We start from the raw sequence: 104,604 nt of genomic DNA, 5'->3' as shown, positions 1-104,604 counted from the left end.
AAAGTATAGGTTTCACATTAGCACAATTAAATGTTCTGGGATTCCCATTCTTCTCAGAGTCAGCCACAGTTTGTTATGATCCACACTGTCAAATGCCTTTGCAGAATCAATGAAACACAGATAGACACTCTTCTGGTATTCTCTGCCTTCAGCCAAGATCCATCTAACATCAACAACAATATCCCTAGCCTGGACTTCCGGCAGTTCTCTGCTGATGTGCTGTTCTAATCGTTTTTAGATAATCTTCAGTAGAATCTTGCTTGCATGTGAAATAGTATTTAATTGTGTGATTAGCCAATGTGATGGGTATTATTTTTATTAGCTCAAGTTTTCTATTCTCTTTGTCACTGTAGAGAAATCTAATTTATTTTTGTCTGTTGGTCTTGAATCCTGCCACTTTGTTGAATTGGTCATCTATATTAGTAGTTTTCTTGCTGAGTCTTTAGGGTTTTCTAAGTATACTATCATATCATCTGTGTAAAGAGATAACTTTACTTCCTCTTTGCCAATTTGGATACCTCTTATTTCTTTCTATGGTCTTATTGCTATCTCTAAGACTTCCAATATAACATTGAATAGGAGAGGTGGTAGTGAGCATTCTTGCCTAGTTCCTATTCTTAAAAGGAATGCCTTTAATCTCTTTCCATTGAGAACAATGTTGGGTCTTGGGTTACCGTATATATTTTTTTTACTATGTTGAAGAAATTCCCCTCTATTCCTATTTTGTTGTATTTTAATCAGAAAAGGGTGTTGGATTTTGTCAAAAACTTCTTCTGCATCAATTAATAAGATCCGACAGTTCTTGTTCTTTGCTTTGTTTATGTGATGAATTATATTGGTTGTTTTTCTTATGTTGAGCCATCCTTGCATACATGTTTTGAATCCCACTTGGTCATGGTGAATTATTTTTTTGATGTGTCATTGGATTCTATGGTCAGGATTTTTTTTTTATTCAGGATTTTTGCATCTATGTTCATGAGAGATATTGGCCTATAGTTGTCTATTTTGGTGGTGTCTTTATCTGGCTTTCTAGGAGAATTCCATCTTTTTTTATTTTCTGAAATAATTTATATAGAATTGGTGACATTTCTTCTCTGAATGTTTGATAAAATTCAATTGTAAAACCATCAGCTCCAGACCTTTTCAATTTCTTTTTTTGTAAAGGGTCTGTTGAGGTGTTCAATTTCAGTTTATGTCAGTTTAAGTAGGTTGTGAATTTCTAAGTATTTGTCCATTTCCTCTAGGTTTTCATATTTGTTTGAGTATAATTTTTCATAATAGTTCAATGTTAGTCTTTTAATTTAGTTGGTTTTGTTGTGACATTGCCCATTTCATCTTTTATTCAGATTATTTGTGTCTTTTCCTTTCTTAATTTTGCTAGTGGTTTCTCTATTTTATTTGCCTTTTCAAAGAACCAACTCCTAATTTTGTAGATGGTTTCAATTGTTTTTCAATTTTCTATTTCATTTATTTCTGCTCTGAGTTTTATAATTTCTCTAACAGAGGGAATTGGGTTTCTTGCTGTTCTTTTTTCAATCTGTTGGAGATATTGGGTTAGACAGTCAATGATTATTTTTTCTTACCCTTTGATGTGTTTGCTTATTGCTACAAATTGACCTCTGTTTACTGCTTCAGCTGTTTCTCAGAGGTTTGGTAAGTGGTGTTTTCATTGTCATTTGTTTCAAGAAATTTTTTCATTTCATTTTTTTAATTTCTTTTAGTACCCACTCATGTTCAAGCAAGGTATTTTTCAGCTTCCAAATGTATGGGCTTTTTCTCCTTTATCCTCTTGTTATTCATTTCTTATTTTGTAGCATTGTGGTGTAAGAAGACGCTTTGTATTATTTCTATTTTTTTTTTTAATTTGTTGATGTTTGCTTTGTGACCTAAAATGTGATCTATTCTGGAGTACATTCTATGCACATTGGAGAAGAAGGTGTACTGTGTGATTTTTTCCTGTTTGGTTTTTTGTTTTTTTTAATGCATTAGTTGGATGATCATATGGTATATTACCTCAGAGAAGAAAAGGTGAGGGAAAATGTGGTTGCTTCCATAGTTAGAAAAGCCATTTCTAGACCCGTCTTAAAGTACAATATTGTGAGTAACAGGATAATATCCATACGCATACAAGGAAGTCCCAGGAATACCACTATCATTCAGATATATGCACCAAAAACCAGAGCCAAATAAAGAGAAATAGAAGATTTCTACCAACTTTTACAGTTGGAGGTCAATCAAACATGCAATCAAGATGCATTGATAATAATGGGTGACTGGAATGCAGAAGTTGAGAACAGAGAAGAGGAACCAGTCATTGGAAAACATGGACTCCGTGACAGAAATGAACCTGGAGATAGAATGACTGAATTTCGCACCATCAATGACTTATTCATCGCAAACGTGTTTTTTAAGAGATATAAACGCCAGATAAACTGGATAAATTGTGTATACTGCACTGAAACAGATGAGGGACTGAATAATTTAAAAGCGATGTATGATAGGGTATTATGGTTATCACAAGAGTCCACAATTAAGGTTGCATAGTGGAATGTACTTGGGGAGGCGGGAGGGGTGCGGCGGGATTGTGTACCAGGGAGGGAGTCTTTCTTTTACTTTCAAAAGAGAGGAGCGAACTAGGGGGCAGGGAGAGAAGTGCAGCAATAAATGAATGGAAATCCAAATTCTCTGTAAATGTTCATGAAAATTAAAAAAAAATAAATAAATTTTGAAAAAAAGAGACATAAACGCAGGTTATGCACATGCATCTCGCCTGATGGTATGCATAGGAATCGGATTGATTACATTTGCAGAAAGAACCGCTGGAGGAGCTCCATATCAGCTGTGAAAACTAGGCCAGGAGCTGATTGTGGAACAGACCACCAACTACTCATACGCAAGTTTAAGCTGAAGGTGAGGGAAATTAAACCAAATCCACAGGAACCAAAATATGACTTTGAGTCTATCCCACCTGAATTTTAGAACCATCTAAGGAACAGGTTTCAGGCCTTCAACACGAATGAGCGAAGACCAGATGAGTTGTGGGAGGATATCAAGGGTATCATTCAAGAAGAGTGCAAACGTTCATTACAAAAGAAAGAAGGAAGAAAAGACCAAAATGGATGTCAGAAGAAACTCCGAAGATTGCATTGGAGCATACAGAAGGCAAAGCACAAGGAAGAATTCAAGATACTAAAGAGCTGAACAGAAGATTTCAAAATGCAGCACGGGATGACAAAGTAAAATATTACAATGAAATGTGCAAGTAGCTGGAGTCAGAAAACCGAAAAGGCCAACTTGCTCAGCATATCTTAAGCTCAAGGAACTGAAGAGCAAATTCAAGCCTTGAGTTGCTATAATCAAGGATGCTTTAGGCAGAATATTAAATTATTTAGGAACTATTAAAAGAAGATGGAAAAATATAGTGAGTCATTGTATCAAAAGGAATTGACAGACACAGAAGAATTTCATGAAATAACATATGAGCAAGAGCCTATGGTGTTGAAGGAAAAAGTTCAAGCTGCTTTGTAGGGAATACTAAAAATAAGGCCCCAAGAAGAGATGGTATCCCAATTGAGATATTTCAGCTAACAGATGCTGCCCTGGATGTGCTAACCAAGTTGTGCCAAGAAATCTGGAGAACAACCACTTGGCCAACTGACTGGAAGAGATCTATATTTGTTCCTATTCCAAAGAAAGGTGACCCAACAGAGTGTGGAAACTATAGAACAATATCGCTAATTTCACATGCAAGCAAGATTCTGTTGAAGATTATCCAAAAACGAATGGAATCACACATTAGCAGAGAACTTCCAGAAGTCCAGGCTGGGTTTAGAAGGGGTCGTGGTACTAGGGATATTGTAGCTAATGTTAGATGAATCTTGCCTGAAAGCAGGGAGTACCAGAGGAATGTCTATCTGTGTTTCATTGATTATGCAAAGGCATTTGACTGTGTGGATCATAACAAACTGTGGCTGACTCTGAGAAGAATGGGAATCCCAGAACACTTGATCGTGCTAATGAGAAACCTATACTTGGACCAAGAGGCAGTCATCAGAACAGAGCAAGGAAACACTGCATGGTTCAAAATTGGGGAGGGCGTAAGCCAGGGATATGTCCTGTCTCCATACCTTTTCAACCTGTATGCAGAACAAATCATCTGGGAGGCTGGGCTCTATGAGGAGAAATGCGGCATCAGGATTGGTGGAAGATCTATCAACAATCTGCGTTATGCGGATGACACAACCCTGTTTGCTGAAACTGAGGAGGACCTGAAGCGCCTGCTGCAGAGGGTCAAGGACTGTAGCCTTCAATATGGATTGAGGCTCAGTGTCCAGAAGACAAAGATTCTCACCACTGGACCAATTGGCAGCATCAGGATGGATGGTGAAGAGATTGAGATTGTTCACAGTTTTAGTTTGCTTGGCTCCACAATCAACACTCTTGGCACCAGCAGCCAGGAAATTAAAAGATGTATTGCAATGGGAAAGTCTGCTGTTAGGGATCTCTCCGAAGTACTGAAGAGCAACGGTGTCTCTTTGGAGACAAAGGTGCACCTGATACAGGCCATGGTCTTTGCAATCACTTGTTATGCATCAGAGGGTTGGACAATGACTACGGAGGATAGAAGGAGAATTGATGCCTTTGAGCTGTGGTGCTGGAGAAAAGTATATAATGTACCCTGGACTGCCAAGAAAGCAAACAGATTCATCCTGGAGAGGGTTAAACTAGGCTACTCCTTGGAGGCAAGGATTCTGGGGCTTCGTCTGACATACTTTGGACATGTTGTAAGGAGAGACAGGTCCTTGGAGAGGGACATCATGCTTGGTAAGGTGGAGGGACAGCACAGGAGGGGAAGACCCTCTATGAGGTGGATTGATTCAGTGACTGGGGTAATCGGGATGGGTGTGTCAGAGGCCAAGTGATTGACACAGGATAGAGAAGGGTTTAGGACTGTTGTACATAGGGTTGCTATGAGTCACAAACGACTCGACGGCACATAACAACAACAACAACTATATATAGTATGTGAATGCAAACTGCTTCTAATTTTGCCTATTGATTAGGATGGAGAAGAATGATTTTTCTAGATCAATAGCTGTCTATGGCATATTCCAGGGACTATGAGTTATTCAAGTAAGTACCCTGCATCTATATACTTCAGCTGTAATTGACATTACCATGCAGTTATATTTGCAATAATATACCACCCTTTTCCAAGTCCCAGTAAGAACGTTTCTGTCCTGGTCAAATGGTAACATTTCGTGAAAATAAGAGTAGAAACCATTACCATTGGAATTTTTTCCACATTCTTGTGGTTTGTGAAGTGATTTCTTTACATTCACGGCAATATTAATTACTATTTACCACATGAATATACTGCTTGGGAAAACTCCCAGGAAGTTAAACTCTAGATAATCTTTCCTTTTAGAGTAGCCCTTATCACACATGAAAGGAAATCAAAATGGATATTCTGCTAATTTCTCTGTGTATGTGTGTATATATTTATTCATTGTCATTCCATCTCCGTTACTCATTGTAGTATGCATATATAAACTTGTCTTTTTCAGTTAAGCTTCACCACTATTTTACTTATTAAGTGCTGTGTCAGCAGATTGGACTTGCCAGATGGATTAGGGGTCTCAGGCTCATAGTCCACCAGCATTTGGACATGCTGGCACTTAAAAATATGATAGAGCTCGAGGGCTAAATGTTAATTGATTTTGGAATGAACATTCTTTCAAGTCATACAGCAGTGGTCTTTCCATTGTTCTATTGAAACAACTTGGAGTTACTGTGATGATGAACAATGTGCCATATGTGGGTGAAACACCATAATTGGTTACCCAGCATGAGCAGTGTTTGGTGGAGCTCCCAGATTGATTCAGGTTTAGAAGTAGGAGTGGCATCCACTTCCTAAACCACATGCCTCTGGAAACTCTATGAACTTGAGAATGATATAGAGAGAGAGAAAGAGAGCATTTTTATATTTAAAAGTTTATTGCGCCCTACAGCCTAGTGCTATTTCATTTTGGAGGATCATTCTTCTAAGTTGTACTTCATCCTTCTGTCAATTTGCTGCACTCAGGTAATCTGGGTTTGCTGTGAATGAACCTTGTGTCATTGGAGGTCAAATGCCATAACGGCTGCCCATTGTGGACAGTGTTTGGCGGAATTCCCAGTTTAAGACAGGTTTGGAAGCAGGAGTGGCATCCTCTTCCTAAACCACATGCGTCTGGAAATTCTAAGAACCTGAAGAAATTATTATAGTTATATAATGGCTTTGGGCCTTTTGTTCACAGGGTCACTATGAGTCATGTTCAACTTGACAGCAATCATTAACAACAACAAAACAAAGATTCCAGAAATGGAAGACTTTAACAAATAAATTTACTCTCTTACAGTTTAAGAGGCTAGAAATAAAAATAAGGGTGTCAACTCTTGGGAAAGATCAGCTGTCTGTGTCTCCTTGTCCTAGAAGTTTCCCAGTACAGGAACATGGGTCAAGAAGATGTACTTTTCACCATAACAAGATAAAGGTAAACAATCCAGTTGAAAAATGGGCACAGGGTATGAACAGATACTTCACCAAAGAAGACATTCAGATGGCAAACAAGCACATGAAGAAATGTTTAAAATCCCTAACTCTAAGAGAAATGCAAATCAAAACAACTCGGAGATATCATCTCACCCCAGTCAGAACAGCAAAATTTAACAGAGCAGCAAGCAACAAATGCTGGCGAGGTTGTGGAGAAACTGGAACCCTTATTCACTGTTGGTGGAAGTGTAAAATGGTGCAATCACTGTGGAAGGTGGTGTGGCACTTTCTCAAAATGTTGCAAATAGAAATACCATTTGACCCAGCAATTCCACTACTGGGAATATACCCTGAAGAGACCATTGCTGACATCCAAGCAGATATATGCACACCCATGTTTATCGCAGCTTTGTTCACAATAGCAAGGAGTTGGAAACAACCTATGTGTCCATCAACAAACGAATGGATAAAGAACTATGGTATATTCACACAATAAAATCCTATGCTGCATTGAAAAACGAGGAACTCATGAAATAGTATTCAAAATGGGTAACCCTGGAAGACATTATGCTGAGTGAAATATATCAGTCACAAAAGGACAAATACTACATGGTGCCACTGTTGTAAAACAGGACTGACCTCGGGTTTGGGGGGAGACTGAGAAAGATGGGCTAAATAATGTATACTGCATTGAAACAGATAAGGTAGAAAACTGTTTAATAGGGGATTAGGAATTATTGTCATGACAGGATTCCAGAACGAAGGCTGCATAGTGGAGTGGACCTGGGGGGAGGGATTGTGAAAAAAATGAAAGAATTTTTCTTTTAGTTTTCAAAGAGAAGAGTGTACTGGGAGGGAAGAGTGGGCAGGGAGAAAAGTGCAACCATGAATGAATGGAAATCCAAAGTCTGTAAATTTTCATTAAAATTTATAACAAAAAACAAAGAAAAAAGATGCATTCTTCTATTAGTTCTCTTTATTGATGTTTACTGGAAAATCTTACATCTCTGCTCACTTTTCCTTCTTTTTATCTCTTTTGAGAAAAAGGTATTGTTATTATGTGCCTTCAAGACCATACCAACAATAGCTCTTAACCTGGCCCTGTATTGGGCCAATCTGTCTCTGAGACATTTGCCTCATTGCCAGTCTCTGGGTCAATCCACTTCATTCAGAGTCTTCCTCTCCTTTGCTGACCTTCTACCCTTTCAAGCATCATGTTCTTCTCCAAGGACTAGTCCCTCCTGGAAACATGCACAAAGTATATGAGACAGAGCCTCAAAATCTTTATCTTCAAAGAGCAATCCGGTTTCACCTCTCCAGGACAGACATATTTGTTCTCTTGGCAGTCCATGAGAACAATGTTCAATACTCTTCTCTAGCACCAAAACTCAAGGGCACATGTTCCTTTACAGTGTTCCCTTGCTCTACTCAGACAACAGCTTCCTGGTATTGGTATAGGTTTTGCAATAACACAATTGTGTCCTGGGATTCCCACTATTCTCAGTGTTAGCCACAATTTGTTGTGATCCACACAGTCAAATGCCACTGTATAGTCATTAAAACACAAATAGACATCCTTCTGATACTCTCTGCTTTCAGCCAAGATCTATTTGACATTGACAATGATATTCCTAGTGCCATTTCCTCTTGTAAAGCCAACTTGTATTTCTGGCAGTTCTCTGTTGATGTACTGTTCTAGTAGTTTTGTATTACCTTCAGCAATATTTTACTTTCATGTGATATTAGTAATATAGTTCAATAATTTCTACACTCTGTTGGATTACCTTTTATTGGAATGGCAATGAATATGGATCCCTTCCAGCTAATTAGCTAGATTTCTTGGCACAACCTGGTGAGGCCATCTAGGGTGCAACTGTATGTTGAAACATCGCTATTGGTATTCTATCAATTTCTGGTGCCTTATATTTTGCCAATTTTTTCAGAGCAGTTTGAACTTCCTCTTTTATTACCAATCATATGATCATTTCATTTAAAATAGCTCATGCCAATTCATCTCAGCTCTCCAATGCCTAGTATGTCAATATTTATGCATTCCATTTCTTCCTTAACAATGTGCAATTATCCTACATTCATACTTCATACATTACATGTTCCAATATTAATGGGTGTTTACAAAGATACCTCCTCATTTTGTGTTTCCAAGTATGAGGGCTAAGTCTAAAGCGCTATATCTAACAGTCTAAATGTGCTCTACTGTTCATAGGATTTTCAAAGGTCTATTATTTTGAAAGTGAATGTCCAGTCCTTCTTCCTAGTCTGTCTTAATTTGGAAGCTCAGCTTTAGTACAGTGTATTACAGGCAAGCTTTTAACACACACACAAAAAGCTGATAACAGACAAGCAAACAAAATGTATCTAAGCTATTAAGAACAGCAGCATGCAAAGATACTTCAACATTCAAAGACACTTTCCCAATACAAAAACTGATAGATAAATTTGGCATTGGTTTCCTCCACTTCAGCATTGTTCCTCTTTGGCAAAGCCTCTAGCTAGCTCTTGATTTGATGGCTTAGGCCTCCAGTTACTACCAACCTTTAGTTATCCCTCTGATCCCCAGTGATGATGGCATTCTGTGAACCTGGCTTCTGTGTCTGGTGTTTCCACTCCCAGACACCCTGACTGTCAGATCATGGGGGATCAGTATAAAATCTCTATATTACATCATTATATACCTGTAATTTTAGAGGACACAACTCAATCAATCATGACAACCACCTACACCCTACTCCTCTGGAGCTCATCATCCCATTGACACAAAGAAACTCAATTTTGCAGCATTTCCCCCACTGTCTTCTTTCACTTTCAGGAGAGAACCACTACAGAAGGGTTCCTTCCAGTATGCTTGCTAGGGCATCTATGACTAAGTGGGGCCAGGCGTGGTTGGACAGTCAAGCAAGAAGCTACCACAATCACCGATCCCTGAACCTTGAAATTGTGCTTTAAAACCACAGCCTTGCTGACCACCTCACTTCTATGTTCCCAGGAAGAGCATCTAACTACCCACAACCTGAATGTACAAGGAAACAGAGGTCCCCTGGAGCCACCTGAAAGGAACACAGCCTGCTGACATTTTGGTTTTAGTCAGTTCTTTGAGACTCATGTCAGACATTTGACCGCTAGAGCTGTAAGAGAACAGATATACATTATTTAATCCATAAATTTATGGTCATTTGATATGGTAGTGACAGAAAACCAATAGGCGTGGTAAGGTACTTTTTGCACTTAAGCTTTGCTCCTTGAAGATTCTTATTAGAAGTCAGGGTTCCTTAGAATTAAAGCTAAGTTAAAAAACCTCATTCTTGATAGCAGAATCTTCCTATTTGGATAGCCTATATTATCTGGTATCATATTTTCTGCTTCTTATACCCTAGAGATGGTTCGAAGGAAAGAGTTAAGCAAGAAGGGAAAAAATAGAGAGAGGTGTTCTCCTGTTATTATATCCTTTCCCAAATGAAAAAATGGAAAGTATAATGCATAAGCTTTTACAATAAAAGCAAAAATGTCCAACTGCACCACTGCATAGGGAAGATGCCACATAAATAGCACCAATTAAATTTACACTGATGAACTCTATTGAGAATTATGCTTACACACAGGGTTTACTCTTCTATGGAAAGTAGGACTACACCCTGCCCTCGCCCACATTCTACATCCTATTAGTGTAAAACCATGTGAGTCATTTGCTCATGAGTTTATACAGGGCAATCGATAGCCTGCAATACATAGGAAGGTAAAGATGACGTTGCATTCAGAGTGCTCCTTTCATTTAAAGAAGAAAACTATTTCTGATAGAACACAGGTTAAAAACACTACTTGTATTCTCCTTATCCTTAACCAACTGCTACAAAATGTATTTGGGCACATGAAGATGTCATGAATGTCAGAGTACAATTTTGCTCCACTGACTTTTCAGTGTTTGGGTTTTTTTAAAAAAAACAGATCATGCTTTTCTTCCAAGGAGTTTCAGGATGATGACAAAATTTTCAGTTAGCAGTCAAACATTTGTGCCACTCTGGGACTTCATGCAAACCCCAAAATGAGTCAATTTTGATATACAGCAACCATCTAGGAGAGAGCAGAATTGCCCCAGAGAGTTCCCGAGCCGATACTATTTCCAGAAGCAGGCCACCAGGTGTTTCACAGCAGAGCAGCTGGTGGTTTAAATGCAACCTTTCAGTTAGCAGCCAAACACTTTAACCACTGTGCCACCAAGGTCCTTAGGTACTCCTCACTTTACAGCAATTAAAACTTTTATGCTAACTAGCATAGCCATTCATCTAAGATACAATAAAGGACATACTAAGTTTTATTTATTTAAGTCATAATTTGAACTGGATTATTTTCCTTTTTTCACTTTATTTGTTACAATGCACAGAACTTTATTCCTAAACAGAAATACATTGTCTCTTAAATTTTCTGAACTACCTAAGGAGAGACAGGTCTTTAGAGAGGGACATCATGCTGGGTAGAGAAGAGGGACAGCGCAGGAGGGGAAGACCCTCTATGAGGTGGACTGATTCAGTGACTGGGGTAATCGGGATGGGTGTGTTAGAGGCAATGAGATTGGCACAGGATAGAGCACGGTTTAGGGCTGTCGTACATAGGGTCGCTATAAGTTGCAAATGACTCGACGGCACATAACAACAACAACCTAAAATGGACTCATTTAATGAGTTATTAAGGGTTTTTAAATTTTCTTTTTAGCCTGTATTTTGATATTACAAAAGTCTTCTTTAAATCAGGCTGAAAATAAAACATCAACCAAAACGAGTGGAGTAAAAACTTGCCCACCAAATAGTACAACTGCTAAGCTCTTCTAATGAGTAATAAATTATGGAAAAGTCTGTTTATTATTTACTATGCAAGTTGTTTCCTATCCTTCCTAGTAGCCTCTTCAGTACAGGGACATAAAAGAGTGTACACTACTAGGTAATATGAAGTGGCTGAAGATGTTTTATCACCTTTCTTGTGTGGAAACTTAGCAGCCACTAGCCAGTAATTCAGTAATTCTAGTAACAGACCTTTAAGGACGAGGGCAACTCTTCTAAGTATTTAAATATTTATTTGGAAAAAAAATACACCACAAAACCTCAAGTTCATGGTCATCAAGTAAAAATCAACTCATAGAGAACACCAGGGAGGTTTCTGAAACTGTAAATCGCTTAGGATTAGCCTCTTTTCCTCCCACAGACCCTGTGATGGGTTTGAACTGCCAAAGAAGTGCCATGTTTGAGTTAACAACACAATTTCCTATGTAATATACCATCAGACCTGTATGGTTTAAACAAAGAATCTTAATATAAAAACTTGATATAAAAGCATACTGAAGAGGGTTCCGAAGGGAGAGTAGAGTGAAATTTAGTAAAGAGACAAAAGGTACTTATTTAGAAGAAAGAGAAGGGAATATTCAAAAAGGAGATGACTAGCATATTAACATTAAAGGCATGACAGAGAGAGATATAGAAGAATTAATGGAAGTCAGAATACAGGGAGGAAGTTAAGTAGTGTAATAACACTGTGAGTATTTAAATGTATGTTATTGAACAAAAGATGTATAAATAATTGAGTGAAAAATTAATTTGCTTTTTAAATTAATTTTTCAAGCCATAATAAAAATAATGCAAACTAGGAAATAAGCTTGAAACAACAATATAAAAGTGAAAGTTGTGAAAAGCAAAGACTGACATCAGAAATTATTGTTAGGCAAGATTCTGCTAGATATGCAGGCTGGGTTTAGAAGAGGATGTGGTACTAGGGATAGTATAGCTAATGTTAGATGGATCTTGGCTGAAAGCAGAAAATACTAGAGAAGTGTCTATCTGTGTCTGTCATCGACTTTGCAAAGGCATTTGACTGTGTGGATGACAACAAACTGGATGACTCTGAGAAGAATGGAAATTACAGACCATTTGGTTGTGCTTATGTGAAACCCATACTTGGACCAGGAGGCAGTCATCAGAACAGAGTACGGATGTGTATGTGCATGGTTCAAAATTGAGAAGGGTATACACCATGGAGGTATTCTGTCTCCATACCTTTTCAATCTGTATGCAGAACAGATCATCTGAGACACTGGGCTTTATGAGGAGGAATGTGGCATCAGAACTGGAGGAAGATTCATCAACAACCTGTATTAGGCATATGACATAACCCTGCTTGCTGAAACTGAGGAGGACCCGAAGTGCTTGCTGCAGAAAATCAAGTACTGCAGCTTCAATATGTATTGAAGCTCAACATCAAGAAAACAAAGATTCTCAGCACCGGGCTGATTGGCAACATCACAATAGATGGTCAAGAAACTGAGATTGTTAACAGCTTTAGTTTCCTTGGCTCCACAATCCACATTCTTGGTACCAGCAGCCAGAAAATCAAGATATGAATTGCACTGGGAAAATTGGCTGACAGGGACCTCTCTAGAATACTGAAGAGCAATGATGTCAGTCTGGAGACTAAGCTGTGCCTGATCCAGGCCATAGTCTTGGCAATTGCTTGCTATGTGTCAGAGAGCTGGACTATGACTAAGGATGATAGAGAATTGATGCCTTTGAGCTGTGGTGCTGGAGAAGAGTGTTGAATATACCATGTAATGCTAGGAAAACAAACAGGTTCATCCTAGAGAGGGTGAAGCCGGCTGGCTGCTCCTTGGAGGCAAGGATTCTGAAGCTTCATCAGACATACTTTGGGCATGCTGCAAGAAGGGATAGGTCCTTGGAGAGGGACATCATACTTGGAAAGGTGGAGGGACAGAGAAAGAGAGGGAGACCCTCCATGAGTTGGATTGATACAGTGACTGGAGTAATGAGGGTAGGTGTGTCGGAGACAGTAAAGTTGGAACAGGATAGTGCAGATTTCAGGGCTGTTTTACATAGGGTCGTTATGGGTCGCAAGTAACTCGACAACACATAACAACAACTACAACAAGCCCTAAGAGAGTTGAACAAATTTCAAAAGTCATCTTGAGAAGACAAAGAAAAAAACTTTGCATATACCTTAAGTTATAAAATAAAAAAGGAAGAACATAATTAGCATTTCTCAAGTTGAAAAAATTGATGGAAAATTTCAAGCCTTTAATTTCAATACTGTGGTGGCCTACTGGGTAAGGAATTGCTCTCCTAACCCAAATTAACACAGTTCTAATCTACCAGCTGTTCCGCAGGAGAAAAATAGGCAATCTCCTCCAGTGCAATTAAAGTCTCTGAAAACCTGCTGGAGGGTCAGCTATGAGTCATTTCCCTCTAGATAGTATATAACACAATAATAATTGTAATACTGAAGGATTTTATGGGGAAAATATTGAATAATATAAGAGGCATCAAAAGAATATGAAAAAAATTTTTAAAAAGAATATGGAAGGAATACATAGAATTACTGTAACAAAAGGAATTGGTCAATACTGAGCCATTCAGAGAGGAAAAGATGAGTAATCTCCTCCTGTGTGATTTACAATTTCTTAAAATCTGCTGGAGGTCAGCTATGAATTGGTTCTGACTCAATGGTAACTAGTTCTTCCAGAAAATAGCATATGATCAAGTACCAATAGCATTTCTTCAGTCCAGTAAGTCTCTGGGAACTGATGGAATACCAGTTGAGGTGTTTCAACAAACGGATGCAGCGCTGGGCATACTCACTCATGTATGCCAAGAAATTTGGAAAACAGTTACTAGCCAGCTGGTGGGAAAGCATCAACCTTGTTATCATTGTTATGTGCCACAGAGTCACCTGAGACTTATAGTGACCCTATGTACAACAGCTCTGAACCTCCAAGGACAGATCCCTCCTTGCAACATGCCCAAAGCCAGACAGAGCTTCAGAATCCTTGCCTCCAAGCATCCTGGTTTCACCCTCTTCAGGACAAATGTGTTGGTTCTCCTAGCAGTCTACAGTATATGCAATACTCTCCAGCACCACAGCTAAAAGGCATCAATTCTCTTTCTATCATCCCTAGTCATTTTCCAGCTTTCTGATAAACAGCACATAATTGCAAAGACCATGGCCTAGATCAGGCCCACCTTAATCTCCAGACTGACATCGTTGCTCTTCAGTACTCTTGAGAAGTCCCTGACAGCACATTTTCCCAGTGCAATTAATCTTTTGATTTGCTGGATGCTGATCCCAAGAGTGTTGATTGTGGAGTCCAGCAAACTAAAGCTGTTAACAATCTCAATCTCTTCACCATAGTGTTCATTTTAAAAGAAAGTGATCCAATAGAATACATAAATTATCAAATATCATTAATATGACATTCAAGTAAAAGATTATTAAAAATGACTGGTGCAGTGCATTGACATAAAACTGACAGAAATTTAAGTTTCATTTAGAAGGGGCCATGGAACACACCTTAGTCTCCAATCTGACATCATTGCTCCTCAATAATTTGCAGAGGTCTCTGACCACAGATCTTCTCGGTGCAATGTGTCTCCTGGTCTTGACTGCTAGTATTGAAGGAATTGATTGTGGATCCAAATAAGATGAAGTTGTTGCAGTTTCAATCTTTTCTCCATCTATCATTATGTTGCCTATTGGTCCAGTGGTAAGAATTTTTGTTTTCTTGATGTTGAGATGCAATCCATAAGAAAAGTTCTTTGATCTTCTGCAACAAGTCTTTTAAGTCCTCCAAGCATCCAGCAAGCAAGGTTGTGTTATCTTCATAATGTAGGTTGATGACGAGTCATCCTCAAATCTTGATGCCTTCTTACATTCTTAATAGAGTCTATCTTCTCAAATAAATTGCTCAGCATACAGTTTGAATAGGTATGGAGAGAGAAAACAATCTTGACATATTCCCTTTTAAATTTTAAACCATGTAATGTTTTAGGCATCTTGCAAGGAGGCACCAATACTTGGCGAGGTATGTCATGCTTGGGAGGGTGGAGGGATAGTGCATGAGGGGAAGACTCTCTATGAGGTGGATTGATACAGTGACTGGGGTAATTGGAGTAAGTGTGTTTGAGACAGTGAGATTGGCACAGGATAGAGCAGGGTTTAGAGCTGTTGTACCTAGGATCGCTATGAGTCACAGGCGACTCAGACGGCACATAACAACAATGGTCCCTTGCTCTGTTTGCACAATAGCATCTTGGTCTAGGTCTAGGTTTTGCCTTGAGGACAATTAAGTGCTCTGGGATTTCCCATTCTTCTCAATGTTAACCATAACTTGTTAGGATCCACACAACCAAATGCCTTTTCATAGCCAATAAAGCACAAATAGACATTCTTCTGGTATTCCATTCTTTCAGCCAGTATCCATCTGACATCAGCAATGATATCCCTGGTGCTACAGTTTCTTCTAAATCCTGCTTGAACTTCTTCTGGCAGTTCCCTGTATGTACTGTTCTAACTGTTGTTTGCTTTCTAACAGTATTTTGCTTTTATGTGATATTAATGATATTTTGTTCAATAGTTTCCACATTCTGTTAGATCACCTCTCTTGGGAATTGGAACATACATGAATCTCTTTCAATTCATGGGTCAGACAGCTGTCCTCCAAATCTACTGGCATAGACTAGTGTGCACATCCAGGGCTGCGTCTGTTAATTGAAACAAGGCAATCAATATCATATCAATTGCTGGGGCCTTATTTTTTGCCTTTAGTGTAGTTTCAACTTCCTCCTTCATTACCAATTAGCTCCTACTCATATGGTATTTCCTGAAATCTTCCACTGTCAGTTCTTTTTGGTACAATTATTCTGTATAATCTCTCCATCTTCTTTCAATGTTTTCTGGGTCATTCAATATATTGCCCATAGCATCTGTGAATATTGTGGCTCAAAGGCTTAAATTTGCTTTTCAATTCTCTCAGTTTGAGAAATGCAGAGCAAATTCTTCCCTTTTTATTTTCCAATTCCACTTCTCTGCACCTTCCATTGTAATACTTTGCTTTGTCTTCTCAAGCTGTCCTTTGACATCTTCTGTTCAGCTCTTTTACCTTGGAATATTTTCCCTTTGTTTTGGCTTCTCAACACTCTAATGTGATTTTCAGAATCTCTTCCAACTTTTTTTTGGTATTTTCTTTCTCCTTTGTCTTTGTAATAACCTTTTGCTCTATTCATTGATCCTTGCTATCCTGCCACAATTCATCTTGTCTTTGATCATTGTATTCAACTGACTGTTAATCAAATCAGAAAGACATACCTTCCAGATTCTTACTGCTTCAAATGAGAGAAGCTCAGTATCAGGTGTGAAAACTAGGCCAAGCACTCAATGTGGAATAAACCATCCACTACTCATACGCAAGTTCAAGATGAAGCTAAAGAAAATTAAATCAAACCTTTAAGAACTAAAATCTATCCCACTTGAATTTAAAAGCCCTATCAGAAATAAGTTTGAAGCCTTGAACAACTTTGCTTTAAAAAAGAAAATAGTGGAATGGATTTGAGGGGAGGGATTGTATAACAATGAAAGAATTTTTCTTTTACTTTTCAAAGAGAAGAGTACACTTGAGGGGGGAAAGTTTGGGCAGGGAGAAAAGTGCAACAATGAATGAATGGAAATACAGAGTCTCTATAAACTTTCATTAAAATTAATTTTTAAAATGTTTAAAAATACTGTATGAATAAATAACAGAAGTTTTTTAAAAGGTGACTTGAAGCACTTTAACATCAAGAAAACAAAAATTCTGACAACTGAACCAATAAGCAGCATTATGAAAAATAGAGAAAGGATTGAAGTTGCTAAGGATTCCCTGTGGAAACTATAGAATAATATCGTTGATTTCACATGCAAGCAAGATTCTGCTGAAGATAATCCAAAAACGACTGGAACTGCACATCAGCAGAGAACTGCCAGAAGTCCAGGCTGGGTTTAGACTGGGTCGTGGTACTAGGGATATTGTAGCTAATGTCAGATGGATCTTGCCTGAAAGCAGGGAGTACCAGAGGAATGTCTATCTGTCCTTCATTGATTATGCACAGGCGTTTGACTGTGTGGACCATAACAAACTGTGGCTGACTCTGAGAAGAATGGGAATCCCAGAACACTTGATCGTTCTAAAGCGAAACCTATACTTGAACCAAGAGGCAGTCGTCAGAACAGAGCAAGGGAACACTGCATGGTTCAAAATTGGGAAGGGCATACGCCAGGGATGTGTCCTATCTCCATACCTTTTCAACCTGTATGCAGAACAGATAATCCGGGAGGCTGGGCTCTATGAGGAGAAATGTGGGATCAAGATTGGTGGAAGATCTATCAACAATCTGCGTTATGCAGATGACACAACCCTGCTTGCTAAAACTGAGGATGACCTGAAGTGCTTGCTGCAGAGGGTCAAGGACTGCAGCCTCCAATATGGATTGAAGCTCAATGTCAAGAAGACAAAGATTCTCACCACTGGACCAATTGGCAGCATCAGGATGGATGGTGAAGAAATTGAGATTGTACACAGCTTTAGTTTGCTTGGCTCTGTAGTCAACAGTCTTGGCACCAGCAGCCAGGAAATTAAAAGGCGCATTGCCATGGGAAAGTCTGCTGTTAGGGACCTCTCCAAAGTACTAAAGAGCAATGGTGTCTCTCTGGAGACTAAGGTGCGTCTGATACAGGCTATGGTCTTCCCAATCATTTGTTATGCATCAGAGAGTTGGACAATGACCAAGGAGGATAGAAGGAGAATTGATGCCTTTGAGCTGTGGTGCTGGAGAAGAGTATTGAGAATACCATGGACTGCTAGGAAAACAAACAGATTTGTCCTGGAAAGGGTTAAACCGGGTGGCTCCTTGGAGGCAAGGATTCTGAGGCTCTGTCTAACATACTTTGGACATGTGAGGAGAGACCTGTCCTTGGAGAGGGACATCATGCTTGGGAGGGTGGAGGGACAGTGCATGAGGGGAAGGCTCTCTATGAGGTGGATTGATTCAGTGACTGGGATAATTGGGAGGGGAGTGTCAGAGACAGTGCAATTGGCACAGGACAGAGCGGAGTTTAGGGCTGTTGTACATAGGGCTGCTACGAGTCGCAAGTGACTCGACGGCACATAACAACAACAACAACAACATCACTGGAGAAAAGATTTGGTAATCTGCTCCAGTAAAGACTGCAGCCTATGAAACCCCCTATCCAGGAGAGCTAATGAAAAGGCCGGGCTCCACCTGTGAGTATTCAACTTGAAAGGGTGTCTAGGGCTCTCAGGGCACATCCATCTCTGGTAGTCAGACTCCAAATATGACAGCTTAGACTTGCAAAAGTTTGCAGGAAATGAGGTGCAGTAATTGAGGTGCTACATGGCCTTTTATGCCTGAACGCAGAAGTCAAATGTGGTGACTACAGCCACTTTGACCACATTCCATTGATCAGATCAATCACAAGTCCACAAAGACTCAAGGAGAGGAAACACAAACTCTATAGGTTTATGCAAAGTTGTTGTTGCTAGGTTCATAGTGACCCAAAGAACAACAGAGGTGAACCTTGCCTTATTCTGCCCGACCTCATAATAGTTGAGCCCATTATTCTTTCTCCGACCTTTCCCAATATGATGTTTTTATTCAAGGATTGACAACCCCCCTTTACAGCATATTCAAAGTATGTGAAACAAAGTTTCACTATCTTTGCCTCTAATGAGCACTTTGGTTTTAATTCCTTCCAGATAGACTTGCTTGTTCTTTTGGCAGTCCATACTCAATACATGGAATATTCAGTACTCTTCTCCAAAACGGCAATTCAAGGGCATTGATTCTTCTCTCATCCTTAACTGTCCAATTTTTAGATGCATAGGAAGTAACTGAAAAGATCATGGCTTGTATCTTAGTCTTTAAAACGATATTCCTGCTCTTACGAACTTTTAAGAGGTACTGAACAGCAAATTTTTCCAATACAAAGTGTCTTTTGATTTCTTGACTGCTGTTACCATGGGCATGGATTATGGATCCAAAGTTAAATGAGGGTGCTCTGGTGACCTGGCCTAGTGGTAGGAAGTTGCACTGTAAATCCCAAAGGTATGTGGTTCAAATCCATAAGTTGTTCAGGGGTAGGATGTGCAATCTCCTTTCTTAGGATTTACCACCTCCTAAAACCCACTGGAGAGTCAGCAATGGGCAGTTTCCAACTTAACAGTAAACAATAGTAATAAGTTAAATGAAATTGTCAACATCTTCAATCTTTTCTCCATTTATCATTGGTCCTATTAAACCAAAGGTGAGGATTTGAGAAATTTTTAATGTCAATATGGAATGCATACTGATGGCTGTAGTCTTTCATCTTCTTCGGTAAGTGCTTTAAGTCTTTTCACTTTCTGAAAGCTAAGTTGTATTATCTGTTGAGTTTCCCTCCAATCCCAGTAGTATATTATTCTTCAGTTCTGTTTCTGGCACTGTCTATACAGTTCTGGAATTATTTGCTCAGCATACAGAATTAATGGGCATGGAGAAAGGGTACAACCCCAACACATATCATTGCTCATTTTCAACTATACAATATTCCCTCACTCAGCTCAGGCAACTTCTTCTTGATATAGGTTTCACATGAGCACACTTAAGTGTCTGGGATTCTCATTCTTCTCAATGTTAGCAATGATTTGTTATGATCCTCAGTCAAATAAATGTCTTTGCATGAGCAATAAAATACAAGGAAATAGCCTAGTATCCTCTGCTTTCCACCAAGATCCATCTGATAATAGCAATGATATCTCTTGTGCCAAGGCCTTTCCTGAATTCAACTTGATTATTCTGGCAGCTTCCAGTAGATGTTCCATTCATTTTTATATAATCTGCAGGAAGATTTTACTTATGTGTGATATTAATGAAATTACTCAATAATTGAAATGATTTGTTGTATTTCTTTTTTAAAATGAGAACAAATATGTATCTTCTAGTCAGTGGGCCAGGTAGCTATCTTCCAAACTTCTTGGCATAAGCTATTGAGCACATCCAGGGCTGCAGCTGCATCTGTTTGTTGAAAACATGTCCATTGGTATTCCATCAATTCTCAGGGTCTTGCTTTTGGCCAATATCTCTAAGACAGTTTGAATTTCATTAGTATCACCTCGTTACCATTGTTCTTGCACATATAGTACTTCCTGAGTCAGTGTTGACCAATTCTTTTTGATACAGTGACTCTCTGTATTCCTTCCATTTTTTTTTTATTTTATGTCAGTCTAGACACTAAAGTGCACCTAATCCAGGCCATGGTCTTTGCAATTACTTGTTGTGTTTTAGAGAGTTGGACAATGACTAAGGATGACAGAAGAGGAATTGATGCCTTTGAATTGTGGTGCTAGAGAAGAGGTTTAACATACCATGGACTGCCAAGAAAACAAATAGTTCTGTCTTAGAGTGGATGAAACCAAATTTTTCCTTGGAGGCTAGGATTCCGAAGCTCCATCTCACATACTTTGGGCATGTGACCAGGAGAGACTGGTCCTTGGAGAAGGACATCATGTTCAAAATGTGGAGGGACAACACAGAAGAGGAAGATCCAAGATAAGATGGATTGATACAGTGACTAGGGTAATGGGGGTTGGTGTGTCAGAATTAGTAAGACTGGCTTAGGACAGGGCAGCATTCAGAACTGCTGTACTTGCTTAAGTATGGGCTGTAGGCGACTCGATAGCACTTAACAACAACAACTTATTCCTAATATTTGTATAAATCAAAACAATGACCATCTGAGAGCTAACATCTGAGAATTATGTTAGGAGCCAGAGAAAGAATAAAGATAGCAATGAAAGCTAGCAGAAGAGCCAGGAAACAAAACCAAACAGTAGTCAAAGGAAACAATTAGTGAATGGCAAAAACTGACCCAGTCAGCAAGGGCCAACGAGGTTGCACCAGAAAGCCTGCCACTGCAGCAAGTGTAAGTATTCAAGCAGAATCAGGAAATGCCAAGGCCTATATAACTGAAGACTCTAAGAGGGTACAGCACCTACTCTTGTCTTCTAACAGTGTCTCTCTTTTTTTAAATAAACTTTCCTGTCTGAGTTGTATGTTCTTTCTCCACTCTCTCATAACATTCTTTTTGGGAAGCAACCTTTCTAGATTGTACCTGGCTAATGAACCAGGTCCAGGAAACTCCCAGTATCCTAACAGAATATTAGCAAATCACATGCTGAAACATTGTATGTATTATTATTAATTCCCCAAACCCACTGCTGTTGACTCAATTCTTACACATAGTGATGCTCCATAAGGTTTCTGGACTGTAAATTTTCATAAAGGAGCTCTGATGAAGCAGACTTTGATGTGTTGCAGTGCTGCCATCAGGTTCAAGAGGCAATCTCTTCTCAAGATTTGCAGCCTTCCCAGACTACTGACTACAGTCCCTGTGTTTGGGAAGATGTTTCATCACTGCTGATGGCTGCAAGTGCCCATCAACAAAAGACTGGATAGAGAAGCTCTGGTATATTCACACAATGGAATATTATGCGACATTGAAAAACAAGGAACTCATGAAATATTTTACAAAATGGGTGACCCCGGAGGACATTATGCTGAGTGAAATATCTCAATCACAAAAAGACAAATATGGCATAATGCCACTGTTATAAAAGAGGACTGACATAGGGTTTGGAGGAGACTGAGAAAGATGGGATAAATAATGTACACTGCATTGAAACAAATGAGAGAAAGAACTATTTAAAAGGGATATTTGATTAGGTATTATTGTCATGACAGGAGTCCAGAACAAAGGCTGCACAGTGGAGTGGACTTGGGGGGAGGGATTGAATAACAATGAAAGAATTTTTTCTTTTACTTTTCAAAAAGAAAAGTGAATTGGGAGGGAAGGTTGGCTAGGGAGAAAAATGCAACAATGAATGAATGGAAATCCAAAGTCTCTGTAAACGTTCATTAAAATAAATAAGATAAAAAAAGTTTTTAAAAGCCCAAAATGTCACCAGCAATCTGAATATGAAGAATCTGGAAATTAGGCACAACAAAATACAAAATGAAGACATGAAGCTGCTGTGTGGAGCTCTAGCCAATCCCAGGTGTCACTTAATATCAAACTGAATGAGTGTCATATAACCAGTGGCTTCTGTGAGGACCTGGCCTCTGTTCTCACCAGGAGAACTCTGAGAAGGCTGAACCTGACCAAGAACACGTTGGGCCACGATGGTGGTGGGGGTAGGGGTAGGGGTGAGGGTGGGGGGTGCTATGTAAGGTCTTGAAGCACCTCAACTGCATCCTGACAGTTCTTGAGCTGGAAAAAGCTGAATTCGGTGAGGAAACCCAGAAACTCCTCCTGATGACTGAGGATGAGAGAAAGCCCTCATTGACAATCACAGCTAATTACTAAGACAGAGGCAGAATTACCAGGAAAGCGGTATCGTGGCAGGAAGGCTGGACTCCTCCTGGCTCAAGAGAATGCACAGAGAACAAGGACCAAGACTCTTCCATGTTCCTACTCTCCATCAGGAACCTCAATCCCCAACATGAAAGTAGTCTGTAAGATTTTTTTCTAGCACTGCCTTCAGATGTGTTTTTAATTCTTGGCCATTGGCACACCTTCCAGGGAAATGTTCTATTCTGTCCCACAATGACTTTTTAAGTATTTAATAAAGTAATATATTTTAACACTCTTAAAAAAAAAAAAGGATTTGCAGCCTTAGAACTTGACTTAGGATCCCTATGGTTTGGCTATACCTAGATGGCAGTGAGTTGAGTAGTTTAAATCTTTATGGGAGGAGATTGTCCATCTTGCTCCCTTGAAGCTGCTGGTGGATTCCAACAGTAGAGCTTTTAATACGCAGTACAACTAGAGAGTACTATTATTGCTGGTAGAGCTCTTTCACTAACAGTAAGATGTGTAAAAAAAAAAAAGTTTAAAAAAAATCAGAGTCTCACATATAACTTAAGTACATTGGAAATCAGTTGTCGTTTCTGCTGCTGAATCATTCCAGAATTACTAGTTAGCTATCAGTAACTATCCTTCATCGCAGGGAGTAATTATTACTAGACTTTAGAATATCACAGTCCAAGAAAATTTTCAAAGAAAAAGAAATGGGGACCCAACTTAACAATTTTTTTTTATTTTTCAGAATATTTAAAAAAACAAAACAAGACCACCAATCCTATTTTAACACATCATTGAAACGAAACAAAAAATAGAACAGAAAATTTAAAAGTAAAACACAATCCTGAGGACTAAATTTAATTAATTCAATGAAAAATTCAATATATAACCTTCTCCATTTCTCCATATTTAATTGAGAAATAGAAAGCCAAGGTTTTCTCTACTGTTTAAAGTTTTCTTCTATTTATTGTTAGGTTTTACTCAGTTAACTCAAAACGATCCAATGATCAACAGATAGAAATCTTGCCCAATCTCGTATTATCCTCCCCTTATCTGCCATGTTCATCTTTGCAGTCACAATGTCACTCCATCTCTTTGAGGGTTTTCCTCTTTGATGACCCTCTCCTTTTCCCAGAATGATGTTTCTTTCCAAAAGACTGGTGCCTGCTGACAATATGCCTAAATATGTGAGAAGTTTCACGATTCTTGCCTCCAAGAAGTACCCTGGCTGGACCTTCTTCAAGACAGATTTGCCATTTGATTTCTCTACGAGCTTAGCTAAAAGTTTGGAGTGCATAAAATTTCTTTCATCACATGATAGTGTACACAGAAAACCCCAAGGACTCAACCAATAAACTGTTAGAGCTAGTGGACAAATTTAGCAGGGCAGCAGGATACAAGATCAATATTCTTCTATAGTAACAAAGAAAACTCAGAGAAGGAAATCAAGAAAGCAGTATCATTTATAATAGCCAACCACAAAGTGAGTACTTGGGAATAAACCTAACTAGAGACACAAAGGACCTATGCAAAGAAAACTACAAAACACTTCTGTGAGAATAATAGAAGACCCAAATAAATGGAAAAATGCTCTCTATTCATGGATAGAAGACTCAATATAGGAAAATGACAAGCCTACCAAAAGTAATCTACATGTTTAAAGCAATCCTAATACAGATATAAAAATTTTTTTCAAAGAAATAGAAAAGAAAATTGGCAAGTTTATTTGGAGAGGAAAGAGACCCTGAATAAGTAAAGCACTTCTGAAAAATGAGAATTAAGTGGGAGGCATAGCACTCCCTGATCTCAAAACCTACAATACAACTCTAATAAACAAAACAGCATGGTACTGGCACAAGGACACCCCCATGGACCAATGGAACAGAATCGAAAACCTAGAAATAAATTCATCTATTTATGGTCTGACATACCTTGGGCATGTTGCAAGGAGAGACCAGTCTTTAAAGAAGGACATCATGTTTGGAAGAGGGGAGGGGCAGTGTGAGAGAAGACCCTCAATGAAATGGATGGGTTCAGTGACTAGTAATGAAGGTAGGTGTGTCAGAGACAATAAGGTTGGCATAGGATAAAGCAGGTTTCAGGGCTATTGTACATAGGGTTGCTATGAGTTGCAAGCAACTCGATGGCACATAACAACAACAACAACCTATTGTCAACTGATATTTGACAAGGAAACAAAATCTATCAAATGGGGTAACAACAACCTCTTCAACAAATGGTGCTGGCAACACTGGACTGCTATCTGCAGAAAGCTGAAACAGGATCCACACCACTCATCATACACAAAAATAAACTCAAAATGGATCAGAAACCTAGGCATAAAGCCCTAAACCGTAAACACCATAAAAGACAAATTTGGGCCATGCTTAAAAGGTCTCGCCTATGGTATAAAGATGGTATTTGGCAATACTGTCTCAGACAAAAGTCAAAATTTTACAGAATATACAGGACCTCCACAAAAAAAACTAATAACCCAACAACAAAATGGGCAAGACACATAGAAAGACTTTTCATAGAGGAAGATATTCAGATGACCAACAGACATATGATAAAAATGCTCAAAATCACGGGCAATAAGAGAGCTGCAAATCAAAACTACAATGAGCTATTCTCTCAGCCCAGTAGCAGTGGCAAAGGTTAACAGGACAGCAAGCAAGAGATGTTGGCGAGGATATGGTGAGAATATGGGATACTGGAACATTTATACACTGTTGGTGGTATTGTAGAATGGAAGGCAGTTTGGTGTTTCCTAGAAAAGCTAACATGGAAATTCCATTTGACCCAGCTATTCCAAGCCTAGGAATATAGGAGAGGACATTTCCTATTCCCAAGGAAATTAGAACTGAGATCAAATGGAGATTTGTACACCACTGTTCATAGCAGTGTTATTCACAATCACAAGAACATGCAAAAAGCCCAAATGTCCAACCACAGCTATGGTTCATTCATACAATGGAATACTGCACAGAACTCAGGAGCAACAATTTTTTAAAATACTATCTAATTTAGGAGAGACTGGAGGTCATTACGTTAAGTGTACTAACTCAGTGTCTTAAGAAGAAATACTGTATAAGACCATCATTATAAAAGGATAACTAATGGGGGAGCAGAGGGGTGAGGTTGGAGGGCAGAAGGTGGGGGTAAAGGAAATGGGAAAGATCTGGCAGGGACAAGTAAAAAGAGTAATGGGCATAGTCCAATGAAAATTTTATAAAACACAGTGTATGCGGATGATTGTATGAAACTTACTATTAAGAGTGAGTTGAGTGTGTGTGTACCTTATTTTTTATTTTTCACTCGTTTGAAATTTAAATAAGCACGTTTTTAATACAAGTTCCAAACGGAAAAGAGCATTGTTGCTGTTTAAAACTTGATTATCTAAATTTTATGTTTGTTGTTGTTGTGTACTGTCTAATTGGAATCGACCCATAGCTGACCCTTCACCGGCTTTTCAGGAGTTAATCGCAGGAGAGGAGCTTGCCCATCCTTCTCCCATGGAGCAGCTGGTGGATTCGAACTGTGCATTTGGGGCTGAAGCGAACCTTCTTAACACTACACCACCAAATTTCATGTTAACGATTTAAAAAGACCGAGCACCTACTTCTACATTAGAGCAATTGTTAGAAATCTAGGCGGCGTTTACTATTCTCTGCCTTCTTCTATCAAGCTCTCATAGCCACTTTCAAAGAGAACCGAAGATCTTTTGTGTAGAAAATACAAAAGAGAATTGGAGATCTTTTGTGCAGAAAACAGTCTTTTCTCTTCCAATTCAACTCCAAAGGAACTGCTTCTGAGCGGAGGCTTTCTATAAACGTAAATAACGTCGCAGCAGATTGTAATAGGTGTTCTTCAAGTGTTCTCGAACAATTCTATTTGATTCCAGAATCCTTCCGGAAGGGCAATCAGTAATTTAGCGGGACAGCCCGCAACCTCAATAATTTTACCTTTTTCTTATTTCCAACCTTCAAGCGCAGCCGCACAACCCCACCCCCGACATTAACCAATCACATAATGGGAAGTGAGCCGGATGGGGCGGGCCCTGCTTGTCGCTGGCCACAAATCACCTACCAAAACTGGGGAGGAAGCGGAAGAGAGCCTGAAGCTTGGCTTTGGCCTTGGCTTCCTCGATGGGGCTGTCCGGTAGGAGCGAGCGAGGGAATCCTGGGCTTTGCGGGTAGAAGCCCTCGTTTCTTATCTGTCGACATAATTGGGCAAAGAGAAACCTGCGAGTGTGGAAGGGAGGACGCTCAACCTCCAAAGAAAAGATCGAGCGGGCCGACAGGCAGCTTCAGAGACGAACTGGACTGAGCACAGGGTCTCTAGAGGCCGGTCCTGGCTGGCGCCTGAGTCCTCCAAACCATGGTGCCGGCTGAGTTCAGGGCGATCCCCAGGTGAGGGTAGCGGCTCCGCCTGGGGGTTTCACCACGGAGGAACCAGATCGATACAGGGTGGGGAAGAAAAGATGCTACCTACACAGCTCCCCGGTAGCACCCCGAGTGGCTGCAGTTGCGGCAGCAGCAGCAGAAAGCTTAGTGCCCGCCGAAGAGGCGGTTCGAGCTGCTGGTAAAGTCGCCCAACAGCTTTCACCGTAGCGCAGGGCTCCCTTTACAATCTTCTTCGAGCTCTTTTCCTTTACTACTCGGAGCTGATTTATGCGAAAACATGCCTTGCACCTGTACCTGGAGAAACTGGAGACAGTGGATTCGACCTTTAGCAGTGGTCATCTACCTGGTGTCCATAGTGGTTGCGGTTCCCCTTTGCGTGTGGGAATTACAGAAACTGGAGGTAAGAGGGTCCTGCCCTGTTGGCCGATAGCCAACCACTTGGCCCGACTGAGGTTGGTAAAGATATGCCTGTTCCATTCCTACCCTCCTACCCAAGATTTAGTACCCTGAAAAACCTGTCGGATAAGGTCCATTCTTGAGATCCAAACTTCCCTGTCTGTTATTCACGATATTAAACGTTTGCTACACGTGGAGGTGGGACTGGTTTTAGAAGAGGGGGCCTATTAAGGTAGTTATTAAGGAGAACACGGTTTTATTTATCGCTTTCCTGAAAGCTAATTTTATTCATGAAACCTGATCTCTGTAGATAATAGATTAACCGTGAAATCTGAACTCTTTAGATACTCAGTGAATCTACAATACCTTGAAAGCAGTGTACTGAATTTTATTAGCTTTTAACTAGCTTTGAAAATTAAAGAATTCTAATTTGTTTAGCTTTGTTTTTACTTTTGAAAATAGCTCTTAACAAAGGTTTTTTTTAAAGTTTCTTGTATATTTTTTATGTCATTCTTATTGTGACATCAGTAAATTACTACCAGCAGCTTTAAGTACTAAGATGTATGCTTTTTAAAAAAAAAAATTTGTATTAAAGTTTAACTTAAGGATTTAAAAAAAAATTGTGAAGTACCTTGACTGCTCAATACCTGTATGTAAGAGATACTTAAAACTCCATGATACTTTTTAAGTCTTTTCATTATGGAAATTATTTGTATGTGTTTAAAATATGTTTTGTGTGTGTATGTGTGTGTGTCTTAAATGCTAACTTTTGTTGACTTTCTTAGATGGACTTAGTCCATATTGTTCTTTTTAATGATTTTGTACTACATTAAACATTACTCCTTTCTTACTTAGTTCCTTATACTTTTTTTAATCAATATTAACTGTATGTTTTTATAAATACAATTTTCTCACTTTCAGGTGTTTGCGTATGGTTATAGGAACCACTTTTAAATTTAATTTTATATATATACACACACACATACACACCCTTATATTAAGACTTCTCTTAGTTTCAGTTCTAATTTAGATACCACTAGGTTTTGATGCCTTTGAGCTGTGTTGCTAGAGAAGACTATTGAATGAATATACCATGGACTGCCAGGAGAACAGATTCATCCTAGAAAGGGTGAGACCAGTCAGCTCCTTGGAGGCAAAGATTCTGAGACTTCACTTCATCTGACATACTTTGGGCACGTTGCAAGAAAGATCTAGTCCTTGGAGAGGGACATCATGCTTGGAAGGGTGGAAGCACCGAAAAAGAGAGGAAGACCATCGATGAGATGGATTGATTCAGTACTGGGGTAATGAGGGTAGGTAAGTCAGAGACAGTAAAGTTGGCACAGGATAGGGCAGGTTTCAGGGCTTTTGTACACACGGTCACTCTGAGTCACAAGCAACTCCACGGCACATAACAACAGGTTTTAATAAAAACTAATTAACACTCCAATAAAACAAATTTAAAAGGTATTTATTTAGCTTGAAAGACTAGTAATAATGATGTTCTGTCTTCCCCACTCCTTAGTATTCTATTCCAAGAAACACTTTATTCAGGCTGAAAGCAGGGAATACCAGAGGAATGTCTATCTGTGTTTCATTGACTATGCAAAGGCATTTGACTGTGTAGATCATAACAAACTGTGGCTGACTCTGAGAAGAATGGGAATCCCAGAACACACTTGATCGTTCTAATGCGAAACTTATACTTGGACCAGGAGGCAGTCGTCAGAACAGAGCAAGGGAACACTGCATGGTTCAAAATTGGGAAGGGCATACGCCAGGGATGCATCCTATCTCCATACCTTTTCAACCTATATGCAGAACAGATTATCCGGGAGTCTGGACTCTATGAGGAGAAATGTGGGGTCAGGATTGGTGGACGATTTATCAACAATCTGCGTTATGCGGATGACACAACCCTGCTTGCTGAAACTGAGGAGGACCTGAAGCACCTGCTGCAGAGTGTCAAGGACTGCAGCCTCCAATATGGATTGAGGCTCAATGTCAAGAAGACAAAGATTCTCACCACTGGACCAATTGGCAGCATCAGGATGGATGGTGAAGAGATTGAGATTGTACACAGCTTTAGTTTGCTTGGCTCCATAGTCAACAGTCTTGGCACCAGCAGCCAGGAAATTAAAAGGCGCATTGCCATGGGAAAGTCTGCTGTTAGGGACCTCTCCAAAGTGCTGAAGAGCAGTGGTGTCTCTCTGGAGACTAAGGTGCGTCTGATACAGGCCATAGTCTTCGCAATCACCTGTTATACATCAGAGAGTTGGACAATGACCAAGGAGGATAGAAGGAGAACTGATGCCTTTGAGCTGTGGTGCTGGAGAAGAGTACTGAGAATACCATGGACTGCTAGGAAAACAAATAGATTTGTCCTGGAGAGGGTTAAACCAGGTGGCTCCTTGGAGGCAAGGATTCTGAGGCTCCGTCTAACTTACTTCGGACATGTAGTGAGGAGAGACCTGTCCTTGGAGAGGGACATCATGCTTGGGAGGGTGGAGGGACGGCGCAGGAGAGGAAGGCCCTCTATGAGGTGGATTGATTCAGTGACTGGGATGATTGGGATGGGAGTGTCAGAGACAGTGCGATTGGCACAGGACAGAGCGGAGTTTAGGGCTGTTGTACATAGGGTCGCTGTGAGTCGCAGGCGACTCGACGGCACATAACAACAACAACAACAACATACTAGAAAGACTAAATAGTGAATTTGCTTTTTTTGTACCCACCCCACATCCTACTGGGAAAATCAATTCTTTATATGAGATACGTCTTAATATTAGTTGGCAGTATATATAATGAGCTGTGTATCTTTTAAGCTGAGAGATCAGCATGACAAAATAAGCAGTCTGGCTCTGTGGAATCATTTTAAGTGCCCTTTTCCACACATCTCACATTTAAACTGTCATAACTGGATGACTCCTTTCAAAATGTATCTAGAATTAAACCATAAATTGGACCCCCTCTCACTGTCTCCACTGCTACTAAAATATCTTTCCAGGACCAAACTCAACACAGCAACCAATTAAAACTGGTCACATCTTCAAATTCTCGAATCCCTCCTAGTCCCAGAGTAAAAGCCAGTATTCCTAATTATGTCCAGTGAGGCCCAAGGTAACTTGAAATCACTCCTACTCCCTTCTCCTCTGAGTTTCCCTCATTTCTAGACTTTGACTGCACTGGCTTTGCTTAAATATAGCAATCATGCTCCTTTGTCAGTCCATTTGCACTGAATATTTCTTCTTCATAGACTGTCCTAATTGGATAGTTTTCTCATTCCTTGAACTCCTTCAGGTCTTTAATGACACCCAGCTGCCCTATTTAAAATTACAAACTTTCTTTTGTCTTATCAACATTCACCACCTCTAACAAATGAATTCTCTTCTCTCTCTTTGCTTCTGCCCAGGTGTCTGATACTTTAATGAGAGACTATTTTTTTTAGTTATTATTAAATTTTATTAGTTTTAATGAACATTTACAGATATTTTGGGTTCTCATTCATTCATTGTTGCACTGTTTTCTCTACCCTCCTCCCCAGTTCGTTCTTCTTCCTCCCCACCCATGTCTGTTTTAATTGTCCAATTGCCACAGTGCTTGTCAAAGCCAGTTCTGATTAAAATGAGAGACTATTTAAGCCTCAGTAATGAATTAGTCTTTACTTTTGTTAGTTACAAACATAGCACCTACCTTCATGAAATGTAGTGAACCATATAAAACGCCAAGATTTAATAAGAGATTGGATTGGAGAGGAACAGTAGTGAGAGAAAGGGATAAATAAAGGATAATCTCACATTTTGACTCATAAAACTGGGTAAATAGTGGTGCTGACTATGATGGTAGAAAATTGAGGCATAGGGACTGCTTTGAGAGAAATAGAGTTCTGTTTTGGGCTTTCATTTTTGAGATGTATAAGGAATACTCAGATGTCAGATAGGCAGTTGGATATGCAAGTCTAGAGCACAAGCTTGAGCTGCAAATAGAAATGTGGGTATGGTGAGAACATGGATGGTGTTTAAAGCCTTGAGGATTAAAGAGATAAAGAAGAATGACCTAGAACCTAAAATTCAAATAAAGGAATAAAAGTTTTTAAAGAAGGTGAAGCAATCGCAGTGCAGAAGAGGAAAGAATGCACAGAAAGTGCCTCAGTAAGGACAAAGCAGTAAGCTGGGTCTAATGCTGCTGAGGTTACTGGTTTGTTGCAATATGAGAAGGTCTGATTTAATGGTTTTTGTTGGACCTATGAGGGCAAAAGAAGAATGGAGTTATTTGAAGAGAAATGCCAAGTGAAATTGGCATCAAGATTAGATCACAAGTTTTTGTTCTGAGAATGTTTTCTGTTTGGGGGCATTAAATATGCCTTTAAAATCCCTGAAGTTCATGTTGGCTTTTTGGGATTTTGGTTTTATTTTGTTTAAAGACCCTAAAGTATAGAAATTATAGATGTGAAAACTGTAGTGGCTAAAGAAGTATTATACTAATTGTTTTAAATACGATATCCTTATTCTCTGAATCATTTAAATGAGTATAGGTCTCTAAAATGTTAAATACTATTACCAGCACCTAATAAGTAGTCTGTGAACCCTCATTATTGCTGCTGCTTTTAAAATATGAAATCAGGATTGACTTCGAGCAATAATTCATTTTCTTGCAGACTAGCATCTCCCAAGAGCTTAAGATGTATATTAGGCACCTCATGTGTTGAGCTGTTCACTAAATGAGCAGTGGTTCTGACACTCCATTACTCTGCAGGAGAAAGAAAGGCATTCTCTTCCCGTGAAGATCTAGTGTCTTGGAAACCAGATGGAAGGTTGCTGAGAGTTGGAAGTGTATCTGCAGCAGTGGAGTTTAAGGCGCCCTATCACTTGTTATGCATCAGAGAGTTGGACAATGACCAAGGAGGATAGAAGGAGAACTGATGCCTTTGAGCTGTGGTGCTGGAGAAGAGTATTGAGAATACCATGGACTGTTAGGAAAACAAATAGATTTGTCCTGGAAAGGGTTAAACCGGGTGGCTCCTTCGAGGCAAGGATTCTGAGGTTCCGTCTAACATACTTTGGACATGTTGTGAGGAGAGACTGGTCCTTAGAGAGGGACTTCATGCTTGGGAGGGTGGAGGGACAGCGCAGGAGAGGAAGGCCCTCTATGAGGTGGATTGATTCAGTGACTGGGATAATCGGGATGGGAGTGTCAGAGACAGTGCGATTGGCACAGGACAGAGCGGAGTTTAAGGCTGTTGTACATAGGGTCGCTATGAGTCGCAAGCGACTCGACGGCACATAACAACAACAACAACAACAATGGTGAAATGGTTCAGCTCTTAGCTGCTAAGCCACAAAGATCTGCTGTTTGCACCTAACAGCATTTCTTTGGAGAGAACAATGAATGAATGGAAATCCACAATCTCAAGTGAATGTTCATTAAAATTAATAAAAAAAGTTTCATCCTTGGAAATCACATAGGGCAGTTCTGCACTATAGAGTCAGAGATGGAATCAGTGAGCCCTAAAGTAGTTAGCTTACGTTTAGGAACTGTTTTATGTGAAAAATGCAAACTTTTTAAAAAACAGGGATATTACGGTGCTCACACTGGAAATTAAGACTCTGGAGACTCTTACAATTCATTTCTTGCTCCAACCCCCCAAAATTCCAGTGCTCTCAAGTCAATTTTGACTCGTAGTGACCCTGTGTAACATAGTAGACTCTCCCCATAGGGTTTCTGAGGCTCATTCATGTAAATGAACCACCATACCTTTTTTTGTGGAGTGCCTGGTGAGTTCAAACCTCTGGCAGTTCAGCCCTCAACCACCGCTCCACCAAAGCCTCCTGTCTTAAGCCCATGCTTGGTGCAGTGTACTTACATATTGGAATGTCATGGCTGAGCATATTTAATTGAAGACAAGGCGGTTAAACAGTTGCAGTCATCTCACCCTGTTCCCACTCATCCCTGGGCCTGCAGGGCTGTCGGGGCTCTTCTCTGTTGCTCAGCAAGATTAGGCCCAGAAAGTACACACTCCTATTACTCTCTGGGCTCCACTTTGAAAGCATTTTGACTGATGGAAATTCAGTTCATTCCTGGCATTCATCCATAATTTTTGTTTATTCTATCCTAAGTTTCCTTTGGAAAAAATCAACTTTTCCTTCAAATGAAGTGGTAAATTTCCCTAAGTCTAGGCTGGTACAGCTTCGTGTCACATACTTTGGGCATGGTGCTGGAGAAGTTCTTCCTCTCCTAACAACACCATGCTTAGAAAGGTGGAGGGTTGGTGAGGGAGAGGATACCCTCAGCCAGGTGAATTGACACAGTGCAGAAAACTGCTCGAGTGTGTTGGGTTTGATAAGGATGGAGCAACATAGGGTTCAGATCTGTTAGTGGCCTTTTTAACAGTGGCTCTTAAATTTGAATAATTTAGAGATAAATGTGAAACTTCAGTATTAAATTGTTAATAGATCCTTAGTGGTTGTTATGTTAAATATGTACACACTTTTTTTTTTTGCATCTAGCTTTTTTCCAATTTTAAAATAAATTTGTATAGCTTTAAAAGAAAATCCATAAAGAAACTAGTGTCATAGTCTGCTAGCCCAGAGTGGTTTGAACCAACCAGCCATTCCTTGGGAGAAAGATAGCCAGACATATCCTATGCAGTTTAGAGCCTCTGAAAAAAACATTGGAGGGTCAGCTGTGAATCAGTTCCAACTCAACAGCAATGACTGGCTGGCTGTATCAAGCATAGAAACTTTAAACAACTGCACAATTAGTAACTGAAGTTAACTTACTGCACAGATTATTTTTATCTGAAACTATGAGGTGGATTGATTCAGTGACTGGGGTAATTGGGATGGGAGTGTCAGAGACAGTGCGATTGGCACAGGACAGAGCAGTTTAGGGTTGTTGTACATAGGGTCGCTATGAGTTGCTAGCGACTCAACAGCACATAACAACAACAACATGTTACAACTTGCAGTGTGAAAATGATAGTTCTATGGTGGTGTACTGTTTTTTTTAATTTGGCATGGTTCTAGTAGTGTAGAAGGTAACATGTCAGGCTGCTAACCCAAAGGTCAGCAGTTTGTAACCATCCACCAGCAGCTCTGTAGTGGTCTTCTCCCAGAGAGATTTACAGCCTCAGAAACTCAGTGGAGTTGTCACTGTGAGTGAAAACCAGCAATAGCAGTGGGTTTTCAATTGGGTATACTCTGGTAAAGGAGCCTTGGTAGCATAATACTTTATGTGTTGTTACATTGTTCACCAAAAGCTCAACAGTTCAGATATATTAGCCTGCAGTCTGTGGGAGGAAGGCTGCCTCTAGAGATGGACAGCCTCAGAAACCCAACAAAAGGTCACTATGAGCCAAAATCAACTTGGTGGCAGCAAGTTTGGATGTTTTTGGTAATACTATGATGGGAAGCCTTGGTAGCACACTGGGTAAAGAAGTCAGCAGCTAACCAAAACCTGCTCTTTAGGAGAATGTGACAGTCGGATTTTATAGCCTTTGTATGGCTCTGTTCTTCTGTAGGATCCTATGAGTCAGCACTGACTCAGTGGCTATGGTTTATATTGTGATGACTCAGTTCTCTAGACCCTTTTTATATGATCATTTCAAAAAGAGCATTTGTACTTAGAATATGCTGGCCTTCGTTATTTACAGTCATTTTTTTTTTCTTTTTTAAAGTCAACCACCAAATCTATTTTTTGGCATTAAAACAACATAAAAGCAAAGTGAGTATTCAAATTACCCAGCAGTATGTTTTGTTTTGGTTTGTTACTACTTTGTTGTTAATTGAGAATATACACCAAAACATACTTAGTTCAACACTTTATGTGCAATTTTGTGTCATTGCTATGCTCAACTACATATTTTAATCATTATTGAAATTAATATTTTAATTAACCAAGTGAAGCATCTTGTTTGAAGAATTGTATCTTGAGTGTTTGTGACCTGAATTATAACGTATTATTACTTGTTATGTTAATTTATGCCATTGAGTTGGGACCAATTCACAGCTGACCCCTCAGTAAGTTTTCAGAGACTGTAACTTCCATAGGAGGAGATTATCCATCTTTTTCCTTCAGAGCAGCTGGTGAATTCGAACCATCTGCCCTTGCGTTATCAACACAACTCCACCCACTAGGCCACCAGAGCTATTCTTGTTATTGCCTAGTAAACCTCATAATCGTGAGGAATAAAAAGAAAGAAGGAAACTCAGCGCAGCAAAAAGCCCTACAAAATCAGTGCTCAGATTTTTCCCCCACAATCTCTTGTCTATTCTGATTTTCTTTTCAATTAGTTGGTCTTGTTTTTCAGCTTTTCCATACATTGTGCTACAAACACATTTGCTTTCTTTCCTATGCTTCCTTAACCCTTGGTTCCTGACACAGGGGAGTAATTTTGTGTTTGACGTGAAAGGAAGAAGTCTTGGAGTTAGTTCTGCTTAGTTTTTAAAACCTAGACCCTGCCCGTACCAAAAATAAATGCCTACTTTTTCCTTTAATAAGTTGGTATTTGCATTGTTTGAGTTACCACAAGTGGGTGACTTTCTTGTTAGGTGCAGTGCAGTCAGCGATGACTCGGCAACCCTGTGAACCAACAGATCAGAACCTTGCCCTATCCTGTGCCGTCCTTACAGTCTCACATGCTCGAGCCAATTATTACAGTCATTGGTGGCTTAAAAGAACAGAAATTTGTTTTGTTGCAGTTCTAGTGGCTGAAAGCTCAAGATGGTCTCCACGGTGTTGGTCCCCTCAGTCACCCTAGGCATTCCTTGGTCCTGTAGTATTCCTTGTGTTGTAGATGATCTTCACATGACATCGCCTTCCCCCTCTGTGTTGTCTCTATGCCTGCTCTTGTCTATTTATAAATCATCATTATCTAGGTTTAGGATCTGCTTTTCACTCAGAGTACCTCATTAGCATAAGAAAAAAACCCTGTTTCCAAACAGAATCACATCCTTAGGTACATGAACCAACAATTCATATATTTTAGAAAACACAGTTCAGTCTGTAACATATATTGAAGGGAGGAAAAACCAAACAAAGTGAGGATTAATACTTTGCAATGCAAGATTACAGATTAGAATAAAGTTTATTACCCTGAGCCCCTCGAAGGCAAATGTTATTATGTGCTGTCAAGTTGTGTACAATTCATAGACAGAGACCCTATGAACAACATATCTGAACTCTGTCCTGTCCTGTGCCAACCTCATCATCTGATTCAGGTGAGCCCATTGCTGCAGTTACTGTGTCAGTCCATCTCGTCCAGGGTCTTCCTCTTTTGCTGACCTTCCACCTTTCCAAGCATGATGTCCCTCTCCAAGGAATAGCATCTCCTAGCAACATGCCCAAAGTATGCACGATGAGAGAAGGCAAGTAGAATATCTTAATTCTGAGATTGTACAGAGTGTATACTAGAAATTGACTTTTTTTAAAAAAAGGTCAATCAGATTGGCCTGTAAAAAGATATGAGGGGTTTAAAGCAATATTGTTAATTATGTTATATGTATATGAAAGATGTCATGTTAGCTTTTATTTTGAGGGTGGTTATGGAAATACTAAAGCTCTGATAGCCTAGTGATAAGGAGTTGAACTGCCCATCCAAAGACATGAGGTTCAAATCCATCAACTGCTCTGCTGAAGAAAGATGAGCAGTCTTCTCCCATGCACTTTACAGCCTCTGAAAACTAGCTGGAGGGTCAGCTATGAATCAGTTCAGACTCAACAGCACAACATAGAAGTACGTCAGCTTAACAAAATATGAGGTGAGGTGTTGCACTTCTCTGAAAGTGCCTGGCAATGGAATGACCTACTCAAGACTTTAGTCAAGAGTTAGGAGGAAAGGACCTCGGGGCTGAGTGTCCTCTCGACCTGTAGTCCTCCTAACTTTTATTTGAGAAATTTTACAAGCAGAAAAGCTTGTTGACACAAGGTAAAATGTTGCTTACTGTTTCTTATCTATTTGCTGATCCTGCATCCATATCAGACAGCAGCATCAGCAAGAGAATTAGGTTTTGTAAGTAACCCACACATCATAAAACAGCATATTTTTGGCCTGATCATATTCCATTCTTTTAATCTAGCTAGATGGCTTCTGCCTTGGACACCTTAACTCCTAAAGCAAAGAGCCAGTAATCAGTTGGTTGTTGGGATTTTAAAAAAATTGTCCTTGCATGCATTTATTTCTTACTAATACATAGCACAGTATTTTCACAGTATTTCATAGTGAAAGATTATGCATGTCCATTCAACAAAATTGTGCAAACACTAAAAATAATTCTATGACTAATGAAGTAACAAAAATTACCACAGCCCCCCAAATCCATACTTTTTTTTGTTGTTGCTATGTGCTGTTGAGTCATAACAACCTCACAGCTGACCTTCTGTCAGGTTTTCAGAAGCACTAAGTACCACGAGCAGAGATTGCTGATTGCCCTCCTGTCTCCATTGCAGCTGCTGGTGGATTTGAACCACTTGTCTTTTGAGTAGCAGCACAGCTCCTTGCCGCTAGGCTTGTTTGTTGACTGCCTTCGAGTACGACTCCTAGTGACCCTAAGAACGAAAGGCCAGAAGCCCCTCTACAACTATCGACATTTATCAAAGTTCATCCAGAGGCATGTTATTTAGGAAGTGGATGCCACTCCGGCTTCCAAAGCACTAGACTAGAGCCCCCTAATTGTTGTTAGGTGCTATCAAGTTACCTGTGACTCAACAGCAACCCTATGAACAACAGAGCCGTGTCACCTTCATGATCTCTAATATGCTCAAGGCCTCTGTTCCAGTCCATCCTGTTGAGAGTCTTCCTCCCGTTCTTTGATCCTTCACCTTTCCTAGCATGATGCCTTTTTCTAAGGACTAGCCCCTCTTGAAAACATGGTCAAATTATGTGAGGTTATGTGAGTTTTATAATAATAATATATATATAAATTATTATTATATTTGTTCCCATTTCAAAGACGGGTGACCCAACTGAGTGTGGAAACTACAGAACAGTAGCATTGATTTCACATGCAAGCAAGATTCTACTGAAAATTATCCAAAAACTACTGGAACAGTACATCAACAAAGAACTGTCAGAAGTCCAGGCTGGGTTTAGAAGGGGTCATGGTACTAGGGATATTGTACCCGATGTTAGATGGATCTTAGCTGAAAGCAGAGAATACCAGAAGAATGTCTATCTGTGTTTCATTGATTATGCAAAGGCATTTGACTGTGTGGATCATAACAAACTGTGGCTGACTCTGAGAAGAATGGGAATCCCAGAACATTTAATCATGCTAATGTGAAACCTATACTTGGACCAAGAGGTAGTCGTCAGAACAGAGCAGGGCAACACTGAGTGGTTCAAAATTGGGAAGGGTGTGCGCCAGGGATGTGTCCTAGCTCCATACTTTTTCAACCTGTATGCAGAGCAGATTATCCGAGAGGCTGGGCTCTATGAGGAGACACGTGGAGTTAGGATTGGTGGAAGATCTGTCAACAATCTGCGTTATGCAGATGACACAACCTTGCTAGCTGAAACTGAGGAGGACCTCATGCACTTACTGCAGAGGGTCAAGGACTGCAGCCTTCAGTATGGACTGAGGCTCAGTGTCAAGAAGACAGATATTCTCACCACTGGACCAATTGGTAGCATCAGGATGGATGGCGAAGAGATTGAGAGTGTTCACAGCTTCAGTTTGCTCGGCTCCACAGTCAACACTCTTGGCACCAGCAGCCAGGAAATCAAAAAACGTATTGCGATGGGAAAGTCTGCTGTCAGGGACCTCTCTACTCAAGAGCAACAGTGTCTCTTTGGAGACGAAGGTGCGCCTGATACAGGCCATGGTCTTTGCAAACACTTGTTATGCATCAGAGAGCTGGACAATGACTAGGGAGGATAGGAGGAGAATTGACGCCTTTGAGCTGTGGTGCTGGAGAAGAGTATTGAATGTACCATGGACTGCCAAGAAAACAAACAGATTCATCCTAGAGAGGGTTAAACCAGGCTACTTCTTGGAGGCAAGGATTCTGGAGCTTCGTCTGACATACTTTGGACATGTTGCAAGGAGAGTCAGGTCTTTGGAGAGGGACATCATGCTTGGTAGGATAGAGGGATAGCACAGGAGGGGAAGACCCTCTGTGAGGTGGATTGATTCAGTGACTGCGGTAATTGGGATGGGTTTGTCAGAGGCAATGTGATTTGCACAGGATAGAGCAGGGTTTAGGGCTGTTGTACATAGGGTCGCTATGAATCGCAAACGACTCGACGGCACATAACAACAACAACAACAACAGTGTGAGTTTTACCACCCTACCTTCTAGGGAGCACTATGGTTGCACTTACTTTAAGACAGGTTGATTTGTTCTTTTAACAATCAACGGCTTATTAAAAATTCTGCTCTAGCACCACAATTCAAAGACATAGATTCTTCTTCATTCTTCCTTATTTATTGCCCAACTTTCAAGTGCATAGGAAATAATTGAAAAACAGTCGTGCCTTGTATCAGACGCACATAAATCATCATACTGATGTCTTTGCTCCTTAGCACTTAAAAGAGGTCTGTGGCAGCAGATTTTCCCAGTGCACCATGTCTTGATTTCTTGACAGCTGTTATGATGACTGTTGATTGTGCATGCAAAATGAATTTAAAAAAATTAAATTGTTGATAGTTTCCACCTTTTCTCCATCCATGATGCTTATTGGTCCAGTGGTGAAGATTTTTTGGTTTTATTCTATTGAGATACGGCCCATGTTGAAAATCACAGAATGGTATCATTAATATCATGTACAAATAAAACTTTGACCATATGCAAAAGTTGCTGAAATCATTAGTACAGTACATCGATAGGGGACTGCCAAAAATTTAGGCTGGATTCAGAAGACGCTGTGGTGCCAGGAATATCATTGCTAATGTCAGCTGGATTTTGACTGAAAACAGAATACTAGAAAGATGTTTACTTGTGTTTTATTGACTATGCGAAGGCATTGGACTGTGTGGATGATAACAATTTATGGATAAAAAAGCAAAGTAGTAAACTAGAAAATATTTTTCTAGAAATAATTTGTAGAAAACTTAAGAACTAGAGTGAATACTTAAATAGTATAATCACATTTGTTGTTGATTGCTGTAGTGTCACTCTATGAACTCTCTATAGCCATTGTTTCTCCAGGTTCATCAAGTTTCCAGAGGCATATGGTTTAGGAAGTGGATGCCACTCCTGCTTCCAAACCTGTCTTAAACTAGGAACTCCACCAAACATTATTCACCGTGGGCAGCCATTATGGCATTTGAGCCCCAGTGGCACAAGATTCAGCTTCACAGCAAACCCTCATTACCTCAGCACAGTAAATTGACAAAAGAGTGCTGTATGACTTAGAGGAATGTTTCTCCAAAATATAGTAACAAAGGATTAAAATATAATCCCTTGGGCCCAACTTTTAAATACAAGGGCCCTCCAGGAGGTCTTGTTGACTCTAAACAAGAGGCTTAAATAAAAAAACAACCGAACATTCCACACTGACCCTCAACCAAAACAGCCCATCTTAAATAGTCCTTCTGCTTCCTCCAGTTCCAAAATTGAGATAAGCCACATGAGTTTTAAAAGATAACCAGATTTACACAAGGAAAATTGACAAACTGGGGGTGGAGCATGATATGATATGAATGTTCATTTACACAGTGTTCTTACAGCAGGTCCCCAGAGAAACGTCCAGTCTCCTGAAGGAAAATGCCTTCTTCTCTAAAACAGCACAAATGACTGCCTATTAAAGAAGGAATTAAACTACCGCATCTTGTTGCTGTTGTTGCATGCAGTTGAGTCTGAGCTGACTTATAGCTGACCCTCCAGCGGGTTTTCAGAGGCAGCAAAATTGCACAGGAGACCACCCATCTTCCTCCCACAAAATTGTCACTAGTCATAGAAAATATATGACCTCCTAGTAATAAAAAATTTAAAAAAGAAATGTTTAAGAAATGTTTAGCCGTTGGTTTTAATAACAATTCATACTAATATGTTCTTTTGCTTCTTAAGGTTGGAATACACACTAAGGCTTGGTTTATTGCCGGAATCTTTTTGCTGTTGACTATACCTATATCTCTCTGGGTAATATTACAGCACTTAGTGCATTATACACAACCTGAACTACAAAAACCAATAATAAGGTAAATCTTAGCATATATTGATTCTACTAATGTTGTATTGACTCTTTTAAAAGTATAATGCAAACTGTTTTTCTTTTGTTTCCCATGTAGAATTCTTTGGATGGTACCCATATACAGTTTAGACAGTGTAAGTATGTTTCATTTTAACTTATTAGGAACTTGTTTGGTGATAGTCTACTTAGAGAATGTTTAACAACAAAAGTATGTTGTTTGGTAATAAGGAATCATATGAATATGAAAAATTAAACATTAACTCTTTAATGTTAGTAGAGCAGAAAAATGTGACAGTAAGAAGTATAAAATGTTTTTGGGTTTCAGTCTGTAGATAAAATTTTGTTCAATCTTAAAAATTTTTAGTAACTCTCAGTCCTTTACAGAGAATTTATGTTGACTTTTTGATTTGTTAAATCTTAAATTTGAACAACAAAAAATCTTGCCCATTGGACTCTTCATACTGTGTTTATAGGCAGTTATTCTAATTTGAGTAAATATAAAGATTTTGATACCATTTTCTGTAATTATCAAGATAAAGTCAAACTTAAAACTTAATTACTAAAAGCCTTAGGCTTGGATTTGAAAAACTAAAGGTAAGATCTGCCAAAGAGATAAAGCCTGTTAAAAGTGGAATCTGGTAGAGGCTGTTCTGGCTTCGTTTGGGCAGGAGTCCCACCCAGTACACTGAAGCAATTTGCATTTGAATGGATTTTTGGACTCACTTTGAGCTTTCTTTGAAGAGAAGCAATTTGGAAGAAGGTCAAGCAGATAAGGAGAGAAGGGGGAAAAGGAAAGGAAGAGAGTCTCCCTTCAAAACTGGATCAAGCTGTTTGGCTTCTGAGCAGGGTAAAGTTGATGCCCATCTGAGCCCAACTCAAAGATTGAATATACTCACCCACAGTGATCACCTAGATCCACAGTTCTGAAAGTGGAAGGAAAATGACAAGGAGAAACAGGCCAAACTTGTACTTGTTGTTCCAGTGCTGCCACCTCTCCCATGCACAGATAAGTAGATGAACAGGGAAAGGTGGTGGGCTTGAGGAGCAGGGAGTTGCGAGAACCCCTGGCTTGTTGACTTGGCCACACGTGAGGGTTAGGGCTGAATGAGGAGACCAACAGAGGTGACTCCTGAGCTTGCAGCTGATCCCCATTTGAATCTAGCCACTGATGGCTGAGAACAAGTTGACCAGAGGGGGGATTACTGCAGCCTGATAGCTTGCTCTGAACTGGACTTTGCTTGTGGATGCAGATGCTCGATTCTTCAGCAAAAGGGACATGCTTGTTCCCTCACAGTACCAGTTTGGTAGGGATGGGCAAATGAGAAATTGGCTATCTAAAACGGGAATATGAGGACATGAGGCGTGAAGAAGCTGGCTTATATACTTTAACAAATGTAGTTATTAGTAAGATGATTATATGGGAGGAAAACCCATAATATACATGGACAAAATAAAATGTAAATGAAAGATTATATAAAAATGTACATGCATGAAACACAATCTATATGAATGATAAAAATAGTAATAAAAAACTTTAACTCCTATCTTTATATTCATTATATACCACACTTATCTTTTTGTTTACTAATATCCAAAATGCTGCTTGCTCTTAGAAATTCATTTCACAGATTGTCTGGTAGCCCTTGTAATTACACATTTTGAGTCTGATTTAAATATATGACAAGACATCCCAGATTTTAAAATTTACTTACTATGAATACTATGAATTGAGATGGTTATTTTCTTTTGGCAGCAACTGTTTTTAACGTCTGTGCTTTTTCATAGTGGGTAGCTTTGAAATATCCCAGCATTGCAATTTATGTGGATACTTGCAGAGAATGCTATGAAGCGTATGTCATTTACAATTTTATGGGATTCCTTACCAATTACCTAACTACCCGGTATCCAAATCTGGTATTAATCCTTGAAGCCAAAGATCAGCAGAAACATTTCCCTCCTTTATGTTGCTGTCCACCATGGCTTATGGGAGAGTAAGTATGTTTTGTTTTTTTGAAGCCATTTTTAAGTACTACTATATAATCTAAAGTAACTTGTTAAGCACCATTAGCAAAATAGTGTAGAACTGCCCCTGGCCTCAGATACTTAATAGTTAAGTTTAAAAGAGCTATTAAAATTTTTTTTGTGACCCACATATCCAGATTGATCTCTATCACACTTACTAAATAGAAAGTTTTAAAATAGTGCAGAAAAGAACTCAGAAATCGTTTAACCCAACAGTCTTTACGATTGGGAATTAAGATCTGATGATACTAATTTATCTTAGTGTAGTTAATGACAAAATCAGGTTTAAGATGTACTCATCCAGTATATTATCATCATTTTAAGTAGTCTGTTGTCTGTTAAATTCACTAAGAAGAAAAGTTTTTTTAATCTCCATTCCTTTCATGAAGTAGATTTGAGTTTTTCACCTATATGATTTTCCATCTATTTGAAAAACTTTTTAAAACATTTCTTCTAAGAGAAGTCTGGCTTACAACAGGTTCCTTCACTTTTTGTTTATCAAAGTCTTTTTCTTTATTTTTTAAATGATAATTTTAGTAGATAACATAATTTTCTAGGTTGGCAAGATATTTTGGTTTGTCTTTTAGCATTTTAAGTATTTTTCTCCACTTTCTTCTTGCTTGCATGGCGTCTGAAGAGAAATCCCAAGTAATTCTTACTTCTCTAGAGGAAATGTGTTTTTCCCTTTGGTTCTTTCAGAATTTTCTCTTTCCTTTGATTTTCTGTAGTTTGAATATATTTCCAAGAGTAATATTTTTTTCCCCTCTTTGATGTTCTCTGGACTTTCTGAATCTGTGGTTTTATTCTCTCTCAACAATTTTGGAAAATTAACAGCCATTAGTACTTTAAATATTCTCTTAAAAGGAGCTTTGGTGATTGTAGTTCATGGTGTATTGTGCTCCTTCTCTGTCTTTTTTTCTGGTATTCCCAGTATATATATATGCTGTGCTTTTTTGATTGTTTCACATTCTTGTCTAGTTCATGGTATACTGGGGGCAGACAGTGAGGTTTCTTCTGACATACCTTCAAGTACATGGATTCTTTCCTTAGTATTCTTCATTTTTGTTACTATGTTTTCTGTATCTCTTTATTTTAATATTTACTAGCATTTTCAGTCTCTCTGCTTTAGGTTATCCATCATTTTTTCCATGTTGTCCATATTTTTACATTAGAGCCCTGAGCATATCATTCATACAGACTCATACCAGTCCCATTGCCATCCCGTCATTTCCAGCTAATGGTGACTCTTTATCAGGTTTCTGAGGCTATAAACCTTTACAGGAGGAGACCTCTTCCTGTTTCATCTGCAGAGCCACTCGTGGATTCAAACCAACCTGTTGGTTAGCAATCCAGCAGGCCTTTATTAATCGTCTGATAATTTTTAATATTTCTGCTATATCTTTGTCCAATTTGCCTTCAAATTAATTCTATGCTGTGTCTGTGTTTAGACTTTGGGAGATCTAGGGCTGTTTTTTGCTTTTTAACATGCTTTGTTAATTGTTGTTTAAAGCCATAATGTATCTAATATGAGGGACAAGGTTCTTTAAATTCTTTAAATAATTTAGACATACATGATGACATTATCATAAGGTGTAGGTTCCTTTGTGATACAACTGTTTGTGCTCACCTAATAACTAAAAAAGTTGGCAATTCTAATCCATGCAGTTGTGCCACAGAAGAAAGGCCCAGTGATCTTGCTTCTGTAAGATTGTAGCTGTTGAAAACAAGGGTATACTTCCACCCTGAAACGCATCACTGTGAGCTGGAATCCACAGTAGGTTTGGGAGGTTTTTTGCTAGTGAAATGTATGTAGAGCAGGGCAATATTCTGTAGTTAGGCAACACTATTTCAATATGGTTATTTTTCCTTTCTCTGCCAGGATAACAAGGAGATTTAGTAGAACTCCTGAAGGTGAACTTTATAGAAGTCATCCCCTAAGATTGGGCCTCCAGTCATTTTTCTCTCTCCAAATAGTGATCCTGCAGTCTCCAGCAGTCAGACAATGCCCTTTTATGGATGCTAGGTCCTATGGCTGCACTGGAGGCAGCAGTGTTTGTCTCAGTGAGCAGTGATTATCTCAGACTGTCTCTCTCCAGTCTCCCAGGCAGAGCTGTTGGCTCGCATGTGCTTAAATAAAGGTTGTGGACTTTGTGGGTTTTTTCCTCATTATCATTCATGAAGACTCTTGGGTGGTATCCAAGATCCTGAAGTGCAGACAGGAAATTAGAAGTTCACATTGCTATAGTAAGTAAGTCTCCTTGGTCAGATTAAATACATTTTCTTTCCCTCTATTTATTCAGAGTTTTTATACTGAATGTTGTTAGTTGCTTTCAAATTAATTCCATTACATGGCAACTTCTTGTACACAGTAGTCATTTTCATTTCTGTTCTTCTGTGGTAGTTTTGGGACTTTAGTTTGTGGCCCTGTGACTCTTTCCCTACACTGAGTTAACCCCCCCACAGAACAAGAACTCTTTTATTTAGGATCTTCACTTTGTCCTTTCAGAGTATCTAGGTAATGCTACTCTATTGTTATTGAAATATTAAATTTGAAATGTTATTTAAGTACTTGCTTGAAAGGAGACAGTCCTAAATGTAAATACTTTGAGTATATATTCATATCCATATGTACTTCATTTGCCATTCGGTTTTTTCCTAAAATTACACAGGAATCCACATTTTCTTTTATTCTCCACTGAGTTCTTCAGCAATTTGAGAGTATTTGAAAACTAAGAAGAAAAGATAAAATTGGCTTTAGATCATTTCTTTGCCCCATCTACATTCTTCCCTGCCATTTACTAGGTTGAAAGAATTCTGTATAATTGTGGTATCATTTGTCAAAATTATTTTAATTCAGAGGCTTTAGGAAATAGTTAATGATGTCTAAACCAGTAAGTTCAAAAGGTAAATTCTTCTTTTGCAGAGTATTACTATTTAGATGCAAATTGGGTGTATTACAGTATACAGTTGTCAGACCATTCACCACCATTGTTGCTTTGTAAGTATACAGAATTTAAATAAGCTTTTCTTTTTTTAAAAAAAGCATGTGCTATTTTTACTTACATGGGAATAACAAAATGAGAAAATATAATGTGTTACAGGTCTAGTGTACTGTGAAAAACCACAATATATAGAGACATCTTTTTCTATTAAAATAAACAAGGTGATCACTTACAGACAAAAATCACCACAGGGGATTCTTCTAAATAACACACTTTTGAGCCTTAACAATGCTTGCTTGTTCAAATATTAAAGTTCACAAAGCTTTATAACAACATTTATTGCATGAAGTATACTACTTTGGGTTGAATGTATGATTTTATTTTTCAAAAAATGCTGTTAGGGCTTGAGACTTTAGGGGAAGAAAGGTTGTCATTAAGCTATGTGGTAAAAAGTACTTCTAAAAAAATTTTTAAAAAATAAATAACCTAAAGCAGGTGAGTTAGATGTTTTAAATGTCATACATTCTATGTGTGCAGATGAAGGAAGCCTCATTCTTTATTCTGCCATTGAGCTAGTAAATTAGTTAACCTTAGAACTAGCAACTGTTTGCTAAAAAGATTCATTCTATACTTTATGAAGACATGTTATATGTCTCTGCTATTTAGAAATTGGGTCAGTGTATAAATTAATATTGATGATAATAACTACTTAACTGTATCTGGAAATTTACAGAATTTTTCCTCCAAAATAGTTTAAGGGGGAAATAACAGCTGTCCTTATAGACCTACATGATAAAATAAATTTTTCAAAATTAGACAGCATAATTTTTAAAAATAACTCATTATCCTTTTGGTACAATGTCTATATCTTCTTTCGATTTTCTGCAGTTAGAAGAGTAATTCTGTGATAACGTTCCTAGGAAAAAAAGATATTTTGGATATTCCCCTGTGGTCAAAGCAAGTAGTTACCCAAGGACCTTTCAGCTTAACTACTTCTAAACTTAAGTATAATATTGTGATATTCAGAAATATATTTTTGTTCAGTTAAACATAAAGTTAAGAAGCCTTGGTAGCACGTTAACCAGGAGTCATTGGTTCAACCCTATGCAGTCGAGTAGACTAAGCAAACTGCTCCTGTAAAGATTTCCTTGTGGGAATTTCGACTGTACACCACTGGGTCTTTTTGAGTCAGAATTGACTGATGACCACAACAGCAATAACAAAATTGTCTGATTTCTACATTCTTTTTAGAATCTGTGAGTTGCTTGGTGTATATGATGAAGGGAACTTCAGCTTTTCTAATGCTTGGACTTACTTAGTTATAATAAATAATATGTCGCAGTTGGTGAGTAAATAATTTTTCTTTTACTAGTTTCTGTGACTCTTAATTCCTTCGGAAAATTTCTTGGAATAAAGCTTATTCGTTTTCTCATTTTGAAATTTTATTATTTAAAAATCTTAGAAATACGTATTTTTAAAGAATTTTAAGAAATATATATAGAGAGAGAGAAATGGATGATAATGTGGTGGTGGTGTCAGAACCTAAGCATAGCTGACCCTCCAGCAGGTTTTCACCTGGGAGATTGCCCATCCTTTTCCCAAGGAGCAGCTGGTTGCCTCGAACCATGTGCCTTTGGGATTGCAGCACAGCTTCTTGCCACTATGTGTGTTATAAAAAGGAGCTCTGGTGGCCTCATGGCAAGGCGGTGTGCTGCAGTCTCGAAGTTTGTGGCCACAAGCCACTCCGTAGGAGAGGAATGGGTAAACTCCTGTGTGATTTAACTGCCTCTGAAAACCCACAGGAGAGTCAGTTATGGGGTCGGCTCCGACTCGACGGTACACAACAACATGCATATTTAAAGATAGAATAATTATTGATTTTTTACATTAATCTGTTGGTTCTTAAATATTTCTGATACTCACTGCAGTTATATGGGTATATCATTAACAAAAGCAAACCTTGCCACAAAGAAGAGAGAAAATATTCTGGGCATACTGACTATGAAAAATGTTTAATTTTCATTACAAAGTTTTACTAAAAGTAGAATAAAATTCTCTGCCATTATTTATTTATTTGAGAATGCCAAGAAATTTTCTAGAGGTATCTGCTCTTATCAACAGGAATGTGTATTTTCTTTTAAAACTCTGGCTAATCTTTTAAAAAATTACTAGTATAGATGTAGTAGCATGCCTATTTAGTATTACAATTTTATAAAGGTTTCATATAAATATTCTTTGGTAACAACTCTATTTCTGGTCATGTACTCTGAAGAAATGGTCAGAAATACTTTTGCTTTGAATATCTTTATATGTACTTTCCTTTTTTTAATAATAGTAAAAAGCTGGAAATATTTGAAGAGCTCATGTTACATATACTGTGTTAAAATAATCTTTATGAAGTATAAGAGAAAGTACATAAAAAATAATTGGGCAAAAAATTTGTGTATTTAAATGATGATAGTTGTTAAAAATAGAACCATTTATGCATAGAAAGCAATGGTTGTATGTTGGGACTATGAGTAGCTTTATCCGTAAGTAAGCATATTATGCGACTTTAATGGAATAAAATAAATTTTAGAAAAGTACTTAGACACTATATTACAAGTGATTTCCAAAAATATTTTTTTAGGTGTTAAGCATTTATTTTAAAATGTAAAATCAGTTTGACTAACATTACTGCCCTCAAGAAAAATATTCCCTATTCTTTTCTATTTCATGGTTATAATTTAATTGAACTATTTTGTGTTTTCTTACCTATTAAGTGAGATATACTCATTAATAAGCTAAGACCTTGTAAAATCAATGGGAATTTGTGTATAAAAAACATTGCTAGATAGTTTATGTCTTGGTTGAATGAGAGGCTTGTTCTCCCATGTCAGTTATTCATTGTTTCTTTGGGTATAGTAAGTGAACACTTAAAAACATTTTTAGGAAAATATTACTACTTTATACAACATCTCTACTGAAAAATTTTATATAGTACATATCTACAGTAAATTACAAAGATCTGTTAATCTAAAGATATCTTTATGGAAAAATTACGCTATCATATATTTCTATTACCATATTTAATGTCACAGAAATTCAGATGTTAACCATAATTCTTTCTAGTTTGCCATGTATTGTCTCCTGTTATTTTATAAAGTACTAAAAGAAGAACTGAGTCCAATCCAACCTGTTGGCAAGTTTCTATGTGTAAAGCTGGTCGTTTTCGTCTCTTTTTGGTAAGTGTTGCTTTCTCTTAAATATTCTTAGTTTTTTAAAGGACTGTTTAAAGTGAACCTGGAATTGTGTCCCTCAGTTTGCTTAAAATATTTTGGCACATGCCTTATGATGAAGTTAGACCCTTTCTTAGTTGGTGTCTCTAGATTTAGTAATTCAAACAATTTAGGTTTAAAAAAACTACTTTAAAAACCAACCAGAATAAGTACTTCATTGGGCATACTGTTAGAAGAGGTACTGGGAAAGTGGAAGGTCAGAGAGAAGATCCCCAACAAGATGGATTGGTTTACAGGAAATGGTAAAAGTAAAAAAGAAAAAAAAATGGTAAAGGGTATTATCGGAAAACCTTACCTAATTACCTATGCATACTTTCAAAGCAAGATATCCTTAGACTATGTAACAAAAATTCATCTGATGAAACTACAAGTGTAGATTTACAAATGTACTTAAGTACAATGTTTCCTCCTAAAAGGAATATGCCTGGTAGGATTGTAGTTAGCATCATGGTAGTAGTGGTGGTTGCACTGGGGTTAACAACTGCTAATTTTATGCTTTATAGAGATTTAGCATTTACCTTTTTCTAATATATAGGCAAGCAGTAGTTATCGCTTTGTTGGTAAAAGTTGGCGTTATTTCTGAAAAGCATACATGGGAATGGCAAACTGTAGAAGCCGTGGCTACAGGGCTACAGGTAAGTAGTGTTATCTTTGAACTGTATAAATTTTACTATTTGCTAAATAGATAACATTATCTCCATTAAATTTAACAATATACAGGGTATATTATATGATCCTTACTTTTTAAGTAAAGAAACTGTTATTGCTGGTGTTGTTGAGTGCGACTCATAGCGTCCCTAAGAACAGATCTTTTATCTCTGTCCTGTCCTCTGTCATCTTCACAATCTCTGACATACTTGAACCCACTGCTGCAGTCACTGTGCAGTTGACTTCTAATCTGGGCTTTACCTGTAATTCCATAACTATCCATGTTTCTCTGTTGTCCATAGGGTTTTCAGAGGCCTCCTATTTCAGATGTGGATGGCCAGTCCTTTCTTGATCTGAAAGCTCTACCAAAAATGGAAATATTAGACCTAGAAAAATTGACTGTAATAATAATTTGTAGTAGACTCAAGAGTAAAACCTAGATTTTATTTTTCATAGATAAGAAACCTAATTTTGAATCAAAATCAGTGAAATCTGACTTTGTGTTTCTTAGTTCTTGGGCTGTGGGTTGAGAATGCTTTCCTAAAATTTCCTGATTTGAGGTAGTACAGATATTTTGTCCTTTTTAAAAAAAAATATTGAGGGAATAATTATTTTTAAAAATTAGTATTAAAAAAGTATCATATGAAAGAGAAACCTATCACATAATTGTGAAAAAGGATAGAGGGCAAGCTTTAAAAAATTAGATTTAAACTAAAAATGGCTCATGTTACTGTTGTAGGACTTTATTATCTGTATTGAGATGTTCCTTGCTGCAATTGCTCATCACTACACTTTCTCATATAAACCCTATGTCCAAGAAGCAGAAGAAGGTTCATGCTTTGATTCTTTTCTTGCCATGTGGGATATTTCAGATATTAGAGATGATATTTCTGAACAAGTAAGACATGTTGGTAAGTACCATCTGTTTAATTCGTCCAGATTTGTGGAGTCTTTTTTTCCCCCCCCTAGGATAATTTAGTAGCTACTTTAAGAGATGAAAAAAACTTTGTAAAGCAGTCCCATTTTTAAGGCTCTTAGGGGTGGACAGTGAGGAGTTTTTTTATAGAATGGTGAGTTATTAATGGTAAAAATAGTAAATGGTAAAAAAAAATGGCTAACATAGAATCTTTATTACTTTAAAGGAAGAACCGTTATGGGACATCCTAGGAAAAAATTTTTTCCTGAGGATCAAGATCAAAATGAACATACAAGCTTATTGTCATCATCATCACAAGATGCAATTTCTGTTGCCTCATCTATGCCATCTTCACCTATGGGTCACTACCAAGGGTTTGGACACACTGTGACCCCCCAGACTACACCGATTGCAGCTAAGATATGTGAGGAAATGTTTAATGATACTATAGAAGAGAAAAAAGAACTTTTAGATAAATTGGGGGCCTCTTGAACAGTGTGTGACAGCAAACTGTGCTCCTACCATTGCTGTTTCATTACCTGGTGTGCCGCTGCTCTGGATTTTGTGCTTGGGACAAGCCATAAATAATGGGAAACTGCAACATGAGGATAGGTGAAAGCCAGGTATAATTGAACTTCTATAATTATGTTTTGTATATCAGCCTAAATTTCCTAAGCTTAGACTTGATTTTTTTAACAGTAGGATATTCCATACTCATAAGGTAGAAAATGACGCCAACCAAATGTTTTTGATGTTACACTGCTTTATCAAGAGTATGGACATAAAAAACAAACCAAACCAATGCCTTCTACTATTGCTGCATGACTATAATGCTTTGGAGTTACCAGGAAGCATAATTCAGTAACATGAACTAGTGGAACTTAATCATGTGCCATATAAGCTAACAGTTATTTCTCTATTTCTCAATGGATGTCTTTAAATAAATAAGAATATATAATTTATTTTCTGTAATGTTTTATGTCTTTCATTATTTAAAACATAAACCCCAAACAATGCTTTAACCAAAATTTCTGGATTAGAGGCACAGCAATAAAGACATTTAAGGAGATGATGGGGAAGCTAAAAATTTTTTAACTAAAGTACGCATTTACCATCTCTCTTACTTGACATTTTTCATTTATGATAGTAAAAAATCTGACCATTTTGTGCATTAATGATTTAAGTCTGGCAGTAATGCACATCTCAGTTGCAAGGAGAAAGCAACACTATCTGTAGTGGGTAAGGTTATTCGTGAAGTTTGGCTAGACTATAATCTTCACTGGCTAGGCAGTTATGTGATAATCAGAAAGTTTCATAATGTTGTAGTCACCCTCCACTGTAACCTAACCTCCTGGTCTCTGGAACTTAACTGCATCAGACAGTGGTATAGTGATAACCATTATCTTATATTCCTACTAGGAGGAAAATGTAGGAACTAATATTAAGGCATCTTAAACCCTCTAAACATGAAAATACATAATTTGCAACACTACAAATAGATTAATAGGTTACCTATAGCTTTCAGATGAAAACAATGAACTGGTTTGAAGACCAGAAGAAAAAGTAAGAAACCTGTGATAGAAATGTAACCTCTCTTTATCTGGTGCTATTAAAAGAGGGCAAGAATCTAAATCTTGGCTGTGTGTGTTCTTTATTAAAATTATTAAACCACAACCAGAAAATACTATTACTTTGGGTGATGTTTCTCTAATCATTGGATTGTGTTTAAAATACAAAGTCGTGGGCTCTGCCACGTGGCCGCTGCATCAAGGTGTGTGTAGAGTCCTGCTCAAGAGTTTGTAATAAAATCCCTCTTGTTCTTGCAAAAAAAAAAAAACAAAGTCGTTATTCCTGTAGTCATTACAGACATTTCTACTGAAAGTAAATCTGGGTATATATTGGTGGTTATAAGGGCTAGATAGTCTTAAGATGTATTTTCTTATTTTCTTTATTGAATTTAGCATACATATTCAAGGCATAATAAGTATCTCTTTAGTCTAAGCTTAACAAAATTTAGGCAATTGTATTCTCCATTGAGTGTATCAGACAAATAAAAAAGGATTGTCTGGTTAAGGTTCTTTATCTGCTTGGCTGCTTAGAATTCCTTGATTTGGCAGTTCTGGTGCCATTCCCTCAATAAGATCTGATGTGAATGAAGCATTTTCTTGAGATGACCTTACATAATGTCACCACCTCAATGATGAGATCTATTCCAAGCAGGCAACCACCAGTAAGTAGAAAGGGAGTTTCATCAGATGTGTATTACTAAGAGACTTTCTTTGATCTGGCTCATTACACCCCCAATTCTTTCGACTTCAACCAGCAGCTTTCCTTATCTTTTGATCTTGGATTTGTCAGTCTCCAAAGCCAGACGTTTGCACCTTACCTGCCAACAATGGATTCTTTAGCATCCACAGCTACGTTGAGTCTGGAGAAATCTATGCTGGGTTCTAACCCACAGACTGACAACACGCCAGTCTCTACAAGCATGTGAGCCATTTCCTTGTGCTTAATCTCTTTAGAGCCCTGGTGGTCTGGCCTACTTGTAAGGAACTGCCCTGCCAATCTGAAGTCAGGCATTTCTAATCCAATAGCTGCTTCTACGAAAATAGGCAATCTCCTGCCATATTAAATGCCTCTGAAAACTTGCTGGAATGTCAGCTGTGAGTTGGATCTGATTTAACAGTAAATTAACAATAAATCTTTATGTGTCTATTTTCATTTATATTTACAAAAGCTTCACTGATTTTATTTCAAGAAGAGAAATTCTTTTGAATTTGTGTCGTCATCTTTGTTTTCTTGGCCAGAACAGGCTAGAGAAATGTTGCTTCCTAAAGGGTTGCTTTCCTAACTCCTATAACTCTCTTAATTGTATTTAGGTGATAGCTTAATTTTTTATTCAAGTAGACACACAACCCCCCAGAAAGTATGCTGAGTATGTAAGAGAAGCCTACATATAGATGTTAACCAATTAAAAATATGAAACACCAAAATGCCTAAAAAAAATTATTTTGCTTAATTTTTTAACACATGACTATAAAGATTGACTATAAAGATTCCTTCACATTATAGCTTTTTTTAAAAAAAAAATTATTTTTTTGTGTTTGTACCATCAGGAGGAGATTGCCCCTCCTTCTCCAGCAGAGCATCTGGTGGATTTGAACTCTGCACCTATAGGATTACAGTGCAGCTACTTCCCACTGGGCTACCAGAGCTCCCTACATTATAGTTTAATAATACATGGTTAAATGTTCAGTAGAATTTAACCTACAGTAATATCAAGCAACGGAAATCAATAAATTTTCTATTTTGAAAAGTAAATGATGACAAAACCTTTTCCAAAAAGTAAACTTATACCAGTATTTTAATAATAATACAAATCAGGACTTTTAAAGTAAGTTTATTGATGTTAAAAATATCTGACCGTAACAAGAGATTGGATTTGTATACGTCACTTTAATTACAATTCCATCAATTCAGACCAGATAATTTTTTCTTGCTGCTTTAACTGAACAGTCTGTCATTACACTGCCAGTCATTGCCTTACGGAGATGCTGACATTACTTTTGTGGTGCTGGATACTGAGTACAAGTTCCTCTCCCATTTCTACCTGGATGGGACTATCTAAAACCACCGCAGCTTGTTTCCAGTGGGAGGTTTCACTTGATGTATCCAGCCAAATGTCTTCATCAAGGTACATATGATACCAAAATGGAATGGCTGTCACTTTGCCAGATTTACAAATGTGAACCTATGAAATTTAAGAAATCATAAAAATTATGAAAGTTTTATGAGAATAAGTAAAGTACATAAACTTGGATGGTCTTTCTATTTTAGTCAATTTCAGACAAAACTTTAAAGGGCAAATCAATCACTGACTCTTTTTGAGGAAGTTCTGGTGGCCTAGTTCATAGGGAGTTGTGCTGCCTTTCAAAGATGTCACCTCAAAGGTTTGAATCCACCAGCAGGTAGCTCTAGGGAAACAGCCGGGCATTGTTCTGTGCCAGTTATAGCCTCTCAAAAACACTGGAGGGTCACCTAGAGTTGCTTTTGATTCAATGCAATGAGTGAGTATTTTCTCAAATTCATTTTTTTTATATTCAGAAAATAAAATTTAGACCCTCAAAGAAAGTAGCTAAAACTTCACTGAATTTAGGAAAATTATTTTACAATGTTGGCCTTACCTTTACTTCTCTGCTGGAGGTATTCAAATAGGGAGTCATTAAATCTAGTCTTAACAGTTCCACAGGCTTGCTTAAAGGAACACAGGGCAAGGATGAGAGGTCCAAAAATACACGGATCGGTACCTACACGAAATAAAATTTTTTACTTTTATGTATATCTATTAGCTCATTTATTATTTAATTATTCAGTGCTACAGGAAAAAGGAACAAGATTTAGGTAGTGGTGGTGGTTATGTTCCGTCGAGTTGCTTGTAACTCATAGCGACCCTATGTACAACAGCCCTAAACTCTGCTTCTGCTCTGTCCTGTGCCAATCGCACTGTCTCTGACACACCCGTCCCGTTACCCCAGTCACTGAATCAATCCACCTCATAGACGGTCTTCCCCTCCTGTGCTGTCCCTCCACCCTCCCAAGCATGATATCCTTCTCCAAGGACTGGTCTCTCCTTACAACATGTTCTGTTAGACGGAGCCTCAGAATCCTTGCCTCCAAGGAGCAGCCCAGTTTGACCCTTTCCAGGATGTATCTGTTTGTCTTCCTAGCAGTCCATGGTATTCTCAATACTCTTCTCCAGCACCACAGCTCAAAGGCATCAATTCTTCTATCCTCCTTGGTCACTGTCCAACTCTCTGATGCGTAACAAGTGATTGCGAAGACCATGGCCTGTATCAGATGCACCTTAGTCTCCAGAGAGACACCATTGCTCTTCAGTACTTTGGAGAGGTCCCTAACAGCCGACTTTCCCATGGCAATGCGCCTTTTAATTTCCTGGCTACTGGTGCCAAGAGTGTTGACTGTGGAGCCAAGCAAACTAAAGCTGTGAACAATCTCAATCTCTTCACCATCCATCCTGATGCTGCCAATTGGTCCAGTGGTGAGAATCTTTGTCTACTTGACATTGAGCCTCAATCCATATTTTAGGCTGCAGTCCTTGATCCTCTGCAGCAAGCAGGGTTGTGTCATCCGCATAACGCAGACTGTTGATAAATCGTCCACCAATCTTGACCCCACATTTCTCATAGAGCCCAGCCTCCAGGATAATCTGTTCTGCATACAGGTTGAAAAGGTATGGAGATAGTAGGTTAAGTAATTTGCCATGGTCTCAATTATCTAGTTCCTTTACTTGGAGAAAGGAGATTAAACTTTTTTTAAGCCAAACAATACCAAACATTTTAAACAAAGGACTGGTTTGTTGTTGTTATGTGCCATTGAGTTGCCTGTGACTTACAGCAATCATTAAGCAGTACATTAGCTCTGAAACCAGCCCTATCCTGAGCTCATCTCATTGTCTCTGACAAACCTAATCCCATTTCTTTAGTCACTGAATAAATCCATCTCATCTACCATCTTCCTGTCCTACTCTGTCCCTCCACCATTCCAAGCATGATGTCCTTCTACAGGACTAGTCCTTCATGGCCATGTGCCCAATGTGTATGAAAAATTCTTGCCTCAAGGGAGCAGCTTGATTTCAGCCTCCCCAGGACTGACCTGTTTATTCAACTGGCAGTCCATGGTATGTTCAACACTTTTCTCCAGTACCACTACTCAAAGGCATCAATCCTTCTATCCATATTGTCCAGCTTTCGGACACAGCACTTAATTGTGAAAACCATGGCCTACATTGGGCGTACCTTAGTCTCCAGACTCACATCACTGCTCTGATATCATTACTCTTCAGTAGTCTGGAGAGTTCTCTGACAGCAGACTTTTCCAGCGCAATTCGCCTTTTGATTTCCTGACTGCTGGTGCGAAGAGTGTTGATGGTGGATCCAAGCAAGCTATCAATAATCTCAGATCTCTTGTCTGTCCATCATGAAGCTGCTAAATTGGCCCAGTGTTGAGAATCTTTGTTTTCTTGACGTTGAACTTCAATCTGAAGGATGAAGTTCTTTACCTTCTGTAGCAAACACCTCATGTCCTCTTCAGATTCAGAATGTAAGGTTGTGTCATCTGTGTGTAATGCAGGTTGTTAAGTCTTCCTCCACTCCGGATGCCACATTCTTCATACAGAACAACTTCCCAAATGATCTGCGTACAGACTAAAAAAGTACGGAGATAGAATGCATCCCTGACACACATCTATCCTGATTCTGAACATTGCAGTGTTTCCCTGCTCTGTTCTGACTACTGCTTCCTGGTCCAAGTACAGGTTTCACATGATCACAATTAAGTGTTCTGAGATTCCCTTTCTTCTCAAGGTTAGCTACAGTTTGTTGTAATCCACATAGTCAAATGCCTTTGCATGGTCAAGTATTGAATTTTTTTTTACTTCCACCAAATAACATCATAGTGGGTTTCACTTTGATTTTCACAAGAAATTGAATAGTTCTCAACCTGACTAATAAAATCATCTGAGGAGCTTAAAAAATCCCAGTGTCTGAGGAGACCCCACAGTGTGCAGGCTGGCCCCTTCCCAGAGCCAGTTCCAGGATAAAAAGACTGATAAAAACAGCAGCCAGCTGAGTACAGCTTAAGAAGCCCAAATCTGGATTCACAAAATCAGTTCAGAGTGAAAATTCTGGCAGTGACACCAATAGGGTAGAGAAACCATGTGGAACAAAGAATAAAGACATAATTGAATGTTATAGCAAAACACCATAAATTGATAGAGGAGATGAAAGAGAAAACATCTATGAAACGTAAGCTGCCTTTTACCATTAGCCCATCAAGGAATGAAGAATGAGATGAGACAGAGAAAGAAGGTCCAAAAAAAGAAACAGGAAATAAGAAACCCACCCCAGTTAGCATTCTTTTTGTTTATCCACACTCTTGAGAAAAAGCAGATGGCACTCCTTTTCCAGATGATAGTGAGACAACAGTCCAGGTGATAAATACCTGGGGTAGATATCACCTATCTATACTTAGGTATATTCTTAATTTTCCTCATACAGCTCAAGTCTTATTTTAACAATTCTTTTTAACTTTTTAAAAAAAAAAAATACATCCCAATCTCAATGCCAAACCCAGACCAATTTGGATTGGGATCTAGGTGCTATTATTTCTTAAAGTATCCAGACATCTCTATTAAGCAGTTAACAAATTGAGAATCACTCCTATCAATCTGAGTAGCAATGAAAACAAATAATAACTTTTAGCCTTTTGCCTAAAATTATAAATTTCACCATGAACTAGGACATAGACACATCAGCCACTCTTGTAAAGGTATCTAACCTTCCCTAATTGTAAACACCTAGTGTCCCCACATTCTGTCCAGGACTCACTCTGCCTTTTATTCCTACTTGTAAGTCATCAGAAGTCCTAGATTTACAGCTTGCACGCTAATCCCCATACAGCATAGCTGTTACTCTCTTCTTTCTCAACCTAGCCTACAAACTACTATGGTCATCTTTGTGGATTTCTATTCCCAAGCTCTGTATATTCTCTCAAAACTCAGTACTCAGTCCTGTTATCTTTCATACTTCAAAATTATTTCATCTGGTCTTAGGGTTTTTAAATACCATCCGTAAGCAAATGACTGCCAAATTTTTATCTCCAACACACACATATATCCCATATATAAGACAATCTGATCTTTTTCTTTCCCCTTTTAGTAAATGGTAATGATACTTCCAGGTTAGACCCAAAATTCAAGGAATCTTTTATCATGCTCATAACCTCATAGGCAAAAAAATTGCCACACAGCTTGGACTATGCCAATTCCTAGTTGGAAAGCATCAACTCTTCTCTCTAGGAAGCTCATTCCCATCCGAACCCACCTAAAGGGCACGACTTGCTAAAACAAAGGACAGAGAAACTAAGACAAGGTAATAGTCAACTGGTTGAACTTTTCTTCTAGATACTTACCTGAAACTGGTTAATGAAAGGTGCTATATTTATTCCAAGAGTACGTTCTGTTCCTTGAACAGCACTCTCTTCTACCAATATCTGTGATTCTACAAGTAACCCCAACATCACTACATACTGAGGAAAGATCTTGCCTCCGGATTGTAGCAAACACCTAGAGAAAGAAAAATATTTTAAAATGTACAAATACCAGTACCAGTCATGATGAATTAGCTATACATAATGAATTGTAATGAATTTTGAGTTCTTAGCTAGTGGTTCAGAATTGTAAACCATTCTGCAAGTATATTCCCAGCAAGCTGAATGTAAAGTAAATGATGATCTATGGAAAGGAGGGAGAAATTAAACTACTGGACAAATGTCTTCAGATTCAGATTAAGAGTCACCATGGACGAAGTCTGTTGAGGGAAAGGATATTTACATAGTGTAGTCTCAGCCTTTCACCTCACAATGCCTTTTAGACAAAGTGGGGGAAAGTTACTTACTGTTAAGAAACCTGCTAACTTGAACAGCTTAAACCAAGTGCTCAAAATTGACATCCCAAACAACAGACCAGGACACGAGAAGGGTGATGGTTAGGTGCTGTCCAGTCAACTTTGACTCATAGCAACCCTATGAACAAAGGACCTAAACCCTGCCCTATCCTGGGGCATCCTCATCTCTGGCATGCTTAGGCTTATTGTTTGTCACTGCGTCTTTTTCTGGCCTTCCAGGTTAACAAGCATGATATCCTTCTCCAAGGACCTACCCCTCTTTCATGCCCAAAATATGTGAAATAAATGTCTGATCATCATTGCCTCTAATGAACATCTTGGTTGCACTTACTCCTAGACATATTTGTTTGTTCCTTTGCTAGTCTATGGGATATTCAGTACTTTTCTCCAACATCATAACTCAAAGGCATCAATGCTATTATTCACTGTCCAACTTTCAGATGTGTGAAGTAACTGAAAAGGCCATGCTTCAACTGGGTGTACCTTAGTCTTTAAAGTGACACCATTAGTTCTTTGCACTTGGTGAAGATTCATTTTCTTGATGTTGAGATATAAAACATGTTGTAGTCTTTATAATACATCCTGTAGTCTTTGATCTGTAACAAGTGTTGCACGTCTTCCTCACTGTGAGCAAGTAAGCAACATGTGGTGGTGTATCCTAACACAGGTTGTTGATGAGTTTTCTGCTGGTCCTGATGCCACATTCTTCATGCCACAGTTCAGCTTCTCAAATGATTGGTTCAGAATACAGACTGAGTAGATGAGAAAGGATACATCCTTGCCACACAGCTTCTTGGTCTAAGTCTAGTTTTTGCATGAGAACAATCAAGTGTTCTGGTATTCCCATGATCTTAGAAAACTCAACATCACCAGTAATAAAAAGATCTCATGTGCCTTCTGATAGGATGAATTTAGAGCACAGCATGAAGACATTAGGTAAGTACAGATGGAGGGCCATTTCAACAAAATAACCTGTACTCTTTAAAAAAGTCAGTGTCATAAAAGACAAGCAAATAAACCATTCCAAATTAATTCATTAACAAGACCAGATAACAAAATGGAATGGATGATCCTGCATTTGAACCTGCACATGGAAAAAAGTAACACTGGATCAGAAACTCAATTTAAATATGGGCTGGGAGTAAAGAAGTTTGGCTGTGTGGGTCATAACAAACTGTGGCTGACTCTGAGAAGAATGGAAATCCCCGAACACTTGATGGTGCTAATGAGAAACCTATTCTTGGACCAGGAGGCAGTCGTCAGAACAGAGCAAGGAAACACTGCAATGTTCAAAATTGCTAAGTGCATATGCCAGGGATGTGTCCTGTCTCCGTATCTTTTAAACCTATTGCAGAACAGATTATCCCAGAGGCTGGGCTGTATGAGGAGAAGTGTAGCATAAGGATTGGTGGAAGATCTATCAACAGTCTGCGTTATGCAGATGACACAACCCTGCTTGCTGAAACTGAGGAGGACCTGAAGCACTTGCTGCAGAGGGTCAAGGACTGCAGCCTACAATATGGATTGAGGCTCAATGTCAAGACAAAGATTCTCACCACTGGACCAACTGGCAGCATCAGGATGAATGGTGAAGAGATTGAGATTGTGAATCTTGGTAAAAGTCATACATGACTATTCTTGCAAATCAGTTTAAAATTGTATCTCTAGAGAATGGAACATCTAGAACATTCTGACAGAGAACCACCAAAAATAAAAGCTTGGTTTAAAAGAGGCTGTGGCACTGAGCTATCATTGCTGTTGTTATACTTCAAATACATAATATCCTAAAATCCAGACTACCCAAAATTAAATACTGCCACTTTTTCAGATCTTAGTAGCATAAGTGAAAGACTTTCAAGTGTACCTAAACTTGCTTTCAATTTTAACTTACAAGAGTCAGGTTTACCTCCAGTAATCTAAAAATGCAGGTTATTGATAAATCTCCCTTTAATCCTGATGTCACACTCTTCTTCATAGAGTCCCAACTTCTTGAATAATTTGCTCAGCATATAGAGATTAAATAGGTATGGAAAGAGAATACAACCCTGATACACACCCTTCTCAATTCTAAACCATGCAATGTTTTCCTGCTCTGTTCGCACAATAGCCTCCTGGTCCAGGTATAGGTTTTCCGTGAACACGATTAAGTGTTCTGAGGCTCCCATTCTTCTCAATGTCAGCCACAACTTGTTAGGATCCACACAGTCAAATGCCTTTTCATAGTAAATAAAGCACAAATAAGACATTCTTCTGGTATTCTTTACTTTCAGCTAGATTTTTACATCAGTAATGAATCATTTCCCTGGTGCCACAGCCTCTTCTAAATCCTGCTTGAACATCTGTCCGTTCCCTATCTATTTTTGAATGATCATCAACAGTATTTTGCTTGTATGTGATATTAATGATATTGTTCAATAGTTTCCACACACAGCTGCATCACCTTTCTTGGGAATGGAAATAAATACATGGACCTCAAATTTGACAAATAGGATTTAAAAAAAAACACCTCTCAAACGTATATGACACAACCTTGCTGGCTGCAAGTAAGGAGAACTTGAAGCAATTGTTGCAGAAGATCAAGGAATATAGCCTTCAGTATGGACTGCATCTCAATGTCAAGAAAATAAAGATACCACTGGACTGACATGCAAAATCATGATGGATGGAGAGGAGATTGAAACTATTAACCACCTCATCTTGCTTGGATCCACCATCAACACCCTTAGTACCAGCAATCAGGAAATAAAGAGATACATTGCACTGGAAAAATATGCAGTTAGGAACCATCCAGTTACTGAGGAGTAGTGATGTCAGTTTGAGAACTATGGTGTGTCTGATTCAGGCCATAATCTTTCCGATCACTTCCTATGCATTTAAGAGCTGGACACTGAATAAAGATGACAGAAGAATTGCTGCCTTTGATCTGTGGTGTTGGAGAAGAGCACTGAACATCCCATGGATGGTTAAAAGAACAAACAACTGGGTCTTGGAGAGGGTACAGTCAGAGTGCTATTTGGAGGCAAGAATGATGACACTTCCTTTGCTTCACATAATTTGGATGATGCTAGGAAGGGTTACTGCTTGGAGAGAGACATGATCCTGGAAAGGGTGGAGGGTCCGTGAAAGGGAGGAAGACCCTCAACCAGGTCAACTGACACGGTGACTGGCACAATGGGCTCTAATGTGTCAGGAAGTGTGAGGATGTCACAGGATAGAGCAGAGTTCTGTGAGTCATACTCAACTTGATGGCACCTAACAACAGTCTAAAAAGGAGGAAACTATCTTTAGGAAGAGAAATATATTATAAAATCAACTTTTTTTTTTTTGCTTGAACAGGCCTGGATCAGTTCCTATGAAGCACTTTGGTTCTCCGAATACCCACTATATCTAATGCATGCCTCATGTTTCTTTTAGTAGAAGATTAAATTTTATATTTCTCCTTATTTACTCTTAATTTTTTTCTTATTCTTCTTTTCTTTTTTTTTCATTCAATTCTTTTTTTCCCTTAATCTATTCTTACCGATCTCTACCTTTCCTTTATATGTGTGTGTGTGTGTGTGTGTGTGTATTTATTTCTCAATCCTTAAGCAGGGTCAGTTCTTCACATTACCATGCAATGTTCCAATATTCCTGTAGGAGTAAAATCATTAATGACATGCACAAACAGAGAACATAAGAGAATGGCAAGTCCTATTCACCATTCCTGAAAAGCAATGTTTAGGGAATATGCAGGCATCTCAACTCATTTTCAGTGTATGTCATTAAATAACTAAAAGAATGAACAAAGTCTGAACCTAAACAATCCCAAGGTTAGCTCTTATGTATTACCTGGATATTGCTGCTTTCTCCATTATTTCTTGCTGAATAAGCCCAGATGGTTCAATGACATCCAGTATGATTATGCTCCACAATTTATCTGATTTGGGCCTTTGAAGCATAGCAGACTCATCCTCCACATGCCTCAGCCAAAACTCGAGCATTTCCTTAGGAAAGTGATTGGCCTCAGAAATGAGGTCTAGAGTGATGCGATGCTGGTCTTTCTCCACAGAGCTGTATGGTTTGACGTGCCCAAGTGTGCCAGCAATCAGAGGCAGAATAGAGAAACCTTCAGACACATCTAGCACATAGTGAGGGTCAGGTCCACTCTGTATGGAACTCTCTTTCTGTCCACTTCCAGAGTTGGCCTCATCACTCTGACAGTGAGTATCCATTGCCTGTAACAGTTTCTCTGGAGTCAACGAAGACAACACTTTCCTCATTGCCATTTTAAAGCCTTCATGATATGGGATGTTATTAAGCAAAGCAATTTCGGTGGTCTCCAATACACACGTCTGCTCTCCAGAATCTGGCTGGCTGGTCTGAAGGTTAGCTAGGGCACTACAAAGGTCAGCCTCATTTCCCAAAGATGGTGACTCTTTATTCTTGGAAAAACTTTTCACACCATCCATCTCATGTTCCAAACCTAAGACTCTGATATTCTGGACTCTTAAGTAATAATCTTGACAAGACACTTCCATCATCACACGGTCCCCAGGTTTTATCCTGTAGTCTTCATTGTGCAATAATAAAGGAAGAAAATTTCTGATTAATAAAGAATACAGGAATGTGTGCTCCCTTTAAATAATGGCAGGAGGGAATGTATCTATTCATTTAAGACACTCCAAAGGCTAGGAAAATCTCAGATTTTATTTAAGGGAAAAAAACTTGAAACGGAAAAAAGTATGAAAATGTAATTAATCAGCGTAATGGGGAAATTCAAGAGCTCCATTAGTGGGTCTGTCTTTGGTAATGAAATCAACACATAAATTCAAGGATCAATACCAAACCTTCTTTTAGTTTTACAGGACATTTTTCCCCACCTGAAAGAAGTTTCCAAAAGAACAACAGCACACTGTAGAGCCTTATGAGTAACATTTCTTTAAGTTCAAACTCACCACCAACTCAGCAGCAAAACTATGTATCAATCTTTCTTTGTAAAGATTTCAGCCTTAGAAACCCCATGGAGCACTGTGTCCTGTATGGTGCATGTGAGCTCACTATGTGATCAGCTACTTATTTTTCTCTAAGACAGGACTATCTATCTATAGCAAAGAGCATGAAGGGAATAAAAGGATCAGCAAAAGAATTGTACTGCAGAACTCCCTCCATGAACCACAGCTTTCTCTATCCTGAAACGAGAAGAACTAGATGATGGCTCGCTGGCTACCATTATAAACATTTTCATCTCGGTCACACAAGATGTATCCTGATTAAAAGGGAGAAAAATGTTGAAAAGAACTACAAATTCTTAAGTGAATCTAGTCTTACTGGAATCATTGAGATTTGAGGAATCCCAGAGACTAATGAAATCCTGAGATACTCTTTAAACCTTGATATGAAACTATTCTCTGAAGTCATCTCTTAATTAATAGCATTTTAGCTCAAAAAAGTAAAGAATGTCACCCATAAGTACAAAAATGATCTGTACATGACCAACTCTAAAGCACAGACCAGAAGGCTAGAGGGACAGTAAAACCAAGTTAATGGGATCATGAGAACAGAAATAAGAACAGTGGAACAACAGGAAGGATGTAACTGATGTCCATAAACATTACATGTAGAAACTAATCAATAGGACTTGTTTTGCATGTTTACTTTTACCAAAAATACATTTTTTTAAAAAAAGATATGAAAGAACGTAACTGTACCAATAAAATTGTTACAGAAGTTTTTCTATGTAATATAATTCTTGTGAATTGATATGGACAGTCATCAAACTGAGAATAAATTATTTTAACCTTTAGAAAATATTTTAATTTAGAACTTTCCTAAAAGTATCTATGGACTCTGTTTGCAAACTTCTGTGCATATATGAGCATATGTATTGTTCTGGGGTAGGGCTCTATAGACACCTTAAGATTCTCTACAGAAAAGAACACTACTGAAAGTAATACTGCTCCAGTATTTTCCCAAAACAACTGTGCCAGCAATTCTCTAATCCACTTATAATAGTCAGAGCTCACAAAATTATTTTTTAGTCATGTAGAACAGTTGCATTATAGTCTCTATTAACTAAATGTATAAAATACTTAAAATTACTTTTGAATAAGAAAAATCACATTCTGAAATATTTAACCTGCCTCCATTAACGGGAAATTTCATTATCAAAACTTTCTTGTCTGTATTGTTTTTCGAACTCAAATATTTAAAGGATTAAAACAACATATTTAGAAAAAAGGGGGGATATACCTGCAAGTTCCTGTACTGGGTAGACAGCCTGTTCCCAACAGGTTTCTTCACTAGGACTTGTGGATAAACTATGTTCATCATCGAGCTGGAGTACAAACCAAATCACAATAGCATCTAGTGTGCCTTCTTTAGTAACAGGAACATCCATCTTAGCAGGTTTTTGATTTGCAAGACTTTTTAATTCCTGATAAAAATTTTAAAAAGAATTTTAAACATTTAATATATAAAGCCTCAACAGCACATTGATTTCCATCTCTGTAAGTACTCCATCCACCCTGTTCAATGCCCTTAGGTGACCACTTACTTTCATGGCACATCTATAACCACTTTTGGTACACTGGCTGTGAGATTATTTTGAAATAACCATTAAGCTATTAAAGTAGTCCATAATATAACTGAGGAGAGAGGAAATTAGTAAGTATTGTTTTGCTTTCTAAAAGAAAGAAAGAAGTGTTTGTGTCATTTATAAAAGGGTAGAAAATACAGATGAGAAAAGTAGAGTCCAAACTAGTGACTTTGGGACAAGGAGACAAGATGATGTCCCTCTCCAAGGAAAAGCCTCTTCCAGTAACATGTCCAATGTGTGTGAGATGAAAAAGAACACAAACACTATGCCCTTTCTTTTCTGTCCTTCTGAATTACTTGAATGTGTTAAATTGGCAGATAATACTTTCAAAATTAAAATATTGCTAAAGATTTCACTGTGGCAAAGAAAATTAAAGCAAAAGATTTAAATAATAAAAAGACACCTATAAGAATTTCATTTCCTTTCAGAATATACCATCAGAAAACGAATGTTCTTAAAGTTCAGAAAGACAGACAAATGGTTAATTAGCTCTATGCTACAAGAAAAACTTAGTAACAATCCCCCAAGCAAGTTCTATTTTGCTTAAAAAATTTGAGTGGCTTTCCCATAAAAGGTTTTATCCTTTATAGAACTTTAGTTCAGTTTCTTGGCATCTTTAAGTATCTCCTTTGTAATACACATCCTCCCACTATCCACCAATATCCTTCCATATATATGCATGTATATACATACAGTCAGACAGCTATTGCTATTCAGTTGGAACCAACACATAGCTGACCTTCCAGTAACTTTTCAGAGGCTTTAAATCACCTGGGAGGAGACTGTTCATCTTTCTCCCATAGAGAAGCTAGTGGATTCAAACCATCTGTCTTTGTATTGGCAGCACAACTCCCTATCCACTAGGCCACCAGAACTCTGTGTGTGTGTGTGTGTGTGTGTGTGTGTGTGTGTGTGTGTGTGTGCGCGCGCGTAAAAAAGATATTTTATATATAAAAAAAATTTATATATAGTTACAACTAAAATCCTTGAAAACAGGAGTGGCCCTCACTTCATAAGTAACATGCCTCCAGAAACTCTGTGAACTTTGATAAATGTCAACAGTTAACTGTAGAGGGGCTTCAGGGCTTTTGTTCAGGGTCGCTATGAGTTGTGCTCAACTGGAAGGCAATCAACAATAACACAACTATAAATATATTTTATAAGTAAAATGTATACACACTTTATCTAGGATGTGGCATCAGGGTTGGAGGAAGATTCATCAATAATCTGCGTTATGCTGATGACACAACCCTTCTTGCTAAAACTGAGGCGGACACATGCTGCAAAAGATCAAGGACTGCAGCCTTTAATATGGATTAAGGCTCTATATCAAGAAGACAAAGATTCTCACCACTGGGCCAACTAGCAGCATCAGGATGGATGGTGAAGAGATTGAAACTCTTAACAGCTTTAGTTTTCTTGGCTCCCACAGTCAACAATCTTGGCACAAGCAGCCAGGAAAATCAAAAGCCATATTGCAATGGGAAAGTCTGCTGTTAAAGACCTCTCCAAAGTACTGAAGAACAACGATGTCAGCCTGGAGACTAAGGTGTGCCTGATACGGTCCATGGTCTTTGCAATCACCTGCTATGCATCAGAGAGCTGGACAATTACTAGGGATGATAGGCGGAGAAGTGATACCTTTTAGCTGTGGTGTTGGAGAGAGTATTGAATATGCCATGGACTGCTAAGAAAATGAACAGGTTCGTCCTGTTGTTAAGTGCCGTCGAGTCGCAGGCGACTCATAGCGATCCGATGAAGGAGAGTCCTTGACGCTTGGGTGCCTTTCATCCTCTCTCCAAGTTCATAGGGTTTCCGGAGGCAAGCTATTATGGAGTGGATGCCACTCCTCCTTCTACAGGTTTGTCCTAAAGAAGGTTAAACCAGGCTGCTCCTTGGAGGCAAGGATTCTGAAGCTTAGTCTGACATACTTAGGACATGTTGCAAGGAGGGACCAGTCCTTGGAGAAGGACATCATGCTTTTGAGGGTGGAGGGACAGCATAGGAAAGGAAGACCCTCTATGAGGTGGATCAATTCAGTGACTGGGGTAGTTGGGGAAGGTGTGTAAGAGATAGTGAGAATGGCACAGGATACAGCAGGGTTTAGGGCTGTGGTACATAGAGTTGCTATGAGTTGCAGGCGACTTGACAGCACATAACAATAACAACAAACATTACAGTTTTATGTTGCAAGTCCCATGTCTGAGGAACCTCCTTATGACCTAGGCAAACCAGGGTAGTTTGTTACACTAATTAACACAATTTGGAAAACACTTCATTTGAAGGAATATTAATAATCTAAAATGGCATAAATATGTGTCAGGCCTGGTTTAGAATTCTAGAGATTAGAGAAAATGACACAGCATAAGTTTCCCCCATCTGTCCAGCACAAGGATACCTATGCTATTGCAGCACTGTCCTGACAGAGACTAGAGCACATGAAAGCACCTGGCAGGTTATACACTGCCAACAAATTTTCTGATTTTTTTTCCTTATTCACTAAGTACAACTGAAATACTAATCATTTCAGAAGAAAACTCTAGTTACATTTTATTTACATATTAAGTAGACTATTTACATAAACTTTAAAGTAAGACTATCATATATACTATCTTACAAAAGGCATGATAGTTAATGTTTAAAAAGCAGTAACCAAACTTTATTGTTTACCTGAACATTGTTGAAATCTATGGTCATAATTTGAAAACATTCTGTCAAAGCCAAATATCCCCCTGGAACTCGACTCATCTTTTCGGTTGTATAAGGTTCAATCGTTTCTTCAGAATCTACAGAAGAATAAGCTGGACTCTGAAACTGCACATTTGTTGGCAAACAGATACCTGCAATCTCCTTGTTAGCGACTCTGATAGGAGAAGTAAAAAGGTGGGGCAGAAAGAAGGATGGGATATTTTAGAATCAAGTAATACTATCTAATAAAGAGCCTAGAAAAAATAACTTACACAAAGGATGAATGTATAAAGAAACTATGGTTCACTGACATAGTGGAGTATTATGCAACACTGAAAAACAGAAAAGGATTTATCAAACATTCATTAAGGTGGGTGAATTTAGCTGATACTACACTGAGTGAAGTCAGTCACAAAAGACAAACATTGTATAAAACCACTATTATGAAAAGGAAAAAGTTTATAAACAAGGAAGGAGCAAGGGAAGTAAAAAATAATAGATAACAAATACTTATTAAATAATAGCAAGAAAACCCATCAAATTCTGAAAGAAATAAAATTTTAAGAATTAGGGAAGAAATAAATGAAACAGAAACCAGAAAGACAACTGAAACCATCACAAGACTAGGAGTTGGTTCTTCCAAAAGGTCAATAAAATTGACAAACCACTAGCAAAACTAACAAAGGAAAAGAAAGAGAAGACAAAAATAATCTGCATAAGAGATGAAAGGGGAAATGTCACAGCAGAACCAACTGAAATAAAAACGTTAACAATGGAATATTATGAAAAACTATACTCATCCATGATGGACGAAGAAGAGATTGAGATTGTTAACTGTTACAGCTTAATTGCCTCCACAATCAACAGCCTTGGCACTAGCAGTCAGGAAATCAAAATACGAATTGCATTAGGTAAATCTGCAGTCAGGGACCTCTCCAGAGAACTGAAAAGTAACGATCAGTCTAGACAATAAGGTGTGCCTGATCCAGCCCATGGTCTTCGCAATTACTAGTATACATCAGAAAGCTGAACAATGATTAAGGATGACAGAAGAAGAATTGATGCCTTTGAATTGTGGTGCTGGAAAAGAGTCTTGAACACACCATGGACTGCCAAGAAAATAAATAGGTGAAAGAGAGGGTGAAACCAAGTCTCTTCTTAGAGGCTAGGATTCTGAAGCTCTGTCTCACACACTTTGGGCATGTGGCCAGGAGGGACTGATTCATGGAGAAGGTTATATTCAGAGGGGTGGAAGGACAGTGCAGGAGAGGAAGACCACAGATGATATGGATTAATACAGTAACAAGGGCAGTGGGGGTAGGTGTATCAGAGTCAGAGAGAATGGCTCAGGACAGGGCGGGGTTCAGGGCTGTTGTACATAGGGTTGCTATGAGTCTCAAGTGATGTAAAACATATAACAACACCCCCAACAACAAACAAATATGAAAACCAAGAGGAAACGGATAATTACCTAGAAATTAAAAATGTACTCAAACTGACACAGACTGAAAGCAGAACACCTGAACAGACTCATCATAAAAGAAACTGAACAGGTAATAAAATAATTTCCAACCAAAAAAGCCCTAGACCAGATGATTTTGTTAGTGAATTTTATCAAACATTCAGAAAAGAACTGTCACCAATTTTATATAAAGTATTTCATAAAACAGAGAAAGATGGAATACTCCCATACTCATTCTATGAAGTAAACATATCCTTGACACAAAAGTCAGGTAAAAACACCACCAAAATAGAAAACTATAAGCCAATATCTCTCATGAAGATAGATGCAAAAATCCTCAACAAAATCCTGGGCAATACAATTTAACAGTACATCCAAAAAATAGTTCACCATGACCAAGTGGGATTCATAAGAGGTAAGCAAAATAGTTCAACATTAAGAAAAACAATGTAACTCATCACACTAACAAAAAAAATCCACATGATTCTATCAACTAATGCAGAAAATGCCTTTGACAAAATCCAACACTCTTTCCTGACAAAACACTCAGCAAAATAGGAGTAGAGGAGAATTTCCTCAACATAGTCAAAAGCATATACACAAAAGCAAGAGGTAATAGCATTCTGAATAAAGAGATTAAAGGCATTCTCTTTGAGAACAGTAACTAAACAAGAATGTCCACTATCACTTCTCCTATTCAATATTGTACTGGAAGTCTTAGAGATAGCAATAACACAAAAGAAGGAATTAAGAAGTATCCAAATAAGAAAAGAGGAGGCAAAATTATCTCTATATGCAGATGATAGTATACTTAGAAAACCCTAAAGACTCATCAAGAAAACTACTGGACTTAGTCAACTAATTCAGTAAAGCAGCAGGATACAAAATCAACATACAAAAATCAACTCCCATTTTTCTAGAGTTACAAAGAGAACACTGAAATGGAGCTAAGAAAACAATACCCATCGCAATAGTTAATCACAAGATTAAATACTTGGGAGCAAATCTAACTAGAGATACAAAAGACCTATAAAAGAAAATTACAAAACATTACTACAAGAAACAAAAATAGACCTGGAGGGAAAAAAAAAAGGAATATATCATGCTCATGGATAGGAAGACTCAATATCGTGAAAATGACAATTCTACCAAAGGCAATCTACAAATACAATTCAATCTCAATAGAGATACTAATGCCATTCTTCAACAAGATGGAAAAGGCAATTTCCAATTTTATTTGGAGTGGAAAGAGACCTCAAATAAGCAAAGCACTCCTGAAAAAAGAGAAACAAAGTAGGAGGCATCACACTCCCTGATTTCAAATCATACTACACAGCTGTGGTGGTAAAGATAGAATGGTACTGGTACAGTGACAAACACATAGATCAATGGAATAGAATTGTGAACCCAGAACTCTGCTCATCTTTCTATGTTCAACTAATTTTTGACAAGGAGATAAGATCAGTTAAATGGGAAAATGACAGTCCTTTTAACAAATGGGTTGGCAAAACTGGAAACCATCTGTAAAGAACTCAAGCAAAACCCACGCCTCACACAATATACAAAAGTCAACTCAAGGGGGACAAAGGACCTCGGCTTAAAACCAAAGATTATCAAGATTAATAGCAAAAAGTTTGGAAGAACTCTGGAAGCCCTAATCCACAGTATGAATAGTCTTCCAAACACAATGAAAAGCCTACAACCAGGAGAGAATAAAATAGATGAATGATACCTTCTAAGAATCAAGTCCCTATGCACATCAAAACACTTCTTCAACAGGGTAAAAAGGAAAGTCACAGACTGGCAAAAAATATTTGGTAATAACATGTCTGATAATGGACTCATATCTAAAAATTATAGAATAATCCAGCACCTCAACAAGAAAAACTCAATCACAAAATGGGCACAGGATATGAACAGACACCTCACTAAAGAAGACATCCAGATGGCAAACAAACACATGAAGAAACATTCAAAATCCATAGATCTAAGAGAGATGCAAATCAAGACAACTATGAGATATCATCTCATCCTAGTGACAACAGCAAAGTTCAACAGATCAACAAACTAATGCTGGCGAGGTTGTGGAGAGATTGAAACCTCTACTCATGGCTGGTAGGAGTGTAAAATTGTGCAACCAACATGAAAGGCAGTTTGGCACTTTCTCAAAAAGTTGAAAATAAAAATATCATTTGACCTAGCAATTGCACTACTGGGAAGATACCCTAAAGAAACCGTAACTGCCAACCAAACATATATATGTCCACTCATGTTTATTGCTGCATTATTTACAATAAAAAGAAATGGAAATGATCCAAGTGCCATTAACAAATGGACAGAAAAAGTATGGAATAGTCGTACAACGGAATATTACACAACACTGAAAATCAATGAACTCGTAAAACATTACATGAGGGTCCTTGGAGCACAGCATGCTGAGTGAAATATTTCAATCACAAAAGGATAAATACTGTACAGGACCACTGTTATAAAGCAGGTCTGACATGGTAGACTGGGAGGAGAATAGAATAAGAGTGGATAGTGAACATCCATTGCATTGAACAGATGAAAGAAATGTCTAAAAGGAATATATTAAAATATACTATTAGGCATTATACATACAATAAATAACAGCCAAGAATAAGAGGTATAGTAAAGAGGATTGGAGGGGCACGAAGAGGAAGGTAGATAAATGTGCAACAATGAGCAAATATTAAAAAAAAAAAAAGGTGAACTGAAGAGGGGGAAGGGAAGCAGAAGGGGTATGAGTTGTGCTCAACTTGACAGACAGCACCTAACAACATGCCTCCTCCCTCCTCCAATACACTTTGCAACGTTTGCAATTTTTGTTAATGTCTAATCATACATTCTTTACAGACAATCCTTTTTTCATCTGTTCCAGTGCAGTGTTCATTGTTTTTCCACTCTTTTCCTGTCCCCTCTATCACAAACCAATCCTATTTTATAACAAGTGTTACACAGTATTTGTCCTTTTGTGACTGGGAGAGATATTTCACTCAGTATATCTTCCATACTCACCTACGTTGTATTGTTGCTATGTACCACCAAGTCGCCTGTGACTGACAGTAACCTTATGTACATTAGCTCTGAACCCTGCCCTATCCTGAGCCAATTTCAGTGTCCCTGACAAACCTAATCTCATTCCTCCAGCTATTAAGTCAATCCATCTCATGCTGGGTCTTCCTCTCCTGCACTGTCCTTCCACCCATTCAAGCATAATGTTCCTCTCCAAAGACTGGTCCCTCCTGACCAAGTGCCAAAATATGTGAGATAGAGCTTCAAAATCCTTGCCTCAAAGAGCAGCCTGGTTTTAGCCTTGTATGAATGTAATGAGTTTTTGGATCAATTAATTTGTTGTTGCTTGCTTTCTTTCATTTTTATCTGTTCATCTGTTGACAGGTAGTTGGACTGCTTCTATCTCTTCACAACTGTGAATAATGCAATGATAAACATGTGTGCTGACATCTGTTTGTGGCAGGGGCCTGATTTCTTTAGAGTATATTCCCAGCAGTGGGATAACTGGATCAAATGGTGATTTCTATTTCCAACTTTTAGAGAAAGTGTTAGACTGTCTTCTATAGTGTTTGGACCATTTTACATTCTCACTGGCAGTGTGTAAGTTCCAATCTCTCCACATCCTTGCTGCATCTGTTGTTTGTTGCCCTCTTGAACTTTCTGTTGTTTGTTGTCCTATTGAATTTCACTACTGTTGCTGAAGTGAGATGATATCTTATTGTTGTTTTTATTTGCATCTGATAGCTCCAAATTTCCTGGCATAGAATGGTGAGTCTGATAGCCCCAAATTTCCTGAATGTGCTCACCAGTTTATGCCAGGAAATTTGGAGGACAGCTACCTAGCCAACAGATTGGAAGAGGTCCATATGTGTTCCCATTCCCAAGAACGGTAATGGAACAGAATGTGGAAACTATCGAACAATATCACTAATTATCACATGTAAGCAAAATATTGCTGAAGATCATTCAAAAACGGCTTGAAGAGTATATAAAAAGAGAACTGCCAAAGTTCAAAGTGGAATTTAGAAGAGGCTGTAGCACTAAGGATATCACTGCTGACGTCGGTTGGATCCTGACTGAAAGTAAAAAATACCAGAAAAATGTCTATTTGTGCATTATTATTTGATTATGCAAATGTATTTGTGTGGATCATAGTAAGTTATGGCTACCATTGAGAAGAATACAAATCCCAGAGCACTTATCTGTGCTCATGCAAAACCTATACCTAGGATCTGGAGATGGTTGTGTGAACACAGCAGGGAACACTACACGATTTAAAACTAGGAAGGGAGTGTGTCAGGATTGTATTCTCTCCATACCTATTCAATCTGTATGCTGAGCAAATTATTGAAGTAGCTGGATTCTAAGAAGAATGTGGCATCAAGATCAAAGGAAGATTCATCAATAATCTGCATTATGCAGATGACACTACCTTCCTTGCTGAAATTGAAGAGGACTTAAAGCACTTGATAAAGAAGATCAAAGAATACAGCCTTCAATACGGATTGCATTTCAATGTAAAGAAAACACTGTTAATAATCTCTATCTCTTCTCCATCTATTATACTAGTTTTTAATAAAGTTCCATTATTAATCTTTTTATTTCAGTTGGTTCTATTGTGACATAGCTATTTTCATTTCTTATTTGAATTATTTGTGTCTTTTCTTTCTTTTTATTAGCTTTCCTAGTGGCTTGACAATTTTACTGAACATCTCAAAGAACCAATTTACTGGTCTTGTTGATAGTTTCCATTTTTTTTCTGTTTTCTATTTCATTTATTTCTGCACTAGTTTTTATGATTTCCTTTCTTTTAGAGGTTGTCAGCTTTTTTCTTGTCCTATTTGTTTGTGGGAAATACTGAGTTAAATAGTTGATTTTCATCCTTTCTTCCTAATTGATGTGTTTGCTTATTGCTATGAATTGACCTCTAAGTATTACTTTGGCTATATCCCAGAGGCTTTGGCTGTGTCCCAGAGGTTTTGGCAAGCTGTATTTTCATTCTCATCTATTTTAAGAAACTGTATTTCAATCTTTGTTTCTTCTACTACCCACTCATAGCTGAAAGCAGAGAGTATCAGAAGGATGTCCATTTATGTTTATCAACCATGTAAAGGGATTTGACAGTGTGAATTACAACAAATTGTGGCTAATACTGATAATGAATGGGAATCCCAGAATCCCTGAATGTGTTTCCAGGACATCTGTAACTAGACCAGGAAGCTTTTGTCTTAACAGAGCAACTGAAAACGGCATGGTATCCTTTCTTCGTAACTTTTCAATCTATTTGCAGAACAGAGGAATGTAGCCACAGGAATGTGGAGGAAGACTCATCAATGATCTGCACTGTACAGATGACACAACCTTGCTTACCAAAACTGATGAGGACTTGAAGCATTTGCTACAGAATGCCAAAGATGACAGCCTGCAATATGGACTGCATCTCAACATTAAGAAAAGAACGATCCAGTGGGCTAACAAGCAGTGTCATGATAGATGGTTGTTAATGATTTCACCTTGCTTAGATCCAAAATCAGCATTTTTGGCACCAGCAGTCAGGAAATCGAAGAACGAGTGCACTGGGAAAATCTGCTGCCAAGAATCTCTCCAGAAGGCTGAAGAGCAATAATGTCAATTCAGAAGCGAAGGTGCCCCTGATCTAAGCCATGGTCTTCTCAAATTGTTTGCTATGCATCTGAGAACTGGACAATGAGTTGTGGTGCTGGAGAAGTGTATTAAACATACATCATGGACTGCCAAGAGAACAAATAGGTCAGTCCTGTTCCCTGGAGACAAAGATTTTTGAAGCTCTGTCTCACATATTTTGGGCATGTCATTAGGAGTGACCAGTCCTTGGAGAAGGACAGTGCTAGAGAAGAATGGGTACTCAATTTTTTTAGGGTGCATTAGCCTATATATCAAGATAGATAGATAGATACCTATATATCTCTATATATCTATACCCACACATATATACATATGAGATTGAAATGCTTGATAGTATAGTGTAATTCTTCAGTATCTTTGTTCAGTGTCTTTCTAGTCATCCTGTCGTTCCTTGAAGGTACTGTACTGAAGTTTCGTTAACATTTGCTTTATGTAATTTGCAGCTCTATCATTTGGTGCATAGATATTATGATTATGCCCTCTTGCACTAGTGACCCTTTAAGCATTCTATGTCTTTCCTTATCCTTTGTGATGGTTTTTACCCTAAAGTCTATTTTACTGGCAATTAACATTACTATTCCTGCTTTTTTCTGGATGCCATTTGAACAGTATTTTTTCCCCTATTCTTTGATTTTTCATCTGTATTTATCTTCACTTTTCATGTGTGTCTCTTGTAGATAGCATATTGATGGGTTTTATTTTTTTATCCAATCTAAATACTCTTTTTTCTCTTCACTGATGCATTTAAATCATTCACATTCAGTGTAGTTACTAAGGGGCAAGATTTTATTGCTATAATTTTGTTGGGTTCTTTTTTGTTCTATCATTTTAGTGGGAAACATCTGGACTTTCCTTCTTTTGTAGGTTTCTGACTTTAACAAGTTTTACTGTATCATATTTGATGAGTAAATCTTAGAACCTCAAAGACAGAAAACTCCTTTAAGTTCAGCCCATTGCCAACGCTATCATTCTAGCATTTTAATGTTATTGAGGAATATAAGAGAAGTAAAATAATTAAAACCAGTTGTTTTGGTTTTTTTTCACAGAAATACCAATTTTTTTCTCTCTTTTGTCTAGAATGAGTGTTAATCATACTTAATTTGTCATACATCAAAAGAATAGCCGGTTGTACCAACACTAATTTTAAAAAAAAAAGATAATTATAATGCATACATTACAGTTGGGGGTTTTCTCCCCCCTAAGATATAGTTTAAAGCAAAATAAAATAAATATAAAAAGAAAATATAAGGCTGGCATAAAATCATGAAATCAAAGTTCAGAAAACAATAAATCTTTCTGCAAGTAACTATTCAACAAATCATCCTTGAAATACAATACACTGAGGTTACTATTAGAAACTTATGACTGAAATAGTCACTTACCTATGATGTCTTCTTATTTCTGCACATTCTACGGCCATCCCAAATATAACAGCACTTGCTGGTATAACTTTTCCACAGTTTTCACAACTACTATCTTCACCTTTAGTCTAAAAAGCATAATAAAAAAATACAAATATTTGCAAAATATGTATTATAACAAGTTATGACATTAAGAAAAACCTTTATAATTAAATACAGGAAAAGCAGAGGGGCTTTTTTTTTTCTTTTAAAAGATTCTTTTATTTCACTGCCATCTATTATTTTTTTTCTTACAAGCCATAAGAAAGAAACAAAGGACAGAAAGAAAGTAGAAAACAAAAAGGCTACACAGAACAAAAAGAAGAAAACCAAACTCATTTCACCACATTACAAGAAGCTGTTGAGCAAATTCTACCTCATGGAAACCCTCCATGTGTCAGAGTAGAATGAGCACCATGAGTTTTCCAATTGCTGATTTTTTAGAAGTACATCACCAAGCCTTTCTTCCAGAGTCTCTGAGTTGACTCTCATCTCCAAATTATCACTTGGTAAGTAAGCCCATGAACCAGCCCTACCAAATCAGCTGCAACCATAAACCCTTTAGAGAATTTTTACAAAAATGCAAGCAGTGCTTTCAAGCCCAAAGTATCTCTGTTTGCATCTGTGACATCACTGAGCTGACTCAAGGATGTCACAATCAAGCCTTCCACAAACTAGTCTCAAAGTCTATGAATTCATTGTTGTTGCTGTGTGCCTTCAAGTCAGAACTGACTTCACTACTCCAGCAGGTTTTCAGAGGCAGCAAATCGCATGGAAGGAGACTGCCAATTAATGTGAGTTTTGTTTTGTTCTCTGGCAGTTCAAATCCACCAGGAGTCCCAAGGGAGAAAGATGGATAACCTCCTGTAAGACGTACAACCTTGGAAAACCTGTTTAGAGGGTCAGCTATCAGCTGTTTCCAATTCAACAACAAAGAGATATTTTGTATTTTGGTTTTTTAATACTTCATTTGGGCATATAAGAAGACACACTGATAAATGACTTTTGTGTGGATTTCTCTCCAAGTACACACTGCATACCTTGAAGGTAGGAAATGTATTTCAAATTGCCTTGAAAACATAATACCGTTTCAGTAAATTTCTGCTCAAACAATGGATTCTTAATATAGGATGCATGCTTGCTTACCTTTGGCTGCAAAAGTAAATAGTCCCATGCATGAATCAAACTCTCCACAATTCCTTCTCCAAATAAACCTGCATCGACAGTTTCTGTTACAACTAGGGACACTCTATAGAACGATTTTTTAAAGATATATGTAAGTAAAATATCATGCTATTAAATAAAGATGTCAAAGCTGAGAGAGGAGAGAAAAGATTATATTACAAAAACAACCACAATGTAGTATTTTCAAATATAAATCATCTTTAATATCGCCTTCTGAATCGGGAGGAATATGACTCTACTGGTACGCAAGTGCTCTTTTCCCTCTGTGCAGTGGCCTCTTTACTGGTCCCGCTGCCTCCTCAAGCTATTCTTTCATTGCGCAAATTGTTAAAAGTAGTTGACACCCATGACTTTTAGCCATCCCCTTCCTCAAATTCCGGCTTCTATATTCAAGACTAAAACATTCTTTTTTTTTCCCCAATAGGGCAAGGTTCAGATCTATTGATCATATGCTCACTAACTTGATGGGTGCTTAACAACAACTACAACAACTCTTCCTCATTGTAATTCTTTCAGATAATCTTTTTTATCATATAAAAATGTTTATTGTGGTAATACATATATAACACAAAATTTGCCCTTTTAACTACTTTTACTGTTTAACTTTCTATCTTTGAAAACATCACTTTTACATCTTTCCTCCACTTTTTTTCATTCAGAGAGCTGACTCGTCCTAGAGATATATATCTTTTCTAATAAAACTATCTTTTCCTTCATGTTTGAAAAAAACAAAACAAAATGCTACTTTTATTAAAACAAATAATCTTTGTCTTCACATTCCTTGACTACAAATATTTAAGGAACTTCAGAAGCCCTCACTCTCAAAAATTAACTCTCTACCTTCTAGAATATTAGAATTATCAAGCTCCTCTCTTACAGTTTCTTCTTCCGTGGCTTCTCTTGCTTTATCCACTAGCTTTGAGCCTCCACAAGAAGCTTTTCTCTTCCAACAATCTTCCCTTAATTTCTTCCCTCTCCCAACTTCTTCAGCACTCATGGCCAGTATCATTTGTTAGTACTTAAAAGACAAAGTCTAATGAATATTCCTTATTTTCCTATATAAACTATGTTGTTGTTTGCTTTTGAGTCAGTATTGACCCACAGCTGAACCTCAAGTGGGTTTATAGAGGCAGTAAAGCGCACAGGAGGAGACTGCCCATTTTTCCCCAGTGGAACAGCTGGTGGACTTAAACTGCATGACTTTAGGATAAAGGCAAGAACTATTTTGGTATCTCCCACAGCATCTAAACTCAATGTTATACAAACAGAAAATATTCAATATTTAAGATTCAATACATTAAGAATGTGCAAAGTATTTAAAATCATCTAGTTCAACATCATGAAGCATAAGATTTGCTCAAGGCCAAAATAAACTTATAGCAGAATGTTGAACTGGTAATAAAACTGTGCAATGTGGAAAAATGCAAATTAGCTTATGAAATTTTGATTCATCACAGTGTGTATTTCTACAAAATTGGCATAATAATACTACTTCCTTTACAACACCTCTTTCAAGAAAGCAAATATAAAGACCATTAAAAAATATAAAGCATTATATCAACACAACTAATTACCTAACTCTAAGACTTCTTTTTAAAAAAAGAATTATAATCTGACAACAGAATCCCAAAAAAGTCTTCTTTTCATCATTAAGTAAAATGAGAAGACAGGCACACAAGCAAGGTAGTGCTACAAAGAGAAAATTCTGTTTCAAAAATTTTAGTGTAGGACCAGATCATTTTTAAAATTCCTTTTAACTAAAATGATTTCATCATCCTGTGGCACAGATGAGAGTAGAGTAGCATACTAAAAAGTTAACATTCATGAAATAATATTCAAATATCTGAAAGGCCCATGCCAAAATAAACTGACTGTTGACACTTCTGTTAACTTGGATTTTAGTGAAGGCTATTTACACAAACTGAAGACCACATAAACTGATTTAATCTACTCATTACAAATTTTAGTACAATTCTTAAGTAGTTACTAACTACATAAATTGCACTTTTCATTTTTACAAAATAGAACACTAAGATTAACAAAGGTAAGTAACTTATAAAGCTTATTTATTAATTCTATTACTACAAATTTCAAGATCTTTAAATTATTTCTTTTAAAGAATATAATCACATGAAAAATCTGTTGTATGCCAAAATAAGAGCTTAGTACTTTTCTTTGGAACAGAAGCTAGGAATGTGAGTAGTTGAGTAGTGTGATAATTTAAAAAGTAAAATAGTGAATGACAAATATTAAAATTACTTTCTAGTACCTTTCAGGAACATGTTTTGGAATTTCTATGTCCAGTGACTTCATATGTAAGAGTTTGATCTCTGCTTCCATCTTGTTTGCTGCCACTACATCACAGGCAAGTTCATACATGGTCTTGGATAACTCACAGGCATACACCGACTGTGCCCCAGCCTTTTTAGCAAACATGCTATAAGAGGGGGAAAATGCTCCATCAATACAAAACAATCCACTAATGTTTGTCACATAATGTTTGTCGTCATACTTTGGAGGAACATTCTTCTAAGTCATACAGCACTCTTCTGTCAATTTGCGGTGCTGAGGTAATGTGGGTTTGCTGTGATACTGAACCTTTGGTCACTGGGGTGTCAAATGTCATCATGGCTGCTCATGGTGGACAGTGTTTGGTGGAGCTCCCAGTTTAAGACAAGTTTGGAAGCAGAAGTGGCATCTAATTCCTAAACTCAATGAACTTGGAGAAATGAAAATAAGTTACAGAAAGGCTTCAGGTCTTTTGTTCATAAGATCGCTATGAGTCATGCTTGACTTTATGGCAATCAACAATAACAACAAACAATGTTTTTCAAATCTTAATGGATTATGTTGTTTAAAGACGTGATTTTCCTTTTATTCTTTAATCCAACCACTATTTAGTCCACATAAAAAAAGGAAACTAGTATTTCTTGTAAAGGCACATCATACACTAAATCATGATATCCAACTTTCTAAGAAAAAAAGCAGGCAAGAAGGGTAAGTTTTCAAATTAGACAGCTAGGTTCTACTAGATAAACAGTACAAAAAAATACTCTTGAAAATAACTACTCAAAATTTTAATCATCACTATACATTATTCTTAGCACTTAAGTCCAATTTTGGTAAAGTAAAAGTCAGTGAAAAATTCATTAAAAGCTGCATAATAACCAACCCTAACAAGATTATGAGAAGTAACAAACAAGACTTAATTTTTTAACTTCAAATGTCACTAATTTTTCCTTATTTGATAACTTTAATTTACATTATTAATACAATTACACATGTACATTACTAAAATATAATTACCACAAACCTTAGTATTCCAGTTCCTGTTCCAATGTCCAAAACACTTTTGTATCCTAAATGAACTGCCTTTTGGATTGCTGCATTGTAAATCATATTCCTCTTAACATCATTAAGCATGATAAAGTGCCAACGTTCCACCAACCAGTTTGCAACACGGTAAAAATTCTCCTTTGCATCATTAAAATCAGGGTTTAGCTTCACTGCTTTACGAAAATAACCTGCTGCTTCATCTCGAAAGCCCATTCTAGAACCAAAAATGACAAAGACATTATTTATCTCTGTGCCACCAATTGTAGTACCTCTTTTCATGTAACGAGCTGGCCTTTTAAACCTTCATTCACCAGTACCCCAAAGCCTATCCAAACTGAAGACCACCTCCTTTAGGAAGTTTTCTGTGAAGGCAACAATTCTCAAAAACTTCTTCCTTCACCTGAACTCCTACTATATTTAATGCATTGTAAAAATTAATAAGTACTTGATCATAAGTTATTATTGTACAAAAATAAAGTAGAAGCTCTCTTAGTCTTTACTTAACCAATTCAACTATAACTTCAATACTCTCTGAAAACCATTCCCTCTATTATTATTCTTGTTGGGTGCTGTCAAGTCCAGTACAACTCATAGTGACCATGTGAACAACAGATCTAAACCCTTTCCTATCTTCTGCCATCTTCACACTTCCTGACACACTAGAGCCTATTGCGATAGGCACCACATCAATCCACTTGGTTGAGGGTCTTCCTCTCCTTCACCTATCATGCCCCTCTCCAAGGAATAGCCCCTACCAGCAACATGTCTGAAGTATATGGTGTGAAGCCTCATCATTCTTGCCTCCAAAGAACACTCCAGCTGCACCCTCTCCAGTACATATCTGTTTGTTCTTTTGGCCTTCCATAGGACATTCAGTGCTCTTCTCCAACACCAAAGCTCAAGGCGACAATTCTTCTGTCATCCCTACTTATCATCCAGGTTTTAGATGCATAGCAAGTGAGCGGAAAGATCATGGCCTTAATCAGACACACCTTAGTCCTGACACGGACCTCATTACTCCTCAATAATTTGGCGAGGTCGCTAACTGCAGACTTTGCCAATTCAATGAGTCTCATTTCCTGACTGCTGGTACTAAGGGTGTTAATTGTGGATCCACGTAAGATGAAGATGTTGACAGTTTCAAACTCTTCCACAACCATCATGATGTTGCCTATTGGTCCAGTGGTAAGAATCTTTGTTTCCTTGACACTGAGGTACAACCCATACCAAAGGCTGCATTCCTTGTCTCAATTACATCTGCAGAGTATATAAATGTCTGTGGCTAATAGCTTCTCCTCTGATATTCCTACACACTTTTTCTCTTTACCAGCTGAGTTAAATGGTCAAGAAGAATTAGCTGTATTTGCTGATAGACCAGTTTATGACAGTTGTACACATTGCCATAATTATATATTAAAATAAAAAGTAACACTCAATCTATCTCATTTTATACAGTACTATTACATAATCAGCTTATGCCCCATTAGAGTTCTTCAATACTCAACCTGGCCTGTTTTTCAACTAGAAAACTTCCTGAAAACATGCTTGAATGTACAATGTCAAATTCAACATATTTCTAAATACTCTAATTTTAGCCATCATTAACTGGTATTCTGTGGATAAACATCAGTGTGTGGATTACCCATTCAAAAGACCTGAGTTACTAGAACCATTCTGTACTCATACTGTTTCACAAGCCCTGGAAAGGATTTTATCCACATGGGTCAGGAAGTGAAAGTGAAACAGACTTCATTATGGGCATGAATTAAGCAAAGACGTTTTGAAACATCAACCAGGAGACAAAACTGTAATAAAAGGCAATGGTCATATGCCAGATGAGAAGCACTTCCATTTTAAATGAAAATCTGTTAGTGTACGTTTTTATTATTCCTTGTGCTCCTGTGCTTTTTCTAAACTAGCTTATGTAGATATCTGAAGAGTAAACAACTCTATTCTTTGAAAGGCCTACTCTCAAGATTGATCCTGAGACTTCTGAAGGGTTCCCAATGCCCTGACAAGATTGGAAGATTGTGCCTAAATTGTCTGTATACGCAGTGTGATTTATAGTGGACACTTCTTTGTTTTCTGGGAGCTGGAATTCTGGCACACGCCAGGCAGTGTACTTTGCTGACTTCTTGTTGTCTACCATTGACTCAGAACAGACTTATAGCTGACCCTCCAGCAGGTTGTCAGATACAGTAAGTTGCATAGGAGGACACTGCTCATCTTTCTCCCACAGAGGAATTCATGGATTTGAATGAAATATTTTTGGTTAGCACCACAATTCTGTACTATTTAGCCACCAGAGCCAGAGTCCTTTCTATGAATGCTATTCTTCTTGTTATATGCCCCTCAGTTGAACTAGCCCATAGTTGACTCCTCCAGTGGGTTGTCAGAGGCAGTACAATCACATGGGAGGAGACTGTCCATCCTTCTCCAGAGGAACAGCAGGTGAATTTGAACCGTGTTACTCTGAGATTGAAGCACAGCTTCTTAACACTAGGCAACCAGAGCTCTCTGGTAACTAGGGAGTGACAGAACTGACCCACAGCTAACCTTCCAAGGGGTTTTCAGAGACCATAAATCACATAGGAAATTGTCCATCTTTCTGTCTTCAAATAGCTGACGGATTCAAACTGCATGCCTCTGGGACTGCAGCACAGCTTCTTACTACTAGGCCACTAGAACTCCCTGTTCTTGCTCTCTTGCTGTGTACCGTCAAGTCAGAATAGACTCATAGCTAGTATGACTAGGCCCATGTAAAAATCCTGGGTACTATATCTTTAATGAACTCTTCTGGTTGGTAAAGTTCCACACATGTCCACAACTCACTACTATAAGACTTGCATGTTCTGTGTAACACCAAGGCGCCCCAATAGTAGTTAGAGCACTTTGACTGCTACCCAACAGATTAATGGTTCAAACACAACAGGCATTCCATAAGAGAAAATGTGGCAATTTTTCTACAAAGATTTTTCAGCCATAAAATCCCTATGAGGCAGTACTACTCTGTCCTATAGAGATGCTATGGGTCAGAACAGACCCCACAGCAGTGGGCTTGGAATTGGTTTGGGGTATGACTCTACCAGAAGAGGTCCTTCTGAAACTTGCACCTGCTTCTTCCATACTTCGATCCATGTATCTTTTCTAATCACTGACTTTGTTCTGTATCTTTTCACTGCAATAAATCATAGCCATGAATAGGAATGTGAATAGTCCTATGACTAAAATAAAAATTAGAAGTGGTCTTGAGGACACTTAATATAACTCTGTTTTGTTAAAGTTAATCCTTGTGCCTCCTCTAATAATCTTCATTAAAAATAATTTCCTCAAACTCACTGCTGTCTAGTGGGCATCCAAGGCTGACCCTCCTGCAGGTTTTTAGAGGTTGTAAATCACATGAGAGGGAAAGTGCCCATTTTTCTCCTGTGGAGCTGCTAGTGGATTCAAACTGCCAGAGGCATGACTTTTTTTAAATAATAAAATTTTATTTTAATTGTTATTTTAACAAATGTTTACAAACAAAGGAGTTAGATTTTCTTTTCTTTTCTTTTTTTATTTTTTTTTTTTTTTGGATTTCCATTCATTCATTGTTGGACTTTTCTCCCCTCCCAAACTTCCCCCATAGTACACTACCCTCTTGGCAAAGTAAAAGAAAATTATTTCATTGTTTTACAATCCCTCCCCCCAAGCCCACTCCACTATGCAGCCTTTGCCCTGGACTCCTGTCATGACTTTTGAATCAGCAACGCAACTCCCTATAGACTTCACCACCAGAGCTCCCTATTCCTTCCCAGGTGACAGAATGTTCATCTCTGTCAGTAGAAAGTACTAGAGACACGCTGTAAGAGCAGAGATTGTTGCTTCCTTGTACCTGATGCCAGCAAATTCAATGGGCAGCAGCTACCCCTAGCACAACTAGCCTGGGCAGTTACGTTATGGAGAGATACCTCTGGTGAGACAGCCTGTAATGGTGTAACTCTCCATAGACAGCTATCCCTGGCACTCAGGGCAAACTTCACTGTCATCCTGTGAATCTTGGCTCAGCCCAGAGATGAGGACTCTTCACTGGATGCTCTCTCTCAGCCTAAAAGGCAGTGGCTATTGTGTATATTACACTAAAATGTGATATTACATATTAAACCCACTATTCCTATAGTCTGTTGACCTCTCTTTCCTACTTATGAGGAGTGGCATCCACTTTCTAAACAACATGCCTCCGGAAACTCTGTGAACTTTAATAACTGTCAATAGTTGTAGAGTGGCTTCAGGCCTTTTTTGTCATGGGGTCACTATAAGTCATGCTTGACTGGAAGGCAATCAGCAACAATAGTCAATCACTAATTTTTCCAATCTTTTGTTGTAGTTTTTTATTTTACCCTTTCTCTGTTTAAATTGTTCGATATTTACCTCTGATAATATATCCTTAAATGATACTAACCTGAAGAGATGTTCTCCCATACTATTGCAAATAACTTCATCATCAGGAAACAGTTCCAAAGCCTGCTCGTAGCAACCAAGTAAATCTTGTATCCGACTGAGAGCATAAAGTTCTTCGGCCCATTTGAAGAGTGTATACTGAAAAGTTTCCTTTATAAAAAAAGAAAAATAGTAAATGATTCAATATTACAAAGGATGCTGGTTCCAGATTCTACAAGGAACAGAAGTTACACACTACTGCAAAAGTGACTGTCTTATATTTTGACTTTCCTGTCACTGTTTGCTAACTAAACAAACAGCAGATGAACTTATCTTAACACCTCTTTAGCAAAAAATAGACATACTTTTGACAAAATGACCACTCTTCTCCAAGTTATCATTAATAATGAATAATTAATCATTGTCTAAGCCTTTTCACAGTATTTTATAATAGTGATCTTATACCACAATAGTTCTTTCATGATTAATTTTATTTCACTTAGCATAAAATCCTCTAGATGAGATGCCTCCACCTTGTATGTTGTTGTTGTTATGTGCTATCGAGTCGCTTGTGATTCATAGCAACCCTATGTACAAGAGCTCTAAACGCCATTCCATCCTGTGCCAACCTAGCCATCTCAAACGCACTCATTCCCACCACTCCAGTCACAGAATCGATCCATTCCACTGAAGGTCTTCCTCTCTTCACCACCCCTCCACTCTGCCAAACATGATGTCCCTCTCCAAGGGCCAGTCTCTCCTTGCAACATGCCCAAAGTATGTGAGACGAAGCTTCAGAATCCTTCCCTCCAAGGATCATTCGGCTTCACCTTCTCCAGGATAAACCTCAAAGACATCTCTCATACAAAGCATGTAACTGCAAAGACAATAGCCTGGATCGGGCGCACCTTAGTCTCCAGCCTGACGTCATTGCTCTTTAGTACTCTTGAGAGGTCCCTTACAGCTGACTTTCCCAGTGCAATTTGTCTTTTGATTTCCTGGCTGCTGTTACCAAGAGTGTTGACTGTGGAGCCAAGTAATAGTGTTTCACAGATTTTTCATTGTTTTTAGTGTTGCACGGTACTTGTCCACTAATGGACACATAGGTTGTTTCCATCTCTTTGTTATTGTAAATAACAGTGCAATAAACATATGTGTGCAAATATTTGTGTGGTAGCTCTTAAGCGCCCATTTTCCTATCCGTTATACCATTTTTCCTGCCCATTAGCAGTGAGTGTTCCCATCTCTCCATACTCTCATGAGCATTTATTGTGTGGTCTTTAATATTGATTTTAGAGTCAGAAGATATGTCATTACTATTTTGATCTACATTTCTCTAACAGCTAATGATTTTGAGCACATCTTCACATGTTTGTTTCATCTCAACATCTTCACTGGTAAAGTGTCTTTTCATGTCCCCTGCCCATTTTGTTAACTGAACTGTCTGTCATAAACACATTTTAAATAATTCTTACATAGATGTTAAATTTTAAAAACTCCCAAATCCTAATGGCAATTACCAGAGAGACAAGAAGAGATTCTAGAGTAAAACGGCAGAAAAGTAAAAATTGCAAAGGATGGATTATGGGGTTTACAGGTATAAGTATAGTGTGCCTGCTGTTTGGGTATAGAAGATTTAGGAAGGCAGCAGAAAACAAGACTGAAGAGATGGTGCTTTTCCAAAGGATTTATGAAAAGAAATGTAGATTTTGTTGTGCTAAAAACACTACTTAAGTTTACTGAATTCTGGGAATTACAACAGGAATTTCAGAAATATTTCTAAACCACATTAAAAGTCTGCAAGAAGTATTAGACCTATTTTACAAAGAAGAAATGAAGGGAAAAATAAAGTGAGGGAAATGAAGGGAAAAAAAAAAGTACACTTTGGCCCATTTTTCTTACTGCTGCCCTCCCACAAGAGTGTATCACCTCCTAAGAGTGGGCCAACTGGCTTTGAAATTTACACTACATATAAAGCACAAGTTTTACCAAAACAGAACCATCTGAATCATCTTTGCCATCTGATACAACATTTGAAAAATAAAAATCATAATTAAAAAAACTAAAAATCTAATATTAGAAATAAGATTCCACTGCTAGAACTGAGAAATGTGGAATAAAAGTAAGCTGTTTGAGGCCCCAAACTACAAAATTATGCAAATCACATTCAAAAAGTTCGATGTTAAAAGTTTTAATATCTGAAAGAAAGGGGAGGGAGTACAGCATTTCAACAAAATAATCCCAATTCAGTAATTGAAGATTATAATTGAGTGCTTTCTTTACACTAAACTACAAACTTTATTCAAGTACAAAAAGCCCAGAATTTTCTTCCACACACAGAACGGCTTTGTGAAAAGGCAGGACTGAATACAGATGGAGGAAAAGGACCACCTGAGGCCTCTTTTGCCATCCAAGGACACTCTGCAATACTGTGTGAGTAGAAAACTGAAATGCAGTGACCTCATGAGACTTTAAGTATTTAAAAAACAAAACAACCACTTGCTGGCAGTACGGAAAAAGGTTACAGGAAAACCTGCTTGGTAATGATCCTTCAACAAGTGGGACAAGAGAACACTGAGGTTTGAAACTGGGGTAGTGAAGGAGGTGGTGAGAGTGGTAAGAGGGCTTGATTGAAGGGGAGGCCCACAGTGTTTCCTCATGTGCTGCTTGTGAGTGTGAATCAAACTAGAAAGCCAAACACAGCAACCACCAGGCACGCACGCTAACCATCCCACCTCTCCAATCCCCGGCCCCCCATCAGCACCACCGCCAAGCAGATTGGCGGATCTACCGATAAAAAGGGGGCTGGAGAGAGATCCTCCCTCACCTTCACGTCCTCTTTGAGCTCTGGCGCAAGGCTGAGCACCAGCAGGTAGTGAGCATAGGCGGTGCCGAAGTCCTGGGCGCTGAGGCAGTGCTCTGCGCTCTGCAAGGACCGCGACACCAGCTCGTCCCGGCCGCTCGCCCCGGAGCCACCCCCGGCGCCTCGCCGGGACCTAGACCGCGAGTTGGGCATGTCACAGTGGCCGCGCTGAGCCGCCCAGGGTAAGAAATTTTGGAAAAGGGAACTCAAGAAGTGTCTCAAAGGATGCACTGGCGTGTTTCTACCTAGAGGTAAAGACCCGGAGAAGTTATCCACCAGTAGCATCAGAGCGGCCACAAGCCACAAGCCCCGCCTCTTCCTCACCAGGCGGCCTCTCGGAGCGAGCCCCACGGTCGCGCAAGCACAAACAGACGGCGGCCCTGGGACACGCCATGTGACGTCATCACGCCGGAACGTGGGGACGTCGGCTCCGCCCCTCCATTAGGGCTGTCACAGTGTGGGCGCTTCGGGGAATTGGTGTCAGTTGTTAGTCTTGTCTCGCCACACGTCCTTCGATCACTGGAGTCCAGAGGAGATTCTCTGATGTTCAGATATGTGTCGAGACCACTCAGTTCACAGCTGCAGACGCCTATAAATAACATACATTAAATGGAAATCCTGTCAGGCAGCTGTGATGCTTAAGGTATTTGCATCACAACGCACCAAATACAAAATAGCAAGACTGCAGAGAACTGTAATTGTTGTGTACCATAGAGTCGGAACAGACCCATAGCTGACCCTCCAGCGGGTATCCAGAGGCAGTTTCTAGGAGGTCCTAAAAACAGATAGAGTGGAGGAAATACTGTAATAGGCTTTTTAAATCAATCTCAGAAAACCCTACCACAAGAAAAAAAAGCTTTAAATTCTTTTCACTGTAAAACAGTAACAGGGCCATCTTGATAAATTACTAGATGAACGTCTCACAATCAGTGACCGATCTTCAAATGCAAGTTCTCAGACTACCAGTTTAGTTCTTATGAAACACCGGTAACGTTTTACAGTTGGTAGTGTATCACCAATATTCGGTGTGTCTTCAGTGTGATTTACTTAGTTCTGTATTATAGTGACACCTATGCTCAACACTTCTGTGCTTGAGCCCACTGTTGGAGCCACTGTGTCAATCCAGCTTGTAGAGGGTCTTCCCTGTCTTACTTAACCGAAGATGATGTCCGAAATCCTTCTCTTCCTGACCACATGGCCAAGCATGTGAGACCAAATTTTACCATTTTTGTCTCCATGAAGCACCCTTGTTGCACATTCTCCAAAAAATGAGATTTGTTTCTTCATTCTTTATTAAATACTCGTTGCTAACACCACAGTTCAAAGGTATCCATTCTTCTGTCTTCTTTGTACTCTGGCCAACTCTCACATCAAAAACAAAAAAGCATTACTTAGATCAGGCACACCTTGGTCTTTAAACTGAAATTCATGTTCTTTAGTACTTTAACAAGGTCCTAAATAGCAGGTTTTCCCAAAACCACACTTTTGTTGATTTTTTTATTATTATTTCTTGACTGTTTCTACCATAGATAGTGATTTTGGATCCTTGTAAAATAAAATCCTTGACAACATCAATGTTTTCCCCAATCACCATGTTACTTACTAATTGGTCTCTTTGGGGAGATTTTTGTTTTCTTGATGTTGAGATGTAAGCCATGGGTAAGGCTACAGTACTTGACTTTCTGCAGTAAATGTTCTAAGCCCTCTTTGCTTCCTGTAAGCAAGGTGGTATCATCTTCATAGTGCAGGTTGTTGATGAATCTTCCTTCAATTCTGATACCACATTCTTCATACAGTTCAATTTCTCATATTATTTACACAGCATACAGATTAAATCGACAGGATCAATGGCAGGGCCAAGGGCCCAACCAAATTTTAAATACCAAGTCCCACCCACAAAATCCTGTTTGTCCACACAGAGGCTTCCCAGCCAAGCTGATTATAAAGTATATCAGATACAGTTAGTCAGCTTACACTTGATTGCTAACACAATTGTTGTTGTTGTTGTTGCTGGGTGCCATCGAGTCGTAGACGACTGATAGCGACCCTATGAATGAAAGTCCTGAACACTGTTCATAGAGTTTCCAGAGGCAAGCCATTTTGGAACTGGATGCCACTCCTGTTTCCATGCTTTTCCCCCAAAACTCTGTCCACACAATTAGAAACCTCCAAACAGTTTGACTGTTTGGATCATGACAAGTTGTGGCTGACATTGAGAAGAATGGGAATCCCAGAGCACTTGATTATGCTCATGAGGAACCAATACCTGCATCAGGAGGCTGTTGTGCAAACAGAGAAGGGGAGCCCTGCATGATTTGGAATTGGGAAGGGAGAGCATCAGGGATGCCTTCTATCTCCATATCTGTTCTATATATATTTTGAGAAAATTATCCAAGAAACTGGATTCTATGAAGAGAAATGTGGCATCAGGATTGGAGGGAGACTCATAACCTACGTTATGCAGATGACACAACCTTACTTTCAGAAAGTGAGGAGGATTTGAAGTACTTGTTGCAGAGAATCAAGGAATGCAGCCTTCAGTATGGATTGCATCTCCATGTTAAGAAAACAAAGATTCTTACCACTGGACCAGTAGGCAGTATCATGATGGATGGAGAGGAGATTGAAACTGTCAACAGCTTCATCTTACTTGGATCCACAATTAACACCCTTGGTAAGAGCAGTCAAGAAATAGGAGATGCATTGCAAAGGGAAAATCTGCAGTTAATGACCTTTCCAAATTACTGAGGAGTGGTGATGTCAGTATGAGGACTAAGGTGCATCTGATTCAGGCCATGGTCTTTCCGATTACTAGCCAGGCATCTGAGAGCTGGACAATGAATAAGGCTGAAAGAAAAAGAATTGACACCTTTGAGCTGTGGTGTTGGAGAATAGCACTGAGCATTCCATGGACAGCCAAGAAATCAAACAGATACATCTTGGAGATGGTGCAGCTGGAATGCTCTTTGGAGGAAGAATGATGAGGCTTTGCCTCACATATTTTGGACATATTTCTAGGAGGTGCTATTCCTTGGAGAATGATGTTGGGAAGGGTGGAGGGTCGGCAAGGGAGAGGAAGACATTCAACCAGGTAGATTGACAAGGTGACTGCTGCAGTGGGCTCTTGTGTCTGCTGCACTGGGCTCTCATGTGTCAGGAAGTGTGATGATGGTGCAAGATAGCATAGGGTTCAGATCTTTTGTCATAGGGTCGCTGTACTCGATGGCACCTAACAACAACAACAACAACAATAAAAGATTAAATAGATATGGAGAAAGGCTACAACCCTGATGCACACCTTCCCTAATTTTAAAACATACAATATACCCTTGTTCTGTTTGAATGACTTGGTCTAAATACAGGTTTTATACGAGCACAATTAGGTGTTCTAGAGTTGCCATTCTTCTGAATGCTATCCATAATTTTTTATGATCCACAGAACCAAATGTCTTTGCATAACCAATAAAATACAAACATCTTTCTGGTATTCTTTGCTTTCAGCCAAGATCCATAGGCCATCAGCAATGATATTGCACAGCATATTCTGAATTGAGCTTCAATTTGTAAAAATTCCCTGTTAATATACTGTTTCAGCCATTTTTAGATAATCTTTAACAAAATTTTACTTGTATATGATATTATTGATATTGTTCAATAATTTCCACAGTCTACTAGATCACCTTTTTTTGGGTATGAGAACAAATATGTATCTTCTCCAGCCGGTCAGTCAGATGACTGTCTTCCAAATTTCAAAGCTTAGACTACCAAATACCTAATGAAAACAATAGCTCATTTTGTATTCCAGAGTTTATGCTTTTCCATTCAGCAAAGGAAGGGGTCATTTTGCTGGTTTAGCTTTAATTTTGGTCTTTTGGTTTATTTGGTTGATTGAAAAAGGCAAATACCTAAATTATTTGGATTTTATTAATGAGATAGGAACTCTTATACACTGTTGGTGGGGTTGTAAAATGGTGCAACCACTCAACCACACTACAAGGCACTTCGGCATTTCCTCAGAAAGCTGAAAATAGACATTCCATAGGACCCAGCTGTTCCACTGCTTGGAATATACTCAGAAAATGAGAACTGAGACACAGAGACTTGTACACCAATGTTTATAGCAGTCCGTCATAGTAGTCATAGCATGTCCATCACAAGAACATGGAAACAGCCCAAATGTCCAATCACAATCTAATGGATTGAGAAAGTATGGTACATAAAGACAATGGAATACTACACAGCATTCAGGAGCAATGATTTTGTAAATTACTATATAATTTGGGAGGTACTGAAGAGAATTATGCTAAGTGAACTAAGTCTCATAAGGACAAATACTGTATGAGATTATTATAGAAAGTGTATGAGGATCTAAGGGGAGGATGATGGGAGCAGAGGGGTGGGGATGGGCAGAGGATGGTGTGGTTAATCATATAATTGCACAATTTGATGGGTGGTGAGAAGAGTGGGTAAAGGAAATGGGAAAGATCTAGTGTGAAAAACAACATATGCAAGCTTTTAAGTAAACTTATGTATAATACAAATTTTATTTAAAAAAGCAAAACAAAACAACTCATTGCCATTAAGTCAATTTTGACTCATTAACAACCTGTTGTTGTTATGTGCCATTGAGTCACCCATAGCAACCCAATATACAGCAGCTCTGAACCTCGCTCTGTCCTGTGTCAGTCTCACTAAATTTGACACAACAACCCCCATTGCCCCAGTGACTATATTGATCTATCTCATCTGCAGTCTTCCTCTCCTGTGCTGTCCTTCCACCCTTCCAAGCATGACATCCTTCTCCAAGGATAGGTCTCTCCTGTCCATGTGCCCAAAGTTTGTGAGACAGATCTTCAAAATCCTAGGCTCCAAGTAGAGACTTGATTTCACTCTCTCCAAGACAGACCTATTTGGTTTTGGGGTGTTTTTTTGGGGTTGTTTTTTTTTTTTTTTTTTTTGCAATCTATGCTAGGTTCAAGACTTTCTCCAGCACCACAAGTCGAAGGCATTGACTTTTCTGTCATTCTTACTCATTGTCTACTTCTCTGATGCATAGCAAGTAATCACAATGATCATGGCTTGGATCAGGCATGCCTTAGTCTCTAGACTGACATAATTTCTTTTCAGTACTCTGGATATATCTCTGACAGCAGATTTTCCCAATGCAATTCATCTTTTGATTTCCTGACTGCAGGTGTATAACAATCTATAGAACAGAATAAAATTCTCCCATAGGGTTTCAGGGCTATAATATGGAAGCTGATGCTTCCTCTTTCTTCAGGTAAGCAGTAGGTGGATTTGAACAGCCACTAGGTTTTGCACAACCAGGGTGCCTCTTGTATTAAGTGTAAAGTGGCCACATTGCTATCAGCTCATAGTTTAAGAAATAAAGAAGAGACTTGGCATGTAGTAAAAAGAGAAACAGAGAAGAAATTAAAGAAGTCAGCTTGGTTCTTTCACCAAACCTGTAGTATCAGCTGTAGGCTGTTAGCTGCAGTTAAAAATGTGTAAGACATTTGTTATCTCTTGGGAAATACTTCAGATTACATTATGAGCTATCAGGCCTGATTAAATTAAATGTGATTAAGTCACAGAAATCACAAGGTAATTTCCCTCCCATTTCCGTTTCTTTATAAGTATGCTCAGCAGACCGCATAAGGCAGGTTATTTGAAAAAGTAGGATTCTCACAGATAGCATGGGACATCTAGTTACCCCTAAGAAACTGGAATAGAAATCTATTTTAATGACTATACTTTTTTATTCTTTATTTCTTTCATTCTGATAAAGATTTAGAATCACTCAAGATTCTTTATATTTGTTGACAAGTTAGCTGTTTAACTATTTAGCAGTACTTCAGATCTGTTGTTCACAGATCTCTATGAGTCTCCACTTGACATCACCTAACAGCAACATATCCCATTATACACACACACATATTAAAACCTAAACAAATTATAACTTTCGTTCTACATCTTAATTTTTAAACAAATTTTTCCAAAAAAAAAAAAACCCACACTGGATGCATCACTTGGTTAACAGTGCCTCTTTTTTTTTTTTTTTGTCAGCTCACAAAAAGGAAAAGAAATCAAAACTGACACTTAACAAATTTAGAGAGTCTATTTGATTCCTTCACTTGGATGTGGTCTTTTACCCTCAGGGTTCTGAGAAAAAACGCTGACTGCAACTCAGTTTCACTTTGGTTATATTTCCCCATAGTTTGGGCAGCTTGTCAACAAACCACACAGACTAAATCAAGAAACAAAATTAAATGCAGGGTTCTTAGCTTTCCAATGCTCAATAGTATGAAGTTAACAGAAAAATAAAAGGACTGACAAGAAGCTCATTAATGAGAACTAAATTTATTGAAAACAAGATACATTTTGTGTTGTTGTTACTGAATATAAGAGGTTGTTTCCATAGTCAATTGCCAGTAAAACAGATGGACTGCAATATCCAAAGCACTTTATTGCAGATCAGGGAGAACAGAGAGAATTTTCTCAAAAAAACTGCCTCCCCTGTCTAAGAGCAGTCACTGACTTTTATACATGGATTAGATGTTACAATTACTCTTAAACAGCTTGTAGTATAGTTTACATGAGTAGGAAAGACAGCTTCAAAAAGATAAATACTAATCCAATTACATATGCCTTGAGAAAAACATTTTCAAAGAGATAAATACTAATTCAATTATGTATAACTGAGAAAAACCTCTTCAGAGAGATAAAAGCTGATTTAATTTTATATAACTGTAAAAACTGTTAAAAAAAGGAGGTAAATGCTAATCCAAAAAATAATTATATACAACTGAAAAATAACCCCAGTTTCAAAGAGATGAATATTAATCCGGGGAAGGTGCATTTTCTTTCCTGGTAAACAAACAGTTGAAAGTACTTTACATGACTAAAGAACAAAAAATTAGAGTTCTAGGGCAAACAATCAGTTTTGCAGGCTAGATGCAACTGATGTCAACTTTACAATTGTATCATGTTTGAACAGTCTCGAATACAATAATAATACCCTGTCTTCTTCACCTTCTTATTTTTTATGATCTTTTTTAAAAGAATTTTTTATTTTAATAGCGAAAGGTTAGATAAAAATTAGTTTTTAATTCATTCATTGTACATTTTACCCCTCTCCCTTGCTTCCGTTTACCCCAGTTCACTTTTTTTTTAAATATTCAGTCATTGTTGTACAATTACCTCTCCCCACACCTCAGTCCACTTTGCTATGTTCCTCTTATTCTGGGCTGTTGTCATACATATAATGCCTCATCATATATTCCTTTTAAACAGTTCTTTCCTTCATTTGTTCCAATGCAGTGTTCATGATTTACTCCCTCTTTTCTTATTTTCCCCCAACACTCATGTCAGTCCTGTTTTATAACAATGTGCTATATTTAGCCTTTTGAGTCTGAGATATTTCACTCAGGATAATGTCCTCAAGGATTTACCTTTTATGAAGATTTTTCTTTTTTATGATCTAAATTGTTGCTTTAAAGATATTGATTTCACTGATCTGAAGTCTATTCATAAATGCTTTTTATAAAATAATTTTTTTATATTATACTGGTTTGACTATCGAGTTTGCATACATTGTTTTTCACACTGGATCTTTCCCATTTCCTTTACCCACCACTCCCTTTAACCTCAAATTGTGTGACCCTATGATTACCTTCCTGTCCATGCTCAGTCCTCTGCTCCTACCCTCTCCCCTTTTGGATCCTCATGCATATTTTACTAGTTATTTTTCTATTTCTACAATAATGGTCTTATACAGTATTTATCCTTATGGGACTAAGTTAGTTCACTTAGTATAATGCTCTTCAGTCCCTCCCAAGTTAGATAGTGATTTTCAAAACCATTGCTCATGCATGCTGTGTAAGTGTTCCATCATGTGAATGTACCACTGTTTCTCAATCCATTCAATTGTGGTTAGACATTTGGGCTGTTTCCATGTTCTTGTGATGGTGAATAATGCTGCTATGAACATTGGTGTACAAGTCTCTGTTTGTACCTCAGTTTTCATTTTCTCGTGGTATTTTCCAAGCAGTGTAATAGCTGGGTCCTATGGAAGTGCTATGTTAAGCATTTTGAGGAAACATCAAACTACCTTCCAGAGTGGTTGTACCATTTTACAATCCCACCGACAATGTATAAAAGTTCCTATCTCTCCATGTCCTCTCCAACATTTATTACGTTGCTGTCCTGCTAAATTTTGCCACTGCTATTGGGATGAGATGATATCTCAATGTGGTTTTGATTTGCATCTCCCTTATTGTCAGTGATTTTGAGCATAACTTCACGTGTCTGTTGACCATCCAAATATCTTCCCTCTGTGAAAAGTCTTTCCATGTCTTTTGCCCATTTTGTAATTGGATTATCAGGTGTTTTTCCTTGTGGTGGCCCTCTGTTGTTGTTGTTGTTCTCATGTGCTGTCAAATCACCTGCAACTCATAGTGACCCAATGAACAATAGCTCTAAAGCCTGCCCTGTCCTGAGCCAATCTCACAGACTCCAACACACCTACCCCCATTGCCCTAGTTACTGTATCAATCTGTCTCATCTGGGGTCTTTCGCTCCTGTGCTGTCCCTCTGCCCTTCTGAGCATGATATCCTTCTCAAAGGATAAGTCTTTCCTGGCCACATGCCCAAAGTATGTGAGACAGAGGTTCAAATTCCTAGCCTCCAAGGTGAAACTTGGTTTCACCCTCTCTAAGACAGATCTGTTTGTTCCCTTGGCAGACCATAATATGTTCAAGACTCTTCTCCAGAACCTCAACTCAAAGGCATCAATTTTGTCATCATTAATAATTATCTAGCTTTCTGATGCATAGCAAGTAATTGCAAAGACCATGGACTGGATCAGGTGCACCTTAGTCTCAACACTGACATTGTGGCTTCTCAGTCCTCTGGAAAGGTCCCTGACACCTGATTTACCTAATTCAATTCCCCTTTTGATTTCCTGACTGCTAGTGCTAAAAGTGTTGCTTGTGGAGGCAAGCAAGCTGTAACTGCTAACAACCTCAATCTTTTTTCCATCCGTCATGGTGTTGCCAATTGGCCCAATGGTGAGAATCTTTGTCTTCTTGATGTTAAGCTTCAATCCACATTGAAGACTACAGTCCTTGACCTTCTGCAGCAAGCATGTCTGGTCTACCTCAGTTTCAGCAAGCAAGATTGTGTCATCTGCATGATGTATGTTTTTGGTGAGTCTTCATCCAATCCTGATGCCACTTTCATCCTCATAACGCCCAGGCTCCTGAATGATCTCTTCTGCATACAGATTGAAAAGCTATGGAGACGAGATGCATATCTGATCCACTCCTTTTCTGATTTTGAACTACACAGTGTTTCTGTGCTCTGTTCCGAAGACTGCTTCTTGGTCCAAGTATAGGTTTCACGTAAACACAATCAACTTTTCTAGAATTCCCATTCTCCTCAAGATTAATCACAATTTGTTGTGGAAGTCCTCTTGGATTCTGTAGACTTGTGATATGACATCCTTATCTGAAATAGTATTTTCAAGTTTTTCCTCCCAGTCAGTAGATTTTCCTTTTACTCTGTTGGAAAATGTTTTTGATGTGCACTGGGATTTAATCTTTAGAAGGTCCCATTCACCAATTTTATCCTTTTCTGGTTGTGTATTTCTGGCTGTACTTGTCAGCTTTTTTTGCACTATGACCTAGGCCTTCTAAACTTGGTCCTACTTTGTCTCTTAATATATTTATGATTTGGGGCTTTATCTCTAGGTATCTGATCCACCTTGGGTTGATTTTTTTTGGTATATGGTGAGAGGTGTGCATCCTGTTTCAGCTTTCTGCATGTTGTTGTTGTTGTTAAGTGCTGTCGAGTCACAGGCGACTCATAGCGACCCTATGAAAGAGAGTCCTCGACACTTGGGTGCCTTTCATCCTCTCTCCAGGCTCATAGGGTTTCTGGAGACAAGCTATTATGGAAGTGGATGCCACTCCTCCTTCCACGTTTGTTTAATCGGGGAGCTCCACCCCACTCTCTGTCCTCACTCTCTGTCAGCATTGGGTAGCCAACCATTAACACATCTGACACATCAGTGTCACAGTGCTCAGCCTCACAGCAACCACAAATGACCGTGGTACGGCAACTTGCGCACCAGGGCTATACGACCTAGGGGAATTTCTGCATGTAGCAGTCAAGTTTTACCAACATCATTTGTTGAAGAGGTTGTCATTTCCCCATTTGATAGGTTTTGTTTCCTTGTCAAATATCAGTTTATCATAGATAGATGGATTCATATCTTGGTTCTCGATTTTATTCCATTGGTCTACGTACCTGTCGTTGTACCAGTACCATTCTGTTTTGGTTATTACAGCTGTGTAGTAGGTTTTGGGATCAAGAAGTGCTATGCCTCCCACTTCATTCTTGTTTTTCAGAAGTGTTTTCCTTATTTGAATTCTCTTTCTTCTCCAAATAAACTTGCCAGTTGCCTTTTCTATCTCTTGAAAAAATGAACTTGGTATCTATATTGGGATTATATTAAACATGTAGATTGCTTTTGGTAAGATTGCCATTTTCTGCTACATTAAGACTATACATGAACAGGGACCATTTTCTTATTTGTTAGTCTCACAGAAATTTTTTTTGTGTCTCACAGAAATTTTCCGTCATTTTCTTTGTGAAAGTTTTTTTGTGTCTCTGGTCAGGTTAATTCTCAAATATCTCAACTTGTGGTTGGCTATTATAAATAGTGTGGAAGGAGGAGTGGCATCCACTTCCATAATAGCTTGCCTCCAGAAACCCTATGAACCTGGAGAGAGGATGAAAGGCACCCAAGTGTCAAGGACTCTCCTTCATAGGGTCGCTATGAGTGACCTGCAACTCAATGGCACTTAAAAGCAACAACAACAACAACATTGTAAATGGTATTGCTTTTTAATTTCCTTATCTTTGTTTTCTTTGTTAGTGTAGAGAAATCCCACTGATTTTTGCATATTGATCTTGTATCCTGCCATTCTACTAAATTAATCTACCAGCTTTAACAGTTTTTTTGTTGAGTCTTTTGGTGTTTCTGTGAACACTTTCATGTCATCTGCATATATCAACAGTATAACTATCTCTCTGCTGATCTGGATGCCTTTTATTTCCTTCTCTTGTTGTATTGTCCTAGCAATTATTTCCAAAACAGTATTGAATACAAGTAGTGACAATGGGCATCCTTTTCTGGTCTCTTTTTTTTTTAAAAAAAAAAGGTCTTCTTTTTATTATTTTTGTGTGTGTGTACTGTCAAATCAGATCTCACTGATACAGGAGGAGATTATCCCTCCTTCTCCAGCAGAGCTTCTGGTGGATTCAAACTACTCTCCTCTGGGAACGCAGTTCAACTTTTTGCCAATAGGTCACCAGAGCTCGCCTTTTTGTAAGGAAAATGCTTTTAGTCTTTCTCTAAGCATACATCCTTTTAAAAAGCTCTCTAGCTGAGTCTTGAATAGTAGTTGGTGGTCTGTCCCACAATCAGCACCTGGCCTGGTTTTCACTGCCGATATTGAGCTTCTCCAGCAAATCTTCCCACAAATGTAATCAATTTGATTCCTATGCATACCATCAGGTGAGATCCATGTGTATAGCCTATGTTTATGTTTCTTATAAAAGGAATTTGTAATGAATAAATCATGAAATGTGCAGAACTCCATCATTCTATCTCCAGCCTCATTTCTCTCACCAAGCCTGTGTTTTCCAGCTACTGATCCTTCTTTTGCGTTCCAGTCACATTATAATTAATGCATCTTGATTGCATGTTTGATTAATTTCTGACTGCGAAAGTTGGTAAAAATTTTCTATTCCTCCATGGGAACCAAGATTTGACCTTAAGTATGTCCGACTCAAATTTCAAAACAATTTCAGGAACAGATTTGAGGCCTTGAGCACCAATGAGCGTAGACCAAATGAGCTCTGGGAGGATATCAAGAAAGTTGTCCATGAAGAATGCAAAAGATCATTACAAAGGTTGAAGAAGAAGAAAAGACCAAGACGGATGTTAGATGAGACTCTGAGTATTGCATTAGATCGCCGAGAAGCCAAAGCTAAAGGAAGAAATCAAAGAGCTGAACAGAAAATTTCAAAAGGAAGCTCAGGACAACAAAACAAGATACATAATGAAATGTGCAGAGAGCTGGAGTCAGAAAATCAAAAAGCGTTTCTTAAGAGGAAGGAGTTGAAAAAAAATTCAAGCCACAGATGGCAATACTTAAAGATAGTTTGGGTAGAATGCTGAATGATCCAGAAAGTATCAAAAGAAGATGGAAAGAGTACACAAAGTCACTGTATCAGAAGGAATTGGCTGACACAGAGGAATTTCATGAAATAACATATGAGCAAGACCCTATGGTGATGAAGGAGGAAGTTCAATTTGCTATGAAGGAATTAGCAAAAAACACGGAACACAGCTCCAGGAGTTAACAGCATACCAATTGATTTATTTCAACAAACAGACGCTGCCCTGGATGTGCTCACTAAGTTGTGCCAGGAAATCTGGAGAACAGACAGCTGGCCAACTGACTGAAAGAGATCGATATTTGTTCCCATTCCAAAGAAAGATGACCCAACAGAGTGTAGAAATTATCGAACAATATCATTGATATCACTTGCAAGCAGGATTCTGCTGAAAATTATCCAAAACCGTTTGGAACAATATGTCAACAGAGAACTACCAGATGTGCAGGCTGGATTTAGGAGAGGTCGTGGTACTAGGGATATTATAGCTAATGTAAGATGGATCTTGGCAGAAAGTAGAGAATACCAGAAGAATGCCTGCCTGTGCTTCATTGACTATGCAAAGGCTTTTGACTATGTGGATCACAACAAGTTATGTCTGACTCTGAGAAGAAGGGGAATCCCAGAACATTTGTTTGTGCTAATGCGAAACCTATACTTGGACCAGGAGGCAGATGTCAGAACAGAGCAGGGAGACACTGGATGGTTCAAAATCAAGAAAGGAGTCTGTCAGGGGTGTATTTTGTCTCCATATCTGTTCAATCTGTATACAGAACAGATCATCCGAGATGCTGGGCTGTACAAGGAGGAATGTGGCATCAAGATTGGTGGAAGAATCATCAACAACCTGTGTTTATGCAGATGACACAACCCTGCTTGCTGAAACTGAGGAGGACCTGAAGCCTTTGCTGCAGAAGGTCAAGGATTGCAGTTTTCAATATGGATTGAAGCTCAATATCAAGAAAACAAAGATTCTCACCACGGGGCCAATTGGCAGCATCAGTATGGATGGTTAAGAGATTGAGATAGTTAACAGTTTTCATTTACTTGGTTCCACAGTCAACACTCTTGGTAACAGCAGCCAGAAAAATCAGGAGATGAATTGCATTGGGAAAGTCAGCTGGGAGGGACCTCTCAAGAGTACTGAAGTGCAATGACGTCAGGCTGGAGACTAAGGTGCACCTAATCCAGGCTATAGTCTTTGCAATTACGTGCATCGGAGAGTTGGACACTGAATAGGGATGATAGAAAGAGAATTGATGCCTTTGAGTTGTGGTGCTAGAGAAGAGTGTTGAATATACTATAGACTGCTAGGAGAACCAACAGGTTTGTCCTGTAGAGGGTGAAGCTAGAATGCTCCTTGGAGTCAAGGATTCTGAAGCTTCATCTGACATACTGTGGGCATGTTACAAGGAGGGACTGGTCCTTGGAGAGGGACATCATGTTTGGGAGAGTGGAGGGACAGTGCAGGAGAGGAAGACCCTCAATGAGATGGATCGATTCTGAGTAGAGTGGTGGGAATGAATGTGTTTGAGACAGCAAGATTGGCACAGGATAGAACAGCGTTTAGAGCTCTTATACAAAGGGTCGCTATGAGTTGCAAACGACTCGATGGCACATAACAACAACAACAACAAGCTGAATGTAGTTTACACTCAGAATTGAAAATTGTTTTAAGGTAAAGAGGACGGGTCAGATTTCTTTGAAGGAGTTCTATGATGTTTGAGGTGTTTAGGATATATGGTGTGAAGCACAAGGACAACATAATAAAGTCAAACAAACAAAAACACTGTCATACAACTCCATTCTAATTCATGGTGATTTTCTGTCTAATTTCTGAGGTCATTAAGGATAAGTATTATTCCGTTTTTTTCCCAAGAGTGGCTTGTGGATTTAAACCTTTGATCCTTCAGGTTTACATACAGTTTTTGAAGACTTATAATTTCAGAATTGGATGGCCCGTCCTGCTTCTTAGTCTGTCATTGTCTGGAACCTCTGCTGAAACCAGTTCATCATCAGTGATCCTTCTGGTCTTTAAAATAATGGTGGAGTGATTTCCAACATTACAACAATACACAAGTCAACACAATATGGCAAAATGATAGACAGTATCTTTAATATCACATGCAGTAAAGTATTGCTGAAGATTATTCATAAATTACTGGAACAGTATCCACAGAAAACTGCCAGAAGCTCAAGATAGATTCAGAACAGACCATAGCACAAGGGATATCATCGCTGATGTCAGATGGATCTTGGCTGAAAGCAGAGAAGAACAGAAAGATATTTACTTGTGTTTTACCAGTTACAAAAACATTGCTTGTATACATCATGATTGTTGTTGTTGTTGTTATGTGCCATCGAGTTGCTTGCGACTCATAGCGACCCTATCTATGTACAAGAGCTCTAAATGCTGTTCTATCCTGTGCCAACCTAGCCATCTCAAACTCACTTATTCCCACTGCTCCAGTTAAAGAATTGATCCATCTCATCAAAGGTCTTCCTCTCCTTTGCCGCCCCTCCACTCTGTCAAACATGAAGTCCCTCTCCAAGGACCAGTCCCTCCTTGCAAAATACCCAAAATATGTCAGACGAAGCTTCAGAATCCTTGACTCCAGGGAACACTCTGGCTTCACCCTCTACAGGACAAACCTGTTTGTTCTCCTAGCAGTCCATGGTATATTCAACACTCTTCTCTAGCACCACAGCTCAAAGGCATCAATCCTCTTTTTATCAAC

At 38.4% G+C, this 104,604-nt stretch overlaps 2 protein-coding genes across 3 annotated transcripts; one reads left to right on the top strand and one right to left on the bottom strand.

The window, feature by feature from the left end:
• Nucleotides 1–27,409: 27,409 nt before the first annotated feature.
• TMEM184C (transmembrane protein 184C) lies at nucleotides 27,410–52,002 on the top strand. The gene is made up of 10 exons (XM_006887038.1): nucleotides 27,410–27,577; nucleotides 41,581–41,711; nucleotides 41,802–41,838; nucleotides 43,490–43,695; nucleotides 46,650–46,724; nucleotides 47,920–48,013; nucleotides 49,780–49,892; nucleotides 50,482–50,581; nucleotides 51,334–51,505; nucleotides 51,737–52,002. The coding sequence occupies exons 1-10, from the start codon at nucleotides 27,455–27,457 to the stop codon at nucleotides 52,000–52,002; spliced, it is 1,317 nt and encodes a 438-aa protein (XP_006887100.1). The 5' UTR covers nucleotides 27,410–27,454.
• A 2,894-nt stretch (nucleotides 52,003–54,896) lies between these two features.
• On the bottom strand, nucleotides 54,897–89,777 carry PRMT9 (protein arginine methyltransferase 9). 2 transcript variants are annotated; one of them, XM_006886994.1, is made up of 12 exons: nucleotides 89,585–89,777; nucleotides 86,780–86,928; nucleotides 82,316–82,552; nucleotides 81,272–81,439; nucleotides 78,964–79,066; nucleotides 77,800–77,906; nucleotides 69,238–69,430; nucleotides 66,222–66,405; nucleotides 63,822–64,542; nucleotides 59,500–59,653; nucleotides 55,695–55,817; nucleotides 54,897–55,261 (listed from the first exon to the last, which is right to left on the bottom strand). In XM_006886994.1, the coding sequence occupies exons 1-12, from the start codon at nucleotides 89,771–89,773 to the stop codon at nucleotides 55,046–55,048; spliced, it is 2,544 nt and encodes an 847-aa protein (XP_006887056.1). In that variant the 5' UTR covers nucleotides 89,774–89,777; the 3' UTR covers nucleotides 54,897–55,045. The 2 variants fall into 2 exon arrangements, with proteins under 2 accessions (XP_006887056.1, XP_006887057.1); XM_006886995.1 differs by lacking the exon at nucleotides 86,780–86,928.
• Between the last annotated feature and the right edge of the window lie 14,827 nt (nucleotides 89,778–104,604).

This window comes from Elephantulus edwardii, unplaced genomic scaffold, assembly GCF_000299155.1.
Source record: "Elephantulus edwardii isolate Elephantulus edwardi_28Jun2011 unplaced genomic scaffold, EleEdw1.0 scaffold00053, whole genome shotgun sequence".
Taxonomy (NCBI): domain Eukaryota; kingdom Metazoa; phylum Chordata; class Mammalia; order Macroscelidea; family Macroscelididae; genus Elephantulus; species Elephantulus edwardii.
Note: the sequence above shows the minus strand (reverse complement) of the source record. Positions and strands in the feature narration are given on the sequence as shown.

Excerpts from the sequence above, each read along its gene's own strand:
- PRMT9 (XM_006886994.1), bottom strand. The coding sequence starts at position 89,773 with ATGCCCAACTCGCGGTCTAGGTCCCGGCGAGGCGCCGGGGGTGGCTCC. Across the intron at positions 86,929-89,584 it reads AGCTCAAAGAGGACGTGAAG|GAAACTTTTCAGTATACACT; the intron begins GTGAGGGAGGAT and ends TTTTTTATAAAG. Across the intron at positions 66,406-69,237 it reads TAGATTTCAACAATGTTCAG|GAATTAAAAAGTCTTGCAAA; the intron begins GTAAACAATAAA and ends AATTTTTATCAG.
- TMEM184C (XM_006887038.1), top strand. The coding sequence starts at position 27,455 with ATGCCTTGCACCTGTACCTGGAGAAACTGGAGACAGTGGATTCGACCT. Across the intron at positions 41,839-43,489 it reads CCATATACAGTTTAGACAGT|TGGGTAGCTTTGAAATATCC; the intron begins GTAAGTATGTTT and ends GCTTTTTCATAG. Across the intron at positions 50,582-51,333 it reads CCGTGGCTACAGGGCTACAG|GACTTTATTATCTGTATTGA; the intron begins GTAAGTAGTGTT and ends TTACTGTTGTAG.